Below are 125,628 nucleotides of genomic sequence, written 5' to 3'. Positions count from 1 at the left end.
TTGAGATAGATGGTCCCAAAGGGTCAATTCATTTTAAATACACTGACTCCATTAAATTTAGGACCAAAGCTGTTCACATCAGAAGTTAGGAATTCTTCAGTCTCACGGAGAGTGCGTTACATTGAAGAAAGCATTAACTTTAGAATCAGACAGACCACTTTGGTGTCCAGGCACAAACCACTTCACCTCTCTGGAACTTAATTCACAGATAAATTGAGAATGAGGCCAGAGCTGCCAACCCAATCATGAGATCTAATGAGACCATGAGGTGTATCGAATGAGACCTGGAAAGGTATTTTGAAAAGCAAACTGGGAATAAAAACATAAGACTCATAGTGGCAGTGGTGACTGTGGTGGTGACAGATGGTCTGATGGTGGTGGTGTTAGTAGTGGTTGGCATTGGTGGTGGTGGTAAAGGCTGGTGTTGATGGTGATGTTCATGGTTGATGTTGGTGTCTGGTGGATGCCGATGGCCATGGATGCTGTGGTTGATGGAGATGGTGTTGTTGGTGCTGGAGGTTGGGGGTCTGAGAGATAGTGGTGATGGTGATGTAGACTGGGGGTACTAGTCGGGGGGGTGCATTGTGGAACAGGAAATGACTAATCCACTGGCAGTCAGTGTCTCTGCGTGGCTGTATGAGCTTGTTCTACAGGAAAGCCCGTCTGCCTAGCATCTGGTCACCCTCACAGCAAGGGTGTGAGAGTCCATGAGATTCAGGTTTCACTGGTAGATGGAGCAGAGACCTTGGAGTTTAGTTACTTTATGCATCATGTGATTCACTCGAATGTTTTACAAATATCTCTTACTTACAAAGTTTTCCAAGAAATAAGATCGTGCTTCATTTAGGGAGCTGTAGCTGAATTTCTCTAAGTGACTTTCAGTAGTCAATGAGAACAACTCTATTCTGTCCTAGGAAGATCATCCAGCTTGGCTTTTGGAGATGTCCCAAAGCTAGAGAGAGAAAAAAAAAATATATATATATATATATTTTTCTGATTTTTCTTCAGATCAAATAAATATTTTATATATATATATTATGCAGAATGTAGCCCTGCGGTCATCCCTATAATCTCATAAAGGTTAAAATTAAACTTCAAGCTTTTGCATTGAGGGGGTGAGATATACTTTTGAGTATATTTCTTCTCTACTGTTTTTCATCGTCCTCACCACTGTCTTTCCACATATTGGAAAGTGTTAACTTGTTAGTATGCATGTGTTTGAGACACTACAGAGGAGGACAAAACAGAAGAAAACAGATGGACCAAGACAACATGACCCATAGTGAGGAGGATGCAGAATGCATCAGGACGGGAGTGAAGGGCCGGAGTGGAAGTGCACTCAAGGCTAGCCAGAGATGATTGGCAGTCCTCCCTTGCCGGTGCCTCTGGGCCTGCACCTTCGCCTTCCTCAACCAGTTGCCCCTTGTTTGCATTTGTGGATGCACAGGCCTCTAGGAAAGCTGCACCTACCCCCAGTTCAAGTATCACAAGGAGAGACCCAGGTCAGTCCAGTCCCCGCATTCCATCTCTTGGACTCACTGATTGAGTCCAGGGTGGACACACAGACCCAAGTGTGCTGACCCATGAGCATGGTCAGAGGAAGCTAATGGGGATTCTAGAACCCAGAGACGCTCCCTCGCTTTGCATTGGGTTAAATGCAGATCGGAGCCTGAAACAGTTGCTTCCATTTGCCAGAAGGAAAACCAACTTCATGGTTAAAAAACATAATATAGAGAGGAGACCAGGCTCAGATGGGCCCTGACCAAGTACGCTCAAAGCCTCAGTTCACCCCTGGAATTCTTCACTCTGTGGGCCAGTACATTCCCTTTTAAAGTTTATTAGAGGCAGGTTTTTTGTTCTCTACCACCAAAAAATATCCTAAATGATACCTTTGGATACAGTTTCCTGAATGATGTGGGCCTTGGAGAAGAATTTGAAAGGAGAAGAGAATCATTTCTTTCACCAAGATTTTTGTATTTATAGACAGTTTTGCATTTGTAAGGAAAAAATAGCTTTTCATACTTCCTCTTTTAGTTAAACGATCATTTGTACGATTTCTGGTTACTTGACCTCTCAAACAGCACTCAGTGAGATGCTGACCCATTTAACCCTTGGCTCCTGACTCTTGTTAATAAACTTCCTTGGAAGCCCCAGGGAAGTCCTGTCATAGTAGATCTGCAGTCAGAGACTGGCTCCAACATTATTGGGCAAGAGCCACCATCTTCTTGCCGGAATACAGTCACATGACATCCAAGGATGCTTTCCCAGGCCGCATCACTGCTGCTCAATCCAAATTCACCCACTTTCTGGGGAGCTGGTCCGAGCCTGCACTGAACATGTGCTCTTGGATGGGAACTTGGTCTGCGTAGGCTCCACTTTAACGTACTAGTAGGAAGCTACTTCACGTACAGTTGTGTCACTCAATGACAGGGACATCTTCTGAGGTATGCAAAATTAGGTGATGTCATCATTGCTTGAGCTTCATAGAGTGTGTTCCCTCCAACCCAGGTGTGCAGGCCAGCCATTCCACGTCACCACTTGACACAGGAGAAAAGTGAGCATAGATGGACAAGGGTCCTGCCAGCATAACACGGTGCTGTTTTTAACAAGTAGGAAGAATGTACTCTACAATAACAACGAAAGTATCGTGTAATAAATGAACCTGTCACGTACTCATTTACTATCAGTATCAAGTATCACATGCTGTACATAATTGTATTGCTGTATTTTTATACAACGGGGAACACATGAGGTTTGTTTGCACCAGCATCACCACAAACAGGTGGGCGATGTGCTGTGCCATGAGATTGAAAGGGCTATAATATCACTAGCCGGTAGGAATTTTTCAGCTCCGTTAGAATCTTATGGGACCACTGCTGTGTGTGTGGTCCATGCTGATAGAAACGTTGTTATGCGATGTACAACTGTATTTTGGACATTTTGTGCACAATTCCTTAAGTCTAAAAAATGCTAAGGGTCAGGGCATTTCATCACTGTCCTGATAAACTCCAGGTGCCCAGAAGGATCAGCAAGGTATGAGCGCCACAGCACGAGCGTTCAGTACAGAGAGTGGGGAAGACCTGCGAGCACCGCCTTCACAGTGGAGGCAGGAGCAGAGGCCTCTGACTCCCAATATTCCCAGCCCCTAATTTTTCTTTGTCCTTATGTTAATTTTCCCCAAGATTTGGGGAATCAGGACAGATAAATGCCTCCTCTGAAATGGAAATTATTTAAAAATCAATGCAGAATGACTTCCTCTGGGGGTCTGCAGCTGATAGTATCAGGGCTTGTGCCAAACCAAACCGAGTTTACTGGAGTGTCCCCATCTATTCTAAATGAAATCCGAGCCAGATCAATTGCATGATTATTTGATTTTTCTGGTGTGATATAATTATCACATTTTGGAAAAAGATCTTTAAAAGAATTGAGAGAGTTGACATCTGCTAGCGTTGATACAGCCCAGCACACCTAGGGATCTGCAGGGTAGAGAACATATTGAGCAACGTCTTCTCGGTGACTGTCCAGCCACCACGGCCCCCAGCCCTGATCTTCTACAATCTTATGATCTCCTGGAATTAGATGCCGGAGTGAGTGGAAATCATCAGACAGATTCAGTGAGGGGTCCAGACAGATACCAGTGGAATAGCAGCAGCAGGCCAATTTGAGGTACCAGAGACAGAAATGCCTTCCTTAATCCAGGGTAGGCCAGCTCAGTTCAGCTGAAGCAAAACTCTCGGGAAGAAAGAAAATCATGGTGAGGCTGTAAAATTGACACCAAGATGAGATTTAACCAACTCTTTGTAGAATGGGGACTGGGAGGGGTGGAGGTGTGTGTTTGTAGGAGGTGCCTGAAATTCAGTCCCTTTATACCAGTCCCGCTAGAGCAAGACATCCCACAACACTTTAGCCCAGTGAGTTCCGTGACCACCAGCTCAAAGCCAGGGGAAGTGTGCTTTGGAACCCTCAGCTGGGCTGCAGGGCGGGCCAAGCACACACAAGACTGCACCTGTCCTGGATCACCTTCCCAAGCCCTGGGGACCCCGTGCCATGGGTCCAAGGCTGTCCCTTCTTGCTGCCTGCGTAATAAAGGTGCTTGGCTTCACTTTGCCATGGTTTTATTGATTGATTGCAGTGTGGGGATCCAACATTGGGCTGGCATATGCCAGGCAGTGCCTCTCCCACTGAGCTCCACCCTGCCCTTGCACTGTACTCTTGCATGAGAGTGGATATGGGGTTGTGCCATGGGCGAGGTATTAGAGCCCTCCTCTGGGCTTATAGTGGTGCATGGTGAGCCTGGGTGACAATCTGCCCTCATTTCTGGTAGTAGCCCAATCAGAGTGACAATTTTGATGGCACATTACACATAATTGGAAAAATGTTCTTGTCTTGACATCATGGGACTGGCCAGATGCTTCTTACAAGCCTGAAAAGACTCAGGTGCTGTGCTGGGGTCAGGAACACAAAGAAACATAGTCCCCTGGAGAAGACAGTGTCAAGGCACCATGACAGTGCAGGTTGCTAAAAGCAAAGATGATGGATAAACCCTAGGACAGGGCAGAGAAAGAGGTCGTTCATCGTCAACTTAGCAACATAATTAGACACACTGGAAAATGTAATGGAGTAAATCTCATCAGTCAGATTACGGTTGAGTCACTCGTAAGTGTTGCAACGTCACGTTAAGCTGCATGATTTCCCCCACTTTGGGGGTGCTGCCGACTGAACCCAAAGCCTCATGCCTGCTAGGCAAGTGCTCTGCCACTGAGCTCTGTCTCCAGCCCAAGCCACATCACTTCAGTGATGCATGCAGACCCTAAAGTTCTTTGGAGAGCATTATTATTTGTCAGGATAGTGCTGAGCTCTCTTCCCTAAGCTGCTCTCAAGGCCCAGACAGGCACTGTCCTGTGTGTGTCTTTCTTAGTACATAGAAGAGCAGGGAGGTGCCACTCCAAGCCAGGCAGGGCTTCTTATCCCACACCCCTCCCTCCAGGCCCTCTTTGCATGGAGCATATTAGGAAGTTGAGTAGAGAAGACAAAGTGGGTCCCAACTTAAGTCCTACTGGGTTGGAAATGTCTGAACAGTGTCAACGATTTTTACATGAAAGATGAAGGACATCTCATGAAGGAAATGCAGGACACTGTTCCAGGCCCCTTCAGAGCCTGCGTGCCCAGGCCAAGCAAGAATCACCAGACCTAGGTGCCCAGGTGACTGCCACAGTCTGGCTGGGCACAATCAGGAGCCACTTGTCAAAAGAAACGAACTTTATTTTTAGAACCACACACCAAACAAAACAGCTCCTCAGGAAAAACCCTCAGAGCCCAACTGCCACCACCGGCTTCCCACAAGCCTCTCCCTAAACCACAAGCCTCTCCACCTCCCACAATCCTCCTCCTCTTGAGGCCGATTGGCTGGGTTGTGTGGGCGGAGCCAAAAAAAAGTCCCCCAATGAGCAGCTCCGTTGTCTGAAAGGGCAGGGAAACAGCCCAATGAGCATCACCGCAGAGGAGCCAATGAGCTAGAAGTTGCTGGGGCTGCTGTGAGCCAATCATCAGCCGGCAGTCTGAAAGTTTGCTGGGGCCCCTTGGACTGTGGCTCTCAACAGGTGACAGCACTCCCTGGAGCCAGCCCTGGGCCAGGAGTGGAAGGTGCTGTCTGGCCTAAGCCTGAGCAGGAGTTGGTGTGGCCTCCTCCAAAGAACCTGTGCTTCATGGGAGGCAGATGAACACCTCAGCTAGATGGGGTACTGTCAGAAAGGGGAGCAGGGGAATGGAAGCTGGGAGAGTAAACATGTGCCCAACAAAGGTGCAAATGGAAGAGAAGAAAACTGATGTAATGAGTACTACCAAGTGCCAAGTGCCTTTGCTTACACCTGACCTGGTGTTTCTTTTATAAACTCCAGGAACGGGAGTATTATTACTAGGGGACTAAGGCTCAGAGAAGCTAAGAAACTTGTATATTGCCACACAGCGGGGAAGTAATTCAAAGCTAAATTTATCAGACTCCCAAACTCTGTGATGTTTCCATTAAGCCTTTGTCCAGAGACACTTTCCTTTTCATTCAAGTTGAGTGAGAAGGCTGCTGTTTTGGGTCATGGGGTAGCCCGAGGCTCAGGGCTGAACCGGGGTCAGTAGACCAATGTGTGTCTTAGCTTTGTCACTTCCTGCCTGTGACAGGAAGTTCCTCCAGACCCTCACGTGGAAGGGTGGCTGAGGTATTACTCTGGCCTAGTGCCTGACTTGTTGAATGACTGAATGGGGTGTGACAAGCCCCCACCTTTGTCCTTCCTAGATGATGGCTTTGTTAGAATCAAGGGCCCGGAGCCTCACTTCCTCATCTGTGTGACTTAGGATTCTGTGCAGATCTCCATGGGCTCTGTTAGCAGTGAAAACCAGACACTCCAAACTCTCCACGCTGGAAACAGCTAGATGAGGAGGGTTCTCACCTTGGCTTCCCTTGGAAGCCTGTAAAAACCTTGAGCTCAAGACGGACCAAGTCCATGAGAACTCTAACCTTGGGGCCCAGACATAGCAATTCTGTAAAACCCCAGGCCAAATCTCCAAGTGCCCAGCTGAGCACCACTGTTCCAGGGAGGGCCCTGAAGAAGCTCTGTGACTGCCATCTTCTCTCTCAGGTGAGGGTCCAGAGGTGGGAGTTTTGCCTCAGCCAAACAAGGAGGTTGAAGAGAATCAGGTGATTACTCAATTGATTCGAGCTTCTTCCTGGTGGTGGGGAGCTGGGCTGACCCTGGGAAGAGGGCCCTGGGAGGGCTGCTGGGGGCAGTGCTGACACTCAGCACCAGCAGTGAGTGCCCATTTCTCCTGCTTTCTGGTGAGAAAGCAGGAAGCACACCTGGACCTGGGTGCACCCCAGCAGGGCCAGGTATTTCCAATGCTCACATGCATGCGCGCACACACACATGATGCACACTCTCGGATACAGGTGTGCACACACACATTTCATGCATGCACACACACCCAAGCTCTGCTGTCTCCCAGGCTCTTAGAAGAGGGAAAGCCCTGAAGAGCGGCTTGTCAACAAGAGAAGGGGAGGAAGAGAGAGGCCTCGGGTGGAGGAGGAGAGTCAGAGAGGCTGGACACTTGGCTCAGGAGGCTGCAGGGAGAGTGACAGTAATGGCACATGCAGGGAGGTTCTGAGTGGAGCTGGACATCCATCTCACCATGGTTTTCTTGAGTCCAGGGCAGCTACTTCCGTTCCTATGCAAGAGCACTTCCTGCCAGACTCCAGCCTGGCCTCTTCCTGGGTGGATGAGGGTGGGGCACTGAAGGAGTCCCTGCAGAGCCTTCTCTGCCAGCCCCTAGACTCTGGGACCTCTCCCCACCATGTGCCACCTTGCTTCCCTAGGCTGAGGCCTGAAAGTGCTCTTCCTCTGAGAGAACCTCGGTGTATGGCTTCCAGGATCCCCTGAGTCCGCCTCTGGCTGGTGTCCTCCAAACCACTGTGCTTGCTCTAAAATCGTCCTCAGGGGCATCTGAATGTGTGCTTTATATCAAATTGGCACAAACATTTTGCTCACATGTGACTGTTGGCCCCTCATTCCCCAGCCGTCTATGTCTGTGCATCTGCCCAACCACTCAAAAGAGAGAGAGAGAATTTTTTAATATTTATGTTTCAATTTTTGGTGGACACAACATCTTTGTTTTATTTTATGTGGTGCTGAGGATTGAACGCAGCACCCCGCGCATGCCAGGCAAGCGCGTTTCCGCTTGAGCCACATCCCCAGCCCAATATACCTATTTTTAAAAATGAGATTTTTCAGGTCTTGACATAGGAAAATGTCCGTGACGGATCCTTATACTGCGGCCAGTGCGGCCAGACTTGCAGGTTTCAGTGAGAGGCAAAGGGGGATAAGAAAAATGAAGACTCACACAAATAGATTTTGAAGACAAAGCTGGGATCAGGTGGAGCACTGCTCTCTGATTGAGAAGTAGAGCTAAAGAGTTATACCAGCAATCTTTATTTACATATGTCTCATTATCAGGTTAAAGACTATGCATGCATTGTTCTTTGAACTTGGAAAAGTTATAGAAGTAGAAACATCTATGTAGCTTTTCCACAGCTGCAATCCACAGTTGCAATGTGCAATGTTAGGAGGTTTGTGTAGCGCTCAAGAAAGTCCATTGTGTTAAGTTACTGTTAAGTGGGCAGGCTCAGGACTAACAGAGCTGGTGAAACATTGTGGTTGTCTAGTAAGAGAGTCCCTCTATTCCCAGGAGCTGTGTGCCTGAGATCAAGGTGGAGGCTGGTAAGATTCTTGTGCAGATCCTCCTCATGCAGGGCATTACCACAGCAGCTAGGCAACCTGCACCTTTGCACAGGAACCTTCCCAGGTACCAGGCATGCCACAGCCATGAGGCCATCAGAGACCACAATCCCAGACACTGCTCTCCCATTCTGTCACCTCTCTCCACATCCTTAGAATTACAAAAGTAAGTTATAGACTATGATACATATGTAGTTTTTTTAAAAAAATTAAACCTCTTAGAATGTTTGTCTACACTGAATATCCAAGCAGAAAAACACAGAACACATTCCAACAGTGGTTCCCTCTGGTGAGTGGAGCAGACAGACAGAGGAAGAACAATGAAGCGGTCTGAACATTATTTACAGGGCTGTTGCACCATGTTTATCACTTCAAAGGGAGTGAAAAGGTTTCCTTTAAATTTCAGTTCTGATCCCCCTTCCCCTCTGCCCCCCACTCCTCTGCAGCCCTCCTGAGGTTAAAGGATAAACTTGGTCATAGTAAAATGGTGATGAGCTTATCTGAGCATTCAGTATCCATGAATCGGGCAGCATTAGGCTGCCATGGGACCAGCGCTCCACGGAGGGGAGGCAAGGCAGAGGAAATACACAGACACCCCTGGCTGAGGATAGGGTTGCATATTGATAAATCCACCGTGAGTTAAAAATACCCTAAGTCCAAACAATGCATTGGGTCCACCTAACCTGCCAAACGTTGTGGCTTAACAACACAGCTCACTGTAGAGTCCCGGTGGCTTCTCCTCTTGATCTTGTGGTCGACTGGGAACTGCAGCTCTCTGCTGCAGCCCAACACCAAGATCATCTTACCACACATGGCCAGCCTGGGGAAAGATCCAACACCAAACTCAGTACAGTCTCTTACACCATTGCCGTTAAAAAACTTAAGTCCGAATATCTGTTTTTGATGGGTTAAAGTGGAAAGGCCTCAGTGAAGGGTTAGTGTGGTCCTTTTTGATTGGTTACATTTAATAGCGTGGTTGTTTCTGATTGGCTACATTTCAGTTTTGTGTTACTGTTTCTGTTGAGTTGAGCTTTGGATGGTTTGCATTAGAGCCCAGGGTGCTATAGTTGTCTCAACCTAATAAACTTCCAATTCTTTCATTTACGTATTTATTTTGGACATTGGCTGTGTTAGTCATCTTTTCATCACTATCATAAATTGCCTCAGGTAAACAGTTTAAAAAGAAGGAAAGGTTTATTTTGGTGGATTGCTTCAGAGCTTCCAGTCCATGGTTGTTTGATCCTGTTGCTTTGGGCCTGCGGCTACACAGAACATCATGGCAGGATGGTGGGATGCAGGAGGCTTTTCACCTCATGGTGGCTGGGAAGGAAAAGAAAGAGAAGAAGGGCCAGGGTCTTCAGATCCCCTTCAAGGGGATATAAAGGGCCAGGGTTTTTATATTGCTTTCAAGTCCCCATTGCTTCTTTCCCCCAAGTCCCACTTCCCACAGTCTCTCCCAACAGCACCACAGGCTAGTGACCAAGCCTTTAACATGTGGGCCTTCGTGGGACATTGTAGATCCAAGCCACAGCAGTGGGGGTACCTGCAAAGCCAGAAGTCCTCTCACTGCTCAGGAACCCTAGTGAAGAGACCACGTAGCAAATAGGAAGTCAGCACATAAACACGGAGTGGCCCAGTGACCTCGCCCAGTGACCTCTAACACAGACACTGGACCCTCCTCCTCACCCGATGTGCAGTCTCTTCTCTGTGTCTCTGTCCAGCCCACCCACCACTCAACAGGGAGACCTCCAGAGATGGTGACTGCAGTGCCCCCAGACCACCATCAGCTGCACGTTCTCCAGGGGCTAGTAGAGCTTTAGAGAAAAAGCTGTCCTAGCACTTTTTATGCAGCACAGTAAGGAAGACTTGATTTAATGGGGAGACTGTGGAGCTGGATATGGGGTCCAGGCAGTGAAGACAGATCTCAGCTGAGATCCACTCCATGCATTTCCTCCTGTGGAAGCCCCCAGCCACATGGGCTCCCTGGCCTTCTCTCAGCAGGGTCTCCCTCCCCAGTCCCATTCCTGGAGCTCCCACCCACCCAGGGCCCATCTCCTGGGTTGAGACTCTCCATCTGCCTTCTCTCCCACAAGACGACAGCATCCTTGAGGGCAGAGGCTGCAGCCATTCCAAGATTCACGCAGAGCCGGGAACATGGAGGTGCACAAGATTCGTTGATGAAGTAGAGAAAGAAAGAGGAAGGATGGAGGGAGGGGAACATTTCCCATTTTTACCATAAGGAGGAGGGCTGATTTTATTTCATCATTGCTCAGTTTGTGTTTTATTTTAGTGTTATTTTGCTTATGGCTCTTCTGGATCATCTCTTTTCCTTTTCTCTGCAGTCACTGCCAGACTCTCTCAGAGTCTGTTGACCCAGCCAATCCGTCTCTACAATAATGGCAGCCATTTATTAAGCTCTGTGCCAGCAAATTATATAGGCTATTTTCTTGTAGACAGCAACTCAGCGCTTGGAGATAGGTGTTCTCTCCATTTTAAAGACTGGGAAGTCCAGCTGGTGAGGAGTGTGAGACTGAGATTTGGCCCTGATTTATCTGGAACCACAGCCTTTGCTCACTACCGTACTCAGGTTGCCTCTCCTTCACCACACTGCCCAGGGGGGCCAGGCACTACCCACCACCTCGGCCTGACGTCCACTTGGACCCTCCATCCTGGCATTTCCCACTCTGAAAAAACTCCACAAAAGGAATGGCAAGACAAATGCTGGATTCTTCTGCTTATTAACTGGCAGAATAATGCAATGGTGCCTTTCAAAGTTACCACCACTAGTGACTAATATTTTTAGTAGTTTTTATGGTGCATGTTGTTTATTTTTTTATATCATCATGAATCCACAGATTTTTATAGAATCATTGCACTTGAATCTATTGCAGTCGTTGTTTGATTTTCAACGTTCAAATTCCTCCATCTTTGGCCATTCTTTTCATTGACTCTTGGATCCTTTTGGCAGAACCTGGTATCTCTGATGGCTTCTGTTATGGTTTGGATCAGGAATTTCCCCCTCAGGCTCATGTGCTGAATGAAGGCTTGGTCCCCAATGCAGCAAAGTCCAGAGGTGGGGGTTTGGGGGAAGTGATTGGATCATGAGGGCTCTGACCTCATCAGTGGATTAATCCATTGAGGGATTCAGAGCTAGATGGGTTGCTGAGAGGTGGTAGAGACTGTAAGAGGTGGCACCTCATTAGAGGGAGTGGGTCCTGGGGGTCTACTCTTGGGGACCATATCTTGTCCCTGGTCCTTTCTCCTCTCCCTGCTTCGAGGTGGAATGGATTGAGGAGCTTCCTGCCATGTCCTGTCGCCTTGATGTCCTGCCTCACCTCAAGCCCAAAGCAACAGAGATGGCCACCGATGGACTGAAATCTCCGAAACAGTGAGTCAGAATAAACATTTGCTCCTTTAAGTTGTTTTTCTCAGGCATTTTGTTTATCAATGAAAAACTGATGATCAGATCATCGTCTCTGCGCCTTCAGGCTAAACAAGATGTGTCACTTTATCCTGCACATTTGCCTCATCATACCTGTAATCAAAGGTGCCCTCATTCCTAGGAAATGATATTTAGAGACCAGAACGTGGGGGTAGAAGTAGACATTGCTACTGGGATGTTTTTACTTGTAGGTCTTTTCAGCAGGGAGAGCTAGGAATGTAAATTTTTCAAAGAGAAAAATTAACCAGAAAACTGCTATCTTCAGCACCTTCCTATTGGAATGTTAGACTGAAAATCTCGGGTACTAACAACACTATTACTTATTTATCTGAAATCACTTTATGTACTTTAAGAAGGGACATCAGTTTCAAAACAATAGCACCAGTATTATTACTAACAGTAAGATGAATGAGTACAGTGCGAGATTTCATGGGTTTTTCTTGGTCCTCAACATACCTGCCACCACAGAGTGTAAAATAAAAATACAGAGTAACATTTGAAGTAAATGAAGGTCTGTGATTTTGTTGCTGACATGATAGACAGCTTAGTTAGTTGATTTCTGTTTTATTGGTATTTTTAGAGATCATTTTGTTTTATGTTTCCCTTTGATTTTGTTTTATAAGTATAAAATGTTTATTTTCTAAAGTTAAAACCATAAAACAAGAGACATTCAGAGAAGTCTAGAGTTCTTTCTTTCCTCACTCCCATTCTCCCCCCCCCAGACGATGACAATTTTAATTAACATTTGCTTTATCATCCTGTTGTTTCTATATAAAAACAGGCAAATATGTGCATGTGTGCATGGCTGCGCCACATATAATGGCAATTCTTCATACACGTCTTCCTATGCTTCTGAGCGAGACTCCCATACCCATAACTGAAATCTGGGTGAGTGAGGCCAGGCCATTGCCCTGGGGTGACTTTGTTGCCTTGGTAGGTTCCTCTCACCCACATCCCAGGCCATTAGTTCCCTTGGGGTAGGGGCGGGGAGGCCCGGGTGGCTGAGCAGGGCATGCGGGGACCACCATCACCCTCAGCCAGAGCAGCCACACTTCTGTTCTACACATTTGACATACACATCAAATTTGGTTGGAAAAGTGGTTTCCACTAACTGAAGGAAAAATCCTCAGAGAAAATGACCACATGCCAACATCCAGCCGAAGCCTGCAGCTTCTGACCTCCGGAAGTGGCTGCTTGGAGGCCACAGGCTTCATGCAGCTGCTGGGATGGGGTGGGCTCCCTGTCTGGGGTGGCCTGATCTTCAGTCCCAAGAAAACCCAGGTGGAGGAGAAGGGGAAGGCCTTGTCCATCCCCTTCAAGACGCCTTTATGGAGGCAGTTCCTCACACACATTTGTGAAATGTCTTGGATTAAAGAGATAAGAAAATACAAAGGAAATTGAAGAGGTTGCTAGAGATCAAAGCAAACTGTCATTTCGCCCTGAGTATATAAAATTAAAAATGCCCTCCAGATATGGCATTAAATCACCTCAAAATTGGCAGTCCCCATGAAAGATGGATGTGCACTGCCGGTGGCGACTAAGTCTCAGGGGTCAGTCCAGTTGAACTGGGCTGACTGGTCTATGCAAAATAACCACCAAGAGACACAAATACCTTTTTCTTTGGGGTCGCTGTGACGGCTCCTCTGACCTTAAGGGTCCACAGGAAGAGAGAGCAAGAGCACGTGCTGACCCCTTTTATTGAGGAGAAGCTATTCAAATGAGGCAAGGGTCAGGTTTCAGGGGGCTGAGTCTATCTTCATGATGTCCACTGTCAGCAGGTTGACTGACATCTAGGTAGGCCACACCCAAGGGCACAGTAAGAGGAGGGGACACACACAAGGCACTTCCATGGCAGATTCTATCCTAAACAGGGCAAGGGGTTATATTACAAAGGAACAGGTGAGCGTAGCTTCACCCATGGGGCTGTAGCAAGACACACCCATGCACGAGACACCAACCCTCGAACCCAAGAAGGGTGGGGAAAGCTCTGCCACATTTCTGTGACTGAGCGCCTCAGTGCCCAGCCAGGGAGTGTGACTCAGTCACATGTAAGGTTGGTCTCCCACACATACACTGAGTTTCTTTTGTTCTTTGTTATATCTTCCTCTACTCCCACAAAAAAAAAACCCACTCTTGATTGTGCAAGTGGGCAGGCAGCTGACAAAAACCACACACACACACACACACACACACACACACACACACCTGCACCCCAAAACCCCAGGCTCCCTGGACATGTTACGATTATTACACAGTGCATGGAACCATGCCTGGTCCATAGTAGGTGCTCAGCAAACATTTCTGGAATGGACAAATGAATGTAAATAAGTTTTTCCATTTTAATGAATCAAATGGGTAAAAGGCACAAACTTGGTTTGTCCCTGTAAAATGCTTTCCAGTCTCTGTTCTGGACATATTCCAGAAGTGATATCAAAGTAGCATTTTCCATTCCCATAATCCACAGCCCAGAAGGAAGGTGTTGTCAGTCTGTGTCCCGTGATGCTTTGAATCTGAAGTGTAGCTAGGGGCTGGCACAGCTCTGAGAAAGCTCTTTATGAGGTCATCATGTCACCCTTGCCAGATCTCCCCAGACAGAGACACATCAAGCCCTTGAGGCCCCACAATGCCTCGCCTTGCCAACTCTCTTCTAAAAAGCATCATTAGCAGAGGTCAGTTTGATGGCGTCAGGAGGAAGCAATGCCTCCAGTATCTGAAAGCCCTGAGGACGCTGCAGCACGATGGGTTTAAGGCCGTGTATTTTGGGGAAACTGATATCCCGGAAAGTCTCGTGACCGGGGAAGAACTTGGAAATGGATATTTCGTGCAAACTCCAACTTGGTGTATCGTGCACGCAGGAGGCAGTCAAGGATGGGTGCCATGGAAATACCGGACGTTCCTAAGAGATGAGCTGTGCACCAAGCAGGAAGACCACCTCTTCTTCGAGTTCTGTGATGTGGTGAAGAAGAACTATGGGAAGTGCGCCATCGTGGTCAAAGGGAGAAGGCAGCAGGATGAGACGAGGCCCCAGGAACACAGAGAGGCCGAGGTCCAGGCCAACCTCCCAACAGTCATTAACTTAACAAGAATAGTGTGCTGCCCAGAGGTGGCCAAGTCCTACGGCCATAAACTGCTCTGTCTCCCCTCCCATTACAACTACCTGAACCCTTTAGACTCAGCCTGGTGTTCTCTGAAGTGGTTTATCATCAATAACAGGAGGGAGTTCTGTCTACAGTCCATCGACAGCATCTACTCCTACCAGTACATCCTTCTCAGTGATTTAATCAGCAAAGGGATTGAAAGGATAAACCCAAGCAAGTGGAAAACACTAACCAACAAAGTTCGCAGATGGGAAAATTACTATCTTGGGAAATTTTCTTAAGGGCAATTCCTCCAACACGATGTGAGGCCCCGCTACACATATGGTCTTTACCACCAATGCTGTTGAGCTTGGTTCTGGACTATTGCCCCAAAGACATTTCAACAGTGACTGCACAGGGCCCGGGGAGGCCAGAGAAGTTCCCAAGGAAAGTCAGAAGGTCCTGAGTTTACTGGAGGCTTCATTAAAGCTTGTTAGTAATTTAGGCGTCTCCACTCTCATCCTGTTAAGGTTACTTTGAGGGTTGGGTCAATGGGAGGATTAGGGCCAACCAACCCAAAGTTTGGTGGCCTATAAGGGTGGGCAGAGCTAAAGCGTGTGTGGTCACATGTAGGCCTTAGAAAAAATAGAGAACCAAGTGAGTCTGCAGTTATAAAGAAGTCAAAAGTTAGTAGTATAGAGACCAGTTTCAGGCCACCAAAACAATGCCCAGGGAGCCCCTTGTCATTTGCAGGAGACACTGTCCAGATGGGGGCCAAGCAAGATGCTGTCTTTCCTATTATCCCTCCTCCTCATCAGCAAGGAGGTGGAGCGTGAGTGGGGGGCGTTGGAGGAGATGGAACCCCATCCGGACCCCCTGAGGCAAGTTGGTGGCCCCTACAAGGGGCTTGGGAAGAGATGGCAGGGATGGTTCAGGTGGGACTTGGGTGAATAAGTACCATGAATGAGATCTGTGGAACCCATTTATCCACCCAACCCCCATCCAACTCCAAGAACCCCAGCAGGGACTCACTAGAGTTTGCCATGGAACTTCATCAGGACCCTGTAGCTGAGACACCTGATTGGTATAACACCCCCACATCCAAGTTTGGGGCCACCCCTAATGTAGGTTGTAAGGATTTGTGGTTGTATTTTTTATAGTTATAGAAAAAATTCCTGATCCCCATTAAACACATCATAAAATTCACTCCTGTTTATGTGTGTGCAGGCAGTAATTTTACAATAGAAGTAATCACCCTGAGGTGTGTGAAAAGTAACTCACGTGGGATAATAAGAAAGGCGGGGGTACATGGGAATTTTGTGCTTTTTGCTCAGTGTTGCTGTGAGCCTAAAATACAGCTCAAAAAATTAAGTCTATTTAGAAATAACTTAGGAAAGTTCCTCTTCAACTCCTGAAAGACTGAACTGTATAGAAGATTGTGAGACCAGGTTCCTGACAGCAAAGTGCAGAAACCATCATTTTCTTTGCTACTTTCCCTCCTGAACCTCCTGATACTATTCAGAAAGGCTTCATCAGATGAAAATTGACATTCGATGCTTTTTGGCAACTAATTAGTACAGCTTTTGTTGTTGAGAAGGGAATCCTAGTATGCATTTTAACTGGGGGTTCAGCTTACCCCAAAGAGCCAGCCACTCAGAACTACGAAGCCAAGTTGCTGCAGATGCTACTTTGGGGCCAATGGCACTGAATCAGTTTGCTGTGGCTGCTGTAACAAATTACCACAAATGTGGTAGTTAAAAATAATGGGAATTTACTCTCCCCCGGTTCTGGGGCCAGAAGTCAGAAAACAATTCCAGTGAGCTAAAATGAAGGTATTAACAGGGCAGCACCCTTCTGAAGTTTGGGGGGCATGTTCTCTGCTTCTTCCAGCCTCAGATGCCAGGGTTCCTTGTAGCCTTACCACCTTCTCCTCCTCTGTGCAAATCTCCCTCTGCCTCCCTCTTACTCTCATCTCTGTATTTAGGGCCCACAGGAATAGTCCAAAATCATCTTCACATCCTAAAATCCTTAACTTGACCGGCTACAAAAGGACCCTTTTCCCTGTAATCCTCCTGGCTCTGGGAATTAGGACTGGGATCCATTTGGGGACCATGGTTCAGTCAAGTCCTGCTGCTAACGAAATTCTGCATTTCTCCTTGGCAACTAGCCTGGCAAGACAACTCTTCTTTGCAGAGTATTTGCATGGCCTTTTTCCTCTGTCACTTAGGTTTTAGGATTTAAATTCCTTGAGAGAAAGTTAATAGTATTCAGACTTCCTTGGTCACTTCAACATGCTATCGCTGTGCAGGTCCACATGTACGTGGCCTGAGTTTTGGGATATGAGTGGGCTTTGCCTCAACACCACACTTATCACACAGGTATAATGCGAGGGCTTCCTGACAGGAAGATTGGATTCTGCACCCAAACCTCGTGTCACTATTCGGGCACATCTCTGGGTGAGTCAGTTACTCATTTAACTAAGTGAGTTAACATTTGATCCCAACGGCCAGAGATGTAGGAATGACTATCATCTGTAGATTTTATCAGCGGGAAAACCTGAGGCACAGAGATTGTGTAGCTCGCTGCCTCTCAGAGGGCTAAGATTCCAATCCAGAGCTCGTCCGTGGCCAGAGCCATTATTCAGGCTGCCTCTTCCCAGGGAGAAGCTCATCCCAACCTCAAGACAACCCCACCAGGTGGTGCTCATCTCTCCCACTTCTCAGGGGAGGAAACAGAGACATGGGCAAGTCACGAGGACAGTCAGATTCTCCCGCCCGTGCTCCTAACCACCAGGCTGAGCTTGGTTGTTGAAGCCCAGATTTTCTTATCACATCAGATATCAGCTGGCAAAATGACCATCTCCAGCTGGACATCAGAACAAAAGTGCATTTCCTTGCAAAATTGAGGAGGAGGCAAAATACCTTTGAAAGACACATTATTTTGCAGGGAGAAAAATAATTGCATGTGTTTAGGCTATCAGATGAACAAGATAAACCAACAGGAGCTGTTTTTGTTTGAGAACCAAAACAATTTAATAAAATGGGTTTAGAATTCCATTCCTTTGAGGCCTTGTTTAATTGTTAGAAAAGCATGCAGAGGAAAGAGGACATCAGTATAAACAGAGAGATCAAAGGGGCCACCTACAATGTGCGATTTAGTTACATAAGGTTGCATTCATAATTAAGAGATGTTGGTTTGTAGTTAGCATGGAAACTTCCAGCAGAAAGTTGTGCTCTGAGAATCGGATGGTCCTCGTTGGGATCCCAAGTTTGCAGTTTATTAGCTATGACCCTCTGGACAAATTGCTTTACTTCCCTGAGGCTCAATTAACTCATTAGTGAAATAGGTTGAGGGCTTTAAAATAGTGTCATATGTGCCAAGCCACTACATTGTCTGCCACATACGGAGCGTTCAAAAAACGATACAGTCCAGGTTGAGGTTTTAGCAAATGTGTTCACAATTAGACCTAATGCAGCTGCCCTCATTTCCCTTTCACTCTCTGAGGAAAATTTTTGCTTTCTTTTGTCACCAGGATGTAAGAGCAGACACATCTTAAGATGCTTTGATCAAAGGAAACTTTGTTCCCAGGTATTTCTTTTAAGACCATCTGCAATAGGTTAGGGAATTAATAATAAGAGGTTTCTTCTGGTATGGCTGGTGAGTCCAGCCCAGAATCTCTAGAAATTGCCACATGTCCCGCATTGTATGAAATTAACAGGGGGTGACAGTACAGAGCCATGCTGGGCTTAGCCGCACACCTGTAGACAAGTCCCCTGGACCAGTCTCTGATGTTAATGGCACTATGATTCTGAGTGGTGGCCGATGAAACATCCTGTCCTCTCTGGCCTTTGTCATCATCAACAACCATATCCCTATTCCCTTGGCATGCACCAAGGGGACCTGAAGGAGGTGATGCTTTAGAAAACAGAGCTGTCCTCACAACAAGCCCGGGCATGCATGAGCAAATGAACTCTGGGAATTCAGGATGGACAGAGCCCCACTAGCCAACCAAGGGGCGAGGCTGCCACCCAGGAGGTACACATTCCTTCTATGTGTGATGGTTTTGCCACATGCATACTGTCTTTTACATCGGCCTCATTCCGTTCAACCACCCACCATGTACAGGAGACAGGATGGTGATCCTTGAGCTCATTAAGAAAAAGAAAAACACATATAAACAAAACCAGGTCGGGGCAGTGACTCATTCATCTAGACACATCCACACCAGCAGTGATGGGAACTCAGAACCAGAAATCAAGTCTTCCTACCAGGAAGCCCTGGGACCTATCTTGAACTGACACCATGTGCCAGCTGAGATTAGGCTGGACTCTGAGTAGCCCAAAGACACAATCGGTACCCCACATTTACCACCAAAAATAAGCAGTGTCAATGTGGCAGTTCAGGGGTGACATGATGGACCCCTGGTCATCAAGAGCCTGTGTTTCTACTCCATTACCCTAGATTTACCTAGGTCTCCATTACCCTCCATTACCTAGATCTGTAACTAGGCCTCAGAATCACCTAGTTACAGAGTCCAAAGTTGCTGCTGGACAAGCCATTGCATTAGCATCCCAGGCAGCAGAGAAGCAGAAAGGAGGAGAGGGCTCACCTGTCCCTTTTGAGCCTTCCAGGAAGACTCAACACAGAACTTAAACATGATTGAAACACAGCCTTCATTGTGGAACAATGTGGCCAGGTAAAATTCATGATTATTCCTAGGGAGGGGCATGTTGATGGAGGTGACCAGTGGTCTTGGCCATGCTCCCTGCCCTCTTCTGGTTCCAAAGGGTGGGACCAGCCATGTGTTCACCACATTTTCCAGTGCCTTCTGTGGGCCTGGCAGTGCAGGCCAGGGCCGGGGAACCAAGGTACATCAGCCTGGACCCTCCAGGTTGGGGCGGCTCCTCTCGGTCAGCGCAGAGAGGGTTCGGAGCCCAGGACCTGCTGCTGGGGGTGCCATGGAGGATGCTACTGGCAGAAGTGACACAGGAGCCAAGAAAAGAGTGATGGTGGGGACTCATCGCGGGATTCACCAATGCACACGCGGCACCATCACTTCCTCACCTCGGTCACCACGGCCTGGCCTTGGTCCCTGTCATGTCACTGGTACCATCTGTCAGAGATTTTATGACTCAGACTCTCACCAGTCCTCCTTTCACATGACCCAGACCCAGCAGCACAGCAGGGACAACCACAAGCCTGTCTCTGCCTCCCTCCCACCAGCTGGGGGCCTTTAGAGAGGGCCAGGAGCCTCTCTGAGCCTCAGTTTTCTGGATAATGCTAACATCACCCTCTGCGAATCTGTCCTGAGGCAACAGGTGTGAATAAAGCTGGGGGAGGAGGAAGGGCTGAGCAGGGCTCACTCCCTTCCCTCTCTTCTGCCAATCATGGGACCCAGCTCAGCTACCAGCTCTCCCTCCGCCCACAGCTTAAAGAACCCATCTCAAAGGAGGGGCAAGGAGCGCCTCATGGAGAATCATCTGGGAATGCTCAACCCACAGATTCCTGACCTCTCGCCCCTAGGACTGGAGGCGGTGGGGCTGGACCAGCCCAGGAAACCCTCCTCTATTCTCTTCCTTCCAGACTCTCCCACGTCCCTCTCCTGGCTTCACTCTGGAACAGAGGAGAGATTTCACCAAGGGGCCATCTCAGGCATGGCAGGAAGAACGCCCCCCTTGACCATTTGGGTATTTCTTGCAATGAAATATGAGCTCCCCAGGCACACAGTCCGGCACATGGAGATAGTGAGTCCTCAGGTCTGGCCCGCTTGTCTTTCGTGCTCGAGGGCATTTCTGATGCCAGCTGCTTTTCTTCTTTTCTGCTTCTAATGTGTTGCAAGCTTGGAAATCAAATAGATGTGTACGGGATGTGTGTTATTGGTGAGATCTGCATGAAGGCTCCTGGAGACATCCTGAGGCAGAAAACATGGATTTGTTTATGCTCTTTGGGACATCTTTCAGCTGCCTGGGGACGGTTGTCTATTTTTTACATACACATTCTCACGTATGGTCCAGAGAGCTGCTGGATAGCTGTGGTCCCAATGGGGGTCCAGGCTGTGGCTTTGCCAACTTATCTACCTACGTGTTTCCAGCCACGCATGCATGCATTCAACCAATTATTTAATATCAAACTCGGAGTCTCCGGACTTCATTTTGGAATGCAGTATCACTCACTCGGATGAGTGACAGAACATCTCCCCCTAGTGGTAGAGGAGTGTATAGGAAGTAACTGAAAAGAAACCACCACCCAAAACACTTAACAGAAAAGCCACCGCTGCTGTCGGCAGTGACCCTTAGGTCATCTACTAAATTTTCCAAGAAAATGGACAGATCTTCCACAAGTTCCAAAGCTGAGCTTAAAAGCCTAGAAAGACATCTGTATTTAAAACAAAGAGGAGGAAGATGGCGGTGAAGGGAGTGCATCACCCCCGTGTGCCACATCATTGTGCGGGAGAATGACGAGTTAGAACAGCTGAAGGCTGTCTTGTTGGGAATTTCCAGCGAAATTGAGGTGCTCCAGAATCTAGTGGAGGGATTTTCATCGCGTGAGGATCGGCGGCAGGGGCTCGGTCGCAGGCGATTTCTCGGCACGGAGGGTCGCTCGGCTTGTTCGGCGGATTGCCCCGCGACCGGAGTCTGCGGCGCGCTGGGAAGCGGAGAGAGGTGGCGGCGAGGAGGTGCAGCGCTGCGGATTCTGTGGGCTTCTGCCAGCGGTGGAATGGCTGTGCTCAGTGCTTAGTTCTGGGTTTGAGACGGAGGAGGGAAGGGGTCCAGTTCGGTTCTCCACACCCGTCAGTCCACAGAGGAGGCCAGCGGCCGCCATCTTGGAGAGCTGACGTAATCATCCCGGTTTTCTACTGATCTCAGCTCATTCAGCTACAGAACAGGTGATTTCAGGCTGTTATATGCCTGCGACTCGCAGATAGATAGCTCAGGCTCAGGGCTAGAGAACCCGCAGAGACGGCTTCTTGGAGCTCGCCCCTAGCAGAGCATGCTCCGAGCTCTGAGCAGCCGGGTTCTGGTTCCCGGAGCTGCTTTGGTCCAGGGCTGGGGAACCCACGGAGACTGCTTCTTGGAGCCTGCTCCTAGCGGACCGTGCACCGAGCTCTGAGCAGCCTGGTTCTGGCTCCCGGAACTGTTTTGGCCCAGGGCTGGGGGAACCCGCGGAGTCTGCTTCTTGGAGCCCGCTCCCAGCAGAGCGTGCACCGAGCTCGGGGCGGCCGGGTTCTGGCTCCCGGAGCTGCTTTGGCTCTGGGCTGGGGATCCCGCGGAAACTGCTTCTCGGTCCGGGTCCTGCTGGGTGCTGTGGGGGCGAGAGGGGCAGAGTGGAACTGCCGCCTAAGCCCAGAACAGGCCAAGCGACCCGCCAGCGTGGTATCACGTCACCCCAACTGCAGCTGGGGCCGAAGAGAGCAGCCACCCACGCCTGGATCAGGTCCAGCGACCCGATGGCGTGGTGGTCAAGTCACCCCATTTGGAGTAGGGGCCGAGCAGAGCCGCCGCCTGAGCAGGCAAGGTAAGCAGACCTGCGACCCACCGGCGGGATAGGCCCGGTGGCCTGCCAGCGTGGTGGACACGTCGCACCGATTGGAGTGGGGTCTGAGCGGGGCCACTGCCTGTGCCCAGAAAAGGCCCAGTGACCCACCGGCGTGGCAGTCAAGTCACCCCATTTGGAGTGGGGGCAGAGCAGAGCCGCCGCCCTAGCTCGGAAGGTAGGCAGACCAGCGGCCCACAGGCGGAACGGGCCCAGCGGCCGGCTGGCGAGACAGACACGTCACACTGGTCGGAGTGGAGGCAGAGTAGAGCCGCCGCCCATGTCCAGAAAAGGCCCAGCGACCCGCTGGAGTGGCAGTCAGGTAGCCCCATTTGGAGTGGGGGCCGAGCAGAGCTGCCGCCCGAGCCCGCAAGGTAGGCAGACCTGCGACCCACCGGCAGAACATGCCCAGAGGCCTGCCAGCGTGGTAGACACGTCACACCAATTGGAGTAGGGGCCGAGCAGAGCCGCCGCCCGCATCCGGATCAGGCCCAACAACCGGTGGGCGTGGTAGTCACGTCACCACAATTGGTGTGGGGCCAGAGCAGAGCCGCCACCCGCCCGCAGGGTGGGCAGACCTGCGACCGACCAGCAGAGCAGGCCTAGCGGCCCGCCAGCATAGTAGACAGATCACCCCAATTGGAGGAGGAGCACAGCCACTACCCGCTCTGCAAGGGAGATTTTCCAACTATACAAGACCAATATAAATAAATAGGGGGAAAATTTCAAAAACACAACAGTTTCACCAAACAGAAAGAAACGCGAGCAGTATGAAAAGACAAGGCAAGAAAGGACCACAAGCAATGCAGGTCAACTCAACTTTAGAAGAGGTAATAGCTGCAGCAGATGGAATATCAGATAAAGAATTCAGGATTTACATGCTTCAGATGATCTGGAGTCTCAAGGAAGACATGAGACAGCAAAATCAGACAATGAAAGATCACTTTGACAAGGAACTACATAAACAAATCCAAGAAGCAAAAGATCAACTATACAGGGAGATAGAGGTAATAAAAAACAAACAAACAGAAATCCTAGAAATGCAGGAAGCAATAAACCAACTTAAAAACTCAATTGAGAATACTACCAGCAGAGTAGAACACTTAGAAGATAGAACATCAGACAATGAAGACAAAGTATTTCACCTTGAAAAGAACATAGACAGCTCAGCAAGACAGTTAAGAAACCATGAGCAGAACATCCAAGAGATATGGGATAACATAAAGAGACCAAACTTAAGAGTCATTTGGGATACAGGAAGGCACAGAGGTCCAAACCAAAGGAATAAACAATCTATTCAATGAAATAATACGAGAAAACTTCCCAGACTTGAATAATGAGACAGAATCCCAAATCCTAGAAGCCTACAGGACGCCGAATGTGCAAAATCATAAGAGATCCACACCTAGACACATTATAATGAAGATGCCCAACATACAGAATAAGGAGAGAATTTTAAAAGCTACAAGAGAAAGGAAGCAGATTACATTTAGGGGTAAACCAATCAGGATAACAGCTGATCTCTCAACACAGACTCTGAAAGCTAGAAAATCCTGGAATAACATATTTAAAACACTGAAAGAAAATGGGTTCCAACCAAGAATCGTGTATCCAGCGAAATTAAGCTTCAGGATGGAAGATGAAATTAAAACCTTCCACGATAAACAAAAGTTAAAAGAATTTGTAGCTAGAAAACCATCTCTTCAAAAAATCCTTGGCAAAACATTACAGGAAGAGGAAATGGAAAATAACAATGAAAATCAACAGTGGGAGGTAGGACAGTAAAGTGGGGAAAGTAATCAAAGGGGAAAACAAATCAGGTTTAGTAACATTAATAAACAAATATGGCTGGAAGAACAAACCATATCTCAATAATAACCCTAAATGTTAATGGCTTAAACTCACCAATTAAGAGACACAGGCTAGTTGAATGGATCACAAAACAAGACCCAACAATATGCTGCCTACAGGAGACGCATTTGATAGGAAAAGATATACATAGACTGAAGGTGAAAGGTTGGGAAAAATCATATCACTCATATGGACTGCGGAAACAAGCAGGAGTGTCCATACTCATATCTAATAAAATAGATTTCAAGCCAAAGTTAATCAAAAGGGATAAAGAGGGACACTACATACTGCTCAAGGGAACCATACACCAACAAGACATAACAATCATAAATATATATGCCCCAAACAATGGTGCAGCTATGTTCATCAAGCAAACTCTTCTCAAGTTCAAGAGTCTAATAGACCACCATACAATAATCATGGGAGACTTCAACACACCTCTCTCACCACTGGACAGATCTTCCAAACAAAAGTTGAATAAGGAAACTATAGAACTCAATAACACAATTAACAACCTAGACTTAATTGACATATATAGAATATACCACCCAACATCAAGCAGTTACACTTTTTTTCTCAGCAGCACATGGATTCTTCTCAAAAATAGATCATATATTATGTCACAGGGCAACTCTTAGACAATATAAAGGAGTAGAGATAATACCATGCATCTTATCTGATCATAATGGAATGAAACTGAAAATCAACGATAAAAGAAGGAAGGAAAAATCATGCATCACTTGGAGAATGAACAATAGGTTACTGAATGATCAATGGGTTTTAGAAGACATCAAGGAGGAAATTAAAAAATTCTTAGAGTTAAATGAAAACTCAGACACAACATATTGGAATCTATGGGACACATTGAAAGCAGTTCTAAGAGGAAAATTCATTGCTTGGAGTTCATTCCTTAAAAAAAGAAAAAACCAACAAATAAATGATCTCATACTTCATCTCAAAATCCTAGAAAAAGAAGAGCAAAACAACAGCAAAAGAAGTAGAAGGCAAGAAATAATTAAAATCAGAGCTGAAATTAATGAAATCGAAACAAAAGTAACAATTGAAAAAATTGACAAAACTAAAAGTTGGTTCTTTGAAAAAATAAATAAAATCGACAGACCCTTAGCCATGCTAGTGAAGAGAAGAAGAGAGAACTCAAAATACTAGCATATGGGATGAAAAAGGCAATATCACAACAGACACTTCAGAAATACAGAAGATAATCAGAAATTATTTTGAATCCTTATACTCCAATAAAATAGAAGATAGTGAAGGCATCGATAAATTTCTTAAGTCATATGATCTGCCCAGATTGAGTCAGGAGGATATAGACAACCTAAACAGAACAATAACAATTGAGGAACTAGAAGAAACCATCAATAGACTACCAACTAAGAAAAGCCCAGGACCGGATGGGTATACAGCAGAGTTTTACAAAACCTTTAAAGAGGAACTAATACCAATACTTTTCAAGCTATTTCAGGAAATAGAAAAAGAGGGAGAACTTCCAAATTCATTCTATGAGGCCAACATCACCCTGATGCTTAAACCAGACAAAGACACTTCAAAGAAAGAAAACTACAGACCAATATCTCTAATGAACCTAGATGCAAAAATCCTCAATAAAATTCTGGCGAATCGGATTCAAAAACATATCAAAAAAATTGTGCACCATGATCAAGTAGGATTCATCCCTGGGATGCAAGGCTGGTTCAATATACGGAAATCAATAAATGTTATTCACCACATCAGTAGACTTAAAAATAAGAACCATATGATCATCTCGATAGATGCAGAAAAAGCATTCGACAAAGTACAGCATCCCTTTATGTTCAAAACTCTAGAAAAATTAGGGATAACAGGATCATACCTCAACACAGTAAAAGCAATCTATGCTAAGCCACAGGCTAGCGTCATTCTGAATGGAGAAAAATTGAAGGCATTCCCTCTAAAATCTGGAACAAGACAGAGATGCCCTCTCTCACCACTTCTGTTCAACATAGTCCTCAAAACACTGGCCAGAGCAATTAGACAGACGAAAGAAATTAAAGGCATAAAAACAGGAAAAGAAGAACTTAAATTATCACTATTTGCAGATGACATGATTCTATACCTAACAGACCCAAAAGGGTCTACAAAGAAACTATTAGAGCTAATAAATGAATTCAGCAAAGTGGCAGGATATAAAATCAACACGCATAAATCAAAGGCATTCCTGTATATCAGCGACAAATCCTCTGAAATGGAAATGAGGACAACTACTCCATTCACAATATCGTCAAAAAAAAATAAAATACTTGGGAATCAACCTAACAAAAGAGGTGAAAGACTTATACAATGAAAACTACAGAACCCTAAAGAGAGATATAGAAGAAGATCTTAGAAGATGGAAAAATACACCCTGTTCATGGATAGGCAGAACTAACATCATCAAAATGGTGATATTACCAAAAGTTCTCTATAAGTTCAATGCAATGCCAATCAAAATCCCAACAGCATTTCTTGTAGAAATAGATAAAGCAATCATGAAATTCATATGGAAAAATAAAAGACCCAGAATAGCAAAAACAATGCTAAGCAGGAAGTGTGAATCAGGCGGTATAGCGATACCAGACTTCAAACTATACTACAGAGCAATAGTAACAAAAACAGCATGGTACTGGTACCAAAACAGGCGGGTGGACCAATGGTATAGAATAGAGGACACAAGAGACTAATCCACAAAGTTACAACTACCTTATAGTTGATAAAGGGGCTAAAAGCATGCAATGGAGGAAGGATAGCATCTTCAACAAATGGTGCTGGGAAAACTGGAAATCCATATGCAACAAAATGAAACTGAATCCCTTTCTCTCGCCATGCACAAAAGTTAACTCAAAATGGATCAAGGAGCTTGATATCAAACCAGAGACAAGACATCTGGTAGAAGAAAAAGTAGGCTATGATCTACATACTGTGGGGTCGGGCTCCAAATTCCTCAATAGGACACCCATAGCCCAAGAGTTAATAACAAGAATCAACAAATGGGACTTACTCAAACTAAAAAGTTTTTTCTCAGCAAAAGAAACAATAAGAGAGGTAAATAGGGAGCCTACATCCTGGGAACAAATCTTTACTCCTCACACTTCAGATAGAGCCCTAATATCCAGAATATACAAAGAACTCAAAAAATTAGACAATAAGATAACAAATAACCCAATCAACAAATGGGCCAAGGACCTGAACAGACACTTCTCAGAGGAGGACATACAATCAATCAACAAGTACATGAAAAAATGCTCACCACCGCTAGCAGTCAGAGAAATGCAAATCAAAACCACCCTAAGATACCATCTCACTCCAGTAAGATTGGCAGCCATTATGAAGTCAAACAACAACAAGTGCTGGTGAGGATGTGGGGAAAAGGGTACACTTGTTCATTGTTGGTGGGACTGCAAATTGGTGCAGCCAATTTGGAAAGCAGTATGGAGATTTCTTGGAAAGCTGGGAATGGAACTACCATTTGACCCTGCTATTGCCCTTCTCGGTCTATTCCCTGAAGACCTAATAAGAGCATGCTACAGGGACACTGCTACATCGATGTTCATAGCAGCACAATTCACGATAGCAAGATTGTGGAACCAACCTAGATGCCCTTCAATAGATGAATGGATAAAAAAAAATGTGGCATTTATACACAATGGAGTATTACTCTGCATTAAAAAATGACAAAATCATAGAATTTGGAGGGAAATGGATGTCATTAGAGCAGATTATGCTAAGTGAAGCTAGCCAATCCCTAAAAAACAAATGCCAAATGTCTTCTTTGATATAAGGGGAGTAACTAAGGACAGAGTAGGGACGAAGAGCATGAGAAGAAGATTAACATTAAACAGGGATGAGAGATGGGAGGGAAAGGGAGAAGGGAAATTGTATGGAAATGGAAGGTGATCCTCAGGGTTATACAAAATTACATACAAGAGGAAGTGAGGGGTAAGGGAAGAATAATACAAGTGGAAGAAATGATTTACAGTAGAGGGGGTAGAGAGAGAAGAGGGGAGGGGAGGGGATGGGAGGGGGGATAGTAGAGGATAGGAAAGGCAGCAGAATACAACAGACACTAGAATGGCAATGTGTAGATCAATGGAAGTGTAAATGATGTGTATACGGGGTAAAAATGGGAGTTCATAACCCACTTGAATCAAACTGTGAAATATGATATATCAAGAACTATGTAATGTTTTGAACGACCAACAAAAAAAATAATGATAAGTTATTGATTTAAGAGGATGAAAGTTACCTCTGTAATCCAGATTTTTCTTAATATAGATTGAATTCTAGCATTCTATCAAAAAAAAAAAGGAAAAAGCAGCTTTACATGTATGAAGACATGAATTGGTGTGAGCATATTTTATATACAAACAGAGATATGAAAAATTGTGTTTTATATGTGTAATAAGAATTGTGATGCATTCTGCTGTCGTGTATTTAAAAAATAAAAGCAATTAAAAAAAAAAAACCAGGAGTATCTACTGGCCAGACTGATTTTGATTCCCAGATGTATCTTGGATTTAGGAGGCACAGGGTGGGTATGTATGGAAGGAAATGTGCCCAGGAGTCTGGGTCTGAGGCCAGGCATGCTGAGACTGGGCAATGCCCAAGCCTTGCAGGGTGGGCAACAAGCAGAGGTCAAGGCCTGGAGCAGGCTTCTGGACCAGTGGGGGTGAGACCCTTCACCTGGTTGCAGCAGGGTGGGAGGGGAGGCCAGGGCCCTACTTCTGGGTCCTGTCTGGCAGACCATGGAATCCAAGGGCCTCACACCTGTGCTCCTCCATCATGCCCCCACAGGTCCCCAGGCCATAGAGGCTAGTCAGAATGGTCGTCTCTAGGGCTCCTGAAGAAGGCTGGAGCCGCTGCCTACCAGGGCTGAGGTACCAGGTTAAGTGAGAGTCACTTTTTGACTGTTTTGAGATTTGCAGCTTGTAGCCTCAGGGTCCATTCTGCATACAGAAGTGGTTAGGAGTATTCAGCAATCCCAGGCCAATTGAAGAAAGATGTAATTCCTTAACTCCTCACGTTCCACCCAGCCGGGCCAAGGTGGGGCACGTATCTGCTAGCATACTCACGCACGGTCCCCACGCAGCCACCAGCAATGGGACCACGCAGCCCCCGTGCTTACGGCTCTGGCCTCACACCCCTCCATTCTGCTCTCTTGGGAGAAGAGAAAGGTCTGTCAGCTTCTGAATAAAAAAGCTCTCCAGTCCTCTTCTTCCATTCAGAGAGTCTCCTGGGATGGCCCTCCCTTCATCCCAGCAAGCAAACTGGGTGAGGGACAGAGGACAAAGCACACCCCTGGGCCCCTCTTGTTCTCTGATGACAGGACTCTGGGAGTGAGTTCTTCTGAGACTCAGTGCCCAGCATGGCCCATGGGTCACACTGCAAGTCCTCCCCACAGAGATCCCCAGGGGTCAGCACAGCGGCCAGCTCTCCTGGATGGTCTGCACAAGCCTCCCTCCACCCCAAAAAAACCACCAAAATGACCCCACTTGTAGGGGTGTGCAGGAGGGCAGAAGGGCCTGGGGGAGAGCTGGTGGGCTTCCTGCCCCTGGGATCCCATCTCCCACAAGCGGGGCCACCTCTGCACAGGCACCCAAGACCCGCTACCGACAGCTGGGGAGGCGCGACAGGAGGGGGCTGCAAACCTCCTTTGGACACGGGTGTGTGTGCATGAGAGAGAGAGAGAGAGAGAGAGAGAGAGAGAGAGAGAGAGAGACACTCCAACTTATTCCAAAGACTAAGCCCTTTTTTACAGAGGTGTTTTATTTTAGTAACAAAATACCGATTCTTTCAAAAGCATATAAAAATCCACACTATTTGAAGCTAAAGGTAGAGGATGGCAACTTATCTTCTGACTCATCACTTGGTAACTCAGTCTTCCTTCTTCTTCTGCCGGAGTCCACTCAAGCTGACACCTAAATGGCAAAACCTAGAAAGGAGGAGGCAGGGAGAAGAGGGCGTGGTGAGGGACATGGTTGACGCTCAGCGTCATCCTGTGCTCATCTGCTGGCGAATGCACTCGGCACCAGCTTCCCTCCCTCTGGAAACCCTTCGGATTAAAGCTGGAGCCTTGGACACACTGCCAGGCTTGGGCAGGGTGAATTCCCTCAGTTCTGGGCAGGGCTGTGCAAGCAGCCTCTGTGTCTGTGTCACTGATTGGTCACCTCTGGGGACGTCTGTGGGTGGGAGAGGCTGATCTCACATCTAGACTTTCCACCCTCAGCTTAACTCATGTAAGGATGACTCTGTCTGGAATATAAACCCAACCAACAACATTTCAGCTAAGACTGCCTTCCCTCACCCTTTTCAACCTGTGAGCCGCCCTCTTTCCTGGCCCTGGTGCCTGCTCCAGAGTCTCAGAGTCCTGAGGCTCCTCCCACTAAGAATCACTGCAGCTTTAGAGGAGAATCCTCTGGGCACTGTGGCTCAGCAGCAGAGGGACCCAGCGGACCCAGCGTCAGCCTCTGCACGCTGTCCCTCACGGAGCAGGTCTACTCTAGGACAGGGGCTGCACGCCCTCACACGGTCCTTCAGACCCAGGGATGTGGCTTCTCGCCAGGATCACACCCACCGATTGGCCTCCCCGACCCACTGGATATTTTGCATTCGCAGAGCCCAAGTACCTTCCATTGCCCTTCAGTCAGCTTTCTTCTCTGACTGCTTCTTCTTTTCAGCCTCTTCTTTTCGCTGTTGGGCTTCCAGTCTTTTCCTTTGGTATATTTTCACTCCCGCAAATGCCAGGCAGAGAATCAGTGTCTTTGCTGCCAAGATATACAGCAGCAGGGGCACGTGTTCAAGAACCTTAACGAAGGAAGAAACCATTCTAATTGTTCCATCAGTGATATGCACGGTATTTACTCAGCACCTATTATGCCATGAGCATGAAGCTAGGTGCTGGGGACCAAGCAGACATGGTCTCTGTCTCTGTTGGCTCTGCCCTGCTTCATTCTCTTCTCATACATAAGAACTCTAGTCTTTTCGATTTCATGTGATTTGCTGATCACCCAGGCTCCTACTTATGAGGCAGAGCTTGGCCCAATGAAAAGAGCCGGAGGCTGAAAGCCTGGGTCCGTCACAGGACCTGCCTGAGTTTCTGCCTCTTCACCTGCAGAGTGAGCTGGACCAGTCCTTCCTCTGGATTCTCCAGCTTTGGTACACTACGATTTCCTCTTGATTTGGGGGATTCGTGAACACTAGTACTTAAGGGTAAAACAAAGTACAGTAAACTCAAAATATCAAACTTATTATGTTTTGCTGAATAATCATTACTCTCTAGGACTAGGCAGAATTTAGCCCAATGAAATCATGACGTTAAATTGCCAAACACCACTGATTATATGTAATACCAGTAAGATGAGTTCAGCTGCAGGGAGTAGTGAGCCTCCCTCTAATAGTTTACCTGAGGTGGATCCAAAACCAGTGGGTAAAAACCACCCTTGGGCCTGTCTCCTTCCCAGCAGCGGGAGTCGGAACAGAGCATTGCAACCCCTTGGTCATCTCCCTCCCTCTGACTGCAGACTTCCAATGAAATGGAATGAATGAAATGATAACTATCGCAGCTGTCTATGATTTGGGTGTATTTCAGGGTTAGAAGATGTAGCATCTATTAAAATGGCAATATTACCAAAAGTTCTCTATAGGTTTAATGCAATGCCAATCAAAATCCCAACGGCATTTCTTGTAGAAATAGATAAAGCAATCATGAAATTCATATGGAAAAATAAAAGACCCAGAATAGCAAAAACAATGCTAAGCAGGAAGTGTGAATCAGGCGGTATAGCAATACCAGATTTCAAACTATATTACAGAGCAATAGTGACAAAAGCAGCATGGTACTGGTACCAAAACAGGCGGGTGGACCAATGGTATAGAATAGAGGACACAAGAGACTAATCCACAAAGTTACAACTACCTTATAGTTGATAAAGGGGCTAAAAGCATGCAATGGAGGAAGGATAGCATCTTCAACAAATGGTGTTGGGAAAACTAGAAATCCATATGCAACAAAATGAAACTGAATCCCTTTCTCTCGCCATGCACAAAAGTTAACTCAAAATAGATCAAGGAGCTTGATATCAAATCAGAGACTCTGCGTCTGATAGAAGAAAAAGTTGGCTCAGATCTACATATTGTGGGGTCGGGCTCCAAATTCCTTAATAGGACACCCATAGCACAAGAGTTAATAACTAGAATCAACAAATGGGACTTACTTAAACTAAAAAGCTTTTTCTCAGCAAAAGAAACAATAAGAGAGGTAAATAGGGAGCCTACATCCTGGGAACAAATCTTTACTCCTCACACTTCAGATAGAGCACTAATATCCAGAGTATACAAAGAACTCAAAAAATTAGACAATAAGATAACAAATAACCCAATCAACAAATGGGCCAAGGACCTGAACAGACACTTCTCAGAGGAGGACATACAATCAATCAACAAGTACATGAAAAAATGCTCATCATCTCTAGCAGTCAGAGAAATGCAAATCAAAACCACCCTAAGATACCATCTCACTCCAGTAAGATTGGCAGCCACTATGAAGTCAAACAACAACAAGTGCTGGCGAGGATGTGGAGAAAAGGGTACACTTGTACATTGCTGGTGGGACTGAAAATTGGTGCGGCCAATTTGGAAAGCAGTATGGAGATTTCTTGGAAAGCTGGGAATGGAACCACCATTTGACCCTGCTATTGCCCTTCTCGGACTATTCCCTGAAGACCTTAAAAGAGCATGCTACAGGGATACTGCCACATCGATGTTCATAGCAGCACAATTCACAATAGCTAGACTGTGGAACCAACCCAGATGCCCTTCAATAGATGAATGGATAAAAAAAATGTGGCATTTATATACCATGGAATATTACGCAGCACTAAAAAATGACAACATCATGGAATTTGCAGGGAAATGGATGGCACTAGAGCAGATTATGCTTAGTGAAGCTAGCCAATCCCTAAAAAACAAATACCAAATGTCTTCTTTGATATAATGAGAGCAACTATGAACAGAGTAGGGAGGAAGAGCAGGAAGAAAAGATTAACTTTAAACAGAGACATGAGATGGGAGGGAAAGGGAGAGAAAAGGGAAATTGTATGGAAATGAAGGGAGACCCTCATTGCTATACAAAATTACATATAAGAGGTTGTGAGGGGAATGGGAAAATAAACAAGGAGAGAAATGAATTATAGTAGATGGGGTAGAGAGAGAAGATGTGAGGGAAGGGGAGGGGGGATAGTAGGGGATAGGAAAGGTAGCAGAATACAACAATTACTAATAGGGCATTATGTAAAATTGTGGATGTGTAACTGACGTGATTCTGCAATCTGCATTTGGGGTAAAATTGGGGGTTCATAACCCACTTCAATCTAATGTATGAAATATGATATGTCAAGAGCTTTGTAATGTTGTGAACAACCAATAAAAAAAAATCACCTGCCACACCCATTAAGAATAAAACAAAAAGCACTTGTGGATGTACTTAATGCCCCTTAACTATGTACTTAACAAGGATCAAAATGGAAAATTTTGTGTCATGCTTATTATAACACAGTAAATATGTTTTTAAAACACACACACAAAAAAGAAGATGTAGCATCACCTGCCACTGAGCAAGGACTCCCTGGGCCCCAAGAGCCTCCCAAGGACTTTCTCTTTCATCCTCACTGTAGCCTTGTGGGGAACACAGATAGTCCTGAGCCAAGAGCTGGACAACAGCATGGGAATTCAGCCGTCAGTGAGGAAGGGCCCCGCTCCGACTGCTCCGAACCTCATCCCCGCACTCCCTGGTTCTCCAGAGCACGCTCTCCCCACGTCCATCAACTTCACAACTAAATTATGCGAATCAACATTGGCTTGGCTACCATATTTACAAAAGGCAACTGGGCTCCGCAGCCCTGAAGTTATTTAACCAGCCATGTATGGACCTGAAGAAGGTCGCAATGGCACATAAGAAGAACATAATGATTTCATGGGGGCAGGGAGAACCCAAACACTCAATGAGGAAAACTCAGTAAATAAAACTTCAGCCACTAAATCCTTTAACAGTGAAGAAGACGCAACGCGTGCACTTTCCAACAACGACTCTCACAACAGCACAGAACACTGGGGTGAGGGAAGTGCAGTTTCTCATCCGTTCACCTTGGGAAACAGCAACAGCTTGCAAAGCTGATTGGCTGCCAGGCCTTCCTCCCTCAGCCCCAGGGCTAACCCTGGAAGGTTCACGTGCCGAGTGAAGATCTGACTCCATAGAACCCAGCTGGAGGAGAAGGTTTAGTGTTGTGATATGAGGCTTTTGTGTTTGTTAGAATGTTCTAGGCTGTCTGAGGCACAGCTAGTACTGTTCCTCGCATCCAGGTTTCCATATCTCTGTGGATGAGCCACTGGAGTCCATGTGACAACCCATGGGTCTCTGTGACCTGAATCCAAAACCCAGCTCCAGCAGTTGCAAGAACAAACTATCTCCACCAGAAGTTAGAAAACCCACGAGGGGGATCATGCCAACTAAAGGACCAGGTAAGTGGTTTCAGTATTTACTTTCCTTTTATGGGGTGTAGAGAGGAGGCCTCAAGGGGCAGAAGTTGCAGGCCTGAGAGGGAAACAGGGAGAGGGCCGCACAGATCAAGGACACTAAGGGCTAAAGCAAGAGCTCCAGGCCCCCTTTCCCGCCCCAACCAGGCACTAAGCTTCAACTGGGTTCAATCTCCTCTTCTGGTTTCTTTCCAACAAACTGCTTTCATCTCTCAAAACATGCAGACCTTCCAGGGGAAACGGCTCTTGTTGGTGTGGCCTGGATCAAGGTTAATTTTTAAAAGCAAAGCCCCGTACCTGTGACATAGGAATAGTTAACTATTATGCAGGCAGGGTAGACTGCTGCTGCCCGCCAAAGCCCACGGAGCCAGCAAGGAAGACGGCAGTGTGGGGCTGCAGAGTCCTGTCACCACCCTGGGCTCTCTGCAATCGGGTTTGAGGAGAGCCACACTACGAGGAAGGGGCCTGTTTGAAACTCGTGGCTGCTCTCTGGAGGCCCTTGTGCTGTGACTGCCTGGAGCTGGGAAGGCGGGGAAGATTCTACTCCTGATACAGGAAAGGACCCCCCTTGTCGCAGGCAGGATTGGCCTTGGTGGCCACGAGGGTGGATGTCACTTCATAACTAAGGAGAAAAGCTCTATGCTGTTGCCTTAGACTCTCAGTATCAGCATCACCTGGGAACTTGCTAAATGCAAACTCTCAGGCCCATCCAGACCTACCCAATCAGAAGCCCCTGGGGTCAGAGGGGACAATCCTGCAGTTTCAAGGTGGTTGAGATGTGGGGACGTGGAGCCCCATGCCGTGCAGCATTAACCACAACTCTTTGACTCTCTTCCTGTTGACTCAGCCACTGCAAAAGGTGAGCTCACCATGCTCTCTGCTTCCACCCTTTCCCACCATCCTTTACTGCACTGACTTTCCCTCCTCCCCCTCCACTGGGAGCTCCAGCTAAGCATGCTAAACAAACCCTCCTGCACCTTCAACCAGGCTCTCCCTGCACAAGAGGCCCTCAGCAGGCCACCCTCTGGTTGTCCTTGAACTTCTGCTCCCACCAGCTAACCTAACATTTTATAGGAGTCAGTTGTGTTTACTCCCAGCCAGTTCAAGCTGCTACAGTAGGTAATTTATTTATGACTTATAAAGAAGATTGTCCCTAGGAAAACTAAGTCAAATGCTTTGAAAGACTCAAGTTTGACTAGGGAAAAATAAATGCTGTTGCAAGAATAGAGAAGAGGATTACAAAACATGGAACAATTTTGTATGTGGAATTGCTCCATAAGATTTTAATCCGATGTCTCAGGACAATTTGGGCTATTATAACAAAGTCCGATAGCTGGCTTATAAACAACGAATTCATTTCTCAGTGTTCTGGAGGATGGAAGTCTAAGATTTGGCATTGCTGGGTCCTGGTGAGCGTCCCCTTCCGGGCTGCAGACTACAGACTCTTGTATCCTCACATGGCAGAAAGAGGGTGAGTGGGGAGCTCTCTGGGAACCCTTTCCTGAGAGCACGGACCCCATTCATGATGGCTCTACCCACTGACCTAACAGCACCCCCCCAGGCCCCTCCTCCTAGTAACGTAAAATTGGGATTAGAGTTGCAACAAATGAGTCTGGGGACACAAACGTTCAGCCCATCCCATCTACTTTAAAGAAACCAAAATGTGAAGTTGTGGGCAAAACTTTAAGGCATGGTTTTACAAGAAAAGTGAGGCAGATCTGAAGTCAGTGGATGAAAAGAAAGGCCTGGCCTTCCTTCAGAGGTGTGGGGAATAAAGTATATTTATGTTTTAACTTAAAGCATTAAGTATGACTATGCTCTCTCTTTTGGCTACATTAATCTTTTTTAAAAATATTTTTAGTTATAGATGGGCATAATACCTTTATTTTGTTTATTTACTTTTATGGGGTGCTGGAGATCAAACCCTGTGCCTCACACATGCTAGGCAAGTGCCCTACCACTGATTTTCAGCCCCAGCACCTACATTAATCTACTTATACAGAACTGTTACTCTTTATTTTTACAATTAGGAGTGCCATGGTTTGGATGTGACTGTCCCCCATAGGTCCCTGTGTTTAAGGCTTGGTTCCTAGGGTGGTACAGTTGGGAGGTGTCATGGCCCTTTGGGAGGTGGGGACTAGTGGGAGGTCTTTAGGTTATTGGGGGCGTTTCCTCCAAGGGAATGGTGGAAGCCTAGTCTCTTCCTCTTTTTTGTTTCTTTTCTCCACTGTGTGCTCCCTGCCATTGCCATCCAGCACCCCTACCACAGGCCCAAAAAAATGGGGCCACCCAATTTTGGACTGGAATAAGCTTAATAAACCTTTTTTCTTATGTCAATTATCTCGGGTATTTAGTTATAGTGACTAAAAGCCAACTAATACAAGGAGAAAAGAAAAGGAAAAAAAAGCACATCATAAATGTTCAAAACTGTCTCACCTTCAAGTTCATGGTGGGCCAACTCTGAGTTCACTCCTGATCAGTGTAGTCCCCCCAGACAAGTGCATGAGAGGGGGCTGAAAGGTCAAGTCCTGGGAGTTCAAAGGTCTGATCTGGCAGGGAAGAAAAGAAACAGATCAACTTGACGTTTCCAGGGCAGACCACCTTAGGAAGATGGACCTCTTATGTAGGGGGGCATGTGAGCAGATAGAGTAAGCTGTGCAGAGGCAGGTTAAGTGTCCTGAACAAGGTCACCCAGAGCCTGTTGGAAGCAGAAGGGCTACATGAGGGTTAAGCCAGGCCTGGTTCTTCCTGAGCAAAACCTCTCCTCAGCAGCACTCTACAGCTCCCAACAGAAGAGGCAGCGTGGCCCCTGAGGGACATGAGCCCCAACTCATTCACCTGTGGACCTAAGAGCCTGCACCCCAGAGCTGTCCTTCCACCCCATTCCTGCCCTGAACACAAGCTGGGGATGGATTCCTTTGTTCTCAGGTCCTCTGAGCACTAACTGAGCTCATCTTGGTTTTTAAAGAATTATTGGAGGGAAGGGAATAAATGAGAGAAAAAATTGCCTGAGAAAGCAATTCGTATAGAAAATTCCCTGTCAAGCACGAGGGAGACTCGCTGGAAGGGGAAGCTGGAGGTGACAAGGAGGGACCTTAGAGGCCACTAAGAATACACATACCCCAAGAGAAGACGTAAGCTCTGGATAAAGACCCTACACTCTGGGGCCTCAGGGGCATCCATAAGTGAAAAAAGGAAGTGCCAACCAGAGGATCTCTTGAGTCCCTACTTTTTCTGAAATTTGATGACTTCCTGCATAATCACGACAGCTTCACTTTGGTGTGCCAGGCTGTGAAATCACTTAGATGAAGTCGTTCATGTAGGGTTTGTAAGTGCCCGATGAGATGCAGTTCATTTTCTCCACTTTACAGACGAGGAAACAAAGTTCAAGAAACACATCCAAGGTTCCCAGGTGGGCCTAAGACTTGAACCCGTCAGGGCTGGCTCCAGAGCCTCCACCTGCTATCCTGAGGCTCTGCGCTCAAAAACCACAGACAGCGACACTGTTTGTTGTCATTGTCCTGTTTTCTGTTTGTTTGTTTTTTTCCGTGCTGGGGATGGATCCTGTGCCTTCAGCAAGCTAGACAGGTGTTCTACACTAAGCCACACCTCCAGATCTACGGGGATACTTTTCTTTAAATGTACTTACAAAAAGAATGAAGAAAAGCAACAGAAAATTTCACGAGCCTTCAGAATGAAGAGAAGACAAACCTCGGGGAAGATGCTTTAAAAAGTTCTTACCTCATCTTTCCAAGGTTACAGGGCTTGAAAAACCAGCTAGCTGTTGGCACAAGATAAGCAAGTTTTCCCCGTGACTTGCAAAGTCAGATAAGCTAACAATAGGAATTTCAACCCTAGCTGTTTAAAGGTAAGGACATGATGGAAGGTGTTCATTACCTTCCTGTGGAAACCACTCACTTGCCTCTAAGTAGCAGCAGACTTTGACTGCCCTGGAGAAATGTGTTCCTAGGTTATAAACTGCTGCTAGAATTTTCATTCTGAGCAATCTCTGATCATCTTAGTGATTAGCCGTATTGTGTACTAAAGCAAATATTTGAAGTTCTTTTAAATTTTATTTTTAAATTTTTATTTTAAATTTTATTTTTACAGTTCCTGCTTGATGGGAGTTGTGTACGAACACAATACAGCAGTGTAGCTGTTTCACACAGATTGCCATACTCCATGAATTGATGTATGTAGGGTATCAACTCCTAAGGTCAAGGGCAATAAATAGATCCCAAAAGCTTTCAGGAGGAAATAAATGAAAAAGAACCTTTGGTGTTCTGGCCTTCTGGTGAACATGTGTTATATTTACTAGCAGACTGACCTTGGACAACACACTCAGCCTCTCTAAGCCTAGACTCCCTCATCTGTAAATTCTCCTTCAGAAATTGCACTGTAAACACTAAACACCAAGCTCAACACGTAGAAAGCACTAAATCAATGTCAACCATTATCGCTTTGATAAATCTCTTCCACTAATGGACATCAAGCTGAAGATGCAAATAAGTGGCACCGAGGGCAAAATGCAGCCACTGCAGGACAGCAGGGCATGGAATAAAGAACAATAATGAGGACAAGGAGAACTAGAGTTCTGGACTCAATTCCTGGGGGCACCAGTGGTAAGGCATATGACCTGAGGGAAGTCATTAACCTTCTGAACCAAAGAGTTCTCATTTGCAAAGTCAGAATCCAAAGAATGATTCCATAATTCTGGAACTCACAATTCACTATCCTCTCTGGTATCAAGTACTTAATTGCAAAAATATACTGGCAGCTGCGTCAACTTTCTACCCTGATAAGATTCAAGCTCTTTAAGAAAGAAACAGCCAGGCACGGTGGCTCACATCGGTAATTGCAGCAGTTTGGGAGGCTGAGGCAGAAAGATTGCGAGTCCAAAGTCAGCCTCAATTTAAGGAGACCCTAAAGCAACTTAGTGAGACCTTGTCTCTAAATAAAATATTAAAAGGGGGATGGGAATGTAGCTCAGTGGTTAAGCACCCCTGGGTTCAATCCTGGGTACCAAAAAAAGAAAGAAACAAAGTCGATTTGCATTACTAGTGGGAGGGGGAAGGTAAGAGTGGAGGAAAACAAAGTACAGCACCCACATCAGTCCTCCTGCCCTGTCCCACCATTGACTCTGAAACACAAGTTTCCCCACCTCTCTTAAATGACATGCCCAGTAGCCATTTTCATAGCACTTTGCAGGCTTTCTGTAAATGAGAACGACTAAGAAAGCTAAAAATATTAGCCACCGGTTTGCTCCAATATCATATGTGCACCTGATATAATATTAGAAACAAGGGGCAGTGGCATCTGCCAGCTGGACTGCAAAATGCCACCAAAACAGAGGCAGTTTTGTGGGGCCTAAAATCTATGGTGTGCAAGGAATTTGACGCCTCTACTGGAACTCTCCACAGTCAGCTTAAAACTCAAAAATAACAAACGGCTTAGATATTTCCATTTTCTTTCTGCAAAAGCATCCTTATTTTTTCTTGGGCCAGGCTTCTTCTAGAAACAAACGAAAAACGATTCACTCATTTCTCCTAGGCCAATTAAACCAGTGTGGACAATGTCTTGCTCACGAGCTCCCTTTTCTGGGCGGCACCCCTAACACGGTCAAGGGCCAGTTTATTTCTCCATGTGTAACTGGCTCCGGTGACCACTCAGCAGTGCCCTTTAACTTTTGAAGTTGTCCCCTTCCCCAGTTTCTGTCACTTTCGCCCTAGCTCTTCATCCAGTCACTTGAAGTAAGAGGAGGTCTGGGAAGGCCTCTCTCCTCTGTACAGGGGCCTGACCTCAGGAAACCAGACCCAGTCGGGTGCTCAGACTCCACATGTTGATTTGGGGATCTGCTGAGGAACCAGGGCGGGGGTCTGCACCTCTACTTTCCCGAACCCCACGCTCTAGCGGGAGAGGTTGGTGCCTGTAACTCCGGGGCAAGATTGAGGAAGAGGACCCTCAGGGCATCAGCGCCTCCTCAGGAACTCGGAGACCAAAGCTAAGTCCTTTCTCCACGCCCCTGGTCCACTAGGACCCGGGGATAAGGGCCAGGGGCTGTCCTCGCTTCCCCCTCCCTGGCACAGAACAGTCGTCCCCAGATCTCCGGAGCGCAACGCCCTCTGGCCAAACCAACTCTGGGCCTGCGGGACCGGTGCCAGCCTAAACACGCAATCCGCGCTGTGCGGGTGGGGACATGGCTGCTGTCACCCTCCAGGTCCCCAGCCGGGGAGCGGGCGCAGGCGTTTATCCGGAGACCAACGCAAACGCAGGGCTGGCCGCCAGATCCCGGGTCCCCAAAGAAGAACTTGCAGCTACCCGGATGTCACGCACTTACAGTTCGCGGCGGCGGAGTCCCCAGCCCCTGGCTAGACACAAACCGGGACTCGCGCGACCCAGCCCGGGAAACTACACGTCCCGAAACGCACCGCTCCGCGCAGGCGCAGTGCGACCGAGATGCCCTGGCGCCGCGCGCTCCGTGCGCAGGCGCAGCGGGTCTCCGTCGGGTGGCGGCAGTTTAGAAACTGGCAAGGTGACCTCATTGGTAGCCAGGGCCTGCGGTTTTTCTGGGCCAAGGTTGGGGCCTAGGGGAAAACGATGGCTTGGAGGAGCCTGACTTGCTAACACTCCTTTCTCTGCTATTGAGTAGCGCCTTCTGTTTACCTTTGCCAACTCTCAACCCTGTACTCCTGCCTCAATTGCAAATCTGTTACAGAAAACGGATATTTTGTGTATAGCGGAATCTGTAACTGTAAGGGGCACGTCTTGTCGTGGGTGCTGTGGTTTGAATATGGTTGGTCCCCACGACAGCTTGCGATGAGGCTGTCCCAGTGTGTTGGGAGTGGAAATATTTTAAGAGGCCCTTGGGTCATGAGGAATCCGCCCTCAAGAGGGGATTGATGCCATCTGTGGCAGTGAGTTTGTTCTAGCTCAGATGGGACCGAATTAGCTACCCAGGGCGCAGGTAAGGAGGTTGCCGCTGGTGTTGGGCAGCTCCTATGGGAGTTGAAGCAGCATGCAGCCCTCCCAGAAGCTGCACAGATGCGGGTGCCCTGCTCTTGCACTTTTGTTATGGTTTGGATCAGACTTGTCTCCCAGAGGCTCATGGGTTGAAGGCATGATCCCCAATGCAGCAGTGTCCAGAGGTGGGGCTTTGGGGAAGTGACTGGATCAGGAGGGCCCTGACCTCATCGATGGTTTTATCCATTGATAATTGAATAGACCAATAAGAGGTGGTGAGGGCTGTGGGAGACGGGGCCTAGTTGAGGGGAGTGGGTCCTTGGGGTCATGGTCTTGGGGACTTATTCTTATCCCTGGCCCCTTTTCCTCCCCCCCTTCTGCCTGCCGGTGGTTGACATCTTTACTCCACCACGTCCTAATGCCATGATGTTCTGCCTCACCTCAGGCCCACAGCAATGGAGCTTGCTCCCCACGGACTGAACCCTCTGAAACCGTGAGCCATCATAAATCTCTCCTCCTCTAAGTTGTGTGTGTCAGGTATTTTGAAAATGCACAACGTCCCAGCTTCCAGAACCATAAGCCAAAATAATGCCCAGTCTCAGGTATTCTGTGATAGCAACAGAAAACAGATTAAGGCAGTTTATGCAAGGAGTTATATAACCACACTTTGAATAAGAGCTTTTTTTTTTTTTTTAACTTCATACCTTAAGAGTTGAGTTCCTACTGGACCCTTGTGCCCTGGCTGAGGAGGGGGAAGGAGATGAGGCCTGAAGCCCCACACAGTTCTCTCTTGCCCTTTACTTCCTACTCAGCTGCACTGAGAAGGGAAACATGAACCCAAGTTAGGACCACCCTCCTGCCCTGCTTGGGCTTTGTCCTCTGGGCTTTGTTGGATTGTTGTGGATTCATCTCCTATGAACCGTCTGACTCCCTCTCTCCTGGGTGTTCCTGCAGCTCAGGGAGTCTCGTTCATCTCTAAACTCCTGTTTAGAGGAGTTGAGGCAGTAACGCAAGTAGAAACATTGCCCAATGGAATTGGTGAATGGAAGCGTCTCATCTCAGAGCACCGCAGATTCCTTATCTGCAAATGGAGCAGCTTGGCAAGAACAAAACCATCTCCAAGGTACCTTCCAGGTTTGACTTCCTAAAACATCACAGGTGCAAAGTATTTATTTTCTTTTAAATTGAGAGATAAAATTGTACATATGTTCATGTGTAACAATGTTTAAAAGTATAAGCACATTGTGGAATGACTAAATCGAGCCAATTACCATATGCATTATCTCACATGCTTATCCTTTCTGTAGTGAGAACAGACACTTAAGGTTCACTCAGTATTTTTATTAACTGTTGTCCCCAGGCTATGCAGTAGATTCTTGAACATATTCCACCTATTTACCCGAAATTGTGTCTCCTTTGACCGGCAGTCAAAGCAGTCACCATCCAGCTGTGCATGTTGAACATGACATTGGCAACTTGCCCTCTTCCTGTATAGTCTCTTCAAATGTAAATTGAAAATAAGTGATTATAAGTAAAAGAAAATAAAAATCAAGTAAGCATAAGGTTGTTTATGAAGACATGTCCACTTTTTATTATTTTTTCCTTAAGTAATGAGAACTTTTAAAAGTTTGTTTTCTGCAAAACATTAACTGTTAGTTTAAAAATGTGTCTCTGTTGAGCTGTAAGTTTCCTAAGTGTTTGACTTCTCTGGTATGGTTTGTTTGTCCTTTGCAATGTTTGTTCTGTCTTCAGACTTCCAACAAGTCAATACTAGGATAACAATAAATGTAAAGTAACCTCCTGGTTCTGTTCATTCATCCCTTCAGACTCAGCACTCATAAATAAGTGAGTGTTCCTATGTCAATCCAGTCAGCAAGTGATCAATTTTGAACCTTGGCTTCTGAATAATACATCTGGGGTATTTATCAATTGAATTTTTCACATCCAGCCTAATATTTCATGAGAAAGAAGGTTTAATGATTTCTAACTCTCTTTTCTATTCCCACTGCCCCTGTCCAGGTCCTTGGCTTGAAATTTGGCTTTATTCTTACTATTGACATTGATTTAAATGACATTTATATTGCATAGAAAATGCTCAAATTATCACTCCAATAGGCAAGCATAAGTCACTGAGATTGAAATGTCTTCCATCTCAGTTGGCCAGCACATCACCTCCATGAAAGGTCTCAACAGGGAGAGGAACTCGCTCTCTTTATACAATGACAATCTGGATCTGCTTGGGAGCGCAGGCACCTCCTCACACCTGGATGTCAGAGGTTGGCTTTGTCTCTTTCTGCCTTATCAAGGAGACATTTTGAACCCCGCTGCACCCATGTTCTCATGGATGGTGGCCTTTGATTCCTCTGGATGCAGAATTTGACTCTTGTACTTTTCCTGCCAGTCCTCCACGATGTACTGGTGGTAGGGGTCCTGGGAGTGCTCTCGCCTCTTGGATTTCACAGTGCTCACCAGGATGGCGATGACGATGAAGGAGAACATCCCTATCATCACCATGAGGTACAGGATGACGTAGTAGAAGTTCTCAGCATCCACCTTGGCCTGGAGTGCCGCCTGCTCCTCTGTGGTGTTCCTGCGCCAGTTGTCCATGTATGTGATAAAAACCCTGCGGAAGACGTCTTCCAGCGTCTGGGTCAAATTGAGTAATGAAGGCATGCTTCCCTCCTGCTGTGATTTAAACAATAAAATAGATGAACGAGGTTGAGGAGACAGATCCTTTCAGCATTTGGGAGAGGAGGGAGGGATACAGAGGGAGAGTGATATTTCCTCCTCTTCTTCTTTCCTTTTTTTTTTTTTTTGTTTTGTTACAGTCAGCCTTTTAATAAACCAGAGAGAAATCAAAGGCAGTATAATCACTTCATGTCAACTACAATGGCACGGAATGAACAGGTTTCAGCTTTTATACAGCATTTTGCCACATTAACAAGCCCAGGGTGGTGGTGGTGGTTGGTGTTTTGTTTTTTTTTTTTTAATTTTTAAAGTTCTCTGCCTATTTGTATGTCATGTGTACACATAAAAGCCACAGCTGTTTTTTTGTTGTTGTTGTTTAAGAGTGATCTAATATACAGAATTTTAGCCTTTAAGGGTATATACCTCTTCATTTAAAATGCTTTCTGGACAATCTGCTGAAACACATTTTGTCACAGGTAACATTAAAACTACATACAGACCGACCTGTGTAACATCACAGCCAAACATGACTTTTTTTCAGTGACTTTAGCTTTCTCTCTCTGTGTGATGTTGTACTCTTTGTTCATCGTGTTTTGCTGTAATGTTCCTCCTTAACCTGCCTAACATCTGCATGCACATCTTGTTAGTCTTTGAACTGATCATATACATTGTATTCATTGTTTGCATGCATAACTACTTTACAAAAAAATCTTCATGGTGACTAAATGACACATATATACATTTTGATATACACATTTGTACATAAATGTATACATATGAAAATGAGGGAAAGATGAAGTTAATAGGTCATGTTAATACTGAGTGGTACACTTACCTGTGTACCACTGTGTGTGTATGTGTGTGTGTGTGTGTGTATACATATATATGTGTGTATATATATATAATATATATCTTTATGCTTTTCTCATGTTCCAGATTTTCATTAGTGCTCTTGCATTACTTACAAAGATCAGTAACCTCACAACAGCCAGTAAATTGCTGCATTCAAAATAAGCATTCAACAAAAATCACTTGACTGAAGCAACGCTCACTTATGAGTTATGGGGATGAAGACAATGAAGACACAGTATTCAGGCAAAAGAGGCATGGACAGGCTTTCCAATTTGTTCCATCTAGTAGGTGTAGGCAGTGCTTTGTCCCAAAGAAATAAGCATGTACATCTGTACTTTCAAGAACATTGTGTGTAGGTGATGCCAAGAAATACCCTGAGCAGTCCCTCTCCTTTCTCAGGTCTGTCCTGATCATCCCCACTGCCACCATCCAGCCACCAACATCTCTCCTTGGGTGATGCAGAAAATACAGTTCAATACAGCTCTCCCCGAAATCATCACCTTGGGGGTTTTGCCCTCTCTGCTCTGTACAGCAATGTGCTCTTTCCAAGAGGGAAACAGAATCATGCTATCCCCTCACTTTTAAAATGGTGCAATAGCTTCCTGTTGTTTTAAAAATAAAATCCAATTTCTTAACAGGGCTTACCCCACTTGATCTGAGCTAGCTCCTGACCCACCTCTGCCATGACTCCCTGTTCTTAAAGATTTGATCCCACCCGATTTTGTTCCTCCAAGTCAGTGAGCTCTTCTGTCTCAGGATATTTGCACATTCTATCACCTCTACTTTACTCTTCCACCTGCTGCCTCTTTGTGCGTTAGGTGTCAGCTCAATTGCTACCTCTCTTGAATATATGTCATTCCTTCAGGAAAAGAGATGTTTCAGGTCTTACCATCTGGGAAAGAAGCAAAGAAAAACTTCTCAGAGCAGGTCTTCCCAGATTTCCTCATTGGAAATCAGTGTAATGAATATATTTTTCTCCATCTGACATTTTAAGTTCTATTTTCAAAGAGCTCTAAGATCCCTTTCACAGATCCCCCACCACCAGTTAAGTAACACAGCTCTCTGTGAGAGCACAGCTGAGTGGGCTTGGTCCACGCTAGACTTGGCCTCTGTGTCTTTCACCCTGGAGGAGACAGGTGAGTTCACACCAGCGTCCTCTCTCAAGGGCCAACTCCCCACCCTCTGCCCACACCAAGGTGAACCCTGGAAGTGTGGTGGGGCAGGACGACTTCACTGACCCTTCTCCATGACTTCATCCACAAAGAATGTTGTGATTTCCCCAGCTTTTCTATCCCCTCCGCCTTGTTCTCGAGAGAATTCAGTTTCCTTTTGAGAAATCAAATTGGAAAAACAGAGGAACACAGAAACAACTAAAAAAAGACACAGAAGAGCCCCGTTGCTAAACTAAAGATCCTCAGGTGTGCTGGGAGAAGTCTGCACGTGAGATGAGAACCCTGAGCGCCAAGTTCCTCCGGAGTCACGGATTCAGCCTTTGCCAGCCCTTGAGAGTGAGAGGCAGGTACCCCGGTATTTGTTCAGCTCTCCTCACATGGACGGAGGCTCACTGCGAAGCAGAGCAGGCGTGCTTTTTGTTCAGACCTGACCAGAGGGCTGCAAAGGGCCTGTGGGGTTCAGTGCCTAAGTGCTGACCTTCAGCCAGGCTGAGAAACTGGGGTCCACAGCGATTCTGAATACCGATGCACAAGATGTGCATGACCCCAGGAAAAATCCAAATTGTAGTGTGTGAAAGTGGTTTCATTGATGGACATTATGCTAAAACATATTCAAATGGTGAGTTGATTTGAAGTTCTGACTCCCAGAAAAACTGTTGAACTCACAGGCATCAACCATTCTTATCCTACCGTAAAACACTGTCATAGGCGTTTACGTTGTTAATACCAACTCAGATATTAATGTGTTCTCTTGAATCATATGAAATTGCCACTTATCTAGGTTTAAATGGTCAAATATCGGCAGTTTTATATAGTTCAACCTAATGGAAATTACATTTCCAATAAACAGTTCTCACCGCATCACACAAAACAAGATGGGCCCCTAGAGGTTATTTAGGCTGCCTTAGTCTTTGGGAGGTGGCATAATTATAGCCTAGAGAGCTGAAATCACTTGCCTGAGATCACAGGGCTCTCAAGTTGACCACAGTGACCAGACTAGAACCCGAGTGACCCACGCCAGTGCCCGCGCTCCCTCTGTCCTCACAGAGGTCACACATTCCAATAGCCGCCTGACTCCAAGGCCTGTGGCTGGCCAGCTCACTTGGGTGAAAAATAAAAGACTAATAAGACTGTGGTTTGAGCTTCCATACATCAATTCACTGTGCCTTGTCTCCAGACGATAGGATGATCCATAATTCCAGTTCTCCCTGTCCTAAATATATAATTCACAACAATGGCCATCTGGACACTATCAGGAAAGCAACATTCATTTGACCCCCAAACCCAAAGTTCTCTTCTCCTGAAAGACGACGGACCCCTGGAATCACTTGGGCCTACAGAGGGCAGCAGGATCTTTTATTTTTATATCAAGAATAGAATAAAAATGTGATTACACGAATCTCCCATTTCAAAAGAAGACGTCTTCCAGAATTTTCATCCAAAGGCAATTACTGGAGAAATGAGCAAGGAAAATAGGAAGCAAGGAAGGAAGAAAAGACAGAAGGAAAGGAGAGGGGTGGGGCTGGGCAGGTGAGCCAGGCCACATGCCAGGAAAATCATTTATTTTACAGTGTTTGAGAAACAGAAAGGAGATAACTGTGTTACTTAATTCCTCAAAATATAAAGACTTGTCAATTTTCCATAGAACTTACGTAGGCAGTGTGTGAGCAACGCGAACGGCCTTGGCTGAGCCCGGCTGCTCCGAGCCTCTTTGGTGGCGTTAGGAGCTCTGCAGACTGTACCTACATCTCAGGCCGCTGAGCACCTTCAGCTTATGACCAGCTAAGCCCTTGCTAAGTGCAGCCTGCAATCCTAGGCTTTTACGAACCCAAATGTTTAATCTAATCTTCTGTGGAAAGTTAAACACTGGCAGGCGGTTGGAATTAACCTTGGTGCCTGATGGGGTGTGCCTGTGTGGAGCCTGGCTTTGGGCAGAGTGGCCCAAGTTCCCTCTTTGGGCCCATGATGCCATCTTTGGCCAGGGAGGTACCTGGGCACAGTGAATCTCTTCTCAGCAATATGCCTCAGTGGACCACGGTTCCCGGCCAGACAGGTGCAGGAGTAAGGGGTCCTGGGAGGATGAGGTGAATGCGGCCATCTCCATGACTCCAGACAAGTGCTGATGTTCTGAAGACCTCCCCATGTGCTGAATTTTATTTCAGTACCCTCTCTGGGACCATTTCCAATTGACTTCATAGCAACATTGCTGTCTTGTAAAGTAGAAACTGGTCACAAAGGTATCAAGAAATGAAAGCAAGTCCAACAAAGTGTTTAAAGACCCACGAAGAGCCAAACAAACTCTAAAAGGTCCTTTTCTGTTGTGGTGGGAATTGGACAGAGTGGGTCATCATAAGAGCTGTTAGGAATGAATACATACCAGATGCCAGGTTCTTCCCTCAAGTGTTTGTTAGATTAATTTCATGAACCTTGCTGCAGCCCAATGTGTAAAGCAGGATGAACTTGACAGCCAAGGAATCCAGGAACAGAGAAGGCAGGAGGTCAGAGGGTGGAGACCTGTAGCCAGGATCAGGGCCCATTCCCAGTACTGGCTAGAGGTCACACTCACCCGAGATCCCTTGAGACTCAGGCGGATGACTCTAGTGACTCTGTGACTTGGGCTGTGGCCGTGTAAAAGGAAGTGAACTTTATTTCACAAGCGTATTTTCTCATTAAATGGTCCTCTGCTTTTCTCATTAAGAGGTGGTCTGAAGCACCCTGGGTGCTGAAGAAAGGTAAAGTTAGTGTACATATCAGGTGTGTTCTAAAGAACCTGTACTTGCACCAGCTTCTCAGTACACTGTTTGCCCTCAGGGTTGGCCTCACTGAACAAGACGAGGCAAAGCTAGCCGTGCAGGAGTGAGGATTCCACTGGGTGGTGGTGCCGCCTGCTGGTGGACTGGAGGAACAGAGTCCAGTCCCTGCTGAAGCAGCCCTGGCAGCCTAACTTCACTCCCGCCCAGGTGGGGCGGAGCAAAGTGCAAGGCCACACTCTGGTCACTGAAGGCAGAACAGAGTTTAAGAGCTTGGCGCTGGAGGTTGACAAGCCAGGGGAGAGGATTGATTAGCGATCCTGGTCTTTGGTTTCTGCAATCACAAGATGGAGATAGAAGTTCCTACTTCATTAGGCTGTGATCAGATGAGATGTTGGAACTACAATACTTGGTATGCAACTCGGCAAGTAGTAAGTGCCCTACATGTTTAGCTTTCACTATTATTTTTAAGAAAAATAAGCAGGAAGACATGCCAGAGAAAAGTAGAGCTTGGCCAGCTCTTAATGTAGAATAGAAAGTTCTAGCACCAGGTGAAAAGCAGCTTCTTAGTTGTTTACTCTTAGCTAGTTCTTACCCATATTCCACAACACAATCCACAAAACTGAGACTGAGAATCTGGAATGAATGGGACATGGTGACACACACCTGTAGTCCCAGCTACTTGGGAGGCTGAGGCAGGAGGATCTCAAGTTCAAGGCCAGCTTGGGCAGACTGAAAATAAAGATAACAAAAAGGGCTTAGGACATAGCTCAGTGGTAGAGAGCTCACCTAGCCCAGGTGATGCCCTTGGTTGGATCCCCAGTACCATAACAAAAGGTGGGGAGGGGAATGAAGACCTGGAGTGAGAGGTGGATGCAGAACAGAGTGTAAATATGACTCAGCCTTCAGTAGAGGCTGGAGAAGATGGAGGGGAAAGAGGTGCCCATGCCTCCCCTGCCAGGCTTCTCCTGCTCCTGGATATCTGCCGCCGGCTCCAAAAGATCTGCTGGGCATTGCCTCCAACAAGAAAGTCAAATGGTATCTGCCCAGAAAACAGGATACAAAAAAGCAAATCTTCTCTTTGAAAACCAAACCATAGCCCACGTCTTTACAGGGCTCTTCTTCCTGCAGAGGGCATATGGTTTTGAAACCCAGGGGGTTGAGGCTGCATTTGGATGTGAGATTGGATGTTATTCAGCCCTGGATGGCTCTGCCCATTGAAACCAGACCTCTTTGTTTGTTTGTTTGTTTGTTTGTTTTAATGAAGTTCCTCAGAACCAGCTGACAGTGCAAAGCCAAATGTGGTTTGGTGGAGGCAGTTTTACAAGGCAGCTGCTGAAGTCTAGCCGAATGCACAGCCTGAGCATATTCTAGAGAAGCAAGTCCCTTCCTGTCAGTGTTCAGGAAGTGTCTTCACAGTAGGAGGTCTCTTTTGTTTGTTTTGGGGAGGTTATTGTTGGTTTGTTTTTTCTTGGTGCTGGGTTTGAGTCCAGGAGTGTGTACCTCTAAAGGACATCCCCAGTTCTATTTATTTATTCAGATAGGGTCCTGCTGATTTACTCAGGCTGGCCTCCACCTGGCCATCCTCCTACCTCAGCCTCCTGAGTAGCTGGGATTACAGGTGTGCACCTCTGTGCCCAGCTTACAGTAGCAGTTCTTCGAGTCTTTAAAATGACCCATGCATTGCGAATCCAATGATGAGGTGACAAATCATGGGGAAGGGCCCAGTGAAAGAAAGCTGCTCACCTCAGGATGGGGTCAGGAAGCAGGGTGTGCCCCTAGTGACCTGCCTCCTCCAGCTACATGATACCTACCTACAGTGACCACCCAGTCAGTCCATTCAACCTAGAATGGACCTCTGAGGTCACAGGTCTCGTGATCTAATCATTTTACCTAGGAACATCACTGAACTAATGATTTTAAAATAAATGACTCAATATAAATGGACAAAGGATTTTAACGGACACATGACCAAAAACAATGTACGTGATAATAAGCATATGAATTCTCGACATCCTTGGAACTTGTTGTGGTTTGATCTGGAATGTTCCCCTAAAAGCTCAAGTGTCAGGTAATGTGATGTTCAGAGCTGAAGTGTTGGCTCAGGACAGTGAGGGCTCGACCCCCCACTTGATGAATTAATAACCTGAATGGACTACAGGGTGGTAAACACAGGTAGCTGGGGTATGGCTGGAGGAGTGGGTCACTGAGGGCATGGACTGGGGACTATATCTGTCCCTGGCCTCTTTCTGTACTCACTCTCTTCCCACCCCACCCCCGTGTCTGTCTGTCTGTCTGTCTGTCTCTTTCCTAGCTGCAAGTGAGTTGAGACCTTTCTCTGCCAGGATGTTTCTGCCTTGGAACCACCCAACCATGGACTGAGACCTCTGACCACAAGCCAATGTAAACTTTTTCTCATCTAAGTTGTTCTTGAAAGGCACTTTGGTCACAGTGGTAAAAAGCTGACTAACCCAGACATAACGTACAACCACAAGGAGATACGACTACATACCCCACTAAAATGGCTAAATGTAAAAGACTGGCAAAACCAAGTGTTGGTGAGGATGTGGAGCAACTGGAGGCTCCATATATTACTGGTGGGAATGTAAATCATAACAACTACTTTGAAACAGTTTGGCAGTTTCTTAGAAAGTTACCATATGGCCCCAACTTCTAGATATTTACCCAAGAGAAATAAAAAATGTATGCCCACCAAAAAAAACCTATACATGAATATGCAGAGCAGCTTTGTTCATGAGAACTAAAACCAGAACAATCCAAGTATTCCCCATCAGATAAGTGGGTAAACAAATTGTGGTATATCCATTCAATGGAATATTGCTCAACAATAAAAAAGAGCAAACTTGTAATACATGCAAAAACACCATCAGATGAATCTCCAAATCACCATCAGAGGAAAAGAAAGCAGACACAAAAGAAGTTGCACTGTATGATCCCATTTCTAGAAGTTCCAGAGTGGGCAAACTATAATCTACAATGATAGAAAGGAGACCAGGGGAAGACTGACTGCAAAGGGTGGAGAGAGGACCCTGGGGTGATTGTCCTGTCCTGTGTCTTCACAGTGGAAGTGGTTATTTAGGTGAATCCGTTTGTCAAAACTCGTCGAACTGTACATTTTAACTGTACATTTAATGTGCAAATCTATGTAAATCACGCTACTTTATTGTCAATTTCTTAAAAATCCACGTGTATGTAGGTCCTTGTAGATTTATGTCCCCTGTCCAGGGCTCTCCTGTAAACTTCAGGTTCAAAAGTCCAGAATCTTACTTGATGTTCCCTCTGGAGTGTCTAATGGGCATCTCAACCTCAAATATCCGAACAGAACTCTCAGTCCCCAGGAAAGCTGCTTCTGCAGTTCTTCCCTCTTCAGTTACACCAGCCCAAACCTGAGAACCAGCTTTGGTTCCTTCCTCTTGCTCATCGCCTGCGCCCAGTCTACTAGCAAATACTGTTGGCTCTGCCTCTTGTTAAAGAAAAACCTCTGCGCGTCTTGAGCGCAGGGTGTGAATCTGTCCACCGGCTGGGGGGACACTGACCCCCAAGAGCCTTCATAAACTTGATGGTCACCCCACTCTCTCTGGGAAGCACGTGGCTATGGTGCCTGGACCAGGCACCACAGAACAGCTTCCGCCATCTCAGGAGCCAAGCGGACACCTGTCCTCAGAACCTGGCCTTTCTTCCTGCCCTTTGCCCTTTGCCCTTTGCCCTTTGCCCTTTGCCCTGAGCCTTGTTGGTTCCGTTTCTGCACAGGAAGCCCCTCTGAACGTCCCCTGCCACCCACTCTAACCCACCTGCCTCCCTCTCACGAGGTCCCTTCGGATCCCGTCTGGCTCCCCTGGGCCACCCTGCATCACCTTTCTCCTGTGCCCAGCAGGCGACCCCTGGCGGTGACTGTTACGGCTTTGTGGCCTCACCGACCCTTCACAGGGTCTCCCAACCTGGTCACTTCTCTTCAACCCTGGAGAGCAGGATGCTTGCCCACCGCCCCGCCCCGTCCAGATGTCCTCAAGAGCCACCGGCACGACCTCCCAGAGACCCAAGCCCAGACATGCTGCCTCTCTTACAACCCTCCAGGATCCCCCCGAGGATTCCCCTGGCCTCAGAATGAACTCCGAACGCCCAGGGCAGCCCGTCGGGCAAGAGCCTCCAGCCCTGGCCCTGCCTCCGATCTCAGCCTCCCTCATAGTCTGATCCTCCTTCCTGCTCTTCCTTTTCTACAGTGGCATCTGCATTGGGGTCCCCTCGCTGTTGGAACTAATTACCACAAACTTCATGGCTCCACAATGGTTTACTCTCCTCAGGTTCTGGAGCTCAAGCGCCCGCGAACGTCCCTGGGTCAGGACCAGGACGCTGTGTCCATGTTCCCTGGCTCCTGGGCTCTTGCTGGCACCCTCCAATCTCTGCTTTCATGGCACGTCCCCTGCCACCCAGTCTAACCCACCTGTCTCCCTCTCACGAGGTCCCTTAGGATCACGTCTGGCTCACCTGGGCCACCCTGCCTCACCTTCCCATCCCAAGATTCCTCTTGATCAGCCCTAGGGTCCCTCTACCACCTCAGGCAGCACGTGCACAGGCCTCAGGGGTAGGAGAGGAGGTCGTGGAAGGACTCTCATCCGGTCTGCCACAGTGTCATACCACTGGTCCTTTCCCACAGGTCTTTGAGCAGCTCATGCCATCTCCAGTTCAAATGGCATCTTCTCAGTCAGGCTTTTCCTTCACCACCTGATCTGTACCACTGACTCCCACCCAGTCACCAAACACCATTTTTATTTTCCTGGGAGTATTTGTATTATCTGAAGTGCACAGGGCTGCCCCATACTGTTGCAAAGGCTGGGCACTGCACAGCCCAGGGGACAGTATTCACTTGGACACAGTGTGAGTGGTGTGTGCACATCCTGCACAGCTGCGCGAGACACCTTTGAACTCTAAAGTGATCCAGCTTAATGGATCCTTTTTCCTTTCCCTATCTTTAACCAGAACTTAAACTCCAAGAACTTAAACTCCATGACGACAGGGACCTTGTCTGTGCAGTCTGTCTGTTTAAACAAACTGTCCCAAAGTGACCCAAACACATGGGGACAAGACTAGGTTCTACCTGTGATGAAACCAACAACCCAATCAAGAAGGCACCAAAATCATTCTTTCAATCAAGTGGATGCTGGAAAAAGAAACTTTTCACTTTTTGAAGCGCATGAACAAAACCTGAAGTTTCTAAACAGGACTCAGGTTTTCTTTGATGATATTCATGTGAGTGTCATGGTTTTCTGAAAAACTGGAAATAGCGCTGCTAAGAAATAGCGGTAGATTCCTACAGCTGAACCCTCAGCTTCTGCTTTCTCTGGGCCCCACTTCACAATATTAGAAGAGGCGACAATCATTCTGGAGTGGAAAACACTTTTTGACCGAGCAATCACTACAGGTTTTTCTCTGAGCCATGAAAAGGCATGAACCAGAAAGCAGCCTCAGACCCCAGGTCTCCTGACCTTCCCTCAGCCCTCCTGACCTTCCCCCCAGCCCTCCTGACCTTCCCCCAGTCCTCCCGACCTTCCCTCAGCCCTCCTGACCTTCCCCCCAGCCCTCCTGACCTTCCCCCAGTCCTCCTGACCTTCCCCCAGTCCTCCTGACCTCCCCCCAGTCCTCCTGACCTTCCCCCAGTCCTCCTGACCTCCCCCCAGCCCTCCTGACCTTCCCCCAGTCCTCCTGACCTCCCCCCAGTCCTCCTGACCTTCCCCCAGCCCTCCTGACCTTCCCCCAGTCCTCCCGACCTCCCCCCAGTCCTCCTGACCTTCCCCCAGTCCTCCCGACCTTCCCCCAGTCCTCCCGACCTCCCCCCAGTCCTCCTGACCTCCCCCCAGTCCTCCCGACCTTCCCCCAGTCCTCCCGACCTCCCCCCAGCCCTCCTGACCTCCCCCCAGTCCTCCCGACCTTCCCCCAGTCCTCCCGACCTCCCCCCAGCCCTCCCGACCTCCCCCCAGTCCTCCCGACCTTCCCCCAGTCCTCCTGACCTCCCCCCAGTCCTCCTGACCTTCCCCCAGCCCTCCTGACCTCCCCCCAGTCCTCCTGACCTCCCCCCAGCCCTCCTGACCTTCCCCCAGCCCTCCTGACCTCCCCCCAGTCCTCCTGACCTTCCCCCAGCCCTCCTGACCTCCCCCCAGTCCTCCTGACCTCCCCCCAGCCCTCCTGACCTTCCCCCAGCCCTCCTGACCTCCCCCCAGTCCTCCTGACCTCCCCCCAGTCCTCCTGACCTTCCCCCAGTCCTCCTGACCTTCCCCCAGTCCTCCTGACCTCCCCCAGCCCTCCTGACCTCCCCCCAGTCCTCCTGACCTTCCCCCCAGCCCTCCTGACCTTCCCCCCAGCCCACCCGACCTTCCCCCAGTCCTCCCGACCTTCCCCCAGCCCTCCTGACCTCCCCCCAGTCCTCCTGACCTTCCCCCAGTCCTCCTGACCTTCCCCCCAGCCCTCCCAACCTTCCCCCAGTCCTCCCGACCTCCCCCCAGCCCTCCCGACCTTCCCCCAGTCCTCCTGACCTTCCCCCCAGTCCTCCTGACCTTCCCTCAGTCCTCCTGACCTTCCCTCAGTCCTCCTGACCTTCCCTCAGTCCTCCTGACCTTCCTCCCAGTCCTCCTGACCTCCCCCCAGTCCTCCTGACCTTCCCCCCAGCCCTCCCGACCTTCCCCCAGTCCTCCCGACCTCCCCCCAGCCCTCCCGACCTTCCCCCAGTCCTCCTGACCTTCCCCCCAGTCCTCCTGACCTTCCCTCAGTCCTCCTGACCTTCCCTCAGTCCTCCTGACCTTCCCTCAGTCCTCCTGACCTTCCCCCAGTCCTCCCGACCTCCCCCCAGCCCTCCCGACCTTCCCCCAGTCCTCCTGACCTTCCCCCCAGTCCTCCTGACCTTCCCTCAGTCCTCCTGACCTTCCCTCAGTCCTCCTGACCTTCCCTCAGTCCTCCTGACCTTCCCTCAGTCCTCCTGACCTTCCCTCAGTCCTCCTGACCTTCCTCCCAGTCCTCCTGACCTCCCCCCAGTCCTCCTGACCTTCCCCCCAGTCCTCCTGACCTTCCCTCAGTCCTCCTGACCTTCCCTCAGTCCTCCTGACCTTCCCTCAGTCCTCCTGACCTTCCTCCCAGTCCTCCCGACCTTCCCCCAGTCCTCCTGACCTCCCCCCAGTCCTCCTGACCTTCCCCCAGCCCTCCTTGCCCATCTGAGGGGAAGGAAGGCTTTCCCTGAGGCTCCTTCATCTGCCCAAGGGAAGGACCTCTAAGAGGAAGGGGATCAGGAGAGCAGACAGACAGACTTTCCCCCAGTGCTTCTGCGGGCAGCTGCCTGGGACCCCCGGCCACAGGACCACCTTGTTCATCACGCCTCTCCTCCCTCCACCTCCACCAGAGGCCCCAGGACTCTCTGTAGCTCAGAACCCTGTTGGAGCTTCAGCCCTTCCTGGCCCTTGGTTTCAGACTGTCACCTGCAGGTTGGACAGCCCTAAGCGTCTTCTCCTGTTGGTCTGCCTGTTGCTACTTTGTTTGAGCTGACTTAATGACGAACCTTCCCAGGGACGGAGGGACCTTCCCTTAGCCCTCAGCTGTGCCAGGACTGGGGGCTCTTATAAGAAAAAGCAGATCAACATAGACAAGGGGCACAGGAGGGGCGTAGGAGCCAACTCCGTCTGCTCCCCGTTTTGCGGAGAATCTCTGCCCTCTTTACCTGTGCTTGGAACCCAGGTTCCTCTAAGGGCCCCAGAAGACCTTTCCAGGTGTGTGGTCTTGTGTTGTTTAAGAAAAGTAACTGTGAGTACTGTCCCCGGGAGGTTGCCAGGAAAGCAGGTTTTAGATGCTTTCTTCCCACCTGTGTGTGAACACCGGAGACATGTTAGTAGATGACGTGAAATAGATGTTATTGGCTTGGCCGTAGTAATGATTTCTCTCTCTCCATACATATAATGTTGTACACCTTACAGACAATGAAAAAGAGAGTCCTATAAATTTGAGGAAATATGGAGGAATGATGAGGACATATATTGTAGAAATTATTCTAGTTCTGTATAAGTCTAAACTATTTTATTTGAAAATAAAATATTTAATGTTTCTATTCGATATTCATTGAATGCTGTGCCATTTTTGAGACAGATATATGTATTCTTGATGATATCTTTCCTTATTCCCAGAGTGCTTTGTTTGGGCAGAATTTTTAATGTTTTGTTGTTGTTGTTGTTTTCTGGAGCTTTTGTTTCTGATTCAAAGACAGACGCCAAGGACAGAGTGTCCAGGGTGGGAAACACCCTGTCACCCTGCCCTCCTGCTCTCCAGAGGCCCTCAGACTCGGTGTCACTGGTGACATCCTCTACAGCCAAGCACCTGCTCCCTTAAGAAAAGTTTTTGAAAGGATTCTGCCTCGTTGGAAATTTAGAAGGGCCAGGGTTCCTCCCCTGTCCTAGGGAGGCTCCTCTCCCAGCCTGCACACTGGTACCTTGATGGATCATGTAAACGTGCTGGTGGATATGGCAATGGTGTGCTGATTTGGTTGCCTCTAGTAGTCATTTCACCTTGCCAGACAATAAAAAGAAGAGAATCTTATAAAAATTAAAAGAATTTAAAAATGAATCCAGGCATCTCCCAGATTCCAAAGGGGAGTGGTTTTAGGAATTCGCCTCTGATTAGCAGCCCCCAGGAGACAGCACCACCAAATGAGCATCCAGGAAAGGGCAACCCGGAGGGACCTGCTGACCTGTCTGCAGAATTCCCCAGGTCCCCGCTCAGGCTGCACAGGGTGTTCAGGACAGGCTGCTTCCCCTGCTGGGACTGGAGGAAGAAAAGCTCCTCAGAGGCTGTGGTGTTCAAATCTGCCACACTGTGTCCCCACAGTGCTGTCAAGATGCAAGGCTCATGGAACTGGAGGTCCAGAGGTCCCACCTCGGCAGACAATAAAGCGAGCCTTGCCAAGCTCTGGACGGGCAGCTCTCGGCTGCTCTAACTGCAGCACGCAGCGCCAGAGGGCAGGGCTGGGTCTTTTTTAGAAAGTGATGGACGCAATAGGTAACCGTACCAATCACTTCACTCTGTAGGTGTGTCCAAACATTGTGCTGGACATCTTAACTATAGATAATCTGAAAAGAAAACCTTAAAAGAAATTAAAGGAGAAAGGAGGTGGCCCAGGGGAAGATTTTTTGTTGTTGTTTTACATTTCCATACATTTCAAAATTTTACAAAAATAATTAGAGACTCACTGGAAATTACAGAACTATGTGAGTCCTGTGTACCCTTCATCCAGCTTCTCCCAGTGGCAATATTAGAAGTAACCATAGTGTGACCATCAATAGCAGGTGATTGACATTGATGTAACACTGCTAGCTAGACCACAGACCACATTCAGATTTCACTGTTTTCAGATACACTCATTTGGGTGTGCACCTACCAGGTTGACAGGTCTGGGGACCAGCACCATAACCAAGGTCAGAACTGCTCCTGCACCCTTAAGGAACCTTTCATGCTGCTCCTTGATAGTGGACCCCTCTCTCCCATCCCTAGCCCTGCATCTCCACTAATCAGGTCAGGTATCCCTCTATAAATCTGTCATTTTGAGAATGTTATAGAAATAAGAACATACACTAGGTGACTTTTTGAGATTAGCTTTTTTCAGTCTGTCTAATGCCCTCAAGATCCACCCCCCCACACACACACCCTGTCATTGAAAACATCAGCAGTTGCTCTCTTTTCATTGCCAAGTAGCATTCCGGTGTACAGATGCTTCCCCATTCAGGTGTCCTGTTGAGGGATGTCTGTGTTGTTCCCAGTGTCTTGCTGTTACCAGTAGAGCTGCTGCGAACCCTCCTGTTCTCTCCAGCCAGGTTGTGGTTTGTACCCCTTGGTTATGACCTCCCAAGTCTCCAGCATGTTAGGAAACATGGGGCCTTCAAGAGGACCCAGTCCAGTTGGTTGCTCCTAGAGCAAGGAGGCCAGACACTGAGAAGTCTTGGCCAGCACCTCCTCTGAATTTAAATCTCGTGTTATTCTCATCTCCCTCTGTTTGCCCAGCCCCAGGCAGAAATGCCTCCTCTTTATAACATCCACATAAGAGTTCTGTTCAAGCCGCTGGGAAAAGTCTGGCCCAGGAAATGTGACCTTGTGCTTTGCTGCCATTAGAGAGACCAGCTCCGGCTGCACTTTCAGATTCTCACAGGGCTCGACCCTTAAAGCCGTGCTGCATTATCTACTCTCAGGAAATTACTAATGGCACCAGGTTCAAATGCAATCTGAAATGACAGCCCGCAGCCAGCGGGGTTCACCCCACCTGCCTGCCAATACTGTCAGCAGTCCTGTAGTTGACACAGTAATGTGGCAGGGCTCTGGGATCTGGGACTCCACATGGTGGTTACAGGGCCCCCATCTGACAGATGACGGGGGAAATGGCTATTAAAAAAATCATCACAATTTCTGACTAAAAAGTTTTGGAATAAAGGAATCAGGTCTAGATCATTTCTTTGAGTAACTCCTCATGGTACAAAATACATTCAACAATGTTTGGGGTTTTCAGGTTTTAAAGGTGCAAAATGGTTTGGGTATTGACCACCAGGTGGCGCCAGAGAAGAGCTTTCGCCCCCCTCTAGATCAGCGAGACAAGCCAAGACCCTTCTGCTGCACTGCATGCTTCCAACTCAAGGCTGGCGTTTCTAGAACATTGAGCTCTGCACCAAAATAGCAGGCATCTATGCGCTGTTAAAAACCACTATTAGTATCTGCACGTCTTTCTAAAATGGGCACTTTTTACTTTCAGTAAAAAGCAAAGAAACACCATATTGAAGTATAATAAAGAAATGCTTCCACTAAACCTCAATTGGTATCAACTTCTGCTTATTCCAACTTCAACCTTTCTGAATGTGGATGTTTCTGAAAAACAGATGTGTCCCAAAGCCTTATGCATTTTGAGCGACTTAAAAGCCATGCATTTCTTTGCAGTTCTTTGTGTAGTTGAAGTTAAAACGTATCAGTGGCTTCATTTAATATTAAGTTTGTTTGAGTATGTTTAAGAACTGAAATGCTTTTGTTTGGGCGGCAATGCCTAATTCCTCATAGCCAGCTGATTTCCCCATTTCTTTCTGTGTGGATGTGTTGTTTTCTGCTGCTTTGTTCTCTCACACTAAAATGTGAAAGGAGAAAACAAATGGTTTGTACATCCTCAGATCCGATGATCTCAATGATCCAATTTGCCTATTTTCTATACAGGAATCTTCCTAGTTCTCTTTTCTTTGAATTTCAACTTGGTGTCTGTCCATCCTGAGCCCTGAAGACTCCCATGGTCCTCAGCAAAGCCCTATATTTGGAAACCCTAGCTTTAATTTGAAGCAAAAGTTAAACTGCATTGATTTGAGATTAAGATTCAACTTGAACCACTGTAGTAGGCTACATTCTCAAAGACAGATCATTTATTCAATCATTCATTTCGAAAACATAGATTAAGTTAAAGTCAATTTCCTCTGCCATCCAAAATCCATCTAAGTGACTCTTAATAACTACACCTTTCAATGAAGTGTTTGATGCCAACAGATTGTGCTTTATTTCTCCCACTGAGATGAATTCAGCATCCAACCTCAAGAGATGCTTCATCCATGGTCAATGAAGGAACAAGATGAATGTCTGTTTTCCCTTTGGCCTACCACGGTCATTGTGCCGGAGCCTGGAGCCCCTACCTGAAGCTCAGGAAAGATCCCCGGAGGGAGCAGAAAAGGGGACTCCACTGGCACATCCTGATGTCATATAGGGTCTTGGTTCAGATAGGGACATCAGTTTTTAGAATCTGCCTCAAACTTCAAACTTTCCAGTTACCCTTCTAGAAATAAAATGTATCCAAATTTGTTTTTCCTGAGGTTTATATTTATATGTCCAAGAAGCTAGCGTTGAGGAGAGTCCTTGTCCAGGTTCAGTCCTACCTCAAACTTGCAGGAGAGGAGTCGTGGTGAGTGGGGTGGGAGAGAGGAATTTGCCTGACAGATTGTCCTCCGTTCCCAAATAAGTTCTGTCTCCCTTTCCCAGCCAGACTTGCTATAAAAGGAAAAACTGGACAACAGCAGTGGGAAAGTGAGCCTGTCCTGGCAACTTTCTGTGAAACACGTACACCACGCTGTTTACAAATTCCTGCAGCCAGCCCAGGAATCCAAATGTAGACAACTCTGTTTATGTAACTAAAATAGACCCTTGCACCATGTGATTAAGGTGACTCCTGGGATTTGGGTCCCTGTGAGGAGACATGTGCTGCTGCTAAAGCCAGAGGGGAGCACAGGGCACAGGATCCCCTGGAACCCTGGGCAGGTAGGAATTTTTTTAGACTAGTTTCCTGGTTCAGAAATCTCCCAGGATAGGCCTGTCAAAGATGCTTGGGAAAGTTGTTAGAAGCCACAATCCAGCGTCCCTTGATGCTGCCAGTCACAGGGCAGAGCTAGTTCTTGATGCAAGAGGGACATGTCCAGCAAGCTGCAGCATCATGCCCTCCCAGCAGGGGGCAGCAAAGGTCAGAGCATGGTGCTTGGAATGAAGCCCTCCTCCTGCACCACCCAGAGAAGACGCCTCCCAACATGTGGTTCCCATCCGCCGCCCACTGTCTGGGTCACTAAGGAGGTTCAAATGTTCTAGGGTCAGGAGACATAGGGTGATCAAACATTCCCTCTGAGCCCTGGTCCCAGGTTCATGCCCTTCACACCTCTGGACCTCTGGCCTTGTGACTGCGATGGCCTTTCTCCAAGACACTCTTCATGATGCAGCTCAAATGCATTTCCCCTTCATGCATCTCTAGCCTTACCCATCTGGAACAAGTCATGACTTCCTCTTCTGGGCATGGTACTCACTGATTCTGGGTCTGTTCACTCCACTCAGGGTTACCTAAGTCAGGGAGTATGATTTGCCATCTTTGCACTGGTGTAGTACCGACATGGGCAGCCATGTCATTAAATGACTTCCATTTCTTAGTCATTGGAGACAACATCCAAGAGCCAGGTATCATATCAACAGTACAAACAGAAGCAGAGGTGATGTACCTCAAACTTGGGATGCTTGTATTAGTCCATTTTCCATTACTAGTGTGGAGTTCCTGAGGTTAGATAATGTTATAAAGAAAAGAGGTTATTTGGCTCACAGTTCTGAAGATTCAAGGGCAGGGTGCCTGCATCAGCTCAGCTCTGGTGAGGACCTCATGGTGGATGGCATCACAATGATGGGAACACATGATAGAGGGGGAGATCATATCACCAGACAGGAAGCCAGAGAGAGATGGGGAGCGGTCAGTAATGACCTCCAACTGGACCCACTTTTTAAAGGTTGTACCACCTGAGGACCAAGCCTCCACCACAAGAACCCTTGGGGAGCACATTCAAGCCATACCCACCAAAGCAGGAGGTTCCCCGTCCTGGGCCACCCAGATAAGGCACCTTTCCACATGTGGTTCACGTTGCCCAAATCATCCCGTCAATCCCCACGTCCTAAAGAAGACCAACATTCTTATCATGGCCCCCAAGGCCCAGCATGACCACCTCCTGCTTGCTGCAGCTCGAACCGTGCTGGACCTCAGCTCGCTGTCTTCCTGACCCTACACTTGGCAGCTGGTGGACCCGCCAGCTGGACCTACGTCTTGGTGCTTGGTGCTTGCACTCTGTCTCCTCTCCTGAGCCTGCCGTCCCACCTCTGTCCCTTGCCTGGTCTCACCCAGCTCGCCCTCAGGGCTCCACATCAATGCCACACTGGGAGGACAACTTCTGGGGCAGCGCCTCCGCCTCCCTGGTCTAGATGGACCCCTCTCCGTACTGCCAGGGGCACAGGCCAGTACTGCTTGAGGCCCTCGCTCCCTGGTCAGGGGCATGCCCAGTGCCTAGGGACGAGGGAACTCACTCAAGGAGCAACCAAGAAGGGAGGACCTTGAGCAATCAGGATCCCTGTCACCTGGAGGGTGACACGACCCTCACCCAGGGGCTCCCGGAAACAAAGGGTGACCGTTTTCTGCTCACGGCCACAGGATCCTGTGAGGGGTCCGAGGAGAGGTGGAAACAGAGCACCACGCGCCCCGAAGCTGTTCTCTCTTTTTCTTAACAAAGACTAAAAACAAGTGATCGATCATCACCGAGTCCCCGGAACAAGTGGGTGAAGGTGGCGCGCAGCAGAAAGAAGGAAAGTTCTCCATGATCAAAACCCTGATCTCAGACACAGGCTGGAGGAGAAAGAGGCCCCACGGAAGTCACACTTGGGCGCCAGATTCACGGTGCAAAAGAGGCCACCCTGGCTGCCAGGACCAGCCAGGGCACACACAGAGGCATTCAGAGCCCGTGGCCTCAGCCAGCCCCCTCCGTCCCCCGCTGGCCCCGCACCCAGCAGCAGACAGAACTCTGTCTCTGAGCCTGACGCAGCCTGCACTGAATTAACTGTAATAATTGGCAGGTGGGCCGCTGGCCTCTGGCTTTCAATTCACCAGGGGCCCATGAAGGAAAAACTAGAATGTTCCGCGGTGGCCAGTATTTAGCTTGGGCTCTGAGAAGCTTCAGCTGTCCATGACCAGAAGCAAACTGTGGCTGCAGCTGCCCTTGGCAAACACGGGCCCAGAGCAGCCTTGGAGGGAGGGCCGCCCCTCCCCGCCACAAGCAGCCCACCCCCCCACCCCCCCACCCCCCCCACCCCCACCCCCGGGGAAAGCAGGAATCAGCCTGACCTGCGCCAAGGGCATCTTCCTGGGGCGGCTCCCCAGGCCACGAGTGCCCTTCTCATCCCTCCCACGAGCACCTGGGACAAGAGGGAGGCTTATCCCAAGCCATAGGTGAGCCACAGCTTCAGAGGGTCCAAGGCCCACCCGTCAGGGGGCGGCCGCGTCCCCCACTCCGCTCCTGGGAGTGCCCCGTGGTGGGCAGCTGTCCTCAACAGTGGTTGTCTCTTCTACTGAGCCTCCGTCGTGGACTCAGAGCTCTGCTCAGTCAGCGCTGAGCTCCTCCAGGAAGCCAGAGCAAACTGACAGGGGTCGGCACAAGGGCCAGAAAGGACATGGCCACTTTGATTTGGTAGCACAGAGGAGGCCAAGGAATAATACCGTCAGAAAGTTTCTGCAGGGAGAGGAGTAAAGAGAGGCCCACGTTCAGGGCACTGATGCCAGGCACAGCCAGAGGGAGAGTCCTCTCTGCAGCTCTTCCAAGAGTGGGCCTCTGCTGGATGGGATCCCATGGGAGTCCCAGGCAGGGTGACCAGGGCTGGGACACCAGTGTCAGATGCATCCTCTCTGCTCATCCCAGCCTGCTCTGATGGCTGCTTCTGTGGGAAGCCTCGCTGCTGATCTGCCTCAGTGGGGACGGGGCCGACCTGAAGCGAGTTCTGGGAGACGGCCGCCCACTCTGCGGTGGCTTCCTCCCTTGTCTCCCCGCCACCCTCTCTCTCAGCAGGTCTCCTTTGTTGGAAGTTGGTGTCGGTGCTGGGGACGGGGGTCCCAGGGTCCAGGGCCGGGAACTGTCCAAGAAGTGGCTTCTCTTGGCCAGGCCCGCACTCTTCCCAGAGGAGAAGGTTTCACTTAGCACCGACTAATCCCTCCTGCCTGGGCGTCCTTGTCCTCCTGGGCTCCCCTCCAGTGGGCTTTGGGAGGATGGCTCCCAGACCCCTTCCCACTCCTAGTTTTCCATACCTTGGAGACAAAAGCTGGAAGCAATTACAAGAGCGTGTCCCACCTGCCAGGCTGATGCTGAGGAGGAGCACCCAGGGCATCCCAAGCTGGGTGCCACTGCCGTGGTGTCACCTAAGACGGGAGACCTCAGCAGTCCCCTCCCTCCATCTGGCTGAATGGTGCCCGGGCTGAAGGCTCAGGGTCACGAGTCACACTCTCTGGGACTTGGGCTGTCACTTTGGCTCTGTTTCCTCAACTGCAAAATGGAGAGATGGTGTCACTTCCTAGGATTGTGCGAGGACCAAAAGAGACCGTCACCACAACGGCCTCCTCATGCAGCGACTCTGATGGGCGCAGGATCTCTCAGCTGTGTTCTCTCCTATGAAGCCGTAAAATTGTGATAAAATCACACAGCATTGAATTTATAATTTCCATGTTCAGTAGCATTAAGCATCTTCACAATGTTATGCACCATCCACTGGCTAGTCCCCCAAAAATGTTCACCAACCCAGCGTAAACCCTGAACCCATTCACCCCCCCCACATTCCTCCCTTCCCCCAGGCCCTGCAAACCATGAATTTGCCTATTTGGGATATCTTATATGGAGTCAGATGATAATTTGAGGGCTTTTATGTTTGGTTCCTTTTCCTTCACACTATGATTTCAAGGTTCACCCCTGTTGTAAGATACATCAGTATTTCACTCCCTTTTATGGCTAAATAATATTCCACGTGATGTGACTATTCACCTGTTAATAGATATTTGGGTTCTTGCCTCCTTTTGACTATTGTGAATAGAGATGCTACACATTCGTGTACATATTTTGTTTAAAGTGTTTTGGAGTTTCAGTGTTTTGGAGTATATACCTGGGAGTGGAATTGTCAGGTTATAGGGTAATTCTGTACTTCATTTACTGAGAAACCATCAAACTGTTTTAGTGGATCCACCATGTTATATTCCTACCAGCAATGTATGAGGGTTTTAAATTTTTCCACGTCCTTGTCACACATTACTTTCTCTTATTTTTTTTTTTTTAATGATGGTCATTCTAACGGGTGTGAAGTGGTATCTCATTGTGTTTTTGATAATGGCTAGTGACATGGAGCATCTTTTGGTGTGCTGGTTGGCCATTTGAATATCTTCTTGGAGGAGATAACAATTCTTTTGCTCATATCTAAATCGGGTTATTTCTCTTTTTGTTGTTTTTTCTATATTTTAGTCATCTACTAGCCAATGGGGATCAAGAACAAGAGTAAAGTAGATATGAAGGTGTCTGTGCATGGCAGCATGGACCTATTCAAGCCCTCAGTGAAATCTTCATGTGCAGGAGGTTTAAAAAATATTCCTTTAGTTTATCTCAAACATCCTTGCCTTTCTTCTGGGTCTTCTCTGCTGGTGAATAAGGAAGAGATTAACTTTTAGCCTGATATGCTTTATAGCTTTGATTCTAAAATCTAAACAGCCTCCCAGTTATGCTTAAGCTTTCTAGGAAAAATAAACACCAAGTCTAAGTATCTCTGAGAATTCTCTTCCCTGGCTCCAAGGTGTCACGACCTCTGGAAACATGTGGTGGCAGTGGCTTTGCAAGGCAGGGGGGATGTCTCAGCACCCTTGGTGTGGTGACTTCTGCCCCTTCTGGACCCCTAGGCCCTGTCCTCCTCTGCCAGCTGACCTGTCTTGGTGAAGATGGTGGCCAAAGGTCGTTGTGGCTCTGTGGTCAGTCTTCTCTTCTAGGTGGTCGGAGGCCACCCACTTTTGGTGAGTTGGGCTCTTCTTAGAGGTCTGGCTGTGACTTCCCTGGGGGAAGATATCCCACCCTGTCCCCAACCAGACCTTTGGCTTTCACCACAGGTAAACCCAGGGCAGCTCAAGAAGACCACTGTCTTGGGACCTTCTTTCGGGGCCACCATGTTTGCAAGACTAGCAGTTACCCCCGTTACCCCTTCCAAATCTCCAAAGATGGATCAAGCAGAATGACAGCAGAATGGTGGCCCAGATGCAGGAGAATTCAGAAAGGGAGGGGAGAAAATACCAAGGTGGGAGTTCTGCCTCTGATTCTCCTTCATGGTGTTAAACAAAGAGAAGAAGCTCAATCGGTGGCTTGGTGTCATAATTAGAAATTAAATCCTTGGGAGGTTGAAAGCAATATCTCAGGGGTATTTTTCTTTTAATTAGAGGAAATGTTCCTCTAATGTGTCCCCCAAAGGCCACGTGTTGGAAAAAAATCCCCCAAACATGATGGGTGTTGGGAGGTGGAGACTGCAGAAGGCAGCTAAGTCCTGAGGCCCCCTCCTGAGGGGATGCAGGCAGATGTACAAGGCCTAGGCCCACAGCTTGACATCCCTTGGTCTTCTCACCTTGTAATGCCTTCTGTCAGGTTATGATATAGCAAGAAGGCCCTACTAGATATGGCCCCTGACCTTGGACTTCCCAGATTCCGGAACCATGAACCAAATAGTTTCTGTTTCTTACAAATCACCCGTCTGTGGTATTCCGTTACAGAAGCATGAAATGAACTGAGACACCAAGCAACTCCTCTCCACCCTGACCACAGACTCTCCCAGTTTCCCGTCCTACAGGGTTGGGAGGCGTATTCTCTCCTGATCTGGAGCTAATTCTCCCCCCTTGGCTCATGATTTCTATCCTTTCATCTTCTTCAAGATCTAGACCTTGATCCTGAGAAGCGCTCAAAGCAGAAAAGGCGCCCCGCTTAGGTCTGCAGAGTGAGGACTGACTGTCGCTTTATTGCTGGTGCCTCCTGCCGCAGCTTGTGGGTGGCCATGCCCGGGCCTGCCTGCCATCAGACGGCCAGGTCACTAGCACTGAGGGCCTCTGTGTCCAGGGGGAGAAGGACCAACCTCAAGCCCAGGCGGGCCCTGTCGGAGCAGGACTGGAAGCAGAGATGTGGGGGCTCAAGGGGCTGCGAGGGGAGGGAGAGAGGACTACCCGGAGCCCAGGGAAAACGAATTTTCCTGAACAAAACTGAAACTAAACTGAAAAGAAGGTGACCACGATTGAGCAGGGAGTTAGAAATCCAGAAGATCCAGGGAAAGAGCTCATGACAGAAAACGAGAGGCCAGAAACCAGGAGGAAAGAAGAGGAGCCCGTGAGATGGGAGAGACGCCTGCAAATAATAAGAGTTCCAGAGCCGGGGTGGGGGGAGGCAGAGAGAGAGGGGGAGGGAGAGCCGGGGAAGGAGGGAGGGGGAGGGAGGGGGAGGGAGGGAGGAGGGGGAGGGAGACAGAGACAGACACAGACAAAGGGAGAACAGATGGAAGCAAGTGATATTCAAACAAATAACCAAAGGAAATTTCCATGACCTAACACAAATTGCAAGACTGTGGATTGAAAGTCCCAAGTCCCAGACAGCATTATTTTGTTAATACCACACACCTAGACATAACTTGGTGAAGTCTCACAATTGTAAGCATCAAGGAAAATGTTGATAATAGAGGGAGAGAGAAAAAGGAGTCTGAGGGAGATCCGACTTCTTCAGTTACCTCTTTACTTGGTGAAAAGGAGGACTAGTTACTTTTACGCACATGCAGTAAATACTGGGATGGTTTCTCATGATTCTTGTTTGTCTGTGGACCCTCTTAGCCTATCCTCTACGAACACAAATGGCCCCCGACCCAGTGCCCCGCGGCCCCTCACGCCCACCCTGACCACCCTGGGCTCCTTCAGACCAGCAAGTGGCTCTTGTGCGTCTTCCTTGGGCTTGGGCCTGTGCATACGCTGAAATGCAAGATGGACAAGGCAGAGCGCCTCCTTCACGGGAAGAGCCAAGGGGCAGCCTCGGGCCTTCGCTCTTCTGGCGGTGGATTCTCAGAACCTTTCTTCCATCAGCCTCCCTGGAGCCCCTAATTCCTTGGGTGGCCTGATACCAAAGACTGATCTCCATGACAACCCCCAGATGGTATTTCCCGTGATTGGGGGGGGTGTTTGCTCAGAGAGGGGTCCCTTGGCTTCCCTGCGCACACCTGTCCCTGGCTCATCTCCAGACTCTCTTCTAAGTGGGGATTCCCTTATTTTGAGGAGCATGGCCTATATTTGAGTCTTTTTTTTTTCTAGGGTAGGTACTGGGGATTGAACTCAGGCACTTGACCATTGAGCCCCATCCCCAGCCCTATTTTGTGTTTTATTGAGAGACAGGGTTTCACTGAGCTGCTTAGCGAGCTGCTTAGCGCCTCGCTTTTGCTGAGGCTGGCTTTGAACTTTACCCTCCTGCCTCCACCTCCTGAGCCACTGGGATTACAGGCCTGTGCCACTGCATCCATTTATATTTGAATCTTAACTCATCTCTTCATCTTGCTTATGAAAGACAATGTGGAAACAGGCCCTAAAGGCAGACCACCTTAGAGCAGTGCCACCCAGGAGGGACAGGGGTGGGTAAAGATGAAGAACCAAAGCGAATTAAAAGAGAAGGCTCCGACTAAGAGTGCTTCCCCCTTCTTCTCTGGTGTCCTTCTGGTAAGGGGAGAGATCAGAACATGGAAAAGTTTAAGACAGTCCAGCTGGAAGAGTGTGGACAGGACAGGAGGCAGCCCCACAGGAAGGGCTGTGGAGGGCTGCCGCCCAGGACATGGCATGCAGTGCTAGAGGCTGAAATTCCACCCTATTGGACAAAGCAGGGTTCTGACCGCCACATGTGTCTGAGAGCTGGTGCATGGGCATGTCTGGGGGCACCTGCCTGGGCCTTTCCCAGGTGCCTTTCCCAGGTGTCAATAGCTCCCACTGACAGCAGACACAAGGTAACCAACACACTCCCCGCTGGCTTGCTGTCTCCCCTCCTCTCCCATCCCCTCTACCTGTCTGATCAGAAACTGGCCTGGGGCTTGAGATTCTTCCCAATCCCAAAGCCTCTTCCCGATTCCAGAGGCAGAGAAATAAGACCACAGGTCACCCCTCCTTCCTGCCCCCGGAGCTATGCAGCTGAGCTGCAGCAAAGACCCCAGAGGCCCAAATGAGGAAATGTCAAGGCACCCCAGGCAGCTCAAGGCCACTTTGCCAACTTTTGCCAAGGTCTGAGCCAAGGGACATAAAGAAGCAGGCTTTCTGTGGAGAGTGTCTTCAAGGACTTGCACTCCTGCCCAGTTGACAAAGCCCCAAAGTCCCGGCTTGAGGGTGGGGGGTGCCAGCTTGCTGTTTAGTCTGGCACTGACCTAACAGGCCTGCAGGGATCAGCAAATGGCCGAGTGTGGATTTCAAGGCCCCTGAGTACTCATGTTTATCTTTAGGCCCGATTCCAAGAGCTCAGCAATGTGTCCGTTTCAAAATAATAATTACAACAACAGCCCGTCTTTGGTAAGATGCAGACGTTGGAATCCATGTCAAAGTACAGTAGAACAAAACGCCCGAAAAGAAAACAAGTTTGCCTAATGACTGGTGCATGAAGAATGGAATTTATCCTAAGAATTCTCAGAATGCACAAGGGCTTCGAACACCTCAATGAGAACAGGGTTTGAAGACATTATCATTGGAAAAGAGAATTAGAGAAATGACCAGAGCCTAATGTTTTGCACAATTGGGTGTTTCAGCTGGTTCTGGTCATCAGACAATGAAAGGGCCAGCATTTGGATATTCAATTAGCTCCTGATGCGAAGGAATACTTGAATTTATTTGGTTCCGGAAATGTCCCAATGAAGCAAGAGGAAAAAAAAATGGGACAAAAGACTTTGGCAGAAGCCAAGGCATCCTCACAGCTGCAGAGTGGAAGACGGATCCCAGAACTCCCCTGTCCCAGCCCAGCCCTGCCCCATGGTGGCCTGAGGAAAGGACCAAAGCAGGACCTAGCGGCCACCTGGCTGGTGAGTGTGACACTGACCACCCCGGGAAGACTGTCGGTGCTCCCCAGCCCTGAGGCACACCATCTCTGTCTCACTGAGAGGACACTGGGCACCCAGGCACCTAATGACCTGCTTCCCTGCCTGCTCTTAGAAAAATGCCAACTTCCCAACCCCACATTGACATTCCTGGCAGAAACTGCCTTATTATTCCACCTGAGCCAACGAGAAACAAAGCCAGGCGAGAAATGTGCCTACTGGGACTGCAAAGCTTTGAGTGCCACCGGTCATGTGGAAAATGTTGAGCCAGCCTGGCAGAGTCTGCGGAAGCGTCGTGAAAACAACCAAAGGCTGCCCAGAGCATCAAGCCCACGTGAAGGAGGGACTGCTCATCCCAAAGCCAGACACTGGCCCCTCTGATGGCCCTAATGCGCACCAGGTGACCATGGATGCATGTGACCATGCTGTGTCTGTCAAGTCTGAGATTACCGCAAAACCTGGAATGGCTGGTCCATAACCAGGCAGGGCTGACGGCCAGGAGCTGGGCAGACTGGGATGTGGAGAAGGCCCGGGGCAGGGGGCCATTAATTACTTGTGGTTCTCAGACAGCCAACCGTTATGCTCGGAAGGCCAACTTCTGAGCATCTGGAGAAGTCTTTGGTCAGCAACCCTAGTCTTCTAGATTAATCAGAGTCATTCTGGCCATCCAAGCCAGGCCAGATGGAGGGGATACTACACAGGATGCAAGCTTGTCTTTGGCTGCGCTCTGCTCCCCAGCCTCTTGCCCACCTCCTGGCTGGTCCACCTCCACCCCACACACACCAAGAACAGTTTAGGGTCTCCTTTTTCCCTCCACCAAAATCTGTCCCTAGGAAATGATCTGATACAACAACCCTTGTCCTGATCATCCTCAAATATGGATGCTCATATTTACAGGTTAATGGAAATAAATACTGCCAGATATTAAGGTTCCAGTTCTCTGTGGAATCTGAGGCGTTAGCTGGGAGCAGGAGGAAGAAAGACTGTATCCTATGATGCTCTGGAGGAGAAAGACCCTCCCAGCTCTGTCCCAGCTTCCCGTGGGCCTTGACCTCCCTATCTTGGTCTCCGTTTCTTCATCTGTAGAAGGAGGGGCGTGACTTAGGCGACTCTAATAGTCAGTCTCCACCAGTCCATGGGCAGCAGGTTGGGGGAGCATCTCCCTAACTCCTGAGGAGGACCTGGGCATGTAAGGAGCTGCAAGACTCCATAGCTAGCCAATTCTTAGGTCCCAAGCAACTGTGGGGACCTGTTGGGCCTTGGACAGGGTGCTGCTCACAGGCTACTGCTCTTACAGTGCCCTTGGGATCATTCTGGAGTCACAGTAATGGCCTGTAGTACACATGCTGGGGACTTTCCCATGTCCCTAAAGAGGTACTACTAAGGGGTATGTGTGTGGGGGAACTGCCCTGAGGTTACTCATTGAGGCTACATTCCTGACTCCACAAGAGGCATCCCCAGTCCCCTCTGCCCAGCTGCCTCTTCTTCTAGCCCAGGCCCAAGCCCAGGTCCACTGGGGTGGACATATCATATCATATCCCCTGGGAGGGGATATCATTCACACTGCAGCTGAGATAAATAATGGCTGAGCTTTCTCAGGGTGAAGGATGCTGCTAGGATGGTCAACGCAGGGACCTGGGCTTCTCAAACTTTCTCAAGCAATCACCATGGCAGCAGGAAGCTCACACTTTGATATACAATGTCTCTCTCCAAGCCTCCAAGGGTCTCCACACCTAATGGTGTTCCTTAAAATCCGCTGACCAGATTAGAAGTCTGGTCACAAATGACCATTCCTTGTTACTCACAAGTATTATGGATTTGAGGGTTTTTTTTTCTTTTTCTTTTTTTCATGTGAAAGATGTTTGGGAAAGAGTTTTTAAAATAACTTTTTATAGCAAATGAAGAATTTAAAAATATCACTTAAGAACAAAAGGCCTCTTTGAAGCCCAGTCCACAGAACATGGCCACAATGGAAACCCTGTTGACTTGCTACAAATTGTTTACTTTGCTACAAATTGAATGCAGAGAGAGGGCATTTGGGGCCTAGGATTGCATAGGTCTCAGCCTCCCAAAGAATTTGAGTAACCTCAGCCCCATTCCACATTCTCCACCTCAACTATGCACTGGGCAATGATGTTGTGTTTGGACCAGCTCCGCACCAACTCCGCTTTGGCCCCTGCGTGGGGTAGGCAGCGCCCGGGTCACTCATTATGACTATTTGAAATCCTAGGGTAAAGAAATGAAGAGAACAGCACAATACTTTTGACCTATAGAGGAGATTTAGGATTTCATTTGTGGGTGGAAGGGAGAGTGTGTAGGGAGGAAGGAGAGAGAAGTTCACTCTGTTTATGGCTAATTCCAGATGTCCTCAACCTTTAAACAGCCCCCTCCCACATACACCCAGGCCCCAGTGAGAATATAGACCTTTCCTGCTCCCAAGGGGGAGTCTACCCAGACTTGAGGCCCAATTTTCCCCCTAATTCATCTACTTGCTGAATTGTAACCCCCCTCCATTTATATATGGTCCATTAGAATGTGACTATAAAGCAGTGAAGAAATGTAAATAAAGCTGTTAAATAATGATAAATTTAAATGGCCTCTGATCTAATGTGGCTGGTGTCCTTTTAAAAGCTGGACACACAGAGAGATAGCAGGGATGTACATGCATAGAGAGAGCACGGTGCAGGGACACAAGGAGAAGACGGCCACTTGCAGGACAAAGAGAGAGGCCTTGGGAAAAGCCAACCCTGCAGACCCTTGATCTCGGATTCCAGCCTCCAGGGCCCTGAGGTGCCTGTTACTGGAGCCACCTAGTCTGTGAGACTTCATTATGGAGGCCACAACAGACTAAGACACTGTCATGAGGTCTGAGATTCTGGAGTGCTCTCAAGCTTCAGGGTCTTTGCCCTTGAAATAGAAGTATTTCCATCTAATTTTCAGGTCTCGTAAGGGTTAGGGTTACCAAACATGAGGCCCTGGCACGGGGTCTGGCCCAGAGCAAACTCTGGCTAAATAATTGTGACTGTTGTAACTGCCCTTAGTGTTATTAGCAAGCAATCAGCGTTTATATGTGGCCTATGGATTTTTATGTCATTTCAAGAATCTCTTTCCGTGATTTAAGGCAATACCAAAGAAGGCAGTGTTTTTGGCAACCCTAGAGATTTCCTCTGTCTCTGCCATCATGTTGCACAAATTTAGGAGGCATATTCTCGGGATTGTAGTCCCTAAATCAATTCCTTCCTTCTGTGTGACTTTATAACCTCCTTGTTATAGTTAGATGTAAGGCGTCCCCCAAAAGCTCGTGGGTGAGACAATGCAAAACGGTTTAGAGGCGAATGAGTGGGTTATGACAGCCTTAACCTAATCAGCACATTAATCCACTGAGATGAGGAACTGGGTGGTGACTGGAGGCAGGCAGGGTGTGGCTGGAGGAGGGGGTTATTGGGGGTGTGCTTTGGGGGTATATATTTTGTCCCTGGTGAGTGGAGCTCGCTCTCTCTCTCTCTCTCTCTCTCTCTCTCTCTCTCTGCCGTGTCCTGAGCTGCTTTCCCCCATCAAGCCCTTTTACCATGATGTCTGCCTCACCTTGGGCACAGAGCCTGGCATCTATGGACTGAGACCTCTACAGTCATGAGCACCAAATAAACTTTTCCTCCTCTAGAATTGTTCTTGTCGTGTCTATGGGTCACAACAACAACAACAACAAACAACTGGAACACCATATTTATAGAAAGTCAGGGTCTCATAGCGGCCATTGACAAGATGAAGCTTCGTTGGAAGCCCATAGATCACATCCACGAGGCTCCTCACCTTCACGCAAGCTCTAATAAATTGCTCAGGCGTGTTTCTGACCTTGTATAATCTTTCTCCTTTCCCCCAGAGAAACCATTTCTATTTAAGAATCGGTGAACGTGGTCCTCTCTCCTGCCCGCCCTGGGATGGCTGTGGAAGTGAGGCTCGCACACTAAGCTTCTCTTGGGCAGCAGGGCTTCCAGGGACAGTGTGACCACATGTTAATGACGGGTTACACCCTTCTCTAACAGTCCTGGCCATTAATCTACATTTAGTGTCAGAAAATACTGGACATTGACCACCTTTGAGTTTGAACCTCCAATCTGATAAATTAGAATCTCCCTGAAAGTTCTCCTAGCCTACGACGGCACTGGTCCTGCCAAATTCCATTTCTCTACCTGAATATCACTCAGCAGAAGGATCCCTCTTAGCCCTCTGTCTTTGATGGCCACAGATGCTCTGCCTGGGTTTCTTGTTTGGGACGGAACTTTCTGTAAACTCTTAGGCCTGGTCTTGATGGCTCCTGCTTCAGATTTCCTCTCCCTGTTTAAATGACATGGGGCTCAACAAACACTCAGGAAAAGCTGATGTCGAGATACCTGCATGGTATCACGCATCTGACATCACAGAGTCGCCTCCCCTGAGCCCACAGCCATTCATCCAGCGCCCGCCAAGCAAAACTCTCAACCCAAAGGCCAAAGGGGGGGGAGCCCCCTCCAAGAAGGGGAGCAAAAGAAGCACAGGGTTGAGCACAGGCATCAGAAGCCAGGCCTGGCTGACACACTCAGCCTTAGGGGAAATGATGAAGCCACACTCAGCAAAGTGCCAGGCAGCCAGATGCACCCAGGAGCCCATCACCAGCAGGCCACAGGCGTCCCCTCCCTGTGTCTCTGTGACCCATGATTCCTACCACCCGAATCACCTCCCCCAAAGCTGTATCCTGCCCCACTCATTTCCATCTCCTCCAAGAACTCTTCCCCCGAGCCCCAGGCTGAGGGAGCTGTGAGAGTCTCCGTTGCCTGCTCTGCTGGTGAGCATCAGCGTGTACTTCAGGCAGGCCAGGCCATCTCCTGTCCCCACAACCACCCTGCAGGACAGGGAGTGTGCCATCCTTGTTCCCATTTCACAGTGGAGGAAACTGAGTCCACCAAGATTAGACTATACTTCCCTTTTGAAAATCAACAGAGCCAAATCTTGGTCACCTGGAGTCTAGCTCTGCCTTGGGTCCTTATCTGTCCCCTTTTGCTATCTATGTCAGCTGGACTGCATAGTCCCTGAGCAAGGGAGGCTCCTCCTGCCTGGGCAGCCCTGGCCCACAAGGACATGCCCTCATTAGAGAGCCCCCAGCAGTTCTGAAGAAGAACTGACCTTCATCGCTGAGGCCCCATGACCCCTCCCCTCCCTCTGGATTCTGCGCCTCCCTATGCCCTCCCCCTCCCCCAAGCCAGCTGTGCTGCATGCTACTGCCCCTGTTGAAAGGAAGCCACTTTGTCTCCAGGCCGTAGAAAAAGGAGCAATCGAGTCATGAACTCCAAAGTGTACTGCCCGGGTTCAATCCTAGTCCACCCCTCTCTTCACTGTGGCTTTGGGCAAGTTACTGAGCCTCTCTGTGCCTCAGACTTGGCTTCTATAAAACGGACCTGCAGAGTGGGGTCTCCTGAGCACCAAAGCAGCACTTCTATGTTTATTTGTGCTAGTGTGGCCCGCGGAATATATTCCTCTCCCAGAGGGAGCGCTTTAATATGAGTCTCTCAAAGGCAGAAAACACTTGAAAAGCCAAAGAAATAGATCTACAGTAGACTTCCAGGCCTCGTGGAAGGCCAAGGTCCCTTCCTTGCACCCTCTAAGTCACGTGGTGAAGCAGCCGAGCCAAGTCCTACCATGCTGCAGAGCCGGCGGAACAGCCCTACAAGCTTTGGTTTGCATGAAGCAGCCGATCACCTCTCAGCAGCACAGAATCCAGGTTTTAATTGGTCGGATGGGTGCAGTGGTGGTTCAGTGCTGTTTAAATTAGCCTGGTGGAAGCGTCGCAGTGATGCCACTACCTAGGAAGGCAGCGGGGGAGGGGCAGCGTGCCAGCCCAGGCCACGAGGTCCAGGGACAGCTCCGGGGTTTCTACCACGCTCATGGGAACCGTTGCTGCCAGATCGCGATGCCCTGTTTATTGATTTCCCAGGCCCGCGGACCAGAACACGATGGATATCACTTCTCCATCGGAGTGAAAGTCCCACGGCCAAAGAGTGAGGCAAACATCCAGAAAACAAAGTTGTTTTTGTCTGAAGATGCCCTGGAAGACGTCTGAGAAACAGTCTCCTCCGGGAATCACAGGAAAAGCACAGCCGGGCTCCTGCGTGGGTCCTTCACGCTTGTCTTAGTCCTCAGTTGGCCCACCAAGGTGTGACCTCAGCAAGTCACCTGCTCACCTGATGAACACATTTAAAATCAAGACGGTCAGCAATGTTGGTGTCGATTTAAAGAAGAGCGAGGCTTTGTTGAGCCTGAGGCTGTGGCAACTGGCATCCAAGGACTTCTTTGGACAAAAAGTCTGATGCACAGTTGCTTGTGTCCCTGGGTGTCCACAACAATCCTGGAAGGTGTTAGTCCCATGTTGAGGACCATCCTGGTCTCTGAATCAAGCCCTGTGTCTTGGACGTCTTTCCCCATCCTGGGAGGACCCCTGTATCCTCACTTGTGGGAGTTCTGTTCCTGAGTTCAGCCCTCTGGACTGTAATCGACCCAACTGGACACTATTGCAAAGCCAGTGTGCTTGTCCTGAGACATCCTTCCTGTCCCTGCCCCTTTCTGGCCAGGCAGTTAATCCCCTTGGGCATCCAGAGCACCCAAGTTCATCCCTGACTCTACCAAAGCCCTTGCCAGCTGGATCCCCAAAGGAAGCAGGGCATGGTAGAAAAGGATCACTCTAGAGAGGAATTACTGCAAAGACGGGACTGGGTCCAGCAGACCCACAGAAAGTGGGACTGGACCCCAGGGATAGCAACGCTGGTGCTGCCAAAGATACTCCATCCTGACAAGATGAAGGGCAGGAGAGTCCCCGAACATGGACTGTGAGGGTCGCTGGGAGTAGACCACCTTGAGAGACACACCCCTTCACCGGGAGTGCCCAGGGGAGTCAGACCATGGCCCTGCCCGCTGCCTGCCTCTGATCTAGGAAGGGGATCCACTAACTGCCACCAATAGGAAGGCAGAGACCTCAGACTCCCAGGACAAGGAACAAACAGACACGGTACAGAGTGGACATAAGAGGAGGGAAAGGCACTATCAACAAGTGCCTTTATTTTTTAATAAAGAATATTAAAAAAAAAAGCATTTAAAGCTCCTCCAGGTCTTTTGTTGCTTGATAGCTAGGTCTTTTTTCATCACTGAATAGCACTCTATCCCAGTGTATGGATGTATCCCAGTTTGTTTATCCACTCACCAACTAAGTCATCTTGATTGCTTCCATTATTTGCAATTGTGAATAAAGCTGCTATAAATACTAAAATCATCATCATCATCATCATCATCCAGCTCTGAGAAGGAATCCATCTGGGAAGTTCAGAATTGAATTTCCTTGTACGTTGATCCTTGCATCCAAGCAAGATCCAATTGGTGTAGAACCTAGAGCTCTCTGCCTTGATTAGGCTGAGATTCTACTTTTACTGTAGGTATGATACATTATCTTTGGCCCTGGAAATGTATAGAAATTACTATCTTATATAGTCATCATGACCTCAGGAACAAACAAGAACAAAAATGAATAAAAGGATGCTAAAGAAAAATCAGGTCCCCAATACTCGGACTTTTAAAATTGTTTCAAGCTTAATCGCAATAAAGTTTCATTACCACTGTGATCATAGTTGAATGGTTTGGAGCATGTAAAAGAATCCAATATGTTAGATTTGTGAGTTTAATTACATTAAGAAAATTTGATTAAAGAAGTTTGTTATCAATGTTTAAATATTGGAAGTTTTAACTTGTAAATTTGTAAGTTTTATTTCATTAGTTGGGTAAGTGGCATTTGAAATTTTAAAAGAGCAGTATTTAATAAGATTATGAAATTAATAAGTTGTGCAATAAATTAAGTCTACCTAGCACTGAGCTCAGCTCTCTGTGCTCAAAGCTCTCCGGCATTCCCAATGGCGTGCTTGTGTTCCCAGGGACCTGGTCACATAGGAACCAATGCAACCTCATTTTGTCTCTGGAGATTTCCCTGATCCCTCCAGGGATTTCTCCTCTCTAAATTCCTCAGTTGCTAGACACTTTTCCTGGGGTTCTCTACTGCAGAGCCTAATTTTCTTCTATTGTTATTTGGAATATATGTGACTAGGCTGTAAAATCTTTGGGGAAACAGCTCTTCTCCTTAAATAGTCTTCATTTCCTTTCCATTTTCCATTTCTTTGCCAAGCCCAGTGCTAGACATATACTCAGCACATGCTCATTATTTGGTTGTTTGAATTTAGCCATGTATTATGCTACTGATCTCCGAATATATTAACTCAGAATTCTGTCAAGAGGAGTTAATATGGAGAACCCAGGTATGTCCCACTGAGAATTTAGGAATGAGAATGTTTTATTGGGATTTCTATGGTTTCATGCTCCCTCAACCCAGGGTGACCCCTTTCTTCTCCTCTCACTCCCTTGTCACCATTAGGCACAAAGGGACTTTTTAACACCAGGGAGTTTCTAGGCTCTGGAGTTCTCCAAAGTGTAAGATACAATCTTATTTGGGGCGGCCCTCAAATTGGTTAACAGAATTCGTCCATGAAAAAACTGTCTGGTGAGTTTCTAGTATGTTCCGTGGCAGATCCTGGGGACAGAGCAGTGGAGGTGGAGTCCCTTGCCCCTCAGGAGGTCACGATCCAGGTAGTACGTCACAAAAGAATACCAAGCAGCACATGCTTAGTGATGTGCCACCACACCTGGGAAGCCACCGATTGCCAAGGGACAAAGTGGCCAGAGAAAGCTCCATGAAAGAAGGGTTGGGTAGAACTCTGGGGGCTGGATATGCAGTCATATTCTAGAGGGGGGAACAACAGAAGAGAGATAGGAAGTGGTTTCTGTCCTGGCCATGTTACCTAGGCCCTCACACTACTGAAGACGGAACTCTACAGAGGCGTGGTGGGCAGAACAGAAGGAGAACAGTCCAGAAAGAATTTCAGAGTGTCCAGATTCAGGATAGTTCCCTGAGCAGCACTAAGAAGGTGACGTATTTAAAGTACTGTTTTTAGGGGCTGGGGATATGCCCAGTGGTAGAGCACTTGCCCTCCGTGAGGGAGGTCCTAGGTTCCATCTCAGCAGCATGAAAAACAGCAGCAGCGAAACTGGTGTTTTCAGTTCTAAAGGTAGCTTTCTGTTTCCCAGCCACTTCTCCTATGCTCTTCATTGCTATCCCAAAGTTAGGATTTTTAAGTTTGATACAGCCAAGATGGCAGTGATCTGGAACAGGGATAGGAATGACATAAACACCCCAGGGGCATGAAGAATCCAAGGATAAGGTACGCTCTTCCTTAGGAAGAACTAGTCATCCCTCAGTATCTAAGTGGAGGGGGGCCCTAGCACCCACTATGGGTGCCAAACTCAGAGGATGCTGAAGTCACTCTCATGAGATCTCTGCATGTTATCTGTGCACATCCTCCTGTCCTCACTTTTAATACTTTATACAATGAGGAGCAAAACGTCTGTATGTGCTCAGTATAGATGCGATTTTTTTTCTCCAAATATTTTCGGTGCATGATTGGTGGAATCCCTGGATGCAGAGCTTGAGGCTACGATGAACCAACCCTACCTCTCCCAAGGATTCCTAAAAGGGGGCCAGTCTCAGTGGGTGCCACCATGTCTGGCATGAGTACTGGAGAAGCAAAAGCCAAGAGGCATGTCCAGGCAGATGTCACAACTTCTCTGTGCCCCAATCAGGGCTGAGAGCAGCCAGATGTTCCCCAGGTTCCCTAGAGCTATACAGAAGCAATAGCGAGGCCAGTTCTGACAGGAGCTCAGGGGCTCGGGAGGACACTGCCGTGACATACATTGCTGAGGACAGGGATCTGACAGGAGTGACAGAGGCCTCGGGGTGTGCCAGTGTGCGTGGAAGATGGATGGTCACCAGATGCACGTCTCCCTCCCCCTGAGAAGGTTCAGGCATCGCAGGGGAGGCGGAGGACAGGGCAGTGGGGAAGGATTGGAGTCCACTGGCATTGTAGTTCCCACCACCTGGAAAATTAAGGACTTGAAACCGAATCTAAAATCAGTTATTTTAAAAATTAAAATAATGAACACATCTGAGTTCATGATCTGAGATTTTTGCTCAATCTGAAGACTAAAAAGAAAAACTGGAGACACTGGAATAGACACAAGAAGGTAGGAGAAAAACCAGGAGAGAGAGAGGATGTCAGAGAAGCCGGGGAGCAAAGAAATCCATGGCGGTGGTGTGGGGCCAGCGTCCTCTGGAGGACCAGGGTGAGCTACTTTAGATAAGTCCATGGGGGTGGTCGAGGCATGACCTTGAAGGGTCAGAGGCCACGCACACTGACAGCCCATGTTCCTCCCCACTTGGCCCTGCCCTGTGTCTGCAGGCCTCCTGCATCTTGAACCCAGGGAGATGCTGAAGGCGCTCTCCTCTTCCTCGGCAGGGCTGCCCCTCTCGCTCTCAGACCATGGACCACTGTCCACAAGTTTGACCAGACTCAGAAAATGTGTTTAAAAGCAAAGAGCATTTTGCTTTTCTGATCCTAAAGAACTTCTAGACTTTGGGATCTACCAAGACCAGTCTGAGAAGTTGCCTATTTTGGGGAAGTCTAAGTCTGGGAAGTTGTCCATTTTTAAGATAATTAAAAAGCAGTATTTCTACATTTCATGTAATGGGAATAGTTCTCTTCTGTAGTTTATGCTTTAAGATGCTTTAAGAGGGGAAGACAAAGGGGCGGTCAGGTAAGCCGAGGGCAACTGAGGATGATTGATCTGATATTGAGACCAGATGTGGTTGTCCCGTTGCCCGGCCAATGACTACACCCAGGCCCAACGTGAGACACCCACGACTATGTAGAATGTCCAGGAAAGCCCTTATTTCCCTGGGCACCCTCTACCTTATCAGATATTTCCTCTGCTCTCTCAGCCACCTTCAGGGCTGTGGAGTTTCCCACTGGTGTGTGGTGAGCGTCGAATCCAAGGTCTGCCAAACCACACGGAAGGGTTTTCCACTTGGTGTGGGTCTGGTGAAACACGAATTCCTATTCGCCACTGGTGGGAATGGGATTCTGGGGCACAATTTGGCCCATAAGTATCAAAAGCCTTGAAAGGATCACACCTTTGATTCAGCATCTCCAGTTCTATGAGTTTATCCAGGAAATAATCATAGACATGTAAAAAAGATAAGCGAGGATGGATGTGTGTTGCTGTGTTATGGACAGTAAGGGAAAACTGGAGAGCAGTCTAAGTGTCAGACAATGGGAGATGATTACATGAATTATGTTACATTCACACAGCAGAACACAATGCATAAAATTATGCTGCAGATGAATATTTCATGACGTGAGGAAATTTGTGCAATATGATGATGCAGGACAGGAGGTTACAATGAGATCTGATCCTTGGGACATTATTTGTTTTACTTATATGAATAAAAATAAAGAAGGATGTGGCCTAAGTGTTAACAATGCTATTCTCTAGGAATTGAGGGTAGAGGGCATTTAAATTTTCTTCTTTGTGCTTCTTTATGTTTTTTTTTCTGCAATGAATGTAAATTATGTTTAGAATCAGGGTTTTAAATATATATATTTTTATAGAGGGTGTTTTGTACACAGTCCTTCTTCATATTCTGTTGCCAATTAATCTCTGGAAATATCTCAGTAAACATTTCCATCGACAAAGGTTCTTTTTTCTGCCTGGCTCTGAATCTTTCAGAGCATGGCTTTGATGGATGTTGGGGAACTTTCAGTGGGTTTTATCCAGATGGTTGGCATGTCTTGGGTGGGAAAGGGGTGAGAATCGCTGGAGGTAGTTGTCCTTGATTGAAGGGCAGAGGAAACAGAGGGCAGTGGTAGCTCCTTCTCCCCTTTCCACCTGCAAGGCAAACAGCTTCCCAAGTCTAGCACATACATTTCCAGCTGTTCAAATAAGGACCAGAGCGGGTATCTGTCCATGAGTGATATGTGTTTGGCAATGTCTTTGCAAAATTTTAAAAATTAATTAAAAAGCAGTATTTCTAGGGGCTGGGTTGTGGCTCAGGGTGGAGCGCTTGCCTTGAATGTGTGAGGCACTGGGTTCAATTCTCAGCACTGCATATGAATAAAAGGTTCATCAACAACTAAAATCAATAAAAGAAAGTTTTTTTTTTCAAAAAAAAAAGTATTTCAGGGCTGGGGCTATGGCTCAGCGGTAGAGTGCTCGCCTTGCAAGTACAAGGCCTTGGGTTCGATCCTCAGCACCACATAAAAATAAATAAATAAAGTTATTTTTTTTAAAGTAGTATTTCTACATTCTACCTATGGGAATAGTTCTCCTCTGTAGTGGATTGTCAGTTTTTCACATTCCTGGAGGTTAAAATGTGATTGTTTAATAATAATAATAATAATAATAATAATAATAATAATAATAATAATAATAAAAGAGGTGAACACTTTAAGTGACTTCTCTACTCACTTAATTAAAAATAATGAGTAACCACTCTGCTGACAACCCCATGCTAAATATTAGGAGACCATGAAGGTTCCAGTTCTATCTATACAACAACCCCCATCCTCCAGCAAAATTCAATGGTTAACAACAATAATTTTATTATACTCTGGATTCTGTGCATAAGAAATTCCAGACAGGGCTCAGCAGTGGTGGTTTGCCTGATCCATGATGGTCTTGAGGTTCAGCCCAGAAGAGGGGAGGCTGGAATTCACTGCAGGCATCTTAAACCTGCACTGGACTGACTCAAAGGCTGAGCTCAGCTGGACTGGTGACAAGAGCACCCACATGTCCTTTCTCCGTGGCTTGGGCTTCCTCACATCATGGTGGTTGAGTCCCAGAGGGAGCGCCTAAGAGAGATCATCCAAAAAATGAGTGCTCCAAGGGCATGAGAGGAAAGTGCAAGGTGTCCCCTCTCCTAGCTTTAGAGGTCACCCCCTACCTCATCTACTGCCTTCTATGGGTTACGAGGAAATCACCAAGGCTAGTCCAGATTCAAGCATGGAGAGATCAGACCCTGTCTCTTAGTGCAGAGTGACAGTCCCATTGCAGAAGAGTGGCAGGATGTGAGAGGCGTCACATGTGTCTTCCATGCAAGGCCTTATTGAGAGGAGAGCCCGAGCCTCTTGTGGCTGTTGACATTGTCCATCTGACATCACCAGACCTCCTGATTTTCAGAAGCCTGCAAAAATCTTAATATTTTTTTCTGAAAACTTTTTTTATGGTCAGAGATACTAAATCCAAACATTCTAGGAACACCTCCAAGCCATTGCACCATCTTCCCTGGTGTGCCCTACTTCCTTACTGGGGTGCCTGTCCCTACCTGAAGGGATAGAACTTTATCCTGACAAAGACAAGTTCCAGCTTGGGGCAGGACAAGGGGGAAGCTGGTGAGACAGAACCTATGCCTTTGAGACAATAGTGAGGGCAAGAGGAAGACGATGCTGACAGTTCTGGAGGGAGAACAGGGAAGGACCAGGGTTCTAGAGGAGAAAAGGATGATGGGGCCGGTGGTGTGACCACTGGGAGGGAATCCCTGTCTTCTTTTCTGGAAGGAGGGAGAGGGGGAGCCAGAGACAACGCAGAGGGTCTGTCTGACTGGAACAACACTCGGTGCAGCCTAGGTCTGGGTGCTGGGGACGACGTGAGTAAGCCCATCGTGATCCCCATGATGTTACCTTCTAGTAGACTGTCCTGTCTTCTAGGAAGCCCTGGTACCTGCTGAGAGTCAGGTGCAAGGTGGTCAGAACCTGGAGGGCCCAAGGGAGCCCAGAGTAGGAGTAGCTGCCATGGGCATTGTGGGCCGGGAGCTTGACCATCAGTCCAGCCGAAATTCCAGAACACGCCCTTGCACTCAGGCACCTCTACACAGGGCCTTTCTGAGGCTTGGGAGCAAGAACCTGGTAACAGTGAAGATGACCCCAGGTACGAGTATCAGGGCCAAGGAAGGCCACTGGAGTGAGGTGTGTGGCCTTTGAATAGTGGAGCCTGTGGTGAGGACAGACCCTCACAAGAAGCCCGGGAAAACATCTGTGACAGAGCCCAGACGCCAGACTCATCTGCCACTTGTACCACAAGCCAACATTGTGCTCTTACCCCTGGCTGGCCGAGGGACAAGTCTACCTCATCATATGGGCTCCGAGAAAAAACATTAGCTCCACAAATAGTCAAATCACACTCAGAACATGGTAGAAAACTGAAGATGTTATCCAACTCTTCATTTAAAAGGAGAAATAAAATATTCATGTGACTTTTATTATTTGGTCCACTTATTAAGGACCTGAAGAAAAATTAACAGCAGCAGCTGGACTGGGCCAAATGTGCACATCTAATATTCAGCAGCCATATAACAAGCAAATTTTTTTCCCCTCATGGGCACAATTGAAAACGCTGGTTTTTGAAAGAGATGAGCAGTGAGGGAAGCAGACCGTCAGAAGCCATGCAAAGATTCACAGGGAAGAACATTACAACACATTGATAAATGAACAAAAACTAAAACTCAAAAGCGAGTAAAAAATTTTTTTTCTGAGCCCACAGATACTGGGTAATCAAATCAAATTGATTTCTGTTGGATGCCTTATATAAGAAGATCCAGAAACTTATTTAGTTCCTGTGCAATGAGGCATACCTTCCCAAATTTCATTTCCAAACTTAAATTTGAACCTGGAATAAAATTCAATTCCTCACTCACCACGCTATGCATCTGCTGGAAGCAAATACGAAACAAATTTTCTATTGTACAGCAAAATCAATGCCAATTCATCCTGATGTTTCTAATCAACATGACTTATTTTTTTTCCCTCTGTTCCCATAACTTGTAATTATTTGTGTTACTCTCCAAACAAACCCTTCTGTTCTTCCCCTTAGTGTGTCCTCTGGCTTGTGATTTATATGTGGGAGTCATTTCAGGCTGGAAGTCATTGATCAATTACTCAGTAATTCTTTTGAGTCTTCAAGACCCCTTCCATTTTAAAACATAATTCTGTCTCTGGGACCCCCACAATTCAGGCAGATTCTTTTAAAGAAAAGGTGCATTTCCTGATTAGAAGATAGACATCAAGCCACACACTTTCTTAATTTGGACTTTGAGAAGACAAATCATTGTCTTAGTGCCACACAACTCCCTGCTAAAATGATTTCCACAAATGCTGGAGGCCTAAAATATTTGATTCTTGCTCAGAAATCCCATCCAATAACTTGACATTGGCACACTCTCCCCCGGCCCCCCCGGCCTTCAGCTCCGCCTGCCTCTTGTCCAACCTGGCCATTCCTCATTCTTGATCCCTTTGGGGTTGTTTAAAATATATGGGCATATTTTCAGTTTCCAAAGTATTGAAAACACTTCCAGTACGTTTTTATAATGACTGAGGTTTGCGTTCTGGAGAACCAACCTCCCCAAGTAGGCACCAGGCTGGGGAAAGAACCCGTCCTCGCACACCTGAAGTGCCAGGGCAGAGACGGAGCTGGCTCTCAAGGCTGTGTCCTCAGAAACCCCAACGAACCCTTCCACTGGCTTCATTTCTCCCTTGAGTAAAACAATGGCAGTTCAAGGGCCAGCAGTCCAAGAACCGAGGAGACGGGTAATCTCCACGACCAATCAGGCAATGATGCGGTCGCATCCAGAGACAGCAGTTGCAGAAAACCACCCACAAGAAGTTAATCCATCACTTCTTAGCGACAGGAGAAACCTCCTGCAACCTGGCTGGGGTGGAGCCAGGTGATGGGAGTCGGCGATGCTTTCCAGTTACCATTTTTCACGGGGCTAAGTGGTGAAGTGCAATTCTGTGGTCTCTCAAGCCACCCCACGCCACTGCTCTTTGGCAAACAGAAGGGGAAAAAATGCTTCCCTGTAGCCCTCTCTCCCCGTCTGGATCCCACTGGACCAGTTTGCACAACTAAGCGGAAAAGCCCCCAGACACGTGCGATGCTGCAGGCCCCTGGCTCCCTGCGGCCTTCCGTTTCTCTCCCTCGGATCTCCAAAAATATCCAGCAGTGTTGTGAAATCCTCCAAACGAAACTGACTCTAATTCACAAACACCGCACAGCACTTGGTGGGGCGCAGTGGGGGGAGGTTGGGAAGGGATGGCTGTCCTCATAGGGGGCCCACACATCCAAATCCAGGTGCGCTGCCTGGAACCTGCCTTTGGAGTGCAGGTCGCCATCCCCTGGGGAGATGCCAGGGTGAGGAAGTGAGTCCACAGCTAGAAGGAGGGGCGGAGGGAACCTGGTCAGAGAGGAAGGCCAAGCAGCAGAAGCCACAGTAGACGTTGTTTGGGGGCAAAATGGTAACAGGTGCGGAATGGGGCGGGACATCCAGGGAGCCATGGGCAGCACGGAGTGTGGCCCAGGAGGCTTCCCTCATCTGGATACCCCTGGACTCTTGAGAAGGAACAGGATTTTTCTGTCACCCCAAAACAGAAAAATTAAGCCATCCCTTCCCCGCATCCTTTCTTTCTTACTTTCTTCTACATTCAAAGTCCCATTGAAGTGATCTCCAGCAAAACACTTTAAAAAGCAGTGGCTCTGCTGGGCTTGGTGGTGCCTGTGTGTAATCCCAGTGACTCAGGAGGCTGAGGCTGGAGGATCACAAGTTCAAAGCCAGCCTCAGCAACTCAGCAAAACCCTGTCTCAAAATAAAAAATAAAAAGCAGCTGCAGATGTAGCTTGGTGGTAAAACACCCCTGGGTTTAATCCCCAGGACCAAAATAAACAAATAAATAGCAGTGACTTAATGCATAGATCAAAACTGGAGGGAGACTGCTGTGTGGGATATGGTTTGAGTGTGTGCCCCAAGGGTTCATGTGTTGGGAACTTGATCCTCAGGGTGGGAGTGTTGGGAAATGGTGAGCAACAGTTAAGGGGTGGAGCCTGATGGGAGGTGCTCAGGTCATTGGGGACACTGTCCTCAGAAGGATTGAAGTAGTTCTTGTGGGATCCTGAGTTTCCTCTCAAGAGAGCAAGTTGCCTCCTGCATTCCGGCTTCTGTTCCGCCATGTGATCTCCCTCTCCCAGGTATTCCCACGTGGTGAAGATCCAGAGGGGCCCACCCAGAGCTGGTGCTATGCTGTTCGGATTTTCAGCTTCTGAAACTGTGAACCAAATAAACTTCATTTCTTCAAAGGTACTCAGCCTCAGGCATTTCATCCTAGCAATGGAAAACTGACTAATACAGAGATCTAAAGAGAAACAAAGCCATTTTATCAAAGAAGACAAGCCATGCAACTAACTTTACTTTGGCAACACTCTCTCTACTTCACCTTCAAAAGCATCTCTCAGAACCTGGTTGGTTATAGCTGTGGGCAGGACAGGTATCCCATCAAGATATACACCAAAACCGCCAAAGTCCATTTTGATCAGTTGACACTAGTCATTAAATGCTTAATGACTTTTTAGTATTGCTATTGATGTCTTCACAATCTCTTTGAGAACTGTGAGGTTTAAAAGGGTCGTTTGCATCCTGGGCAGCTGAGTTTGAATCCCCGTTCTACTACTGGCAGTGGGAACTTGAGCTTCCGTTTCCTCTCCTCCCCTTCCCTTTTACCCACAGTGATTCCTAACATGTCTGGTAACTTGGACCACAGGACCAAATCAACCCACAACTTCTCTAGAACTCGGTGCCAGCAGCCTTTCCTGTCTATGGGTCACTTCCCAGTGGGGGATAAGTCAACTGTAAGTCATACTTAAGGCCCTCGGATCCCCTGGTGGGCCCTCCTTGGCATGGGTATTGGTAAGGTATCACTAGTCCCTTATAAAATATACAACATCATTGATAAGGGGATCGAGTGGCTCCCTCTTAAGTCCGTCCAGGTATCAGATTTTAGCAGGGCATCCGGTTCCCCTTTGGATCTCTGTGTCTTCCAGCCCGATAAGCATTGCTCATCAATTATGGAATTCTCCCTCCCAGGGAAGCCTCCTTCACCTCCAAGCCCAGAGGAAAACGCACCGCCTGGCCCTCTGTGTTCTCAGGTTAGCGCCCTATATTTTCAAAGAGAACTTTCTAGGTTGAAATTCACAGCCGTTTGGACATTTTCTGGAGACATCCCCATGTGATCGTCACCTGATAGCCACTGGGTAAAAAGCCCTCTATATTTTTAGGTTGAAAATTTTAGAAATACAGGATAGCTGTCTCCAAGTTCTGAAGGACCTTCCTGTTCAAAGAGTACTGGATGGAATCCCTGTTGCTCCAGAAAAACAAACAAACAAACAAACAGAACCAAGGGGTGGAATCTAGGGAATGGATTCCCTCTCAAAAATAAGGGAGAATTTTTTCCTTAGTTGTTTGAGCTGCTGAAAAAAATGGAGCCATTTGTTTGAGGACAGTGGGGGCCACTCATGGGAACTGAAAAGAGATCCAACAGGGTTCTTGAAAAGACCGAGGCCACTCCAAGGAAGTAGCTGGGTGACTGCTGTGGGTCCTCCTGTCGCCAACACCAAGGAGCCCCCACTGCAGGCAGGTGGTCAGTGGGTACGGGAAGTGGCTCTCCGGAGCCCAGCTCTCACAAAACACTCCTCGCCTTCATTTCTTCACGTCTTCCTCTGCCTCCTTTAGAAGGGTTTTAGAGTTTATGGTTTTATTTGTCTGAATATTAGGTTTTTATGTTTGGTTTGCTTCCTGAAAATTAAAAGTTACAGTGAAATACAAGGAATAACTTGAACATCTGTATTCCCACAATCTGGAATTAATAGGTGTCAACTCTTTGTCATATCTGCTTCTTGTTCATTTTTAGGAAGAAGGAAGGAAAGAAAAGAGGGAGGGAAGACAGGAGAGAGGAGGAGAGGGAAAGCTGGAGGAGGGAGAGTCAAGTAAGGCCAGTGGAGACATTAACTAGTTCTCTGAACCACCAACCCCCACCTCTTCCTCGCAACTATCCCTAGAGATTAAAACAAACACATGTCCTTTCATTTCTTGAAAACACTTGTGCTCTAGAGGGATATGCATCCATTCAAACCCTCATGGGGGAGGGGGCAGGAGATGGGGAGGGGCTGACCAATTGGTCTAAGTTACACTTAGACAGGAGCAAGAAGCTCTGAGGTGCTATTGCACAGTAGGGTGATTACAGATAACAAAATGTACTGCCCATTTCAAAAGCCACAAGAAAGGATTTTGAAAGTTTTTGATAACTGTTGGAGGGGATAGTTTAATCTCATCAAAACATTATGCAATGTGTACATGTATTGAACATTACCTGGTACAATTAAGCTGTACAACTTTTATGTTCTTATATATCAGTAAAATTTTTTATATATTTTAAACACACACACACAAATGTATGTGCATTGGATGCTTTTGTTTTTAAAACTTGCAAGTACATTATCTGTATAAACGTCATCAATTTTCATCTTGATTTTTATATTTTATCTTGTTTTTAAGATGTATTAATGCTGATATATATCAACTTTATGTTTTTAAATTGCTATACAGTATTTCACCATCGGGAAAACCACATTTTATTTATTCCTATATAAAGGTTTGTTTCTACAAGTGCTGGCGAGGATGTGGGGAAAAGGGTACACTTGTACATTGCTGGTGGGACTGCAAATTGGTGCGGCCAATCTGGAAAGCAGTATGGAGATTCCTGGGAAAGTTGGGAATGGAACCACCATTTGACCCAGCTATTGCCCTTCTCGGACTATTCCCTGAAGACCTTAAAGGAGCATACTATAGAGATACTACTACATTGATGTTCATAGCAGAACAATTCACAATAGCTAGACTGTGGAACCAACCCAGATGCTCTTCAATAGATGAATGGATAAAAAAATGTGGCATTTATACACAATGGAGTATTACTCGGCACTAAAAAATGACAAAATCGGAATTTGCAGGGAAATGGATGGCATTAGAGAAGATTATGCTAAGTGAAGCTAGCCAATCCCTAAAAAACAAATGCCAAATGTCTTCTTTGATATAAGGAGAGCAACTAAAAACAGAGCAGGGAGGAAGAGCATGAGAAAAAGATTAACATTAAACAGGGACGAGAGGTGGGAGGGAAAGGGAGAGAGAAGGGAAATTGCATGGAAATGGAAGAAGACCCTCATTGTTATACAAAATTACATATAAGAGGATGTGAGGGGAAAGGGAAAAAAAATCAAGGGAGAGAAATGAATTACAATAGATGGGGTAGAGAGAGAAGAGGGGAGGGCAGGGGAGGGAGGGGGGATAGTAGAGGATAGGAAGGGCAGCAGAATACAACAGTCACTAGTATGGCAATATGTAAAAATGTGGATGTGTAACCGATGTGATTCTGCAATCTGTATACAGGGTAAAAATGGGAGTTCATAACCCACTTGGATCAAATGTATGAAATATGATATGTCAAGAGCTTTGTAAGGTTTTGAACAACCAATAAAAAATAACAAAATATATATAAAAGGTTTGTTTCTGTTATTCTCTCCCTTTTCCCCCTGTTATTACACACAATGCTGTAATAGACAGTATTTTGTAGACAATTCTTTTGGAAATAAGCAGGCTTCCAGTGTAGGTCCCAGAACGTATGGTAGGCCCACTTTCCATCTTCCTAAATACAACCAAACTTATCTTCAAGATGTCTTAACCAAGTTCTAGAAACCATCTGTGAGAGTACCATTTCCCTGCAACCTTGAGATAGCTTCACTACTTAATTTTACCAATACAGTTAATAGGAAATGGTTTCTCCTCCCTTCGCCTCACATTTGCTTTTCCTAAACTTATACATCTTTTTGTTTTTTCTTGGCCATTCATTATTTTCTCTTCTAGCAAATTACTTATTTTTTTCTTCTTCTATTTTTCTTACACATCTTGAACACTAATTTCTATTCTATTTAATGTGTCTCCCCACTTCAGTTTTTGATCTTTTGCCAAAGAAGTTTTTACATTTTCTGAACAAAATTTTAAAACTTAAAATAGTTGAATATATCTACATTTTTATTATTCTTTGGACCTTATAAGCTCTTCCTTAAAAAATTCTCTAAGATCATGTTGCTAAACTCTTTTTAAAAGTTTTCTCTACTCCAAGATCATGTTGATATCATCCTTTATTTTCTTTAATAGGTTTTGAAGTCAAGTCTAATGGTGTGTGTGTGTGAGGCATGTGGTGTGAGGTAGGGATCTGGTTGCATTTATGGTCCCTTTCCCCCAACTCTCCCTCCACCCTTACCTGTAAAGTATCTTGGAGATTGTTTCTGCCATCACAGAGCTATCCTGTCTTTATCCTAGTTTAATGGTCTATGAAATACATTTTATTTGGCCCAGAATGTGACCGAATAACATCATTCTGATTGATTCACACTATAGTTCCCCTGAATGTAAACATAAAGTTACAGAAAATAGTCCCGCTGTGGCCATGTAAGTAGCACAGACCTGCCCACTTGTCTGGCCCATGCCTTTTTTTTTACTTGAAAAAAAACGGGCCCCCATAACAATGGGCTCTATTTGTTTCCAATTGTCCCTGTAACTCTCTCCCACATGCACTCCATGTGGGTGAGATGGACTGAAGTGTGTCCCCCCAAATTCATCTGCTGAAACCCTACTCTCCCTGTCTCAGAATGTGGCTGGAGATGGGGCATTTAAGAAGGTAATTAAATTAAAAGATGGTGTTAGGATGTGTCTTAATCTGATCTAACTGGTGTCTTTATAAGAGGAAATTTTTACATACACAGAGGCCAAAGGAGCTGGGGATGTTTCAGTGGTAGAATGCTTACCTAGGATGCTAAGATCCTAGGTTTAATTCCCATTGAGAGAGAGACAGACAGACAGACAGACAGACACCAGAGACGTATGCACAGAAAAAAGACCCTGTGAGGCTCAGCAAGAAGGCGGCCACCTGCCAGCCAAAGAGAGAAAGGAACCCAGCTGACAATTTGACTGATTTCCAGCCTCAGAACTGAGACAATATCTTTCTGTTGCTTCAGCCACCTGTGACAGAGTTATGGTGACCCTAATGAACTAGTACAGTAGGACTGTCCCCAACAAAGATGGATGAAATGTTTGTAATCAGATACAGTTGGATCTGAACCTCTCCGAGGGGACTTTTCACTTAGCATACTTAGCAGTGAGTAATTCACACCGTAGCCACACAGAAGAAGGCGGCCAAGAAACCTACAAAGGTGCCCGGGGGCACTATTTGTCAGAAAATCAGACCTTTTTTTTAAGTAAGACCTTTTTTTTCTTACTTGAACAAAACAATGGGCCCCAATAACAATGGGCTCTATTTGTTTCCAATCCTCCCTGTAACAGATTACCACAAACTTCGAGGCTTGAATCAACACAAATGTTCTTGCAGTTCTGAAGGTCAGAGATCCTAAAATCAAGGTGTGGTACGGCTGTTCCTTCTGGAGACTCTAGAAGAGAATCTGGCTTCCTGCCTTCTCCAGGTTCTAGAAGACAACCTCCACTCCTTGGCTTGTGGCCCCTCCTGTCTTCTCAGGGCATCCTTCTGACCTCTCTTCCATGGTATCATGTCCCTCTGGTCCTGCCGCCTCCTTCTTCCATTTTTAATGACCCTGGTGATGACACTGAGACATCATCTCCCCATCACAGGCCCTTAACTCGATCTCAGCTCAAAGGCCTGTTGCCATGTCAGGTAACATTCACAGGTTCCCAGGATCCGGCCGTGAACTTCTTTGGATAACCATTATTCTGGGCACCACAGTTGCAAAATACTTCAGTGAAATAATTTTTAAAGAAAATAATTTTATTATGTTCAAAAGCATTTGAAGAGAGGGGAAGCATGGAAAGACTTCCTGCTTTTAAACTCAACAGAAGGGCTTTTAAATTAATTTTTTAAAAGCTGTCTATTAGAACCAGAAGTTTTGCAAAATAGTCTTTAAGTCCTTGTTAAACTTAAAAGGTGTTGTTCTGGTTAATTTTCTGTTTGGTCTGAGCCCGCTGTTGAGCTTTTTTCCACATTCAGTTGGATTCCATCTGCCTGTTCCAGCCTCCCCTCTGTGCAGCCTCTAGGCAGAAGTGTCCCAAACTGCTGAAAACCACTTCCTGTCCCCATATCCCCAGCAGCTTACGCAACCCTGAGAGACAGGCTCCGAGTCAGAAGGGCAAAGCTGTTGGAGACACAGGGACACCCCTGCTCCTGGGGTCCTGCATGGTTCAGTCCCTTCCCTGCTTCTGTGGGGGACCCTCTCAGGCGGCCGTGGGCAGCACCGAACATCTCCTAAGTCATGCGGGGGAAGTGTCGTAACCTGACAGCACTAAATTATAACCTGCCTTGGGCACTGAAGATGGCGGGAGGGAAAGGCACCTGCAGGCAGGCCGGGAAGAACACATGGGAACGCTTGCCAAAAACCGTATTGGAATTTCAGATAGAGACGGCGCTCCACCTTGCGCGACTGAGAGATGGAGGAGGGAGGGCTGGCTGTTCTGGAAAGCGATGCACTCCCAGGGGGCCGTGTTAGAACAATTAACTCCCCAGGCTAGGAGCATGTTTATCGGTAGCTACTGCTTGTGCTTCCAAAATGGCAAGATGCCTCGCTCATCTGCATGTGTATCTATAACAGATATGAATTACAAATTTGCACACACATAATTGTGTGTGTGTGTGTGGTGGGCATGTGTGCACCAATGCAGGCCTGTCAACTCTATGTCTATGGGTTTGCTCACATATATGCTAGTGTGTCTGCAAAGAAGAGGTCACTGGGGTGGGGTACTCCAGTTGCCCTTCCAGCCTCTTCCAGCTGTCTTTGAGATTCCCAGAGTTCCGTGTTTCTGGCCAACACCAGCCTTTCCACCAGGCCCATGAATGCTTCTAAAGGCAGGAAATGCCCAACAGTTTGAATTCCTTTCTCACTCCTCAGCAGTGAGGATGCTCCAGGCATGAGGGAGAAGGTCCTCACTTTATACCACGCTCCAAAATTCAAGAGGATATTGCTCCTGTCTCCATCCCAGGACCTAGGAGCATGTCCCTGGACAGGCAGGGACACGCAGAAGCAGGCACTTGGCCTAGGCCCTGTGTGTGACTTGAAGGCAAGTTGTTTTTCTCAGTGAGTAATAGTTACTCCTAAGAAACAGCTGAAGTACAACCTCATTGCATTCTGTAAACTCTTTAAAAAAACAAACAAACAACAACAAAAAAAAAAAACCTAATAAACTTGACCTTTTGGAGCAACTTAGTTTCACAGCAAAATTGAGTGACAGATACAAAGAATTCCCATATGCCCTCAGCCCTGCACATGTGCCAGCACTGTCCTCTAGAGTGGCACATGTGTGACGAACAGTGATCCTGCAGTATCTTCTCACTTAAAATCCACGGCTTACATTGGGGCCATTCTGGCTGTTGGACATTCTGTGTTGGGACAAATGCGTAATGGCAGGTATGCACCATGACAGTGTCACACAGACACACTGCTGTGCCTGACAAGTCCACCCTCTACCCTGCTTCCATTCCTTCCTCCCTCCTCCCACCCTTTGCCATCTACTGACCTTCTCCCTTTCTCCCTGTCCTGCCTTTTCCAGAATGTCACACAGTGGGTATCATATATGATGTGGTCTTTTCAGATTGGCTTCTTTCACTCAGGAACAGGCATTAGTGATTCCTCCATGACTTTTCATGGCTTAAGATCTCATTTTTTAATCCCTGAATAAAATTCAGGACCAGCCATGCTTTATTTATCCACCCACCTGCTGAAGGACATCTTGTTGTCTTCAAGTTTTGGCAGTTGTGAATAAAGCTGCTATAAACATCTGGGTGCAGGTTTTTGTGTGGATTTAAGTTCTATGCTCCTCCCAGTAAATACGAAGAAGCACAATTTCTGGGCTGTATGATAAGAGTATGTTTAGCTTTGTAACAAAATGCCAAGCTGTGCAGACTTGTTTTAAATCTAGCATTTCTGCCTAACTTTATTTTTCACAAAGCTATTTATTAATGTGCAGTAATACACAGTGGGCACTTGAAGTCCTCATGGGATGACATTCTTGATTCTTCCAGAATTCCCCAACTCAAGAATGTGGGAAATGTGTTCAGGCTCCTGGCGACTTCCCGAATCCCATTTCCATTGGGAGTTAAATGTTTCCTGTGTATCTCACACACCACAATCTAACTGTCCTTTCCACTTTCACAAAACTTGTTGTTTTTAGTTGAAAACCATTTTCCACATGCATGAAAATGACTTGCTTTATAATTTCTAAAGACTTGCTTTGTAGTGGTCAAGGAGAGGAGCTCGACAGACTGCAATGAGGTGGGGATGCCGGGTTGCAGGTAAGGCATGCTAATAAAGCCAGCGATTTGTTCCCAGTACAAGTTACAGGATCTATTTGTTCATATAAGTCCTTCAGCAAAATGAGGGCCTCCTCAATCACACAGGGAAAGTCAAAACTTTAGATCCATGCATTCTATTCAGAACCTTTTCTAAAAGATCTATGAAAAGGATTCAGCTTATTAGCCTGTCTCTCAAATTGCACAATACTGTAATGACAGGATCACAATAAGGATGCTGAGATGATATAAAAATATAACAGATCCATTCATTTTTAAAACAAAAATATGGAACCCTGGTTCTGTGGGCTTTACCATTTAGAGTCAAAGAAGCAGAAAGAAGTGGCTGATTACTGTTGTTCCTGGCAATCTGGTGATATCGCTCCCAAATCGGCTCTTTTAAAATGCTAAGGATGATATTTAATAAAAACTAATTTTTTAAAGCACAGCTGAACTGGAATCAGAACAAGGGGTTGCTAGGAAATTAGAAACTCTGAGAAAACCTTGATCCAGACAGTGGAGTCATGTGAGAGCCAGGGACTGCTAGGGGGCATGGCCACATCTTGGTGGCCTGGCCCAGGTTTTATTGAGTTACTCAGGCACCAGAGACAGGTTGAGTGAGGAATGACAGGGAGCCCCATCATATAAAACAAGACCACTGAAGGACAACACCTAGAGAAATGGTCCAGAGAAAGTGGACCTGCCCTTCAGAGGGAACCAGGAAACTTATGAGTCTCCATCTTTACTCTGAGCAGAACAAGAAAAAAAGTCCTTTGAGAAGTTCTAATAGCAAGCAAAAATCCATATTTGGGTAGCTCTAAAACCAAACATTTATCTAAGTACCTCCAAGCATCTGAAAAACAACAACAACAAAAAAGCAGCACCTTATTTGAACTTAGACCTCAAAAACTTATCACAGATAAAACTCTCAGAATTGAAATTCACCAAACTCAGGAAGAAATAAGCCCCACAAGTGCAAATCAAGAGAAATCACAATCTGCAGAATCAGACCCCCAGAGATCACAGATATTGGAAGAATCAACACAGAATACATAAAATACTTCAAGAGAAAATGAGGTGATTAGATAGATGGTGAAGACATAATAGAAAGTACATCAAGCAGATTTGATAAGGAGCCCAAAAGCACTTCTAGAAATGAAAAACAGATGTGAATGCAGCAAAAAAGGAGGTAGGAAATATAAAAATGGTTCAGAGGCATGCAGGACACAGTGAGTCCGTTAAACATATTATCAAACAGAGTTTCATGAATAGATAATAGAAACAGCATGGAAAAAACAATATTTAAAGAGCTAATAACCATGAGTTTCAGAACTGATGAAGGCTATTCAATCTCAGACTCAGAAAACCCAAAGAAAATCAAATTACATAATAAACAGAAGACTTTAGATACATCTGAAATCATAGAATAGGAATCAACAAATTATGGCCAATGAGCCCAATCCTGCCTGTACCCTAAATGAAGTTTTATGAGGACAGTCACACCATTTACTTATGGGTGGTCTATGGCTTCTTTCATGCTATGCAGCAGAGTTAGGAAGTTGAAACAGAGACCTTATGACCTTCAAAGCTGAACATATTTATTATATGGACACATATAAAACATGTGTGTCTACCCTATTCTAGAAGATCAAAGAGAATTTTCAAATTCATGGTGATTCGCACTGCTAGAATTTTATCTCAGATTTCATGACCAGTGGTTTTCAGGGTTGGGCCCAGAATTAGAATCAGAAGCTTTAGTTTTAGCAGGAACTTGTTAAAAAGGCAACTTCTCTAGTGCTACCCGCCTTCTGAAGGGCTCTGGTGCATGGTAACATTTGAGATATTGGAAAAATAAAGAATTTCTGATCTTGACTAATTTACAACCAGAGGTTCCCAACCATCTGTTGGTTTAAACAGTTCCCCATGACACTCTCCTGAGGAGCTTTTAAAAAAACATGATTGCCTGGTCTCACTCCCAAAGATTCCCACCTAGTAGGTGCAGAGTGGGGTCTGGGCATCGGCATTTTGAAAAAAGCTCCCCATATGAGTCCAGTCTTCACTCGGGTGAGACCCACCACGTTACACATTGCTGCCTCCCTGGTTTTATTTTTAGTGAAATGGACATGGAGACAATCTGACAAATTCCTAAAACTTTGTCCATGTCGTGTATAGTATTGTTGATTATGAAGATTAAATAAGAACAGTCTGGGCAGGACTGTTCTGCCAACTTATTTGAAACACCTAAAAAGCCAAAGTTAAGACATAACCTTCCCTTCCTGGTATGGTTTGAATCTGGATCATCCATCTAAAAGTTCATGAGTTAAGTAATCAGCAGTGTTCAGCTGTGAAAAGATTAGATTATGAGGACTCTGACCTCATTGGTGGGTTAATCCATCTGATGAATTAACCCACCTGATGGATTAATAATTTGAAAGGACGCATTGGGTGGTAACTGTAAGCAGGTGGGGCATGGCTGGAGGAAGTAGGTTACTGGGGGTGTGCCGTTGGGGGCTATATCTTGTCCCTGGCTCTTCATACTCTCTCTCTCTCTCCCTTCCTCCCTCTCTGCTTCTTGGCTGCCATGATCTGAGAAGTTTTACTCCTTCCATATGATGTTCTGTTTCACCTCAGGCCCGGAGTGATGGAGTCAGGCAACCATGGACTGAATCTCTGAAACCATGAGCCCCAAATAAATTTTCTCTTCTCTGACTTGTTCTGCTCAGTGAAACCTGACTAACATACTTCCTTTCATATCCTTCCTGGAAGATGAGCAATTATTGGTGAAATAACCAAATATCAAGTCATTGGAAGGGGTAGAGAAATGAGTTTTGTGAACAATCTGTGTCTTTTTAAACAATCCCGAGACAATGAAGGGTTTTGGTAATGCCTACACCAACAAGGGATGATGGAACTGAGAAGGAGTTGAGATTTGATAGGTTAAGAAACCTCAGCCCAAAGAGTCTTCAGCAGTGTAGGTGCATGAGATGGAGGCGAGTGGGAGAGAATGTTCACACTAAAGTTCCTGCAGATGTGGAGGACTAGAGGAGGAAGGTAGCCATCCTCTTCTCGTTCATTCCTCATGACAATAACTTCTGGTGAAGGACATGCCTCTTCATGATGTCAGTCTCATCTACAAGCACCCAAGCAGGAGTAATCCTCCTGGCAGAGAAGGTTACAACCTGAGAACCAGGTGACACCAAGTCATCGTTATCTTTTTGGCTTTTAGGTGAAAGATGCTTCGGACCAAGCACTTCTCTGATAGATAATAGCAAAATCCAAGGAGAAAGGAAGAAGGGACCAAAAAAAGGTCATGGTCAAGAGCAGTGGTTCTCAAACATCAGCATGCATTAGGTCCTTTCAGAAGACAAGAAGTTGCCATTTTTAACAAGTTCCCAAGTGATGCCAATGCAGCTGGTCCTTCTCAAACTGCAAACTAGCTCAGAAGTCACCTGGGGATCCTTTAATTCACTGATGCTGGTTCAGTTGATTTGGGTGAAATCTGAGATTTCTCAGTTCTAACAAGTTCCCAAGTGAAGATGATGATGCTGATCCTCCAATAATACTTTGTTTAGCAAGAATGTAAAGCACGGTCCAAAATTCAGGACCTAACAGAGGGTCTTCTCATGACATCCTACCACACTACATCCCACCATGGTAGGATGGTACATCCAACCATTTCTAGTGGCTGGCAACAAAAGCATGCCACCATGGACAAGAGGACATGCTCAAGGGGGATTCTCTACAGTTTCCTCAAGTGGATGGATTGGTTGCCATTCCCCAAGCTTGGAAAATTCCACTGACATCAAAAGAAATGCTGGAAGTTCATCAAGTTCTTCACCTAAAGTTTCAAAATAGCATAATGTTGAACCACCATGAAAACAAGTGTTTTTTATAATAGGAAAGCCCACAAAATGGCCACAGCAATTTGCATCTTCATGGTTTATAAGGCAAGAAGTCTTCAATTTGAGTTGAGAGAGAAGCAAAATAAACAGTTGGGGTTCTTTTACCACTCACCAAGATACTTATGCACTTAAAAGACTTATGCTAGAAACCACACTCTCATCTCCTCTGAGTTTTCACCCATTCCCTTGGGGCTTTATCTGGTGGACATTATTGTAATACCACTCTGAGTATTTGTTTAAAGCTCACCACACATTTATGCAGACCAGACTTGGTTCCCCATGGAAACCTTGAGTGAGGCAATTGAGAAAAATGATTGTCATGAGCAAATCTTGGGCAGCAGGAGGAATGAGAAGGTTGGAGAAAACTGGAACCAGAAGGCAGGAAGAGTCCAGGGTCAGGGAAGCCATAGGTCTCTACTTAGGGACTCTAGCCCAGAAGACCAGGAACCCCAGTCCAGAACAGTGACCTGAGACAGGCGTTTAGTCTAAGGAAGAGTTGGGGACAGCTGTGGGGAGTTCAGGGTTTATGCAGTGACTACTCACTGGGTCAGGGTGGGGGAAATGGCCAGTGTGGGGGGCAGGGTAAGGAGAGAGCTGAAGGTGGGTAAGGAGCTGCCCTCTACCAGGCCTGGCCAGGAAGCAGCTGCATACTGGTTCTGCATGATACCAGGGAGGTCAGCTGTCAAGTGACCTGTCCCTGGGAGACTGGCAGCTGCTCCAGGATTCTGTTCTCTGGGGCTGAAACCCAGACCATCGTGTTCATAAACCTGAGTTCCCCCAGGCTTTCTCTCAAGCACTGTTCCATCCTCAGGACCATTGATGAAGAAGTTATGGGGAAGAAGACAGGAGCAGACTGGGGGTCTGCCCACTGGGTAAGGTCAGGCAATAGACATCCTAGAGGTGTGACCACCGGGGACTGGGAATTCAGCCGTTGAGTTCATCTTGGGATATGGAACACAAACTGACCAGCTTCAGTGTCTCAGCCTGGCTGAGCATGAGCATAATTCAGGAGAGCTTAAAAATAATTGCCCTGCTCTGGCCCCATGCCCAGAGGTTCTGACCTAATTGCTCTGCCGAGGGTCTCTGGCACTGCTTCTTTGTAAACAATCTCCCGGTGATTCCAAGGCCCAGCCTAGGCCAGGTTCAGGAACCAGAGGAGGTAAAACACGCAGCCATTCCTGCATTTGTGTGCTTCTCTATCCCTTCCTGTTTTATGGAAAGGCCATCCTATGTCTAGAGTCTTTGAATTCTTATTCATACTATCTCTTAAAAAAATAATATCCCTTGGGGTTTGTTATTACTTTCCCACTACATTGCTTTCAAACACTAATTTCTTTAAAGTCTTTTACTTCTTTAAGAACAACTCAGCATTTGCTATATATGAAGCATTTTTCTCCAGTGGGGAGGTACAAGATTACAGGAGCAAGAGGAAGAAATGTTCACAATCCACTCAGAGATGCAAGTTGTCACCTTCCCATGGCAGTAGGGAACACACAGCAGTGTCCCATTCCCATCCAAGACATCTCTCCTCTGTTGAAGGTGCATGTTTCCCATGGAGACTGAGCTGTTTGGAAAAACCAAGGGAAATGGGAAGGGTCTGAAATGTCTGCTTGGGGACCCAGGATTCAGAGTACCCAACCTCCTTCCCCACTTTTGTGGATAGCAGAATAATGGCCAAAGATGTCCACACCCTAACCCTGGGAAATTATGAACACCTTACAGGTAAATGGGACTTTGCATATTTGATTACAACAAGGATCTTGAATTAGGGAAAATTTCCAGGATAATCATGGTGAGTCCAACATAATTCCCAGGGTTTTTTTTTATAAGAAGGAGGCAGAGGGATCCACAAGAGAGAAGACGGAAGGATGGCGGTAGTAGTTGGAGTGAAGCTCTTTAAAGGAGGAGGAAGAGGCCACAAGCAAAGGCATGAAGCGACCCTCTAGAAATCAGAAAAGGCAAAGAAACACATTTTTCCCTAGAGCCTACCAACACCTTACTTCTATCCAGATGAAACTGATCACAGTCTTCTGACTCCCAGAACTGTGAGATAATATATTTGTGTTGTTTTCAGTGCAAAGTCTGTGATGACTTGTTACAGCAGCACTCAGAGTCTAATACACTCCCCCCCACACACACCAAGTCCACTGTGAACAAATGCCAAGAAGATGTGTGGTCATGTGCTTGGAAGGGTTTTATAAACTGATTAAGCATCCTCACCCACTTCTCCTAGATTATTCCCTGATAATTCAAGAATAATTTTAAAAGTCTTTAATCGGGGAGAGGTAATTGAATACATTTCATTATTTTTGCAAGTCTTAGTTTTATTCTTTGTAAAACAACAAAAGTCAGAGATTTGGTTTTACTGGATGCCATGGCTAAAAAATTGACTGTGACAAAAATAAGAGACCCAAAGGGAAGATGTGTATCTACGTGTCCTGATTGAATCAGAATGTTCATTACTTAATCCCTTATCCACAATGAATTTTTCTTGAAATTGGATTGTGAATTTCTCTTTTCTTGATTCAATAAAATTTTCTTGAAAATTGAGTCAAAGGTTATCAACTTTCAGAATTTTTTAGTGTGTAGATTTAAAAATCTCCATAATACTTCCTCTGAAAGCTTTTTGAATGGTTAAAAATTGTTTCCAATTCCAATTTCCAAATTTTATAATGTGCAGATGATAAATTTTCATGGGTGACACATAATTTTCACCAACAATGGTTGGAAATACTCCCAACCATTTACTTTCAAAATGTTTTCTCCACAGCATGATTTACTCTTGAAAATAAGTAACTTTCTTACTCAATGTTGAAATCTCACCTTTACTTTTATAAATTATGAGAGTGTTTTATTACATCAAAAATACAGACAAGCTGGTAAACTCCTGATAGCCTCACACCACAGTTAGTGTCTGTGAATTTGAAACACTAGTCCTGTCGTTGTAATAGAAATTGGATACCTGGTCTTTGAGTTGGACAAATCCATTTAAGTATTTTGCAACAGATAATCAGCAAACCTCTATGGAGTACAAAATACCTTCAGGATGCCTTCCCCTTCCAGCATTCAGAATGCTGGAAATATTCTTGCACACATTAAAGTTTTTTTGTGTTTGTTTTATTGTTTTATTTTATCTTGAAAGTTAACCTCATCACCCTCATCCTCTAAAAGTCTGTACCCTGTGGGGGCAACTTCTTCTTAATAATGTCTTAACTGTGAAAGGAGCAGTACTTTCAATTCACCTCTGCATCCTGAGATTCCATTTGTATTCTGGTCAAATTGTCTGCAATATCAGGGTTATACTAGAATTGCTTTTTCATGAAATGTTGTTCTTATTTCAGAAGCCACTTGGCATTAGAAACATCTTCTCCAGGATCTTTCCTTTAGAGGTTTACAGGGAAAGTAGTCCTGATGTATTCCATAACTGAGCAGAATTAACAGATTCCATAAGCTGAGACATGTTAGAAACATCTGTCCTTCAATCCAACTATATAGTAAACCTCCCACTGTCTGATTTCTCCTGGTACTTATTTCTTCAAGTCTTCAGTGATGTTTTCAAGGCACTGTCTGACAGTATTTCCTGACAAAGGAATACATCTTATTTTAGTTACCAATTTGTATTCCATGCATTATTTTCCAATTGTTGTCACCACAATATGAATAACAAAGATTTCCTCCATAATTTGTAGCTTTTCCCATTTACTTTTTTGGGGGAGTGGGTAATACTAGGGATTGAGTAGTACCTACATCCCTACTCCTTTTTATTTTTAATTTTGAGATAGGGTCTCATTAAGTTACCCAAGTTGGCCTCCAATTTGTGATCCTCCTGCCTAAGCCTCCCCCAGGAGCTAGGATCACAGAAGTGTGCCACCACATACAGCTCCCATTCACCATTAAGTAAGAAATCTCCAGAGAGTCTTTCAAATGTTTCTTGTCAAATTTATTATGATTTCTGTAAAGTACTGGATTAAGTAATAGATGGTTCCAAACATTCAAATATTGTATATATATTCTAAATGTTTTGCAAATAATGTTGGCTTTGCACAAGCCTTAGTTGATAACACAAGCTGCAATATGTATTCAACTTGAGATTCATTGTTATAAATGGTAGAGAATGTAAATTAATATTTCAAGCAGTTTTTTTTTTTTGGTCATTTGAATTTGAGGGAGCACCTTGCTGCCAGACAGATTAGATCATCACTGTTTTGCCTCGTAGTGTGGCCAAGAAAAAGCTTGCATCAGGAGAAGGTCAGCCCTGACATCTTCCTAAGGATTCATTGCTGCTTTCATTATTGGTATCATCTGCAACCAGCCCTCTCCTTACAGGTTCACTGAAAACCACGTGCCCACTCCGCAGAGGTTGTTTTCATTCAACCAAGACACTACAAGCCACTTATCTAAATTCACATAATCTGAAATTTTTCATAACTTTCTAAATGCAAATGAGTGGCTGCAGGGGCCACCATCAACCCCTGCACACTGGGGGTGGCCACTCTTCCTGGAATAACTCATGTGTTGGATGAGCCAGGAGACCATCTGACATGAGGACCAAATGCGGATACCAGTGTCATTCCATAGGTGGCTGTCAGCAACACTGAAGTTCTTCTTTTTCCTTGTAAAACAAGATATTCTAATATACCTTTTCTGCTATCAGTGGATCACTTTGTATACCATTAAGTCTGGCTTTAGGAGACCACTATTTCTTACTCTGCCCACCTCTCTGATAAATAAATAGGAAAGTCCTAGTTATTCATTCCTCAAATGCAGACCAATCAGCTCTTCACCTAACCCATTTCTTCTCCTTCCTGCCCCACAGTGACTAGATTTCTTAGTCTTTCTTGTGGCTTTGTAGGGCCATAAACTGAGTTCCAGTCAATGGAATGTGTCCCTCCCAGACCCAGTCATGAAATCTTCCTTTGCCTTCTCCTTTTAACCACATCTGTTATGTGCATGTCAACGCCAAAAGCAAAACTGGAAGCCACATGTTGAAGGTGACAGAGCCACCATTTATTTGGGCCCCTGAATGTCCATGTGGAGCAGAACACCGTTCTCACCCCCTATCACTAATTGAACTGAGAAATAAATTCACATTGTGTGAAGCCACTAATATTTTGGGAGTCCATTTGTTATAGCAGTTAATGTTACCTTTAACTAACAGACTTTCTTTATGAAAGACATTTTCACAGATATTTTGAGGACTGAAAAAATAAACAGACATATGCCTTATCTCAATAATATAACTGATGTGTATGTGAATGATCACATTATCAATCAGTCCAGAGATGCAAGCACCACGAGAGCAGCTCAAATTAAGCACAATGGCAGCTTAAGCAAAGAGAACAATTGTTCTACATTGGCAACGAGGAGAGAAGTCAGTAGACAGAAGTAAGCAGGAGACTTCTCCAAGCAAAGAGATATGAGCCCGCTGTTGGAACTAGAACCTTGAATAGCAAGCTAAGGCACTAGAACTTCATCCTGTAGGCAGTCAAGAGCCAATGAGAAAACTTGGATGGGAAGATACAGTCCCAGTGGTACTTCATAGAGATCCTTGGCAAGAGGGAAGAAGGTGGACTGAGCACAATTTGACCTGTGTTGATGAGACTGATTTGGGAGAAGCCATAGTATTACATCTCATGTTGAAGGTCTAAAGCTCAAGCTATGGGGTTGGCTGATCTGCCTATGAAACCCAGCTCTTCTGTTTGTCAACAGTACTAATCTTGGATGAGCTTCTTAACTCAGTTCCTCCTTGTGCAAAAGGTGGATAATGTTAGAAGGTCCTTCGCATGATTGATGTGGGCAGTGAGATAATGCATGTAAAGCACATGGCAGAGTGCCTGGTGAATAAACCCCACTGTGTTTACAACCATTATTGTCATTTATATTCCCAGTGTAAGACAATAAGGACCTCTGCTGGGTTTGTGGCTGTGATAAAAAAAAAGAGGGCTGAATGCAGGAGATAGGCAAGAAAGACAGATAAATTAAAAATAACTCCCAAGTTTGGTCTCAGTCATTTCAAACATTCTTTTCCTGGGAAGATGGATTATGGTTTTGTGAAGGAAAACATATTAGCATTTTTAGATAAGCCAAGCTTGAGGTATGAGGGGAAAGCCGGAGACATTTGCAGACAAAGCTGAGGAAGGCAGGAGAGAGAGAGAGAGGGAAAATTTTAAGAAGTGGGATAAATCATGGCAAAAACAAACAAAAACATATATATCTATAAGATATATATGGGATATACACAAACACACATATATATCAATCAATCTCGTGTGTGTGTGTGTGTGTGTGTATCTCAAAGCAAGAAAAGCCCAGATGACACCAAGACCCAAGTACATATGAGATAAGACCCTCTCCCCTTCTTCTGAGATAAAAGAGAATATGAAGAAAAACAGAAGAAAAGATCTAGGGGGAAAAACTATGATGCATCAGATAAGAAGTTGAGGTTGCCTCCATGGCTTGGCTTTTTCTGGAAAGATGGTGGTGTGGGCATCTGGTCGAGATGGAGGTGGAGGCAGATGCTTCCTTTAATCTAATTTCATCTTCATACAATGTGGTTGAGGAGAGACAGAGAGACCTGTGGGAGGGCTACCCAAAGAGATGGCCCTGCCAGGGTGCTAAAACAAAGTTTCAGACTAATTTGAGCTTGAGCAACTCAACTTGGAAGCTCACGAGGCTGAGGACCTCCAGCGGGGATGGGTACCTCACCAGAAGGCACCAGCCACATGAGAATCTTCCTAATGAAGCGGAGCCTTGTTTATTTTTCCCTAGTGGAGGTAATTGCATGTGACATTTCTCTGAATCATTTATTTATGTTTTTTTCTCCTTTTTCAGCATAAGAAATTAAACAGATGGGAAAAGCATACTTAAAGAGTTTTCTTATTACTCCTGGCAGTCTTTGGCTCCAGACAAGTGCCCAGTCTCTTTGCTTGGCTTGAATGATGCCTGGAAGTGTTTATGCTGCCTCCACAGAGGGTAAGCAAGGACCACATTTTCCCCATTTGTTCCCTTCATCAAAGTCTTCTTCCAAGCCTTAGAACAAAGATGTTTCTTGGAGCTCTGGACCCCACTCAGAAGCTTTTTGGTTTAATTTGATTCTTCTTGTTGACAACAGGAGTGCATAGAACAGGCCTCTGTCCTCATATTCTGGCCAGAATCCAGAGCTCCTTGTTAGAATGTTGGACATAGATGAAAATGTCCATGTTGGGGAGCCTAGCTGGAAACATGTGCATCAGGGAAAGCACTTATGGGAGGCAGAGGGAAGCCCAAGGGGGACGCCAGGGACACAGCACATGAGACCAGCATCTTCATGCATGAGGGACCCAGGGAGAGGGATCTGGGGGAAGGTCTAGGAAATCAGTAGTCCATGCTGACTCCCAAGAGTATTCACCTTCTCCAAGGCTTAAGTCAGATGAAGCCCCCAAGATCTGTGACCCTTGAATATTGAACATTTGCTCTTCACTGGTTAAGGTGGAGTTTGTACCCAGAAGACAGAGTTAGGGAGGGCAACAATAGGAGAAGGTAAATGGGAATGTATCTTGGGCAAGGAGACTTGGGGAAATCTGGGTCTGGCTGGAGTTCAAGTGATATAAAGAATGGGGTACCAGTGGGTACTTCCCTATACCCCATCCTTCCATCTAACCATGGAACTAGGGTTCCCCTTGCATTCTCCCAGTTTTATATTATCTTCTATCCACATTTGACCAGTCCTTTTTTACACCCACATCTCAGCTCAGTGGAGTGCTCCTCATCCACATTTCCCACCGCTTAACCCGCACAGTATTAGGGTCCCCCTGCTTGTGTTTCTCTCTCTATCACTAACCTGCATACTCTTTGAAATCAAGGATTGTCTCTTGCTGGTGGGCTTTTCAAGAGGTTAGCCCAATCTTCAACTCCTGGTTCCATAACTCTTCATCATCCAGATGAGTATGTGTATGAAGAAATGAAGGAACCTCCCCCCTTCACTCCTTCAGCCTCACTTGGAGGCTGCCATTCAATAGCACCCAAAGAGCACTTGTTGGATGCCTACTGTGCACCAGCCTGTATGCTTTGTCCTAGAGAGAGGAGAGTTGGGGCTTCCACATTGTGTGACAGACAGGAGAGCTCTAGTGGCTGTGTCCTGGTCTGCTTGTCTTGACCTGGGAGGTACCAAGTGTTTGGCTGAAGGGTGGACATGGTCTCTTCAGCATGATGGTTCCCACTAGGGTCGTATCTTTGCAGTTGCTCCTTGGAGTTATTTGAAGCCCTCTCTTTCCCCACAGTTCTCAATGGGCCAGACCATTTTAGAAATTTGTGTGGCATTTCTGCCACAGTGATCAGGGGTGTGAAGAAGTTTGGCATCCCACAATCCCTGGGATGGTCCCCTGCAAAGACTCGTCATCCCACATCGTGTCTATTTTTCCAATATTCAACCAGAGCTTCACATAGGTAAAAATTCTGGTCTGTTACATATAAACACAAAGTATTTCTTGGAAGTTTTTTTTTTAATGTTGAAATTTCCAGGAAATTTCATTAAAAGGATTTCCATTAAATTGAAGGAAGATTATTGTGTTTACCCAGAGCTGATCAACATTTGGGACACCAGCTACCAACAGCAGTGCCCCACAGTGTTTGAGTCACCAACACAACTGCCTTTGTATGTGTTCCTTTCCCAGAGGCTGCATAGTGGCCCAAATATCCAACTTGGTTGTGCTATTTTCTACCACACTTCTACCTCGGCATTCCATGGAAGCGCATTGTTCTTAATTATACATTAATTTCTACTTATTTTTAAGTCAGAGAATTATGTTGACCTTTAAAATAATAATGTATATAGGGAGATTACATGATTAGTTTTTGTGAAGGGCTGAATGTGTACACTAAAAAGGAGATGTTGAAGTTTCTACTCACCCACCACTCCCTCAGAACTTAAATTATTTGAACATAAGGTCTTTACAGAGGTAACCAAATTAAAATGAAGTCATTATGGTGGCCCCAAATGCAAATGCAAATGGTCCTTTGGCAATCCAAGGACAGGGGCCTGACACAAAATTCTCCCCACAGCACTCAGAAAAAATCAACCCTGCCCACACCTTGAATTTGGACATCTGGCCTCCAGGATTGTGGGCCCATACATTTGTGTTGTATAGGACACCTAGTCTGGGATACTTTTTTATGGCACCCCTAGCAAACTAATATGATTTTATTCCAGAAAAGTAAGGGGTTGTGCAATCTGTTGCAAAAGAGGACTTTGGGTATGATGTGATTGAGAACAACTGCTCAATTCATACACTCCACAGAGCTGCTGAAAAAGGCCTTGACAGCAGTAATAATGCAAAAATTAGTCTTGGTTTGGCAAAGGCAACACCGTAATGCGTAATTTCGGTGTCAGAAATAATCAGAGTATTAAATATCTAGCAAAAAAAAAAAGAAAAGAAAAGGAAAGTAAACCTCTAACTCTGGAGGCTTCCTGAACTTGAGAGGGATTGACCACAAGTAATTAAAGTAACAAAGAAAGAAAGAAAATCTATTTCAGACTTGGAGAAAACTCTCAGAACTTGTCTTGCTATAGATAAATTGCTCCACTTTGTATGGATTTTTTGCTGTTTTTGAAGCACTCCATGTGCTTTATCCTGTTTAACTCTTGCAATCATCCCAAGAGGTAGGCAGGGTAGAGAAAATGATCCTCACTTTATAAAAGAGAACTCTGTGGCTGTTAGAGTGATTTGCCCAAGGTCAAGCAATTAACTTATTATTTATTAACCTAAAATTTATTTGGGTTGCAAGAAATAACCACGAATGTAAACTAAAATAATTTGGTAGTACATATTCCCCAAGAAGGCAGCCACTGGCCTCAGGAGGACCAAAGACATAGCTCCTCTAAGTCTCTCCCCTTCAGGGAATAGAGGATCTTCATCCATCTGGCTGCTGTGAAGAGGACTCCGCAGCCAACCTCCAACATCTGACTTCCCCGTCCAATTTCAAACCCCAAGATGAGAGAATTGGTTGGTCGATCAGGTGTCCAACCCTCTGCCAACCCAGCATGGCCAGGGCAGGTCATATAATATCAGGAAGACATGTGGGGTCTTGATCTTATGGATTTGTGGGTAGTTTCTAGAGAAGGGAAACCATCATGCAGCTGAACAAGTCCCCAGAAGACCCGCTCTCAGCCTCCCCCACACTCTAACCTTCGGTGCACCCAGATATGCCTCTGAGGAACACAGTAGAGAGAACGGGCACAAGTGGATTCACCTGCTGCCCAGGAGAAATGGCTAACAGCATGTCCAGCTGACAGTCCACAGACAGCCTAGCAGTCCACCTAATGGACTCCTTTCCTTCCTGGGCTCACAAAAGAACTCCACATCGTTTCCTCCTTTAGATCCGACTTGGCATGTGAGCAGAAGTTTTGAGAATCACTTCCAGGTCTGATGCCCTTTGTTCTTCCCCCTTCATAGACTTTGTGCAGATGATGCACATGATGTGGCACTTTCTGTTATTGAATACAGAAAAAAAAAAAAAAACAGCCTGGAAGGAGGCTGGATCCCTGAATCACTTCTTGGAGGAGAGAACAGGAATACAGGGATTTAGGAGGAAAAGAGATAAACATGTATTGTGCCTGAGGCCTGATTCATCCTTGGTTTGGGGTTTTTGGGGTGTTTTTTAGCAGCTTGTGTCACCTTAACTAGTGCAGAGGACAATGCTAAAGGCAGACTTTCAGAATGCTCCCAAGCTCCAAGAGGTGACTGTTCCTCCCTTCAGGCCAACAGTCACCTCTTCCCTGTTGGTCACTGGGGACTCCACCATTCTATATTCTGTAAAGGAGCGGGGGAGAAGGGAAGAAGAAAGCATTTTAGATGGGCGTCAAGAGACGGAGCTGCACTCCTCACTTGGTGACTCTGCATCTTTTACTGGTGGTGATTCCCTTCTCTCTGTGAACCACAAGAAGGAGCTCCCGGCAGCCAGGTCCTCACTGCATGAAGCTGCCCCTCCACCCCCAGGGCTGACTGGAGCTGGGGAAAATCCCTGACCTAAAGAGCATCTCTCTTCTGGAAAGTTGGAATTTGAATGAGAGCAACACCGACCACCAAGGATAACCAGCTACATTAATAGCAAATTTCCACAGGGAATTTTTATTGACTCCTGAGGTTGATATCACTAAGGCAGCCCAGTTGTTTATCTCTGTTGAGTTGTTCAACTCTTCTCTGAAATACATGATTTACCAAGTCATATTCAACTAAATTCCCTTATTCTTAAACTTAAGATTTTTAATGCAACCAAAAGAACTCTATTTAATGAAGACAATAGCTCCAAAAGAGAGGATTTCTTATCTCCTGAAAGGAGGGTTGTTTTCAACCATTCATTCATTCATTCAGAGAATACTTACTGAATTCCTACCATGTACTGTCCATGTATCCTGCGCTGGATATTGAGGATTTGACGATGACTCTAGGCTTTGCTCTTCATGCTTACAGCCTCATGGAGAGAGGGGCATTAGTCAGATCATCTTACTCATTAACATGAAATTTTGTTTTGTTTTGGCACCTGGGATGGATCCCAGAAGGGCTCAACCATTGATCCACAACCCCAGCCCTTTTTAACTTGCTAAGTTCCTTAGGGACTTGCTAAATTGTTTAGGCTGGCTTTAAACTTGTGATCCTCCTGCTTCAGCCTCCCAAGCCGGTGGGATTACAGGCGTGCACCACACGCATGGCATTAACTTGCAATTTTAAGTGACATGAGAGCTCTGAAGGAAAGGTTTAGTTCTATGAAAAAGCATCACAAAGGCCAGAACTGAGACTTGGAGACTTTAAGAAATGGTGCTTGTGCTAAGTCCTGAATGCTGAAGAGGCCTTAACTCGTGGGGAGCAACACGTCTATAGATATTTACAGAACTTTGTGATGTGCTTAAGTAAAAGCACCCAGGAGATACCATGGGAGCCAAAAGGAAATATTTTAATTTCTCGGAAGGGAAAGGAAAAGCCATTTAAAAGAAGGTGGGATTTCAGCTGAATTCTAAAGGATAAAAGGAAGTTTGCAAAGAAGGAGGAAGGACATCCCAGAGGGGGAAAGCACGTGCAGAATCATGAAGGCATCAAAGGATCAGAACAAGTAGCTGTGTGTGGCTATGGCTTAGGAGAAGGACATTTGTGAGAGAAATGGCCAGGGCGGGAGCTGGAGGGCCGGGTCATAAAGGGCTTCATACAGGTCCAGCTAACAGGACAGGATGTGATCCTGTGGGCAACGGGCTGCCCCAGGAAGGGGACCACAGGAAAGCCTGGCCGTAAGATTTGTGCTCCAAAAGTTCACTTTAGGGTTTGTGAAGAACAGACTCCACCTGGAGGAGAGAATAGGAGTCAAGGGGGCAATCAGGAGACATGAACTCCCTCTGCATTAACAGCTGTGACCTACTAAGTGACCTGCCATCATTTGAGCATTCTCAGGAGGAAGAATGGTTTAAATCATCTCTCCAAAGCCCTCCTCTCTTACCTGGCTCATTGCCACCATCTTGGTTGGCCTCAGGGGTCTCAAGGGTGGCTCCATGTGTCTCCTAACTGGTCTCTTGCTGTAGCCTGTCCCTTTAAAACCTTTTCCACATTGCCAGTTGGTTATGTACCAGAGACTGGCAGCTGATCACCCCTCTCTTACCAACTACTAGCCTCCCTCTCTAGACTCATTAAGTGACCCTGAGGATCAGGGAAGCTGATGGTGGAAACCCCAGGCCAAGGGTCAGAGGAGGTGAGAAGAGTTGTCGCAGCTCAAGTAGGTAGGCAGCATCAAAAAGGGTCAATTTCCCCATTCTTCTGCCATTTGTTCTGCCTCAGAAGATTTGGGAGAATGATCTAAAGTCATGGATTCAAATGGTAAGCTCATCCCTCGCAGAAACTCTCAGAAATATTGTTGACTCTGGGCACCCATCACAACCACATAGCCACGGTCAATTAGACCATGTGCCCCAAACCAGACAACTCCTGAAACCCAGTATCTCAAGAACTGGACCAAAGTTTAGTCACATAATATTGAAAAATGTCAGTACTACTCTTTTCCGAACCACAGTAAATAACTGACCTCTCTTAATTTTACATATGTACCGTATACAACTAAAAAAAAAAAACAACTTTGGCCTCTGGAACCACTTATCTAAACTAGAATTTAGTATAAGACCCTGTATGAATGATATGGTTATTTCAATTGACCCTATCTCCTGAGTTTGTAAGGCACTGTAGAAATAGGGCTATGTGATTAGCAGGAAGGACAGGAAATGAAGTTAGAAATGTTTCTTGGGCTTGACACACATAAGGCACCAGAACTTGGCCCAGCTGGTGTACTCCATGCACCAAGAAGCCCTAGAAGGGGCACAGGGAAAATCGCCCCTCCAGTCGCTAAGGGTCCAGAGGAGCAAACTCTCATGGATTAAATGGAACAAAATGCATACATATTTATTAACATGCAAAAGGGGAAAATGTCATAGCACTGGGAGCAGAGTAGGGGATCACAGGAGGCAGAGTACCCACCTTCTTAATATCAGAAACTAATATGCCCCCCCCTTATATAGGGGAGAATGGGGACATTTCAGAGGGCTTGTAAATGACCCTTAGGAGAATAAAGGGCCATGGTTGTAGAGGCAGACTCTTTGGGATTTGAATGAGCCAAGGGGCAGGCATTGTCTTGGGAGTCTGTCCTGGGGTGGCTGTGTTCCTGTCTTCTCAAGATGCAGCATGGATGTCAGGGTGGGGATGGAGCATGTGTGGTCCCTTCTGCAGTCTGGGAAGATAAGGGAACTCCGGAGTCTCTCTTTACACTAAAGTGGACAAAAGCAGTCTAAGCATTTGTTAGGGCCAAATGCTTGGCACGCCAAAACATGTCGTATTTGGGGGTATCCGTCTTGAGCCCAACGGTAACTTTCAAGCAGAAGAGAGACTCAACTACTTTTATGCCATGGGAAGGCTTCTTTGGCCACAGGGGTCGGGAAAGATGACAGCAAAACTCCTCCAAAGGTGATCGGTCTCCTGACGACTGGGCCGGATACCCCAGGAGTGTTAAAATACAGGTTCCCAGGCCATTCCCCAGCTCCAAAGTCAGGAATTCTGGGAAAGGGGCATCTACAGTTTTAACCACTTTCCAGATTTAATGTATACTGACATTAGGCCAAAACTCTTGTAACCAAATTATCTCTACTTGAGCTCTTTCAGATGGTAGATAGTAAAAGGACTAAGTCTTGGGACAAGTTTCTGCAAATTACCAACATCGAGGCTGGGTAGCAGTTGGGGACACATCTGCCAGACCTGGAGCTAAGAACATTTTTTATAAACACTGGGGAAGGAAAACCTAAGTTGTTTACATTGAACCTACATTAGCTATAGATAAGGGGGGCAGGAATACCCCAAGCAGGGGAAGCTTTGGGACCAGTGGGAAGTCCCTAGGAGAAGTAACTTGCTGCTTCTGAATTGGTTGAGGGCAGCAGTCTGAAAAGCTTATATGGAATCTGGTACAATGTCCTTAGTGGTTTGCCGTGATGGGATTAAGATCAGTGTCGATATCTATCTGGGAACGTGAAGCAGTGTTTTGTTTCATTTTGTTTTACCCGGAAGCTGTTAACATATTAACTTCCCTATGTCTTCCTCCTTCCATCCACCAATGCTTGCAACTAAATTTAGGAATCTCAGATTTTTTTTTTTATTGCTGAAATTCAAGACCTAGCATATTAGCAGGAAGAGAAACTAAAAATATGGAAATTGGTTAGGAGATTGCAGAGATCTTCTCCAAATAGAGACAGAGTGCACTAGAATGGTAGGGAAGGAAATTTGAGGGCTGAACGAGTGGGAGGGAGTGGATCTAGACTGGAGTGAGTGATTTCCCGAGAAGGGAGGCACAGAGACGGCAGAGGGTGGCGGCTGACGGCACTACTGACAGAAAAGAGGAGGGCAGGAGTAAAGGCAATGTTCAGGGAGAGAATATATGTTTGGATTTGGCCACTTTGAAGCTGAGGTGTGACAGGACAGCCTAGTGGGCATGTGGAATGATATGTCATTACAAATCTCTATGTGGCAGTGCACATCTATGACAGACTTGCTTATTTGAAAACCTCAAGACGCTAATGAGGCTCAGGCCAGGGGCCAGGTCCTCTGGGAGTCTATTAGCTTTCTCTGCTCCTGGCCAGAGACGACACCCATCGCCCAACAACCAACTACAGATTAGGCCATTAGTCACACAAAGGAAGGAAGCTCTGGGGAGGGTACTAATGGATCCAGTCTCACTACCTAAGAATCAATTCCAGGGTCCTGTTCCACCGCAGCTACCCCAAAACAGCATTTTCCAGAGCCACCCCATTATTATCACTCTTGTACTCTGGTGGGTGTCTCCATGCATGTCCTTGTTGGGATCACTCACCAGTAGTTGACTTTCAAAGGCAGTTTCAAAATCCTCACAGCTGCATTCTAAACCCAGCCAATTAGATTTGCCTACAAAGCCAGTTGGGGCCAAAACCTGGGAATAATTTCAAGGACACCTTTTAAGACCAAAAGGCAGCCTTTTAGCATTGACAGTTTCTGTAGATCCAAGTCTCCCAGAGCCTTTCATCTGCACATTAGCAGATGCAGGACTGGGGAGGGGTAGGAGGGCTGAGGGGAGCTCAGGTTTTCTAAAACGCACACATTTTCTTGTTTAGCTTCTAGTCTGCCCGGGAGGGTCATCTGGGGAACATCACTGCCGGAAACGCATCTAGAGGTTTTCGATTAAAATAAATTGCCTCAATCTTTGCAAATTGTACAAGAACTGCCGGTGTCATACTAGGGCCACAAACTGTTCACTCTTGAGCGAGCTCCAGGCTGGAATCGTTCAGAGGGAACAGATGGGGAGAGAAATCCCTTCAAGGCTCACAGCTGCCCCCTTTGACCTTCTGAAGGAAGCCACAATGCCTGGTCTTCCTAAGCCCCAGGAAACTCAGCAGAAGCTGTAGGAAAACAATCCTGGGAACAGTTCCCAGACCTGCAGGAGGCCTTCCCTCTGCCTTAGGGGAGCCAGCTCCTGAGACTGAGGTCTTTACATACACACCCCCTCCCCTCCCATCCACCAAGTTCAACTCCTCTGGAGGACAGCACCCCCCAGGGCCAAGCCCACCCGGGGCCTCCGTTTCTGCTAAGGGTTCTTAGGCACACAGGAAGAGGTTGTGTTGACCTTGTTTCCCCATGCTGGATCATAAATCATGGACAGTGTGCTTCTTTTTAGAATTCTTCTAGCTCTAGACCCCCCAGGAGAATGAGAAGAAAGTGCAAGGTTTAGTGAGAAGCACTTGTGTCATTTACAGAGTTTTGAGGATGTGATTACTTAAGGCAACTCAGGATGATTCATATTGACATACGCGTCTGCCTCTAGGGCCACCATAACCAACTACCACAGGGCAGCTTAAATGACAAAACATTATTATTTCACAATTCTACAGACTGGGAAGTCCAAGATCAAGGGTCAGCAGGTGGGTTTCATCCTGAGACCGCTCTCCGTGGCTAATAGATGGCATCATCCTTTTATGTTTCTGTCCTAAGCTCTTCTTAGAGGGACGTCAGTCAGACTGGATTCGAGCACACTTTAACTGCCTTATTTCACCCGAATCATCTCTTTAAAGATGCTGCTTCTGAGTGCTGTCACATTCTGAGGCACAATGGGTTAATACTTTGACGTATGAATTTGGAGGGAAACACAATGCAGCCCTTACAGTCGTACAGCATGTCCCCAACCGAAGTCCAACCCCTCCTACTCCTTGCCTGCTTATCAGTCTGCCCCTTATCGCATTTCTCACAAGCTGCAGTGGGTTGGAGACCAGAGAAAGTCTAATAAAGGCAGTTGCTTCTGATTCACAGTTTGGGTAGAAAGCTCCTCGGAGGGCAGCATTGGAAGTGAACAGCTGGTGATCTCACCTATTTGGAGTCCCGTCTCCCTTCTTCACAGGGGTCACAAAAACACCTTTCCCTCCAAGTGCACCCTGGCTACTCTGGTTTGTAGCTATGGCCTCCAGGCTTTAAAGGAGGATCTTTCACAGAGGATTCACACATATACCAGGCAACAGATGTCACTTAATGCCTGCGGTGTCTGGTTACTGGAGGGCCACCACATACTCCTTCCAGGTTGGCTCTGAACACTTGTGATTTCTTCTGACAGAGGAGGCCACCTGGAAGGCCCTGTGGACAAAGGCCAAGGCACCAACCAGCACCTGTTAGAGGCTTCATGCAGGTTTTTGAAGAGAATGATCTCAGTCTTTACAATGGATAAGAAAAATAATTCACAAAATCTACTCTAAAAAGAAAAAAACAACTACATCTACCTGGAACAGAGGAACAGAAGCACTGCAGTTTGTGGCAAGTACTGCAAGCTGGGGCAATGTGTGGTACAGGCTATGAAACAGAACCAAAGGGTTCACTTCTTTTCGAGAGAGTGCAAAGCCAATGAGCCCACAGAAGATAAAAGAATGGAGATTTGTTTACCTGAGATGGGTAAGAAGACCACTGCACTTACCTGCAAGGTGATGCTCTCCCTGAATAAAGCCAGCATGGGTGTTTTATTCTGGGAGCCTAAACATTCACTTTAAGACCATAAACCCTCCTGAGCATGCTGTTTAGAATGTATATTTCTGAGCATGCTCAGTTCAGGATTACATTTCAAGAATGAAAGACGTCAGATACATTCCTGGGCATGCAGAGCTGAAGATCACACAGCACATAATAAGTGGTAAAATAGCAAACAGGCAGGCCTGACCACTCTGGGCATGCTCAGTTCAAGGTCATGAAGATGACAGACATAAATGTTTCTGAGCATGCTCAATTCAATGATATAATAAGCCAAGTTTTCTCTAGGAACCTAAAAGGAAAACTTAAAGAGTAGCTTTGTGATCTTAGAGATTATGGCTGATTTTTCATAAGTTTCTCCAAAGAGTTTTAGCTAAAACAAAAGAAAGGACATTTTGAAGGTGGAATAATGTAAGAATTTGCCCCTAAAGGTGTCTGTCTCATTGATCAACAGTTAGAGGATGGTCAGGCCAGAGGCTTGGATGACGAAGACTTGGGAAGGTGGTGATTGAGCTGAGCCTGAGTGCAGGTGGAGGGGATCTCAGGAGTAGAGGACTCAGCCCGTTCAAGGACCAGAGTCAGGTTTGAGCCAGGTGTGCTCAGGGCTCAGAGAGTGAGGCCCAAACCCTGTGCTGACCCAAGCAAAGGCAAGTTTTCTAGACACAGATGTGGGGATGCTAAAGGCAATTAGTTCCTGTGGCCAAAAAGCCCCACAGACAGACAGCGTGAGAGGCCAGCCTGTTCTCAGACTCAGCACCTCTTCTGCATCTGAACCAAAGCCCTGCTCTGCATCTTGGCAGGCCCCAAACTCACTCTCCACTGTCAGCATTATTGCTTTCCAGGAATCTCCTGTTTTTCAAAGTACTTTTGCCAAGATGTGATGTTTTGCAAGCCCCAAGGCCCATCTCCCTCCTCCTCTGTCAAACTAATGAAACCATTCATCTTCCAGCCCCAAGCAGTCTCGCCCCACCCCACCCTCACTCCCCAACTCACCCCAGGCTCTGGCTGAGACCCAGGAGTCTCAGAGGCAGAAGACAGGCCCGTCTGTCTGTACCAGAACTGGCGACACAGAGGGGCTGCGGTATTCTCACTGCCCGGCAGAGACGACTGCACGCGTTGGCAGACACTCCCAAGGGGCATAAATATTTTCACAGCAGCCCCTGCATTTTGGCAAGAGACAGGGCAGGATCATTTCTGAATATATTTTGACATGAATTAAGGGCAAGGGGCCCTTTCTAAAATATTTGCTTGAGGGCCATAATTTAAAGCTATTCCTCAACTCAGTGACTCCTGCCTCACATAAATTAATCCATATAGTAAATATTTACTCAAATTCCCACTTATTCATCCAAAGGGAATATAGGTTGATCATAAAGAAAGTGCTTCAAGCCTGTGGTCGCCAGTACCTGGGAATCATTTTAACTTGGCCTTACAAGTAAATAGTGATGCTTACCAATCCACTACCATACTACGTCAACCCAAGCAAAAACCTTTTAAGGCTGAAAGATATGTGACTAATATATATAAAGTTATGGGAAAGTCATGTTCTAAAAGTTTTGTATGCATTAATACACAAAATCTGAAAGACACTTCCATTTTACCAGAGGCAAAAAAAAAAAAATTCAAAATCCAACATTAAAACTCCATGTCACTCTAGATGCTCAACTTGTGGGACCCCATGGAAATATCACTCCACCATCAACACTGTGGTGACAATCCCAGGTCTAAGGACCAAACCCAGACTGTCCAACCCCAGACTTTCCTGCAGCGTGCAGCTGTCTGCTGGTTCAGGACTCCGTTTCCCTCACCTTCGCATCACAGAGCATTGCCGGCCGCCACTGGAGCTCATGGTGAGCAACCATGCCAAGAAATTACCCTGGATCTTCCTAGAAGTATAGTCAGGGCCCAGGAAAGAGAGAGGGTAGACAGGTTGCTTTGCCTTTGCTCTAGTTTAGCCAGCCCTGGGGTTACAGCCTCCCCCACAGCTGGCATGCAGCATTGGGGAAATAGAAAAGTCATTCGGTAAGAAAACTCTTAGGAGCTCGGAGGCCAGCATCACTGCCTCAAGACTTAGATGACACCATAATGGTTTTCAGAAAGTCTGTCCCTTGCGGCTGATGCGTGGAATTGTGTGAGGACTGTAGAGCCATTCCATGTCAAAGACAGAAAGGAATGTTAAAGGTGATATGAATCTGGAGCTTTAGAAAGTCAGTTGTGTTTTATTCTAGAAACCATCTTCAAACAGAATCTTCCATGGAAACTTGACACCTACAGCACACAAGCAGGAGACCTGTTTGCCTCTCCCCACCCCCAGACACCTCCTGGCATCATAAGGCAAGTTAGACTGACACCTCTCACTTGTCCCCATGGCCTGCTTCCCAGCTGTCACTGAAGTGCCAGTATTGGAAGCAGGGTGGAAGTCACACAGCCTTCTAACCTGGGGCTCCATGGATGCCACAGTGGCTTCTGAGGAAGTCTCGTGGTGATACCAGACGAGGACTCAAAACACTCACCTGCCTCAGATTCAAAGGATCTGGGTGATCCCATCTTCACATTGCCCCTGCCACACCCCCATCAGCCCTCTTTCCAGAAATCCCTTGGCAAAGTAACTTCCCACTATTGGTGGGAGGCACCAATAGTGCAATAAAAACCACACCTGATTTCTTCTTTTCCGGTAGCTTATAACGAAGTCCCTGGGTGTGGAGAGCACAGCAGCTGGGATGCAGGAGTAGGAGGAGCTCCGTGAGACAATGAGTGCCCTCAGCCTGTGCCCCGGCAGGTGAATGGAAGCTATTACGTAGTCAGTCAACCATGTTTATTGCACATATGCATTTGTGTATATCTGTTATGTGTTAGCTACTATGACAGGAGTGTCCTCTTCTCATGGGGACTGGAGAGGTAACCTGCCCTAGATCAGAGAACTTGGCTAGAAATATGCAAAGAGAAGTTGTAGTTCGGGGATTGCCTCCCATTTTTCCCTCCCTCTGCGTGTGTCTTTGCCATCAACACTTTCTTCCACCCCACTTCCTGGTACCCTCCGTCAGTCTGTTTGTTCCTCAATATATCAGTTCAACAATCTATACTGAGTACCCACTGTGGTACTACCACTGTGTGAGGCACTAGGGACATAGTAAGAAATAGATTACAAAGTCCCTCACACATAGAGTTTACATGGGAAATAACTAAACAAATAAGCAAATAATAAAATTACATCTCATGAAGATCTCAGTGAGGGAAAACAACAGGCTCTTGATGGGAAAAAACTGACTTCCTTCATATGATTTCAGGGTCATACCATCCTCCCTTAAATCCAGAGATTGCCAAACTCCTGATATGCTCCTGAAAACTGGACCATTCAGCCTAGTTACTTCCACTGCCAACACCAGAGAACTGTTGTCCATGACCAAGAGGGGCCCCTGGTCAAACCTACCCAGCTGTAGGGATGGGATATAAGAGAATGGCAGACCTTCCCAGAGGAAGTGCTTCCCTAGGAAACAGGAAGTACCTAGGGAAACAGGAAGTAAAGAAACCATAGACCTCATAGAACCATGGCTCCCCCAGGCAAAGGAATGTCCTCAGCTGGTAAAAGGTTGACTCTCAAATCTCCTGAGTCCTAACCAAACAAATCAGGGAAGAGATGATAAAAGGGATGAGCATAAGGGCTTGCTCATGGCAGTCTCCACTGAATGGATTGAGGGGAAACCATGGTGAAGGGGTTTTGAGATCAAGACAAAGGAAAATGGAAACCTTAGATAGAGCCCAGTAACTAACAAATAGCCTCATCCTGGTACAACATCAACCATAAAAACAACATGGGTCACTTTTCACTTTTCAGAGAAGTTTGCAGGAGGGTAGAGTCCCTATCTGAAATGTTTGCTGAAGGAGAAGGGACACAAATGCAAATATTTGAGGCCTCAAATTTATTCACACTACTACTCAAAGATGCTAAGAACTATTCTTTATTTTCTTCATAACTTCATCTGATATTCACATGAGACGCCCAGGCTGCTGAGCAATAGGAGCAAGTAAGACTGGTCAATTAACAATAGTTCAGACTTTGCCAATTTAAACTGTCTCATTTTAATTTAAACATTCAGTTGATTTATTCAAAGCTCAATTCGGGGAGCTCAGATCCTAATAGTCTCTTTAGAACAGCTCAAATTTCTGTCCTTTGCTGCCTTGCTACTTTTCAATATGGCAGCCAAGTACTTGAAGGAAAGGTAGGAAATTCATGATTTTTAAAGAGCCAGTGGATTAGGGGTGTAGTTCTGTGTTAGAGCACTTGCCTAGCATGCATGAGGTCCTGGGTTCAATCTCCAGTACTGCAAAAAAAGAAAGGGCAGGAAAGGCACCCCTGAGCCCCCTACTGGAAAGCTCCCTGGGCATATTTTTCCTTAACTATACTTTCTGCCCCCTCCTGGGCATCTAATGGCTGAACTGATGTTGAAGAGAGCTGAGAAGGGCTAACCCACTGAGTTTCTGTGTCTTACCCAAGCTGGTGCTGGGACAGCCTGATGGAACAGTCTCCTCTCGAGTCCTCAACTGTGTCCCCTCAGTTTTCCCAACAGTTTCCCACCACCACCACCATCAGCTTTGGGATCACGACCCTAAGAAGGGATATTGGTACTGAAGTTTGGTCTCTTGCCTCCCATATTCCTGTCAACACACTGCCAATCTTCCCACGCCATTTTGGAAGTATCCAAGAGCACGGTTTCTTCCAGAGGTCTGAGGCCCTCCTTTACTAATTCTGGGGAAGTATAACCCTAGCTTTGATGTCTTGAGTTTCCCCTGCTGACTGAGTGTTTCTGTTGGCACCATGGGACAGAGATGTCTGATCCAGATCCCTGATCCCACCTAGATATTTTCCTTATCTGCACCCACAGTTCCAGGTCCAGTTCTGGTATCTTGCCTTTGCCCTGGAGTAACGAGCCTCAAGGATACTTGTCATTAGTTGAAGTCCATTTCTTCCATAATTAAGAACAAATTTAGGAATTCAACCCTCTAGCCTTGGATTTTATTATGTTAAAGAATTTTTAAAGCCCTCTTCTTCTCCTCCAAGTCTGGATTTCAAGGCTTGGAGCAAAGTTCTGTTCTATTCTATTCTATGCTAGTCTATTATCCTTGCTGCAAAATTCTATTTTGGTTATGAGAAATTTCCTTTCCCTTTGCATCCTGACATAACAACTCCAATTCTTTCCCAGCCTTCCCCTGAGGAGCAACAGATGGCTCCAATTGCAGAAGAGGAACTGGGAGGAAGTTCTGCCCACAAAAATGCCAAGGCAAAAGGGACATTAGTAGCTTGTGTAAGAAAACAAAACAAAAAAATTTTAACTATCCCCAATTCATAAACCCATTACTGAGAATCAGTCAAATTGATTGAGAATCATCCTCCGCCTATGTACTTCTTGTTCTCAGAAGAGTCACAAAAATACTTGAGTGAGTAAGAATGGGTCCACTTGAGGCCCCAAACCTTTCTGCCTCTTGTCTTTGCTGGATACTCACTAATGCTTTTTCTCTGGCTCCTCTGACTCTCGGTAAGACACTGCAGCAGACATATTGCCATCAACAGGCTCCCACAACAAAGAAAACCAGGCACTTCTGCTATGACATGCTCTCAGGGACAAGTTGATCTCTTTTCAAGGTCAGAGATGGACAGATGAGGTTGACGTCATGTTTCTGCAACATTACCAACTTAGGGCTGGTCTCTTTTGTCACTTGGAAAGATGTCCAGACTGATGGCCGCAACTCCTTTAGGGACTGTACAGGAGGGAAGGTAACCGTGTGTCTTGCTCAACACCCTTTGTGTGGAGAATATAGTCAGGAAAGTCAGGGAAAACCAGAGAGATATGCTACATGGGAACGGTTTATCACTGACTTCTCTAGGAGCCACTTAACAAGGACAGAACTACTGTTATTTTCAATGATGTCCTGCGTTTATGTGGCAACTTAATTTTCAAAGGACCATCTCATCTACTCTGTCCTTTTATCCTCTCAAAGGCCAGTGAGCTAGGTGCAGTAAGTGCAGTCATCTCCTTTGACAGATGCGGCAGCCTCCAGGCACTAAGTAGTTGTTTGAGAAGCTCAAGGTTATTTGCGTCAAATAAATCCTGATGTCTCCCCAAGCAGGTTCTCTCCACTGTATCAAAATAGGTAGTTGTACATAAGCTTCATAAAAAGGTGGCAAGCGGAATGGCTCTGCTGAATGGTTTAGAAAGAGGCGATGGATCCTACTGATGTGTGCTGGACTGAGAGACAAAGAGCCTGGGTTCTGTCCTGCTCTGCCACTGAGTGGCCACATGAGTTGGAGGATGTCATTAAGTTGGAGGATGCCTCTCAACCTTAGTTTCCCTGTCCATAAAATAGGAGTAGTAATAATATCTGCCCTAGTGAAATTGCTGGATAGTAGAAGACATCAAATGTAAGCATCTATGTGTGCTGTATTTATGGAAGAATTTGTGGACACCAACAGCCCTTGAGCGGCAGCACTGTCACTACTCAATCCGATAAGTGCAAAGTGGCCAGGTTCCTGCTTTTCCTAATCTCAATCCAGGCCTCTCTGCTTCCTTATCTCAGGAAAGAAAGTGGGTGGGGATTGTGTACAATCTGAAAGATCTAAATTGGTCCTTTCATTCTTGCTTACAGATGACGAGAGGAAGGAAGGTGATATAAACCTGGTGGAGGGTGGTACTTTGGGGTTCTTGCTCTGTTAGTTAGAAAGGCACTTTGCCAAACACTTGATATCCTTTTCTCTCTTGATCTCCATATTTACCAAGTTGTGGGATAATCGCATCCCACACATATGCAGACTACAGAAAGGAACTGGTGAATGGTGTGCCCTGGCCACGTGGGATTGGACTCAAATCTCCTGTGCATTTCCTAGTTTCTTCCTCTCCCTGGTACCAGATTTGGCATTGAAATTTCCAGTACATGAAACAAACATTTCATGCACCTCCAATAAAGGCATTTTTCTGAAATTCAGCACTAGTCACCATCTCCGTTCCCTGAGCACTCAGTGCTTATGGGTGTTGTATCAATTTATCAATATGTTGGTCCCCTGTTAGAGACTTGGCATTGTGCTAGGGCCCAAAGAGATGTCAAAGTAAAGTGATGTATGGCTGCCACTGTCTATGAGTCTATTGGCAAAACCAGACAAATATATGGAAAAGCAATGGAATTTGGGCCAGAATTGCGCAGAGGGCATGGCATCCACTAGACACTGAAGGAACATGCTGAAATAATGAGAAACTGAATTAATTGACTAAAACTAATTAATGGAAACTTTCTATTATGGTTCAGAAAATAAAAAACATAGGAGTAGGAAAAAAAATCAATGAAAGTGAATATTGTTAGGGGAAATATCCTGGAGAAGGAGAGCTTAACTGGCTGTTAATAGATCAGCAAAGATTTTATATTTAGGGAAAAGATGAAGATACGCTTAGTAGTAGGGAAAAAAGAACAAAGAATCAGGGTGAGAAATACGCAGAGAGTCCCCAACTTACGATGGTTTGATTTACGGTTTCTGAGTTTTGAACTTTAACATGGTGATGTTTTTCACTTTCAGTACAGTATTCAATAATTTAGATGATATATTTGACTCTTTATTATTTAAAAAACTTTGGTTAGATGATTTTGCCCAACCGTAGGTTAACAATGTAAGCTCATTTAAGTTAGGTGACGCTAAGTTGGGATGTCTGGGAGTTAAATGTATGATACATCTCACTTAAGATATTTTCAACTTATGATGGGTTTTTTTTAAACTTTTTCATAAAGTGAGGAGCTTGTATGGTACAATGTACGCTGGTAAATGTTCATCAGCCTTCTCCTGGGGGACAGGGAAGCCCCTATATGTAGCATTTGCTAATTCCCATGATATAAATAGTCCTAATGTGATGGGTTCAAGTTAATAGAATGACATCACTGAATGGGGTGTTGGGCATCAAATGCCACCCTGATATATTCCCACCAGGGACACAGACAAGTGATCTCAGAAACACAGATAAGAGTCAAATAAGTAGGAAGTCATGAATTTTAAGTATTTATTAACTTTTTCAATATGACTTTTAAGTTGTAAATTGATATAATTTATTTTTAAATAATGACTGTGTTTCACAGTACCTCACAATCTTACGGAAGATTTAGCATGGGCTCTTTCCAGCACATACAAGAGCATTCCAGCACACTATTACTGCATGTACCTAAAACAAGGAGACCAAGCCCATGGGGATTGTTCATGATGGAGAACAGAGGGAAGTAAATTCACCTCATGGAACCAGATTATAAACACCAGGAAAGACAAGGGACATGGTCCAGATGGAAGGCAGTGGACATGAGAAGAGCTGACTACTTGAGCCAGCTGCTCTGAGGGGGCAGGAAGTCTGAGGAGGGTTACTGGACGGAACGACACGGGAGACCACTGTGTTATGTTCACTCCAA

General features: G+C 46.5%; 3 protein-coding genes across 3 annotated transcripts; 1 reads left to right on the top strand and 2 right to left on the bottom strand.

The window, feature by feature from the left end:
- Positions 1-14,344: 14,344 nt before the first annotated feature.
- LOC308653974 (uncharacterized protein C21orf140 homolog) lies at positions 14,345-15,100 on the top strand (the record flags this gene model as incomplete). Its single annotated transcript, XM_081302756.1, has 1 exon — positions 14,345-15,100. The coding sequence occupies one exon, from the start codon at positions 14,345-14,347 to the stop codon at positions 15,098-15,100; it is 756 nt and encodes a 251-aa protein (XP_081158882.1).
- A 14,861-nt stretch (positions 15,101-29,961) lies between these two features.
- Positions 29,962-41,201, bottom strand: SMIM11 (small integral membrane protein 11). The gene is made up of 4 exons (XM_081301473.1): positions 41,083-41,201; positions 37,182-37,294; positions 30,842-31,019; positions 29,962-30,147 (listed from the first exon to the last, which is right to left on the bottom strand). Exons 2-3 carry the CDS (start codon positions 37,191-37,193, stop codon positions 30,855-30,857), a joined length of 177 nt encoding a protein of 58 aa, XP_081157599.1. The 5' UTR covers positions 37,194-37,294; positions 41,083-41,201; the 3' UTR covers positions 29,962-30,147; positions 30,842-30,854.
- Positions 41,202-44,006: 2,805 nt separating this feature from the next.
- On the bottom strand, positions 44,007-118,312 carry KCNE2 (potassium voltage-gated channel subfamily E regulatory subunit 2; the record flags this gene model as incomplete). The annotated part of the gene is made up of 2 exons (XM_081301102.1): positions 118,189-118,312; positions 44,007-44,390 (listed from the first exon to the last, which is right to left on the bottom strand). Exon 2 carries the CDS (start codon positions 44,376-44,378, stop codon positions 44,007-44,009), a length of 372 nt encoding a protein of 123 aa, XP_081157228.1. The 5' UTR covers positions 44,379-44,390; positions 118,189-118,312.
- Positions 118,313-125,628: the final 7,316 nt, after the last annotated feature.

Source organism: Spermophilus citellus (genome assembly GCF_964194105.1).
Source record: "Spermophilus citellus genome assembly, chromosome: 7".
Classification (NCBI taxonomy): Eukaryota; Metazoa; Chordata; class Mammalia; order Rodentia; family Sciuridae; genus Spermophilus; species Spermophilus citellus.
The sequence above is the reverse complement of the archived record's forward strand: the minus strand, read 5'-3'. Positions and strand labels throughout refer to the sequence as shown.